Source organism: Peromyscus maniculatus, chromosome 19, assembly GCF_049852395.1.
Source record: "Peromyscus maniculatus bairdii isolate BWxNUB_F1_BW_parent chromosome 19, HU_Pman_BW_mat_3.1, whole genome shotgun sequence".
NCBI lineage: Eukaryota > Metazoa > Chordata > Mammalia > Rodentia > Cricetidae > Peromyscus > Peromyscus maniculatus.
Genome location: NC_134870.1, coordinates 33,571,033 through 33,695,195, shown reverse-complemented (window position 1 = coordinate 33,695,195; position 124,163 = coordinate 33,571,033). Strand labels below are relative to the sequence as shown.

At 44.3% G+C, this 124,163-nt stretch overlaps 1 protein-coding gene and 1 long non-coding RNA gene across 7 annotated transcripts; one reads left to right on the top strand and one right to left on the bottom strand.

Moving 5' to 3' along the window:
* Positions 1-15,815: 15,815 nt before the first annotated feature.
* Positions 15,816-121,830, bottom strand: Sh3rf2 (SH3 domain containing ring finger 2). 6 transcript variants are annotated; one of them, XM_076555114.1, is made up of 10 exons: positions 119,320-120,151; positions 67,388-67,657; positions 65,221-65,316; positions 57,385-57,708; positions 31,681-31,772; positions 30,110-30,280; positions 23,671-23,915; positions 19,209-19,567; positions 16,389-16,687; positions 15,816-15,963 (listed from the first exon to the last, which is right to left on the bottom strand). In XM_076555114.1, exons 1-9 carry the CDS (start codon positions 119,695-119,697, stop codon positions 16,424-16,426), a joined length of 2,199 nt encoding a protein of 732 aa, XP_076411229.1. In that variant the 5' UTR covers positions 119,698-120,151; the 3' UTR covers positions 15,816-15,963; positions 16,389-16,423. The 6 variants fall into 6 exon arrangements, with proteins under 6 accessions (XP_076411229.1, XP_076411228.1, XP_076411226.1 ...); XM_076555113.1 differs by lacking the exon at positions 15,816-15,963 and adding an exon at positions 121,812-121,830 and having other exon boundaries at positions 16,352-16,687; positions 119,320-119,806; XM_076555111.1 differs by lacking the exon at positions 15,816-15,963 and adding an exon at positions 120,952-121,073 and having other exon boundaries at positions 16,352-16,687; positions 119,320-119,806.
* LOC143269572 (uncharacterized) lies at positions 26,378-70,359 on the top strand. Its single transcript, XR_013046064.1, has 6 exons — positions 26,378-26,839; positions 28,979-29,155; positions 45,340-45,440; positions 56,998-57,300; positions 57,501-57,592; positions 70,105-70,359. It is a non-coding gene; the product is annotated as an uncharacterized LOC143269572 (long non-coding RNA).
* Positions 121,831-124,163: the final 2,333 nt, after the last annotated feature.

The following is a 124,163-nucleotide window of genomic DNA, read 5'->3' as shown; positions in this document are numbered from 1 at the left end:
AGCTTTTCTTAACATCAAAATTCCTCCCCAATGTGGAATTCTGTGATGATGCCCTGGCAAGTACACTCGCTGGTTGCACAGACTTGTTTCACACCGAAGGAGACTTTCTGTGAAAGCCCACCCCTTCCCCTCATCACACTTCGGCTGGTGTTCACTCTTGTTTATAAGCAGGACGGGATGGAAGACTGAGAAGGATGCTTCAGTGTCGAATTAGGACCCGCAACTTTAAAACAACCATTATCAGAGGTACTCCTTCGTTACCTCTGATAATTATGGTACTGAGTCCTTTTAAAAACAGCATTCTTACCAATGTCTTAAAAAGGGAGGAGATGGAAATACATGGTTCAAAAAAAAAAAAAGTATTTGTGAATTTTATTTATCTGAGCAATGTCTCCCTCAGGCTAACACAAGTAACTTGAAAATATTATTTTAGATTGTAGTTACACACACACACACACACACACACACACACACACACACACACACACACACACTCACATGCTCACACACACGCTCACACAAACACACAGGAATAGACTGTCTCCCATTGGCTTGCCTTTATAATGGCTTTATAAACATACAGTTGTTTCTACTTAAATAGCCCCTCTGTAGACACAATACTCTGTGATATCTGTCTTATGCAGTTTTCTATCTGAGGTTCTTGGGCACAGTTCTTGATTTCCTTGACCACTATGTTGTAACACCCAGCTTCTTCAGCTGTTTGTTGCCACCCCGTCTGGGACTTAACGTAACTGCATGTAAGGGTTTATGAAAAATGCAGCAATCACGAGTGGTTTCCAAACACAAGAAGCAATTCAGAATCAAATGCATAATGAATTAGAAGTGTTTCTGGCTGCCCTTGTCCATGATGCATTCATTGTGTGACCTCACTGTGGCTTCGGTTTTTTTTTTTTTAATTTATTTATTTTTATTTTATGTGCATTGGCATTTTGCCTGCATGTACATCTATGTGAGGGTGTCAGATTTTGGAGTTACAGACAGTTGTTAGCTGCCATGTGGGTGCTGGGAATTGAACCCAAGTCCTCCGGAAGAGCAGTAGGTGCTCTTAACCACTGAGCCATCTCTCCAGCCCCCGTGGCTTCGGTTTTGAACATGCGACCGAGTGTGCAGACGTGCCACTCAATGCCAATGGATGCTGCATTAACACCTTGGCTTAGAGAATATTGATGGATTTCAATGTTTTTAGCCCACGTGCAACATTTTCTGCTCCTGTTTATTATGGAAAACAAAGATCTTTAATATTTTCTTTTTTTTTTTTTTACCATCTTTTCTTATCTTTGGTTTGCATTGTGTTAGAATGTTTCATTTTCAAAATTGCTGTGTGGGTTGTTGGTAGTTTCATAAAAGTTGCTTAATTTCAGCTTGGGATTAGAATGGCATTCCCAACAGCTTATGAAATGGCTCTAAACATAGTTCTGCCACTATGTAGTGTGTATTTTTGCAAAGCAACACTCAGCATTGATGATCATAAAATCAAAATATTGACCAACTCTAAAAACATTGAAGATACTGTGACATTCAATATCAAATTCCTATCCAAAATTAGTTTCTTTTTTGCTTTGTGTTATTTTGTGTATCCCAGACTGGGTTTGAACTTATTATATAGCTAAGCATGACCTTGAACTCCCGATGCTCCAGATCCTTTCACCTCCCAAGTTCTGGCATTGCAGGTGTGTGCCACCATGCCTGGTAAAATTCAATTCTTTATGTACCAATCAAAGGGCACATCCACACTAATTAGTGTGCAGATTTGCTTTAGCCTTTAATAAATGGTAAAATTACATGTATACCAAAGACCTGTTTTAAAATGAAGTTCTTTATGATTTATTGTCAGTGTTTGATTTATACACCTTTTAAAATTTATCTATCTACCCAGAATTGCATAAAAAGTTCTCGAGAAAAGAGGTTTCAAGTGGAAAAGGTTTAGGAAGCACTCTTCTAACAGACATCCTCTGAGTCAGAAAGTATCACAGGAAAAGACAGAGGGGTTAAGCATGCAGGCTTCTTGGTAGAGAGTAACAGGTGGGATGGCGCCTAGAGGACACTGTGTACAAGCAGCAACCTCTCTGGATCAAACCTGAGAGAAGACTAGCACGTCAGCCCCTGCATTGCCCTCAGGCATGAGCTGCAGAGGCAGGCAGACACAGGGCTGCAAGGCATAGGATTTTTTTTTTTTCATTTGTTGGTGAGGTGCGAAGCTGTGACAATTGACGAGGTCAGGTATCCCAGTGAGTAGACACCAGAGAGAGTAAAACGGGAGGGGTGGGATGGGAAACGTACAACAAACAGCATGTGGCTCCCTTGCTTTCCTCCCTCCTGGGTTATCACGCATCAGGGACAAAAGAAAGATGTCTTCCTATCTTGGAGGCTGGGCTCTTGGTCTTCCGGTGCCATCCCTGTTGTTCGAAGAACGTCTCATGCCCCGCAGTCTTTCATTGGGAATCTTCTATCCAGGTGGCTGTTTGCTTCCTTCAGCATCTTAAGTGTGCCTGTCTTTCTGGGAGCCGATTAGCACACAGGCTCTGTGAAGGTGGAAACAGATTTCAGAATCTACTAGGGCAGGGATGCAGCCTGGAAGAACTATAGTTCTTTAAAACTCAAGCAGTCTGGGTAGGAATTGGTCTTTTCTTCTTGAAGAGTCTGTCTTATCAGGGGGTGTTGAGGACTGTGTTTCTCTAGTGCTGGTGAAACTGATGGATCTTTTGATCCCTGAACTATAAAGTTGCCATTTCCTCCTTTGTGATTAATAAACTTGTTGTGAGGTGATGCCCCCTGCTTCTTCAAGCTGGGACCCAACTACTGTTAACATCTCTTGATGGTTCTTGTCTGAACCAACTATTACTGTCGTGGCCAAGCAGTAATGTCTTAATTCCACCAGTTTCTCTACACTTAGCGCTTGTATTCTGTAACAAAGAGGTTTCTTTTTTTTTTCCTCTTTATATCAGCATGGATACAGAGATCCTATCTGATCGGTTGGATTATCCTGCTACTGTCCAAAGTGAATGATTGTGTCTAATGATGAGGAAATAGAAGACAAAGCCTGAATGAAAGACATCCTATAAAACACATGCTACTTTTCAAAACACCAAGATCATGAAAGACAGTCTTGAGCTGTTTCAGATTGAGAGAGACTAGAGAGCTATGACAGCCATACTCCATACGTGGATCTGGAAGGGATCCTAGACAAGGGTTTTGTAAAGATTTTCTATAAAGGAAAATAGGACAACTGAACGAAAAAAAAAAAAAAACTAGTACAGCAACTGAATAAGATCTGGACTAGTTAATAGCACCCTGCAAAGCCAATGTCCTGATTTCCCTAGCTGCACTGAGGTTGTGTATGAGTGTACCTTTGTCTTTGGGAAGTGAACTCTGAAATATACAACCACAAGTTGCCATTTGTTCCCCAACCTCCTCTCCAATGGTTCAGAAAAGAAAAAAAATCAAAACCAGCACGGTAAATGGTAACGTTTTGGGAACCTACTGGTAGGGTGCATGGGAATATTTTGTACAGTTTTAGAAAACATTTATGTAAGCCTGAAATTATTTTGGAAATAAGCTAAAATTCGTGAGCTCTTAGACTTTCCAAGGCCTCAAGCATTTGATTTCGAATCCCAAACCCGACCTGCATCCTAGCCATCCTTATGTAACCAACTGGGCTCCATTCAACAATCCCTTTGCTGCCCAGTCTTTTGAGGCGTTGGCTTAGGACAAAGTGCCACCATGCATCTCTGGCGTCCTCTTATACACAGAGGGCAAGTGGCCTGAATGAGCACACTAGGAATCAGCTGGTACCAAGGACTGTTGCCAGAGCATGCGACGAAGGAAAATAAGACAATTGGAAAAAAGAAAACCCTGGTAGGACAGCTGTTTAAGATCTGCAGCGCAAATGAAGTCCCAGCTGGCCGTGCTGAAGGGGGAAAGGACACCACTCAAAGTGTAAGAACAAACAGACAAATAACGACACCTGACACATTCTAAGACTTGCTCTCTAGTACACGCTGTCTAAGTTTGTCCACCAGTTCCCATGAAAATCCAGCAAAGCAGGAAGTAAGAAGACGTTGTTTTCCACGTCCCTACCTACTTTCACCTAAAGCCTGACTTCTAACCAGGGACTCGTGATGAGGTAATAGGCTAGTTTGGCTTAATTTTGGAAAATGTAGTAAGGACAGATGTTGTAAGCCAAGTTTGTGGGAGGTCTTGCCATACCAGATTTGGGATTCTTTTTTTTTTTTTTTTTTCCTGGAGACAGGGTTTCTCTGTGTAGCTTTGGTGCCTTTTCCTGCATCTCACTCTGTAGACCAGGATGGCCTTGAACTCACAAAGATCCGCCTGCCTTTGCCTCCCGAGTACTGGGATTAAAGGTGTGTGCTGCCGCCGCCGCCACCAGGCCAGATTTGAGATTCTTACCCAAATCCCTTGTCTCCAAAGAACTATCTTCTGTGGCTCCAGAGCCTGAAAGGATGAGGAGCCCAAGCTCCCCAACAGTCCATCAGGGCTCAAAGCCAAGCTTCTTGGAGTTTTCAGGGGCCACGTGCTCAGTTAGCCCTTCCTTACTCACCAGCAAACACGCTCCACTCAGCACAATGGCGACCATAGCCACCAGAGGTGCCTGGTGGCTGCTCCACATTCAGCAGAGGAAGCAGGCATGAATACAAGCCTGTGCATCTCCAGCTGAATTCTGTATCACTGTGTCACTGAATTTCCCAGGAGTCGGTGCTAGGTCGTCTTCACTGCAGAACGTAGGCAGATGTTGCATTCTGTTATTCATGAAGTTTAGCTCTTACAGGAGAACTCAGTTTGTCTCAGGTACATCCTGTCTCTAACGTGGTACCTGCATGGATGCCATGCTAACCTTTTGTCTGTAAAGGGCCATCTCAATCCAGAAAATGTCCACTGTGATGTGGTGATATTTTACTTGTGCTGAAATGTGATTTTATGTGTATGTTAATAAATAAAGTTTGCCTGGAGATCAGAGGTCATAGCGAGCCATTGAGCAGAGTCAGGCGGTGGTAGCCCCTGCCCTTAATCCTGATCACATGGCAGGCAGAGTCTCTGTGTGGTCAAGGCCACAGCCAAGCGTGGTGACATGAGTCTTTAATCCCAGTACCAATCATGGAGACCTGGAGGTCTGTATAGGCAGGCAGTGATGAGGAAGTCATGTGGTTGGGTTTAGAGCCAATGAGAAGGTAGAACAGAAAGGCAATAAAACGACAAGTCAGATAGGAAGAAACTCTCTCTTGGGGGAAGCTACTGCCGGTGGTAAGCTAAAACTAGGTAGCTCTTGCTCTGATCTCTTTGGCTTTAACTCTGTATTTGGCTTTGTGTTTCTTACTTAAAGACTGTTTAGAAATTTGTCTACACTGTGATCTGCACATCAGTCTTGGTATAAACTGCGGGAGAGGGAAGGCAAGGTTACTGGAGAGCACTGTGGGTGGGTTCCATGAAAATTGGGTTGATTTGTTTGTCTTTTTAACGACACTGGCTGTGGTGTAGTGTTTCTGAGAGCTGGTGCAAGGCCTGGGAAGTCATAAGGAAGGAATCTCAAGGGAAGGCCACTGCCGCATTAGTCTAACATTCCAGGTTGAACCAAACGATGTAGAAAGAATTCGGACTCTGAGAGCAATTGACATTTTAATAGGCACCTGCAAAGCCCAGGAATAGAGGAGATGTGCATTTTCCTAGGCTAGAATCACGAAGGACCTCGAAGCAGCCCTTCTTAGAGCTAGGGCTTTCAGGACTGGGCAGGGTGTAACTCTTTACTTACTGAGTGCTCAGAAGGCAAGCCTAGCTGAAGAGACAACCCCCGATGTCTGAGGCAGGCTTCCCACTGATCATTTAGATGAGGTGGTGAGCAGTTGGCAGCCACAGATTGGATGCAGATTGCGTTTTTCTCCCCCCTAAACTCCATCAGTCCCCAGCCTGTGATCCTGTGGATATTAATCTCTGTATCCTAACCTTCCCTGCTGGTAACACAAGGATTGTGATAATACTCTGTTGTCAGGGAGTGTTTTAAGTGTCAATACACGTAAAGCATGCAGAAGACTGGCCCATAGCAGGGGTTCTAGAATTATTGGCTCAAAGAGAGTATTATAAATGTAAGAGGCTCCTTGAAGGCTACCCATCATGATCGTGCTTCTTGATTAAAGGATGGAAATCCTGTACATGGGAACAGATCACCGAGTGGTGGCTCCTTGTTGCACATATAACCAGAGTTCCCTTTTGCCATTAAAAAGAAAATACTCTGTTTCGGTTTCCTAGAGTTCTTAAAAAAAAATCATACATTTTAGTTTATAAAACAGAGATAACAACAGAAATTAATCCCATTACCTGGACGTGAGAATTGAGTGTCAGAGAGATAGTGACTCCCCAAACGCACACACACAGCTAGTCATTCTTTGTATGCAACCCCCCTGCTCTAATTCTACAGCCTGGGCTCTTATGTGCAATGTCAGAGAAACTGGGGAAAGAGGAGGAGAGAAAAGAAGAAAGGCAAGGAAGGGCAGAGACTGTCATCACTGAGTCTTTTCTGAGTGCATTGGTGGGTGTGGGACTTCAGTAAGTTTACCCTGACCGTCATAAAGAGATGACATTTCATGCCTGTATACATAGTCCTTCCTTCCTTCCTTCCTTCCTCTTCTTCTTCTTCTTCTTCTTCTTCTTCTTCTTCTTCTTCTTCTTCTTCTTCCTCCTCCTCCTCCTCCTCCTCCTCCTCCTCCTCCTCCTCCTCCTCCTCCTCCCTCTCTTCCCCCTCCTTCCCTCCCTCCCCGCTTCCTTCCTTTCTTTTTTCAAGACAGGGTTTCTCTGTGTAGTTTTGGTGCCTGTCCTGGATCTCACTCTGTAGACCAGGCTGGCCTCCAATTCACAGAGATCTGCCTGGCTCTGCCTCCCAAGTGCTGGGATCAAAGGCGAGGAGACCACAGCCCAGCTTGTACACACAATTCTAAATCACTGGTGATTTGGACTTTTCTGAAAGTCCCTGACAGAGTTGTGCAGTCACTGTCGTAAAGAGCCTTGGGAGTTGGTTCACTGGGAAATGAGTGCCTAAGACCCTGAAGTTTCTGGTGCCTGGACCAAGCTTTTTGTTTTAGAGATGGAGCCCAGAGTGACGGGTGGAGGTGAAGGTGAAGAAGAGGGAAACAACCTTTATGTTGCCATGGTAACTCAAGACAGTCTTTCCTACAAAGGTCTCTCTTGTCAGAAAAGAGGATCTCCCTTCCCACTGTCCTTTCAAGAAATCATTACTGTAGCCAGGTGGTGGCGGCATACGCCTTTAATCTCAGCACTCGGGAGGCAGAGGCAGGCAGATTTCTGTGAGTTCCAGGACAGCCAGGGCTATACAGAGAAACTCTGTCTCCAATAAAAGAGAAAGAAATCGTTGCTGTGTGATCAAAGATGCTTGCTGAATGGAGGACAGCTAGTGGAACCCGGCCCAGGAGCCTCCCGACACTTTTTTTTTTTATTCCTGTTCTCTTCTCCATACTGCATATCTGATTCTTTCCTACCTTTCACATTTCAATTACAATGTCACCTTCTTGGAGACACCTTCCCTGGCCACACTGCTCACACCTCTCAGCCATCTCTGTCCCATCTCTCCGCTTCCTTCCTAACCTCTGTCCTGTAACAGTTGTGTGTGTTTGTTTACTGTGTGCCCCCTCCAAGGATGTGGAAAGATGGCCTGCCTTGTTTACTGTGGTGTTCCAATCTTATACAACAATTGCTGGCACTAAATAATATATATATTTTTTTAATCCAGGAAGCAAGTGTTCTGGCTCTAAGTGGGAATCAGATGATAGAGATTTTGGTCCAGATCCCATAGGCCGGGACAGCCCATCCAGCAAGGGTTAACTAAAGAATATCGTCATCTTCTGGGCTACACGGTGTGCCAGAGACATTTGATTTCTGTTACTTGGTATCAAAGAGGAGGAGCTGCTATTAAAATCATCAGCCAGCTGGAAGCTTGCCCTGTCAGTCCCATTTGCAAATCAGAATGGACATGTCACAAATCGTGTCTACCCTACGAAGCTGAAAGTCCCTAGGGGGGACCAGTGAACCTACGAGCTGCATTCTGAAATAGAGACAGCACTAAACATTAAACCTCCTTCAGATGAGCTGGTGAGGGGACAGAGATAACTGGGAAGGACTGGTGAGGGCCACAGACTGAAATGCATTTCAAAGTCACTGTCATATTACAGCAACCTCATGTGTTCACCAGCTCATCTGAGAGGTAAAAAGAGGTCGCCTGCTGCTTCCTAAGTGTGGCCTTAGATGAACGAATGGTTTATCCCCTTCAGTTGTTTGATCTGTGAATAGGGAACCTGGTACTTAACTCATGGGATGGTTCTGAGGATTAGATGAGAAAATGCACTCGGTTAATAATGACAGCATTACAGGGTGCTTTCTGTGCGTTTTTCACAGAGCTAATGACACTGGGCATTATTTAATCCTCACCAGCCGGTTCAAGGACAGCACACTTTACACCTGTGTGTTAAAGCACTCTCCTTAGGCTTCCTGTGTGCTTATTTGTGCGGGTCTCCTGAATGTAAATAAATAGCTTTGACAATCCCCTCACATGGTTCAGGAGTCTTTATTTTCATGGGAAGGACCTTAGGATGGCTCTGGCCTGCAGGATCCCAGTGATCTATGGCAGTCACACCCTAACATCACAGTGGCATGTCACAGTAGCTTCCATTAAGTCAGCCCATCAAGCTGGTATTGGCTCCAAGGTGTCCACACAAACTGCAGGTCATGCACAAAGTAACGTCTGCAAATGCCTCTTGCTTTCTCCCTGCGTCCTGGCTGACATCGTCCCAGTCCTTACCAGGCTGCAGTCCTTGTCTGTCAGCAGTGACCCTGTTTGCATGATCAGCTTACCTCTAAAGGGGGGGGGCTGCCTTTGAACTTTGTATAAACACTAGCATGGGACACTGGAAGATGTCACCACTGTGAGCCCTCTTGTTCTCAGAGGAGATGAAAATAGGATTTCTTCGGAAATCATATCCTTCTTGTTCCGGGAATCTGCTTTGTGTCATTTAGTGCGAAGACAGGCAAAGCCAGAAATAATACCAGGGAGAGGGAGTGATGTGGGAATGCAAAATGGCCACTGTGCTTTTGCGTCCTGTTTCGTGTACTGGGCTGTGGCTGGCAGCTCTTAGGGAAGGTCTAGCTTTGTTCTCAGCATTCCTCCAGGCAGAACCCTCTCAGTTAGCTTCCCTCTGCTCAAGACTTCTTAGAAGGCAGCCACACTCACCGCTCTATCATCACCTCAGCATCTCACTCCTGCCTCTTGGACAAGATCTTACTTTGTTTTACTCTGGAAAGGCTTGACCCACTGAGATGTGCCTTCAGCCTGTCGCTGGCCTGATCTTAGTGATCCCAGCAACACTGACCCTTGGTCTATCTTTTCCAACCTCAACTATATTAGAAGTGTGTGTGTAGCTGCCATTGAAGACAAGGGAGGCTGTGATTTAAGATGGAGGCTTGGGTTTAGAGCTTGTATTATGGTCCTTGTGGCCTTGAACAAGTCATTTGTACCCTAAGCCTTAATTCCACTCTCTACAATGGTGTGATATCAAAGCAACACCTCTCATAGGGCAGGGTAGGTTTAGATGGAATGCATGAAACATGTAAAACCCTTTGCGTATTGCAGGTGCTGAGTAAATGATGACGACAATCCTCTCATTGGATGTGGTTTCGTTTGTTATTTGTTTTGTTTTGCCTTTTTTTTTTTATAGTTTCCACTCTATATCCAACTGATTTTTTGACCTTACACAAGAAACCACAACATTCTGCGTCTCAGTCTTCTGATCTGCAGTTTGGGAACCAAAACAGACTTTCTCTGCAAACTTCACAGGGTTCTTATGGGAATTTGTTGATGTTATTGTCATCATCGAGATCAGCATCAGCATCTTTGTCATCAGCATCTTTGTCATCAGCATCATCTCAGTAGCATCATCATCATCATCATCATCATCAGCAGCAGCAGCAGCACTACTACTACCACCACCACCAAGACACTTTTAATTTCAGATTCTTTTGGTTTCCCTAGTTGCCTACTCAGAGGTGCTAGGCAAAGGCTCAGAAGAGAGGTGCCCCAAAATCCCATTCTCAAACAATGTAGGCATTGCTTCAACTTAGAAACAACAAACAACTGTTCTTGGAAGAGTTCTTGAAAAATCCCCATAGCTAGCACCAATCTCAAAACCAGACACGTCAGTTCATCTGTTCCCGGCGACAAATCAAAGCCCTGGAATCCCAGTGGCAAGAGCCAGATGGGGCTGCAAATACTCGGAATGTTTACAGCATCGTGTTGCGGTATTCATTTGACTGTTTACTGAGCGTCTCTGCAGGGAGTGCTGATAATTCCATATACCATCCTCACCCCGTGTGTGGGAAAATTACAAGGCAAAGATAAGCATGGGACTCAGGACTGTGGTTGGGAGGGAGAGAGGAGGGAAGAGCACACAGTGGGACCTCAATAGTATTGGCAATTACTGTGCTTTAAAAAGCTGTGCACCAGATATGGTTGTTTTATGATCTCATCTAATCGTAAAATGGTTTAAATCTATTTTGTATATATGTGACATTTAATAATAAAAAGGGGAAATAACAAAAGAAGCCCCAATCTAGAATCAAGAAACCCCATACTGTGAGAGCCATATCTGTTTTTGTCTCCTATTAGCTGGTGTGTCCCTATCACTTCTAAAGCGTGGCCCAAAGTGACTGATGGATAACTCCACTGTCTGCCATCCTGTTTCCTGCTCCCCACTTCCCTGGTGTTTTATTTGAAGGTGTACCCTGGATCCCACCTCTGCAGTTTTCTATTTGTCAAAGTGTAGATCAGTGGACTGAGGGCCTCCTGGGAACATTTTGTTTCTGCTCTGGTCTAGGACATAACTCTGGCAGACAGCTTGATCATTTACGATTGCTCTATTTTAAGCAAAATGTCCTTGTGTGATTTATCCCCAATGACACCAACCTGCTGCAAGAATCTCCGGTGCTAACTAGTTTAGTCCTTCCTCCCAAACACGTACCCTAAGCAACCATCTTTCATAGTCATATCAGAAGTGGCTGGACCTGTGAATATTCTCTCAACAAAAGGGAAGACTGGAGTCTTTTCCTTTCGAGGCTTAAACAAGGGAAGCATCAGTGAATCCAGTGTTGGTGATGCCATTTTGCCAAATGTGTGGTCTTGGCAGGGGAGCTGTGAGGGTATATTTACCATCCTTCTTGTCCCAGCTCCTCATTTCCCAGGGAGTCTGGAGGTGTGTGGCAGGTCTGTGGCTGGCAGGGGTGAAAAGGATAAAGGTGGATGCCTGGTCATCTTTGAGATAAATGATTTCCACACCTGCCAATACCATGTGTGAGGGAGGAGTTGCCGGGAAGCACACAAGCATTGCTTATGCCTCTGCAGTGTTAGCTGGAAGAGGCAGGCTCAGGGGCGTAGGTCACCTTCACCTAGTCAGCTTCTTTCCTGAGCCAGGATGGGGTTGGGAAGACTCCAGGGCTTTCTGGCAGTGTTCTCTCCTTTCGGGTGACCTCTTTGGCCTTGTTCTGTATCACAGTGCAACAGCCAGGCTTTCAGTTCCCGGCACTAGCCAATCAGAATGGAGAAGGGATTGATGGTGGAGAACTCCATGGGTCTGGCTAGATGCTGGGTGGTGAAGGAGAGGAGAGGGTCTGGGGGGGTGGGAATCTGGGTGTGGGATGGGGAGGAGCTGCAAGGAGTTTTGAGCATCTGCCATTCAGTAATTGGCACAGACCTATTTCAATGTTCTAAGAACTGGTGTAGCCATGCTCCTGCCCGTGACAGAGGTGGAGGAGGTCCTCCTCCTTTATGTTCTTCTGAGCCACTTGGGGGGCTTGTTAAAAACTTAAGAGTGCCTGGTTTTCACCTAAAGACTGCTGACTATGACTCTCAAGGTCCCAGATTAAGGCCACTATACTAGGGAGACCTGAGAACCCTAGGACAACTCATCTTTAGTAGTTCAGCTCTAACTTTGGAGGGGTTTATGACTTCAGGGATGGGATGCAAGGGCGAAGTAGGCCTAAACCAAACATGGATCACGTGCATGAGTGAAGCAGGCCATGGCCAGCTGACAGATCCGTGGCTATTTCGTTGAAGCCACCTTGATCCTGACCCAGCTGTTTTAGGCTGCTGCAACCCAGTAGACCTGGTGTGGATGGACACTCTGACTTTTCAAGAGATATTGAGACTTGGAGTCACCGGGTCAGTTTTTTGACTCACCAAGTCAACACTGCTTCAAATTCTTCTGTTCTAAGAGCCCTACCTTGGAGATGGGTGGGGATGAGGGTGAACCCGTGGGAGAAAGGAAGGTGAGCTCTGGTGAAGGATTTTGATGCTGTTTAGCTTTTTCCGCAATATGGCCCTCAGGTGTGGTCCACTGTCATCTCTCAACTGTCCTTTCACTTCCTCCAAATAAATCCTACCCTTAACCCCTGGTGCCAGGGTCTGAGCCTGAAGCAACAACAGGGCACCTTCCAAGGCCTCGGATTCTTAGCTGGGAGGTGTAGTGTGTACAGGAAGAAATTTTCACTTCAGACTTGGAGTGTTGGTTTTCTGGAATGTTCTACTAAGGGGCAGATTTGTCAGTGGAGCTTGGCTTGATGGCTCCATGATGCCCAACTGCCAAAGCTTTCCTTCTACTCAGAAGCCCGTTTCTCTGTGGCTCATTCTTTCTCCTGCCTTTCCTTCAGGCTTCAGATTGTGTTCTGAGCTCTGAGACTAGGCTGTGAGGATTTCCTTTTAACTCCACAGTGCTGGACAGACCTTTGTTTTAGACATTCCCACATGAAATTTTAAAGTCCTTTTTGTTGTTGTTGTTGTTGTTGTTGATTTTGTTTGTGTGTTTTGAGACAGGGTCTCACTATCTAGCTTTGGCTGGTCTGGAACTTGCTATGTAGACCAGGCTAGTCTTGAACTCACATAGAGCTCTTCCTGTCTCTGCCTCCCCAAGTGCTGGGATTAAAGGTGTATGCCACCAGGTTCAGCAGTCCCATTTTCTTAAAAACAACCAAGTCTAGCAGTTGATTCATTATCTCAGGAAATCTCCACAATAGTGCAGTGAGGTTGGCACTATCACCCCTACTGATGAAAAGGAATGCCTGTGTGATTAAGTGGGATAGCCTGCCCAGAAAGTGATAAACAGAACCCTGAACTCTGTGTTCAGCAGAGCCTGTTTCTTTTCTGAATTTCTAAACAAAATTGCACTATGTTGCTGCTAGCATTTGGGACTAATTCATTGTCCTAGAGTGAAGGGTGGCCTTTTGGTTCATATACTACAGTCCCCAGCTGGACTTCCCCATCAGATTGCTTGAGTTCTCAGCCTTGCCTCAGCCAGTCTATGGCCAGTTTTCAAGTTTCCCTTTCCTTGGCTCTATAATAGGAACAGTTTTGTTGCCCCACAGAGTTTTACTGTAAGTGTAAAAAAAGATGAGTGTGTGATTCTCATTGCTGTATCCAGCGTGGAAGTAAATGTCAGACACATGTTGGTAAAATAAAGGAGTGGAAGATGCTCGTGAAGAATGTGGCCCACAGAATCAACTCACCAGGGCTCCTAGGGGCTCACAGAGACAGTAGTGACACTCAGACATCCTGTATGGGTCTGACCTTGGTCCTCTGCATATGTTATGGTTGTGTAGCTTGCTGCTCTTGTGGGACTTCTAATAGGAGTGGAGGTTGTCTCTGACTCTTTGGCCTGCTCTTGGGACCCTTTTCCTCCACTGGATCCCTTGACTCAATCAGCCTTGATATGAAGGTTTGTGCCTAGTCTTATTGTAACTTAATGCGTTGTGTTCGATTGATATCCCTGGGGGGCCTGCCCTTTTCTGAGGGGAAACAGAGGAAGAGTGGATCTGAGGGAGAGGGGAGGTGTGTGTGCTGGGAACTGGGAGGAGTAGAGGAAGGAGAAACTGTCGTCAGGAGGTAATGTATGAGAGAACATTAAAAAAATATACCTGGAGAAAATACAATAGGGTTTTGTCAATCAACTGTCAGAATATACTTGTCAATGTTATGGTAGAGCTGATACATGAATAAAGTTCCATTTTCATAAAAAAAAAGGTGTTCATGAAATCAACTTTTACTTAGAACTATCAGCCCATCCCACTCAAGCACTCACAAAGCTCTTGTGGAATGCTTTGGGAGGCATTTGACTGTGAGAATGGATGGGAGGCTCGGTGGGTGCCATGGAGGTGGCCATCCTTGTAACTATGCTCATTTCTCAGGGAGGTTATCCCGTAGAGATAGTGGGAAGTGAAAACCGTCTGTTTCATGTTCCACGTGCATTTCTATTTCATAGACATTCTTCTCTGCTGCCCTTTAAACAATCTACTTGATAGCTGCAAACATTAAAAAAAAAATTAACTGGACCTGTTGCCCCCGAAGAATGGGCTAAAGAATTAGCTGGCTCATTAGCTGGCTATTTGCTACTCTGGGTACAGAGGGACTTACTTGCTACACTTAATGAGAATGCTTTTCTGGGGTAAAGGTGAGGCACAGGTGCTCATACTTGGGACAATTCATAGTTTCTGTCCTTGTGACTGGACCATTTCTCCATCTGGACGACTGTCCTGAGTCAAGAAGGCACAGAATTGAGCCTGCTGATTTCATGGTGTAGACGTGAATCACAGTCTCACAGAAATGCAAGATTTGCATGCTACTGTGGGCTTCACCGGCTCCAGAACTCTGGCACACGTGTCGTATTCCTTGGCAGGATTATGGTTTTGTTTTATTCTATTAATGTCTGGAAAAGCCTACAGATAAACTCAGTTTGCCAAGTGTGTGGGTGGGTAAAAGATGTATATTCGCAATCCAGAGACCGGCAAGAACTGTCTGCGGTAAACTGCTAATTAGACCTGCCTTTTTTTCTCTTAAGTGGCACCCGGCCTTAGTAGCAAATGGCATTTATGCATCAAAGTGTCCACACTGATGGGCCTGTGATGAATGTTAAGTCACAACAATTACATTTAATGAGAACTAATGGGCTGTCTTCGAGCGGGGCCTTGACTCTTAGGGCTGCCTCCCCTGCTCCCCCCGCCCTGTTCACAAGGCTCCTGGGCTGGACCTGCTCACTCCAGCCCACTCAGTGTGGAGTCACTTTGTTCTGACCCTTTCTCCATGGCAGACTCTGCCCCCTTTTCCCTTTTTTGTAAGTGCTGTAAACACGGCTTCCACCACACCTGTTTTATATCCTCCCCTGAGAAGCTCACTCTCTCCTCCCTTCCTGCCCGTCTCTTCTGTATTTGTTGCATGCATGACACTTCCTTTATTCCTCCTATCTCCCTTTCCTTCTCAAGCCTTCTCTGTCCACTTCCTTTGGCCACAGCTCTCCTCCAAGAACACCCCTTCTTGCCCTCCCCCATTGTCCCATAGGGGAAATGAGTCATCTGCCCCAAATGATTAGGAGCCAGGGAGAACAAAAAATGTTGGAACGGAATCAGAACATAGATCTAAACTCACTGCCCATTCAAGGTTGCTTTGAAGCACATTTTGCTTTGAGGGGGGAAGGATGAAGAGTCTATAATACCACACACGTCCCTTATCTGCCTCTCCACGCTCCCTGCTTATCTACTGTGTAGAAATATATGGGAAGAAACAGGCCAAGAAGCTTAACGCGTGATAATCTTTTGGCATTTGGTAGTCAGCGTTCTCTCTGGCCTTGCTTATAGCAAACTCAGAAAGTCACTCCCTTCAGTTTTAGTGGGTTCTTATAATGTTCAATACATCCATCTCGTACCATAGCCCCGCCCTCCCCCCCCCCCCCCCAGTTCCCCCTTTGCAGCTGGAGTGGTGACTCGGGAATGAAAAAGATTCAGCCCCAGAAGATGGCAGAGGCTTTTCCAATAGGATGATAAGAGAGCGGGATGGTGGTGAGGTTAAAGAGGCCCTGAGAACAATTTCAGCACTGCCATCCTTTGGCCGTCCTAGGATACAAAGACATTTTACAATGAGCACACAGGATGAGAGGCCAAACCCTGCACTCGGAAGGCACAGACATCAACATTTCCCTACTCTTTGGCTGTTATCAAATCACTAAGTTTAGAAAAATGCTGGGCGGTGGTGGCGCACGCCTTTAATCCCAGCACTCGAGAGGCCGAGGCAGGCGGATCTCTGTGAGTTCAAGGCCAGCCTGGTCTACAGAGTGAGTTCCAGGACAGGCAGGACTGTTACACAGAGAAACCCCCACCCTGATGGTGGAGGTGGGGTGGGAAGAAAAAGCCAACCAACCCGGGCAGGAGTTTCCACTTCCCATTCCTTCAGGTTGAAATGGGAGATGAGGGAGACTCATCCTTCGAAGAACAGAAGGATGCGTTGCAGTGGAGGCAGGCTGTATTTACATGTAATTCACCTCTTTTGTGTCTAAGAAAAGCCACGCCAAAAGAATCATTTGCTCGCAAATACGGTCTGTGTGGATGAAGCAGTAGACACTGGGGGCATGGTCTTGCCCGTCGCTGACTTTTTCCGAAGGTCCATCTGTTGTCCAGAGTGGCAGCCACTGCGATGAGCGAATAGGACAGTCATCTCTGCTCCTGAGGAGACTGCTTCAGGCTGGGACCCCTTCAAGGCAGCCGGTTGTCCGTGCTTTCCAGAGGTATGATGTTTGGTGGGAGGAGGGCTGTAATTCTGAAACCTCACGGTTTTGACTTGCTGTAAAATAGAAAGCAGAGCCGAGGGCTGTGGGTGAGATGTGTGCTCTGGCCCCGCCCCCTTGATAAGAGTTGTGTGTTTTCCCTACAATTGTCTCCACTCAAAATGCCACGTTTACGTGGTGTTATTCAGCCAGCACGTGTGTCTACTGTGCATCATGTAATGTGCCCTGTGAAGTACGGTGGATCTGAGTGAACAAACCCATACTGGCCATTAGGAAATTATAACCAGTGCTGTGTGATGAGAGAAGAGTAACCCGCTGAGGCAGTGGAGTAGCATCTAATAGGCAGCTCCTTAAGGAGGCCTTTCTTGAGGCAGAAGGATTTAAGAATAAGAGTGAATAATTTGGGAGACATAGAGTCAGCAGTGGTCTTCAAAAGGACCCTTCTAGAAAATACAGGTTCGCCTTTCCTCTCTCCCCTCTGCTTTTCCTTAAGGTCTATCTCAAGGCCTGGCTCTTCCTCATCAGTTCTCCTGAAGACCCCTCTTAGAGGTCTCCAAAATTGCCTTAAGAATGCTCATCACAGACCTGGTTCCCTGGACACCGGCTGTTACCATGTAGCCTTCAGAGCATTGACTGTAATCCCCATTCATTAAGACCATGAGACAAATATACAGACCAGAGACAAATACACAGACCAGCATATCATGTGTGTCTTTAAAAGATGGAAGATTCAGAGCCAAGTGTGGTAGCACAGGCACTTGGAGGCCGAGACAGGGGGATTGTGAGTTTCAGACCAGTTTGAACTACATAGTGAAAATTTGTCTCAAAACCCCAACAAAACCTAAACAGAAACATGAGAAGTACCCTGAGATCTGGAACTCTGGGCCTATCAATACTGGCGACACCTGGCTGAGCTGAGGAGTCGCTCCCTTTATATGAGGCAGTGTCTCCATTTGCTTGACGCCCCCTCTCTCTTCGCTGTCTCTCCAGTCTCCTAGGCAGTTGTGCGTCTTGCTTGGCAACTGCAGGTGTTTGTTTTAGCTAGTCACTGACCCAGGGATTAATAAAGTGTTCTTTCTATGGTACTTCTTAGGAATTGCTTCTTTGTTCCACGAAATTCTCTCCTTTTTGTCCCCAAGTTTCCCATACTTTCTGATTCTCACTGTTTGCAGCGGGAGCTTGGGACTTCGGAGTTTGGGGGTTGTGTCTGATGACTTGGGATATTGGACAACTGGGTTACGGAATCCTTTAGATTGCATGAACATCGGAAGTTGGAATAAACACTCCTGACCCTTCTGTCATTCACCGTGAGCTTTTCCAAATGCGATTCCCCGCACAAGCTTCGCGGAAAGAACCTGGGCTTTCCTATCGGATACAGATGTCAGCTGTGTGGCTTTGGGCAATATCGTTTAAGTTCCCAGGCCTCTGCTTCCTCATTCTGAATGAGGATGAAAACAATCCCTACCTCAGAGGGTTGTGATCGAGGTTTAATGAGATGGAACCCATGGAATTCTGTGCACGGTGTCTGTTAGCATATTTAGTAGTTAGTAAAGGCTTAACAAATAGGAGGGGACTCCATCCCATCCATTTTGTAGGGAATGGGTGATGGTGGGACGGTGGTGGGGGTCGTAGTGAGGGGGGGGGAAATGACTGATGAGTGTGGTGATGCTCAGTAAGCTGAAGGATTTTGTGATGACCATCACCTGGTTCCTTTAATGTCACCTTCTCCTTTTCATCATCTCTCTTGTTTCAAGGATCTTATAAAAATCCATGTCTTCTAGCACAAAAATCTCCAGACTAGATGTTAACAGATCTGATGAACATCACAGCTGTCCCAATAAGTTAGCAGTTAGAATTATCATTCGATGTGACTTTGACGTCACTCAGATTCTCCCTTGTCTTAGCTGTTCCTGTCATCTGATGAAAAAGTACGTATCAAGCCCGGTATAAGTACCGCACATGTTTTACATAATGTCATCTCCAAGCCCTTGTACGGCCATCAGATTTTTAGGTTTACTTTTATTTACCTAACATTTTTTTAGATTTATTTTTATTTTATGTTTATAGGTGTGTTTTGTTTGCATGTCTGTATGTGCACCATGTGTGTGCCTGCAGAGGTCAGGAGGAGGCATCAAATCTGGAACTGGAGTTGTGGGTGGTTCTGAGTCACCTCAGGGGTGCTAGGTACTGAATCCAGGTCCTCTATAAGAGCAGTAAGTACTCTTAACTGCTGAGCCATCTCTCTAGTCCCTATATTATTATTTCTATGGCTAGGCAAATAAGTAAATAATAATGAACGAATCAACAAAGCCCCAGAAGGGTGAAGTGTTTTGGCCAGAGGCACCTAACCAGAGTGGTAATTCAAATCAAGCCATGTTTTCTCCAGGCCGTTTCTGGATCATAAAAGAAGCATGTGTCAAGGGAATGAGGAGTACGTTTATCTAGGAGAAGGTGCAACGAGTGGGTAGGGCTGTGTTGTGTGTGAAGATCTTATTGGTGGCTGCCAGTGTGGTTGGTCCATGGTGTGCAATTCTGGGAGGCTAAAGGGTTAGGCTCCCACTGTCACTCCATTCCTACCTTTTCGATGCCATTTTTTGAATTTTCTGGTTTCACTAAGATCGAAGGTGGGGCAGACGCAGGCGGCTTGGGTGGCGGCTCGCTCTTGACGGGTATTTCTTTGCCTTCCATGATGAGGGAACTGGCCGCCGAGTGGCTCCTGGTCTTGCCACCTCTGCTGATACAGGCCGGGGCAGGCTCCCCAGGGGAAATGGGTTTAGACCCCACGTCCACCATCATGGGTGCTGGGGAAGAGGTCATTCCCTGTGGCCGACAGAACTGGAGCTTCTGAGGCCGGATCACCACGGTGGGGCTGCGTCTGAGGGATCCCACCATGAAAGTGGGGATTCCTGAGTGGACTGCTCTCTGCAAGGATCCATCTGGGGGATGAGAGAGCAGGCATCAGCAGGTTGCATGTGGGCTGGGTATGCAGTGTGTCCCGATCTCTCCCAGAATAGATAAGTAAGGGCTTTCCTAATGTGACTGGGCTCATACACTCCTGGGGTCCTTCAAACGTGAACTAGTCTTTTATTTTTAGTGCTATTTGCTGTGGCTGGAAGCAGGTAAATGTCTAGCTGAATGCTGTGTGAGGTATCTAAGGTGTGATGCTTCAATTTACCTGTGTCTATCTCCCCCCCTATCACCCCCACCACCGCACCATCTCTTTTCCTCTAGTCCTTTAGGATGGCTAGGGAAACAGACACACCAAGTTTCACAGTGAGAAGCAGACCCAGAGGCCGGCAGGAGGAGGAAGAAGAAGAAGAAGGAGAAGGAGGAGGAGGAGGAGGAGAAGGAGGAGAAGGAAAGAGAAGGAGGAGGAGGAGAAGAAGAAGGAGAAGAAGAAAAGAAGAAGGAGAAGAAGAAAAGAAGAAGAAGAAGAAAAGAAGAAGAAGAAGAAGAAGAAGAAGAAGAAGAAGAAGAAGAAGAAGAAGAAGAAGAAGAGAAGAAGAAGAAAGCGAGGAACACAAAGTGAGCAGACAGCAGAGAAGGAAAGCCGAAGAGGGAGAGGAGGCCACCGCCATTCACTTGCTGAGGAAATGGTTAATAGAAAGTTTAAGTGTGGGGGTGGGGCAGCAGCTGAGAACACTACCTGTACTCATTGTCCCTGTTTACTTCTTGCTCAGAGAAGGCTCCCAACCACAACGCAGAGTGTGGACTGCATCTTATGAGATGTACAAACTGCCAGGCAGCGCCTGAAGTCACAGATGTTTACTGGCTGTCACTGTTATGTGACAGACAGAGCAATGTAAAAGTCGGACAGTGTGGGTTTGTGCCTTACTGAGACAGTCCCTTCTCAGTTAATGGGAACCAAGTCCTCCCCAAGAGCCTCTAAGAAGGAGGTCCCATCCCTTAGGCGTAAGCTCTATAGATGACCAAGGAAATGGGAGGCTCCTTGCCTTTGGAGAAAAGACTAGGAGTTACTCTTACAAAGCATTGTGGGGCCAGTCTCAAAAGGTCTCCAAGCATTTGAAGAACCACATATTATTGATGGTCTTTCCTAACAGTTCTTGTATACATCTCCCCCCCTCGCCCCCCCAAGACAGATTCTCTGCGTAACAGCCCTGGCTGTCCTGGAACTCACTCACTCTGTAGATCAGGCTGGCCTTGAATTGACAGAGATCTGCTTGTCTCTGCCTCCCAAGTGCTAGGATTAAAGGTGTGCGCCACTACTGCCCGGCTTGGATGCATGTTTGAATCAAAGCCATAGAGGGCCTGAGCCAAGCTACACTCTGTGTTGTGGTTGTAAACCTTCACCAAGCAGGAAGTTATGGTGGACAACGAGCCCAGGTGTGTTCTCAGCTGCTGCAAGCATGTCGGCATTTGCCACGTCTGACCTTTCCATTTACACATTTGTTTTTCCTTGGATGACCCCCTGAGCTGCACCAGCTTTTGGGGAGACTGACAGCTTGACCTGCCTCGGCTTGGAAAAAGGGAGAAAAGAAAGCTTCTGGAATTAGGGAAGACAAAACAACACTAAGTAGGCATGTCCTTGGCTTCCATGGATATGGGGTAAATCTGGCTTCTTGCCTATCTGGTTAGCTGGTTAGTTTCCAATTTTCAAGAGATCTAATGCTCTTTTATTACATATGCATACAACACAAGCAGTCAAAGCTCCAGGTCCATCAAGAGTTACACAGCAATAAAGAGGCAGTGTATAAAAAAAAAATGTGAGCAGTCAGGCGGTGGTGGCACACGCCCTTAATCCCAGTACTCAGGAGGCAGAGGCAGGCGGATCTCTGTGAGTTCGAGGCCAGCCTGGTCTCCAAAGCGAGTTCCAGGAAAGATGCAAAGCTACACAGAGAAAAACCCTGTCTTGAAAAGCCAAAAAAAGGGCGGTGGTGGCGCACGCCTTTAATCCCAGCACTCGGGAGGCAGAGCCAGGCGGATCTCTGTGAGTTCGAGGCCAGCCTGGGCTACCAAGTGAGCTCCAGGAAAGGCGCAAAACTACACAGAGAAACCCTGTCTCGAAAAAAACCAAAAAAAAAAAAAAAAAAAAAAAAAAAAAAAAAAAGTGAGCTATCATAAGTGGAATCCAATTCTTGGTGTTGCTAAGTGGTCTAGACTGAGGGACCATTTCAACCCTAGACAAGCTCATGATGTAGATGGACCAAAGATAATCTGCTTAGTTGTAATAGTAATGAAGAGATTTATATACTAATAATTAAAGTTACTTTACCAATAAAAAAGCCATGTTCTCAAGAGCTTGTTACGTGGTAGACACTGTATGGTTAGTCTATTAGTTAAATCTGATAGAGATACTATGCCAATATTGTATAACACAGGGAGGATGATGAGGTGGGTATTATTATTATTATTATTATTTCCATTTTACACATGAGGAAAATAAAGAGGACAGTCACTTGTACAAGGTTGTTATGGTGAATAATCGGTAGGGGGCAGAAAGAAGGGGCTGAAGGCTGAAACAGGAGGTACGGGTGGGCATGAGAGACCATGGTAGCACCATCGTGAGCTTCTCCTGGCCCCAGCCTCTACTAGGCCTGAGTTTCAGTTCAGTTCAGTTTCTGTTTAGATCTCAGTTTCTGTTTCAGTTTCTGTTTTTGATGTGGCGGGGAAGGAGATATCGTATAGCAGGTGTGATTCAGCACTTATAGCCCCAGCCAATCAGAAACATATTAATGTGGCCGCTGCTTGCTTGGCCAATCATGTGTAGGATGACCTAACCCCCTCCTGGGGTTGTCTATAAGAGGAGCCTGTGAGCTTCTCTGGGGGTTGTTGCCATTTTGTTGTGTGGCTGACCCTTGCATGCAAGAATTCTTCTCTGGAGAAATAAACGCTCTTGCATTTGCACATGTGAGCAGTGGTCTTTTGTGGGGTGGTCTGTGGACCCTAACCGGTACAGTTAGAGGCCATGCAGGTAAGTGAAGACACTTGCTTTCTTTTGTTCTTGGGGACTTTCCCTTTCGACATACTGTTGCTTGTGCTGCTCTTCTGTCCGGCAGTGTTGGTTGCATCTCATGTTTAATCATCTGTTGAGGTGGCAGGAGAGACTCTACAGGGCCAGTTTTAAGTTGGGGATGTACAACAAATCGTATGTCCCACACTTGGATTGTGGCAGGAAGGAATCCTTCTTGTTTTGTACAATGAGGTTTCAAGATCTTTTCTGAATTCCCTGCAAATGAAACCTCATGCAAAAGTTTAATATGTTGAGGTATTAACAACAGCATGGTATTAATGATAGATCTGCATGCACTGCTATGTGCTCAGTGTAGATGTTATATAGGGAAAAAAAGAAAGTCTTGGAACAACAGTGCACAGAGTGTGACTAGAAGGTGTCTATCAATCTTGAAAAATTTGGACCTGGTGGGTTCAGGGTGTGAGTCTTACTTTTGCATAGCCTTAAAAGAAAGTCTCACCAGGCAGTGGTGGCGCATGCCTTTAATCCCAGCACTCAGGAGGCAGAGGCAGGTGGATCTCTGGGAGTTCGAGGCCAGCCTGGTCTACAGAGTGAGTTCCAGGATAGCCAGAACTATTTCACAGAGAAACCCTGTCTCAATAAAAAACAAAACAAAACAAAACAAAACAAAAGTCTCTGCATGTATTACATAAATAACATAGTAGATATAAAAATATTAAAAAAATTAACATAGTAGAAAACAGGGGTTCTGAATACTGTCTTTAGAATCTTGTCTTCTACCCCTAGCCCCTGCCCGCTCAAGGGATGTCTCCAGACCACAGTCTAAAAAGCAGACGTCAGTCTTCAGCTGGTCTTAGTAAGAAGCAGCACCCCCTTGGCTACAATGCAGTTTGGTATCACCCCCTTCACCATGTATGTATGAGTGGAACCAGACAGTGGCCTTCAGTTGGTCTAGGCTACACTCAATAAAAGCACTCATCCCTTGGGACTTGAACCTTTGCAGAGGCTCAGCTCAAAACCAGTTGTTTTCGTGAAAAACTTCCAGTGCGTCCCAGTTGGGACCCACTTCATTTACCTCTAGGCACACACCTCTCTGTCACCACTTACTCTTTCTCATGCTGCTCCGCCCTTTCCGAAGAGACCCTTGTCCCGACGTCCCTGGGCCAGGTGGGCTTCCCGCAGGGTTAACCACGGCAGTAGGCACAAAGACAGATTTGAAGGGTCTGTTTTGCCGGGGATCACCTTCTGAAAAGCTACCCTGGGAGGACACAGAGGAGGTGGGTAACGCCCATGCGGTGTAGACAGTAGGGCTCCGAGAATCTGGAAAACTAGACGTCTTTCTAGCTGTTGAACTGTTTTGTTTTTTTTTAAAGAGAAGAAATAGAGAAAGAAAATGTTCAGTCAAGAGTCCCATTTCTTTTTTTAAACAGCTCCCAACCGTATGAATGTAGTCACTCTTAACCACCCACATCCACTATTTTGTCACCCACAATAGCCCCTGATAATTCCACAGAAATAACGAACTCCACCAGGGCCCTGGTGTAGAAAGCCCTTCTGGTGTCCTACCCCCCCCCCACTACCCTCCATGGTTTTCTTTAGGCTGTTCCCTCATTCCTCTTCGTTCTCTTTTTCTCTCTATTCTGCTTATTAAGAAGCCACAATGTGTATTATAATAACGAGTCAGTGTTGCGTGAGGTCGGCAAGCTATTGTTTAACTGTGGCCAATGCTACTCAAGAAACATATGTTGCCAAGGGCTCTAAGAGCGGATGCCTGCAGCAAGGGACCTTGAATACAAGAGCTGTCAACCGTCTCTGGTCTCCATGGTGTGGTCAATAGAGAGTGGAGGAATCACTTAGTGAGAAAACAAGTCTGCATTCTAGAGATGAGGCCTAGGAAGTAGTGAAGGTCTCCAGCAACTGACTGGCTTCCACAGCAGAGTGCAGCTGATCCATCCGTCTTCTGAGCAAGAGGCCTCTAGGCGTCACTTGCTGCAAGGTGCATTGGCACCAGGTAAGACTAGTTATTGGTGGAAGTATTACTAGTTTCCAAATCGTTTCCAGCAGGAGCAACAGAAGCAAGGACAGAACACAGCTAATTAGGCTCAGGTCAGTCTTACTCCACCAGTCCCTTCTTTGAATGACTGTTGATGGCACCAGGGATAAGCTCAGCACTGGGCTTAATTCCAGGAACTCCTAAATTGTGATTTTTCCCATCCAACGCTGACTCCCTCTTTGTCTTTTGGCAAAAAGCTTAGCACCTAGCTAGCGTTTTCTTCCAACATCAAAGCACTTTGCTAACATGTATTAATTAATCCCCAGGAAACCCCAAACCTGAAGACATTATGATCCTTGTTTTCCAGAGAACAATGATAGACATTCTGGGCTTAACTGGGAGGAGTGGATATTCTGGTTTGCTTTGCTAACAGGTCCCTGTGTCCCTTTCTGTCTGTGATATTAGACCTTGTCCTGTTTTCAAAGACAGCATTCCACATAGTAGTTCTGTTGGTCTTGCCATGGGAAGCAGCCTCCGACTAAGAAGAAATGTTGAACCTTGGCCATCTTTAGAGTATCTGTGTGGGGAATGAAAGGCCAGGCAGTGATGGCCCCTTGTCACCTTCCTCCACCCATAAGGCACAAGACAAGGCAGGCATGCTTGTCTGTGAAGGCTACAGTAAAGAACCATCCTGCCTAATTACACAGAAGGGAATTTATTGGGACTACAAGAGCCAGGTGGGAAGGACCTGGGAACAGGATGCAAGTGGGCAGCTTCAGGTTCCGTGGTGGATCTGAGGCAAGAGTAGGGATCAGATGTTACTGCTGGCTTCCCCGTAATGACTTCCAGCTTTCCTCCCTGGCTCCTGTTTCAGAGTTTCAAATAGGACTGCAAGATTGGCCAAGTTAAGCTGGCATGGTGGCACACACCTGTAATCCCAGCACTGGGGGATGGAAGCAGGACGATACGTATCTTAGTTAGAGTTTCTATTGTTGTGAAGGGACTCCATGACCACAGCAACTCTTATTAAGGAAAACATTTAATTGGGGCTGGCTTAGAGGTTCAGAGGTTTAGTTCATTATCATCATGGCAGCATGCAGGCAGACATGGGGCTGGAGAAGGAGCTGAGAAACCTACATCTGGATCCTCAGGCAGCAGGAAAAGAAAGACTCTGGGCCTGGCTTGAGCAATTTGAAGCCTCAAAGCCCATTCCCAGTGATGTACTTCCTCCAACAAGGCCACACCTACTCCAACAAAGTCGCACCTAATAGTGTCAGTCCCTATGAGCCTATAGGGGCTTATTTTCATTCAAACATTAAGGAACTCAAGATCAGCTTTATCTATAAAGAAAGTTTAAGGCCAGTCTGGGCTACATGAGACCCTCTCTCATATACTACCAACCTTCAAGAAAAAAAAATTTAGTTGTGGGTGGGATGAGGAGAAAGTTGAGGACCACCGCCTACTGAGAGCACACAGGACAATGACTCAAGTGGATGTTGGTGCGGTTAAGGAGGGGTTTGGATGCTGGACAGATGGACACTTGACATCTGCTCTGTAAACCCTGCATATGTCTTCAGGGGCAGAAGAGAAGAGACTTCAGGGAAGCAGATGTTTAGCTGTGGTTAATAAGAGCTAGACACTTTGGTAGCTGGAGTTTTTTTTTTTTTTCCACTATGGGCAGTTAGAAAGGCCAACTTATTGCATTTTAAATGGAAACTTTGCCATTTTTGTCAATTTTTTTTTCGACATTCTTGCTGTGTATCTCTGGCTGGCTTGATATCCACTACATAGCCCAGCCTTGTCTCAAACTCATGCCAATCCTCTTATCTTGCCTCCCAGAGTGCTGGGATTATAGGCATGTGTCACAATGCTCAGCTCTGGTCAGTTCTTAGCTGTAGTTAATCCCTAAACTGTGTCTCAGTTTGTCAGGGCATGATGCGGGAAAAGCAAAGGTTTCAGTGCCCAGGGGACACCTCACGTCTTTGAGCCCGGGACCGCTGGCATTTTAAACCGAAGGCACTAATGACACTACAGAGTCATCGTTGTAGATCAGACACAAAGAACACAGGTGTCAAAGAGCAGAAAGGGGCCTTGCAGGTGCTGTCCAACCTACCGGGTTCTCACGTAGAACTTGCTAACAATAGCAGAAACAAAGGTGACAAAGACAGTATGTTCCAGTTCTGAGGACTGGGAGGATGAAACATAACACACGGAAGGGTGGGTAGGACCAAGGGCTAGGTGTACCCGGCTGGACACATTTGGCAAATGTCATTCACCTCTAAGGTTAGTGAGGATGGGAACTTTCTTCGTATGAGAAATACCATCAAGGAAATAACACTCAGATTCTTTCTAACCCAACAGCACTTAGGAACAGAGATTTTTGTTCTTCTTGGGAATGCCCCTTCCCCACGAGAAAACCATGCCCCAACCTTAACACCTCATGATCTGATCATGTTCAGATTTCTGCAGACTTGGAGACAGGCTCAGCTCACTGTCAATCTGTTAGCACTGGAACCCCACCACGGTCTGGCATGCAGCCCTTTCAGAGGGGCAAGCACAGACTGCATGGCTTACTGGAGGGCACCGGGTGTCTACCCAAGAGAAAACCATGGATGAGAGAATGGAGGCAGGAGCACTGGTAGGCTGGCATCCCACGTGCACACGGTGACCACACATCCCAATTATCCCAAGACACTGAAGGCTTTCCTCAGTTTATATTTCCTCAGAAATATAGAGATGGTAAATATATGATCACTCTCATTTATACTAATACTTTGATGACTCATCCCAGGCTCTGGGCTAAGGCTGATGTATAAGCAAAGACCTTGGCAGTCTGATCCTACAGAAGATCAGCATCCTCCTTGTCCCTCACTGCTTTTTCATGGTCATTCCAAATTCTTTCAATACCTTCTAGCTTTCGTTCATCTCATCATAGTCTACCACCCATGGCAGCTGTTGCAATCACCTACCCTCTAGGTCTGCCTCTCCTCTTATTCCTTGAGGATTTTAGCTTCTGGCTGTTTTATTAGTCTCTTGACACCCCATCACACCACAATGATCTCATCTAATCTCATCTAATTAATGGCTTTAAATAGCATCTCCAGACCAGGGCTCTCTCTTCAATACTAGACGTGTCTACTCAGTGGCTCACCGGCATCCTTACTTGTGGTACTAATAGGCACCTCGCACTTAATCGGCTGTGAAGTAAGTGTTTGCTTGCCCACAGCTCAGACCCATCTGGTAGTATTTTCATCGTTGTCATCCAGATAAAAGAGATACTCTCTTTTGGTTAACCAGAGGGGGGAAAAAACCTCGCCTTCACCTTGAATCCTCTACCCCTTCATACCTGATATTTAGTGTGAGAAAATCACTGATGCCTCTAGCTTTAAGGTGTTTGTGGAATCTGCATCTTCAAATTACCACCACATATGCTGACAGAGTGATGACTTACCCTCTCTGTAGGATTGTTAGGGTATTCTCTTAGCTAGATTTTTCTGTCTCTACTCTTTCTTCTCTACAGCTTATCCTCAACCCAGCAAACAGAGAGATTATGGTTAAACACAGGTTAGATCATGCTACTCTTCTGCTCAAAACTCTGCTATTAAGTTAAAAACCAAACCCTTTATTATGACCTAAGAATTCTAGATGACTTGGCCCCATTTACCATTCTGACCTCATCTTCTCTTAGTCTCCCTCTCATTTGCTCTTGTCCAGTCTAGTTGGTTTTCACGGCAGGTACATTCCTACCCCAGGACCTTTGAACTTGCTGTTTCTGTGGCCTGGAATGTACTTCTCTTCAAGATCAGCTTGGCTTACTTCCCCATTTCCTCATTCTCCTTTCGTCTTGGCAAGGCCAGATCCTTACACACACACATGTAGGTGGGTGCATGTATGTGTTTCATTTACTAATATTTTCCCAGGTCCAGGAAAGGTATGGTATCCGACATATAGTTAACATTAAGGGACCGGAGAGATGGCTCAGTAGTTAAAAGCACTGGTTGCTCCTGCAGAGGCCCTGAGTTTGGTTCCCAGCACTCAGATGGTGGATCACAACCATCTGTAACTCCAGCACCAGGAGATCTGGTGCCCTCTTCTGGTCTCTGAGGGCACTAGACCTGCACACAGTGCACATGCCTATGTGCAGGCAAAAAATGCTCATCTATATAAAATCCACAAAAAACGTTCAATAAATATGTTTGAGGAGATGACAGTATCAATTACACACACTTTTGGTTTGCCATTCTCCCAACAACTTCTAATTATCTTACATTGAAAGGAATAGCCATGATGTCTTGTCCCAACTTCTGTCACATTAAAAAAAAAAAAAAAGAAACCAAACAACAACAACAACAACAACAACAAAAAACCCTTTTCATGTAACTCTGGTCCTTGGGGATCTCATCTTTGTCTGTTCTCTTCTAGACAGGGATCCTTTGCCTCACCAGCTAGCCATGTGGAGGAAACGCTATATATGAAGAATGGAGCCCTTTATGGAACCCGAACCTTCTAAGTTGAGTTCCCTGCTTTCCTCTGGTGCCACTCGTGGCCTCAGTGTAGCCTGGTACACGTCATGCTCCCTTTGTCCTTTGTGCTCCACAGGTAACCACCCCACTTTCTCAGTCTCTTCCACGCTGCAGTCTCTTCTTTCCTCACCATGGTTGCCCTCCTCCAGACTCAGGGCTCCACCTAAAAGAAGGTCTGCCAAAGCGGCAATAGGGCCTTGGTGCTCACAGAGTCTGACCCTTTCCTGGAGTTCGTGACCCAGACACAAAGACAGGGCTCAGTGGGTGACAAGGGCCTTGTTGCCTCACAGCTGGGCAGGTGAGGGGGGAGGTAGGAGGAATCACAGTCAGTCTGAGGACTGTGTGAACTGATGGGCACAGCGTGAAGAGGCAGGACAAACCCCCATTAGTGGCATTGATTAGGTATGTCACAGGGAAAGCTGGGAGGAAGGGCGCCTTCAGGGTAACTGGTCTTTGATCCGGGGCATGGCCGGACAAGCACTGGTCTGAATCCATGGAAATTCTGCCTCCTACTTGAGTGTCCTGAGAACCTTCCTGAGATGCTCCAGGGAGGCATTTGGTCACATTTTCCATTTAGTCGGTCAATGGTATTGTTTTGGTGTCAGATGTGATGTGGGAAGTCTGGGACTCGGCCGCAGAAAGCTTCAAAGGCAATCCTAAGCAGGCTATTTCACTGCATTATCAGTGCCTTCATCTAGAGAATAATGTACGCCAGGCGCTTTGCATGGCCAGAGAATTAAATGAGGCAAAGCTGGGCACGGTGTTTCACACCTGTAGTTCTAGCACCTGGGAGTCTGAGGCAGGAGGACTGTGAGTTTGAGGCCAACTTGGCTAAGTTCCAGGCATGTAAAAACAAAAAACAAAAAACAAAAAACAAAACAGTGAGACCTCTGGGATGGGGGGGAAGTTATAAATATTTTGTGTGTAAGTTAATGGGATATGAAGGCAAAAGCTACTTCTTGGCTTGTGCTCTATTGAAGGCACTGGGTCCATCCTCAGCTCAGCCCACAGAAGGGCCCTGGAGATGTACCTGAAAACGGGGATGACGTAGTCGCTCGGGAAGATGCCAGCTCGCCCCGTGACGAGGGAGAGACCCCTCAGCCAGCCGTCTTGGTACTTCCCCAGCACCTTGATGCCTTCTCCTTTCTGCAGGTCCAGCTCGTCAGGTCCGTGGGCTGAGTACGAGTGCAGGGCTACACACCTGGAAACACAAGGAGGCCGCACATAAGGGAAGCGGGGGAGGATGCTGAGGAGGGCGCAGAGCTGAGGAAGGGCTGGGGGCGGCCAGTACCTATAGCCCACCCGCCGGCACCTAGCAACAAAACCCACTAAAAATGGAAACTTAACCATGGGAAGGCAGACAGAAGTGGAACCACCTGGCTGGCATGCCAGTGGACATCCTGCCTTCGTGTCTCCACTCCATAGGGCACCGCATAGCTGGAAGGCCACCATGGGCACTGTGGCAATGGGGAACCGGCCTCCAGCAGAGAAGAGACTTGAAGGACAGGGTCAGTGGGAGAGGTGTGGGAGAGTCTACCTCAGTGCTTTCTCACTCCTGTCTGCTGCTGTTCTGAGGACAGCAAGGCTCTCTGATGACAAGAGTCATCACAAAAGCCTCTCTGAACCCCTCTGCGGGACTGCGAGGAGGGCCTTGTTTGACTTCTCGGAATGGCCTGGGAGAGAGCCGGATGCCAACTGTAAAGTGTACGTTAGGAAGTCGGAGGCAGGGGTGATGATCCTTATTATTTTTGCACACAGTGATTCCACTGGCTGGACAGTAGGTGGAGGAGAATGGGTTTTGTATCATGGAAAAAATGTGAGTGAGGAGAAAATAGACACTGTATTCTAAAGTTCACACAGGAGTCAGGTAGGTGGCGTCCAAGTATGAGTCACAGTCGTGAGGACACCGGGAAACAGTGAGGCTGAGGCTGAGGGCATGAGAACAGCTGCCTCATGAGAGGCATTAAAGGAAGAACTTGATTGCCTTGCTGGATTCGGGGTCACTTCAGCCAGGCGTGTCCAGGCTTTTGACATTGTGACATGATGTTGTCATCTACAAAATTTATGCCCAGAACTGTATAATGGAGTTTACAAAAAATAAAAAAAGCAAAATAGAGATGATAGTGTTTTTTGTCAGCTTATGGTTTTGTGTGGGGCTGTATCCATAGCTCTGTTTGGTCTCATGTGGCATGTAGGCTGCAGGTCAGACATGCCTGGTAGTCCTTTGAGATCCTAAGGACTGGGAGACACCCCTAAACTCGTTATCAAAGTGGATCTTATTTGCCAGTGTTTTTCTTACCTCCAATGCTGAGTCTATTTATGTTTTTTTACTAATTATAGTAAGTCAGTATTAATTTATGACCCAATATTTTAAACCTGAAGGGAGACAATAGAGACTGCTCAGTATTCAATCTCCCAGCAATGCTGTCGTTTCTAATCTGCATTTTTCTCGTCCGTGCTCATCACCATCAGTGGTGGAAAAGGAAGTGGGATTAGCTGTTTGGATGCTATGGTTTGGGCATGGAGACTAGGTGGCAAAGGGATGTAATGATGAGATCTCGGTGTCAGAATTGGAGGAGGGGTGCTGAGCTTTTTACTCACATGTTAGCTGAGAGGTGTTGCTGGGAGCCGGGCACACTGACCACGGCTGTGGAATGTCCCAGGGAGGCAGGTGCAGGGTGAGATGTGCTGACCTATACAGACAGAAGAGACAGCCAAACAGAACCAGTGAGCACCCCAAACCAGGTAGGTGAGCAAATCACAGAGCAGCCTGACGCACATAACAACAGCCATGCCCAGCACAGCCCACCCAGCCATTTCTCTGGTTTATGGCCTTGGGTAGAGTGAGGTGGAGCAGGTGTCTTTTTTTTTTTTTTTAAAGATTTATTTATTATGTATACAGTGTTTTGTCTGCATGTATGCCTGCAGGCCAGAAGATGGCACCAGATCTCATTACAGATGGTTGTGAGCCACCACGTGGTTGCTGGGAATTGAACTCAGGACCTCTGGAAGAGCAGTGAGTGCTCTTAACCTCTAAGCCATCTCTCCAGCCCACGGAGCAGGTGTCTTATGGCCTGTCCATGTAGTGTTCCTGGGCTGAGTTCTCAAAGGATTGCAGCAGAGTATGGCAGGGTGCCAACTTAGAGCCAGCAGAGCTATACGTTTCTCCTGTCCCATCCCACCCAGCCCCTGTGTGAAAGCCTGCACGTTTAAAACAACAGGACATCTAACAGAGACTCGGGACTTAGCTCTTCCCCCACACTTTTAAGTGCCTTGTAAGTATCAGCAAATTTAGTCCTTACCAGAGGTAGCTTATTAATCCCCATTTTTTTCCATCAGAAGCTGAGATACTTTGGGGGGACAACAGTTATTTAACTAGGACAAGCACAATTTAAAATGAAGTCTAGGATATGAGCTAACCTGCTCATTCACTACTGATAGTATTAACACACACACACACACACACACACACACACACACACACACACACACACACGTCTTAGCAGGGTACTCAATAACTTATAGAACATGAATCTGAATCCTTTTCATTTCTTCCAGCTAAAACCAGAACAGCAATGACAGAAGCCTCTGAACTCTGCCTACTCTTCTAGGATTCTTCCCAATGTCTAACAGCCTTATGTGCTTAAAGAAAAAAGTGTGTGTGTGCACATGTGTGTGTTTGCGTGTGCATATGCGTGCATGCACACACACACACAAAAGTGGAGGTCAGAAAAACCATATATAGGTCCTGGGGGTAGAATTCAGAGCTTAGATCATCAGGCTTGGCAGCAAGCACCTTTACCTGCTGGGCCATCTCATCAACCCTTACCTTCTCCCCCCTGCCCCAACTTCTTTCTGTTTTGAGACAGGATCTCTCATTGGGACCTGGGGCTTGCTGACCATGCTAGGCTGGCCAGTCAGTGAGTCATCTCTGGGATTACAAGTACACACCACTACATTTGGGTCTTTTATGTGGATTCTTGGGGCTGAACTTGTCTTCTCATTTGTGTGGCAAGCATTTGAAAGGCTGAACTATCTTAGAATATTTTCCTGCTTCCCCTTTCCAACCTCACCTTCTGTCTTAGTTAGGGTTTCTATTGTTGTGATGAAACACCATAACCAAAAAAACAAGTTGAGGAGGAAAGGGTTTGTTTGGCTTACACTTCTACGTCGATGTTCATCATTGAAGGAAGTCAGGACAGGAACTCAAACAGGGCAGGAACCTGGAGGCAGGAGCTGATGCAGAGACCATGGAGGAGTGCTGCTTACTGGCTTGCTCCCCATGGCTTGCTCAGCTTGCTTCTTTATAGAACCCAGGACCACCAGCCCAGGAGATCACACCACCCACAATGGGCTGGGCCCTTCCTCATCTATCATGAATTAAGGAAATGCCCTACAAGTTTGCCTACAGTGCTGATCTTATAGAGGCATTTTCTTAATTGAGATTCCCTTCTCTCAAATGACTTTAGCTTGTGTCAAGCTTACATAAAACTATCCAGCACAATCGACTTCTTGGCAACCTGACACACAAACACATCACTGTTAAGCCACAACCTTTCCCTTTTTTGTTCATTCCCTAAGATGACACATTAATACCAATATCACAATATAAAACATTTTATAAACTTAAAACATCCCAAAGTCTTTACAAATTCAAACACTTTAAAGTTCAGTTTTTTTTTTTTAAATTTCAAAGTCTCGTTTACAGCCTAAAATCTCTTAAAATTTAATCTCTCAGATGTGGGATCTCATAAAATCAAAAATAAATTAGATACATTCTTACTTTAAGAATGAAATACCAGGGCACAGTCACAATTAGATCAAAGCAATGTCCACTATCTTGGATTCACTCATCATCTTCTGGGCTCCTTCAAAGAGATTGAGTCACTTCTCTAGCCCTGCCCTCTGCATCACACACAGCTTGTTTTCCAAGCTTGGGCAGGATTCACTCCCACAGCTCCTGCCGTTCTCGGTGGTCATCCCATGGTCCTGGCATCCGTGGTGATATATTATGCACCCCAATAAAGATTGTCTGGGGATCAGAGGACAGAGCCAGCCACTAAATTAGACATAGAAGTCAGGCAGTGGTGGCACACACCTTTAATCCTATCACTCGGGAGGCAGAGATGTCTCTGGATCTCTGTGAGTTCAAGGCCACACCGCGGTACTAGAGAGAAACAGAACCAGGCAGTGGTGACACACACCTTTAATCCCAGGAAGTAATATGGCAGGACAGGTATATAAGGTGTGTGGAAACAGGAACTCGCTCTCTTGAGGCCGAGGATTTTGTAGAGGTAAGAACTAGTGGCTGGTTGTTCTGCTTCTCTGATCTTTCAGCTTTCACCCCAGTATCTGGATCTGGGTTTTTTATTATAAGACCTTTTAAGGTTCATGTTACAGGCATCTCCAATGTGCTGGGGTTTCCTGCTGTACCTGGGCTGCACTTTCACCAATATCCTCTCATAGGCTCTCTTTATGGTGCTAAGCCTTAACTTCTTTGCATGGTCCCTTCAGTTCTGGGTCTTCAATTGCTACTGAGGCTGCACCTTCACCAATGGCCTCTCCTGACCTCTCACAATGCCAAGCCTTAGCTGCTCTCCATGGCCCCTCCGTGCCTTCAAAATCAGTACCACCTGGGTGACTCTTGCATTACCAAGTCTGGCTACAGCTCGAGGTACAACCTTGGCCACCTCTGGAACACAGCTTCTGTGTGCTCTCAGGAAACACTTCACAGAAAATTTCACCTCACTGATGTTGGCCTTTTGTTTTGTTTTTTCTTTTTGCTTTGTTTTGTTTTTCAAGACAGGTTTTCTCTGTATAGCTTTGGAGCCTGTCCTGGAACTCGCTCTGTAGATCAGACTGGCCTCAAACTCAGAGACATCTTGTCTACCTCTGCCTCTTGGAGTGCTGGGATTAACGGCATGTGCCACCACCAGCCGACATTGGTCTTCTTCTTAATCACCAGTAATTTCTCAGCTCCAGCTATCCAGCATTGATTACACCATTAAAACAACGGTGATTTAGTGGTCCTGGTCTCTAGTTAATCACAGCCAATTCTTCAGCCCCAGCTGACCAGAACCACAGATTCTTCACACAAAGGGCCTGGTTGAATCTTTGCTTCCCTCTGAACCTTCACAAACCAGGCCGTCATTGTCTGCACTGCTCTCAACATTCTTGTCTTCAAATCTCCGACAAAAGACCTCACTGAACTCTTAATACTCAATGACTCTTCTAGCCCAAAGTTCCACAGTCCTTCTTCAGGTATCCCCAAAACCTTGTCAAGTCCGTCCCAGCAATATCCCATAATCCTGGCACCAACTTCTGCTTAGTTAGGGTTTTATTGGGGTGAATAGACTCCATGTCCTTGGCAACTCTTAGAAAGGAAAACATTTAATCGGGGCTGGCTTACAGGTTCAGAGGTTTAGTCCATTATTGTTATGTGGGAAGCATGGTGGCATGCAGGCAGACATGGTGCTGGGGAGGTGACAGAGTTCTACATCTGGATCCGAAGGCAGCAGAGGCTCCACCTCCTCATGCCACTCCCTAAGTATTCAAATATGTGAGTCTATGGGGGTCCTTCTTATACAAACCACCACACCTTCCTCTACTCCTGCTCTTCAGCTCAGCCACGCGGTCTCTTTGGCCACACTGTATTTGACCTTTACTCTCTCCTCTTTCTTGTTACTTCTATTTCCTATTAAAAGTCTAAATCATAAATACTTCATGTGCACAGCAAGTAGATAGATGATTTTATGTACCACTTACATAATAGTATAGGGGATGCGTGTATCCATACCACTCAACTCAGAATACAGATAGAAACGGGCGATTGTACTTAGCAGCTCTCTCAATAGCCATATGGCTCCCCCTCCCCCTCCCCACCTCTAGAGCAGCGGTTCTCAACCTGTGGGTTGTGACCCACAGGGGTCGCATATCAGAGAGCCTGCACGTCATATGTTTATAGTACACATCATAACAGTAGCAAAATAAAATAAAGTTACAAAGTAGCAAGGAAATAATTTTGTGATTGGTGATCACAGCATGAGGAACTGTATTATAGGGTCATGGTATTAGGAAGGTTGAGAATCACTGCACGAGAGGTAGCCATAGTGCGAAAATGTGAGCTTATCATTCCAGGGCTTTTCTGGGTAGCTCCTCCCACTCTGGCACACGCTTCTCTGTTCTGTCTGCTGTGACATGCAATAAGTGCATTCCGTGACAGGGAGGTTTGCTGTATGTATTGTGGCTCCTGTCCCGTATTTCACGGCAGGAATATACCACCACAGGACTAGTCTATCGTTTATATGTCATTTGGGCGGCTTTTACTTTGGGGCTGTTATGAACAGTGTTGCTCTGAACATTCCTGTACATGTCCCCTGTGCTCATGGACAAGAGTTTCTCCAGGATATACACCTAGGAATGGAATTGATGGGCCGTAGGGTAGGAGCCTGTTCAGTTTTATTAGGTAATAACAAATTGTTTCCCAGTGTGGCCGTAACAATTTACACGTCTGCCAGCAACTAATGACAATTCCTGTTATTTTAGAGTGTTGCCAGCATGAGGTAACCCTCAGCTCTTTAATATCTACTCGTGTGGTGGGGTGAAATGCTAGTTCATTGTCGTTTTACATTCACATCTCTGAAATGCCAATGAATTTGAGTTTCTTCATTTTCCCTGTTTTCAAATGTTTGCCGACCATTCTTATTACTTGAAATGCCTGTTCCTATCCTTTGTCTCTCCAAAGCCCTCGGGTTATTTATTATTTTTCTCATTAAGTTGTGGAATTCTATTATTTTTAGATATAAATCCCTTGTAGCTTGTATTTTTTTTTATTATGTAGCATCTTTTGATGGACGGAAGTAATTATATAATATTTTGCCGTACAGTTCTCACTTTTAAAAAATCTTGGCTAAGATGCCTTTTAATCTCAAGGTTGTGAGGTATGCTTCTACGTTGCCTTCTGAAAGTTTTATGGTTTTACCATTCATATATAAGTTCTTTAGTCCACATGGAATTGATTTTTGACGAGGGAGGAATCCAATTTCATCCTTTGCCCACATGGATACCCAATTAGACCAGCGTTGGAGCTCATTCTTCGCTTCTGACCTGCGGAGCTGTTTGCCATAAATCACTTCTCCACACTGTCTGTTCCCAGGTTTTCTAGCACGTTTATTGGCTTAAAAGAAGCTGGAGCTAAGTATGAACACGGCTGGGACTTGGTTTTAAAGAAAGAAGCCGCGAGAGCCGGGCGGTGGTGGCGCACGCCTTTAATCCCAGCACTCGGGAGGCACAGCCAGGTAGATCTCTGTGAGCTCGAGGCCAGCCTGGACTACCAAGTGAGTTCCAGGAATAGGCGCAAAGCTACACAGAGAAACCCTGTCTCAAAAAAAAAAAAAAAAAAAAAAAAAAAAAAAAAAAAAAAAAAAAAAAAAAAAAAGAAAGAAAGAAAGAAAGAAAGAAAGAAAGAAAGAAGCCACGATGTCTGATCAGCAGGCCTCAAGCCCCGCCCCAAACAAACCCCGCCCCTTCTCGGTAGAGGTCCCTTTGCCCCTGGCTTTTCGTGGCTCTGACGGAATGTTAGAGTTACTGACTGAATGTTAGAGTTACTGTTTGAGTTTCATGAAAACGAACTCTGGAGGTGTTCAATTTGTGGATAAATTTGGGGGGAGTATAACTGCTTTAAGATATTGAAATGTAGGTGTGATGGCACATACCTATCACCCCAGCACTCCGGAAACTTTGAAAGGAGGATCATGTTTGAAGGCCAGCCGGGGCCTCACCTCAACTCCCGCCTATTCCCTCTCCATCTCCTTTTTTTCCTCCCTCCCTCCCTCCCTCCCTCCCTCCCTCCCTCCCTCCCTCCCTCCCTCCCTCCCTCCCTCCCTCCCTCCCTTCCTCCCTCCCTCCCTTTTTATTTAACTGTTTGAGACAATGTAGACCTGGATGGCTTGGAAGTTACTATTTGGCCCTGCCAATTGCCCGCTTCAGCCTCCTGATTGCCACCTGTGGGCCACCACACCTGGACAAGACACCATTTAAAGAGAAGTACTGAGTTTTCCTGGCTAAAAGCATGACACAATTCACCATTTAATTTGTCTGTTTTGATCCTAAGCACTGCAGAAAACTTGGCATTCTAGTGCTTGTCTGTAATCCCTGCACTGGGAAAGCAGAGGCAGGAGGATCAGAAAGAAGTTCAAGTTCATCGTTCTGCAACATGCCAAGTTCAAGGCCGACCTGGGCTATAAGAGGCCCTGTCTCAGGAAAAAAAATTACATTTTAAAGCTTGTAACTTTACACCTAGTACTTGGGAGGCTGAGGCAGGAGGATTGCCATGAGTTTGAAAGCAACCTAGATTACATGGTGAGTCCCAATTCAGCCTGAGCTAGAGAGAGTGACTCTGAAATAAGCAAGCAAGAAAACAAACAAAAACCAAAAAGAAAATTACCTTCCTTTTTTTGGTGTATAGAAATGTGTTTATAAATACTAATTTGAGACTAGTAACCTTGATAATGGCATATCTACTCCCAATGTGTTATTCTAGATTCTTTTGAGTTTTCCATATAGACAATAATAATCTTCATATAATGACAAATTTTCCTTCAAATATTCAACCTTTACTACTTCTTGCTTAGTCTGTTGGCCAGGCCCCTAGATGGGGTTGATCAGAAATGTGACAGGGTCCCGTTCTAACCTTCACCATTAAACCAGGTATTTGCTGCAGATTTTTTGATAGATCCCTCTCACTGAACTCTGTTAAGGATTTTACTCCTACTTGATAAATTTTCTAGCACATAATAAACAGATATAGAATTCTATCAAGTGCTAACACATGTATTATTTTTCCATACTATGTTTTCTCTGTATTATTTAAAATGTCACATAGGTCTTCTTCTTAAACCTATTAACATGATATATTAGTGGAATTAATTTTCTTTCCATTTTTCTTTACTTTTTTTTTTTTGGTATGTATGTGTGTTTTGCTTTCACGTCTTTGCACCATGTGCATGCAGTTCTCTCAGTGGTCAGAAGAGGGCATCAAGTCTTCTGGAATTGGAGCTACAGACAGATTAGCCACTTCTTAGGTGCTGGGAATTGACTCAGATAGTCCCATATTTTTATTTATTTATTTTATTTTTATTTTTAATATAAAAAATATCCTAGTCCCCATGAAACACATGGAGTTTTTTTCCATGTTTGGAAGTGTTTAAACATTATTGCCTCAAAATTGTGCAAGAACTGAAATATCCACCTGTCAGTGTTTCAAGTTTTTGTTGTTGTTGTTTTGTTTTTGTTGTGAAAATTCAATTCCCTTCCTTTCTTCCTGTCAATCAATATTTCCTTTTCTTTTTCTTTTTCCTTTCTGAAAGGGTTTGGATCTATAGTCTAGGCTGGCCTCAAACTCAAGACACCCCGCCCGTCTTGGCCTCCACATGATGGTGTTACATCACACTTACCTTTCTTCATTTTCTTTAATGGTTATTTTATTCTAAAAGATGTCCAAAATGCATACCACACAGACGCACACTCTCACATGCATACATCTACTTCTCAAACACACACACACACACACACACACACACACACACACACACACACACACAGTTGGGGGAGAAAACAAGGTACCTCACAGGATGGAGGGTGCTTTGTATCATACCTGGTTCATAGATGGACCCAACACATTTTATTATTGTTACCACTATGAGATGGAAAGCAAGCTAGCTAGGGAGAAGAGAGAGAAAAAGAGGCAGGCGAGAGAGCTTTCTCAGTAGGACCAAATTTTAAAAGGAGGTCCAAAAGTCAATCACAGTAGATCAAATTCCCTTACAGAAGATGGGCAGCTGGCCTTCTGTCTGGGAACTTGTATATAAGAATCTTTTCTTTCCTTTTTTTTAAATCTATTTTTTTTAAGATTTATTTATTTATTATGTATATAGTCTGCATATATACCTGCAGGCCAGAAGAGGGCACCAAATCTCATTACAGATAGTTGTGAGCCACCATGTGGTTGCTGGGATTGAACTCAGGACCTCTGGAAGAACAGTCAGTGCTCTTAACTGCTGAGCCATCTCTCCAGCCCCTAAGAATCTTTTCTTGATGGTAGGGTGTGCTAGTCTCATGCATCTCGAGCTTCTAAGGAAGGTAGAGGACCAGTGCTTCTCTACAGCTGTGGTTCCAACTGGCATATTTGGAAAAAGCTCCAAATCCGACTCACAAGTCAAACCACAAAGATAAAAATCCTCTCCCCTGAGCTGGCTTATTTGGGCAGATACAGAATGTCCTGCCCTGCCACCCCCACCCTTTGCCTTCCTTACGCTTCCCTGAGCCCAAGGATCTGCTGCCTTTACAGAAAGATTTGGGTTCCAAGGCAGAGATGGTGGGCACTATAATATTTTTGAAACATCGGGGCACACCAAATCCTTAATGATTTGGTTTGTCCTTAGTAATCAATTAATTAACCTTTGTCCTTATTATAACAGTCCACTTGAAGTGTTACAGCTTGTAGTGTAACCACAACATTTAAATAAGCACAGATCCTCTCAAGTCTGTTTTGGGTCCCCTAGCAGCAGTGGTATTTATTCACAAAATATGTCTGTTTAGGATCTGCTAGGTCATGGGAATTATGGTGGGGCCATTCTTCTCATGTACAAGGTAGACTATGTGCTGATAACGCTATCTGCCTGCAGCAGGATCTTGCCTTCACATTTTCCAGACAGGATCATCTCAAGATGAGATGTGTCAGAATGTCTAGAGGTTCCCATGATTTATGCAACCCTGATGCAAACAAAAATACCCTCCATCCTTAGAAATCAGCTTTTTGTGTTAGAAAAAGTAGCAGTGAAGTATATTTCTCTAACTGAAGAAAATGGCCATGCATGGAGAGTTGGGTGGATTCAAACCAGTCAAGAGACAATACAACACTTTTTTCCCCCTAGAAACTGGTTCTGAGTTCAGATCCCTGGGGAATGGGACTTCTCTGTTGCTTTTATCATGCAATCACAGTCAAGTAGACCTGTATGGTCCTTAACTCTTCCATCTGATTTAGGTGAACTTTAATAAGTTTTTCTATGATGAGTTGTCAAATTTGTAAGTCTTAGAGTCTCACTTCAGGAGAGATGTTGGGGAGGTTAGCTAAAAAGAAAAGTTTGTTGAAAAATTTTTGGCGGGAGGGGGAGAAGTTCAGAGAGCCCAGACATCGTTGGACAATCCATCCACGTCCATCTTTGTGACCTTTCCAAAATTTACTATTTGTATTGTTTATTGACTCCCAAGTTAAAAGGCCAACAACAACACTTCCTTAAAGTTATTTAAAACAAAAACAAAAACAAAGGTGAGGACTTTTTAGGAAGAAAAGAAACAGGTCAGGTCCAGTAGTGTATGCCTGTAATCCCAGCACATGTGAGATGAGGCAGGAGAATTGTGATTTTTTTTTTTTTTCGAGACAGGGTTTCTCTGTGTAGCTTTGAGCCTATTCCTGGAACTCACTTGGTAGCCCAGGCTGGCCTTGAACTCACAGAGATCTGCCTGGCTCTGCCTCCCGAGTGCTGGGATTAAAGGCGTGCGCCACCACCGCCCGACATGAGAATTGTGATTTTTGAAGCATGCCTGTGCCACATAGCAAGATACTTTTCCTCACTTCCCTACCCCTTGAAAAAGAGAAGAGGGAAAAAAATAAATAACCAGGACTCCCTATATTATCAAACCAGCTGTCCCTGCTCCCTTGGGGGCAATTGAGTTCCCTTAATAAACATAAGCTCATAGCCTTAGAAATCACAGACATAGCTTTCCCATGGTAACCTGAAGCTGCCTGATACCTTTTTGGTGGCAGGACGGTGTTCTTCCTTGAAGTATTTTATGGGAGACCTTTAAAAAATACCTCATACTCAGGCTGAGACCTTGGTTGAACATGAAATAATCCTTCCTTCCCCCTGGACTAATAGAGCATGGATGCAAGGTCCATCAGCATCCGGGCACCCTCTCTAGAGACAAGCTCAGAGTGTGTGCATGGAAGGATTTTTTTAGCATCTTCTCCAAAGCCATCTCTTAAAGCCCCTTCATGGAAGCATGGGGCTGGTTTTGTGAAACTCTGAAGTCCAGGAGAAGCCTGTTCTCCATGTTTCTAACTGGATTTAAGAAGCTTGAATTGGCTGTCCCACAGGCCCACAGGCCCTGCCTAGATGGTCCAGCCTGCGGCAACTGAATAAATTCAGTTGCCTTGCAAGTAAACTTCTACTGTCCTTTTTGGTCACTGAGTCAACCACTCAAGCTCAGAGCCCCAGGTTGTTTGGACAATGGCTACCTCTCACCTTCCAGACTTCTTTTGTGTCCAACAGAGATAAAGAGAGCCTGAAACATTTCAGACTGTCTATTTCCAAATGTCCTGATAGTTTTTTTTTTAAATCTCAGTGTGCTAAAAAGGTATGAAAAACGTGAACCTGATTAAAGAGGAAGAAATCCATAGGACAGTTACGTAACTTTGCTCTTTGTACCCCAGCTTTCCGAGCATATCTGAGCACCCCACAAATGTCCACTGAGTTCTTCCAAGAAGACTGGTGTCTAAACCACTTGGGACAGATGATGAGTAAGACAGAGAAGACATGGCTTCTCTTACCCAATTCTTTCTTCTATTGGCTTAAGATTTGGCAACACAAGAAAACTGAGGTGTATTGGAAGTTAGGTAGTGTTGCTTTTTACTTTTATTTTTTTCCCTTGATATTCCCTAACTCAGCCTCTTTTCCCAATGGATGATTTCCCACGAGCAGGCATTATTTCCCTCAATGGTGGACCTGGCCCAGTACTCAAGGATTCAGATAGTCAGGCATTCAATAATATGGAGCATCAGTTGGGCATGTCTAATTCCTTCTAGTCAGTGAGTGTTCTGAGTTCTAGGGGAGGTCATCTATGAATGAAAAGGGTTTGAAAAGGAAGGTACAGTTCCCTTGTTTTAAGGGCTGTGTCATCTCATTGAGATAGAACGGGAGGGACCATAATACATTTCTGAGAATGCAACCATCACAAAAGGTCATGTTCACAGACTATTCAGTAGAGGCCACACATTCCTAAGTATTTTTTCATGTAATCTTTATAGTAAGTTAAAAAAGTGCTATTTGTGTGTGTGCACATGTATATACATGTTTGTATGGTGCGTGTTAGTGGGTGTGCACAAATGTTCATGTGGAGGCCTGAGATAAAACTTGGATGTCAGTACCTCAGAAACGACATCCTGCCTCTCTTTTAGACAAGGTTTCTCATTGGACTGAAGGTAGCCCAATAGCCTAAGCTGGTTGATCAGGGAGCCCCAAGGATCCACTTGTCTCTGCTCCTCTAGTGTTCCAAACTAAGTGCTACTGTTTCTTCCTCATTCTCATTTTGCTGCCAAGATTGCTAAAGCGAACATATTACCATAGGGTCAGGTAGTCAGCAGAGGAAGGATCTGAACTTAGGCAGGATCTGAACTTGAACAGTCTGATCCAGAGTGTCACCTGTAATGTCTGAGGCAGCACATGTAGTTTGGAGGTAGGATCAAGCGTGCCAGTGATAGGGCTGGAGAGTTCTCAGAGGACAGACCACAGTGAGGACTGGAACCACAGGCAACCACTTCACTAGCTTCCAGTCTTCATTTGCTAGGTTGAGCCAGGATGGGTTGGCTCAGTTTCCGAGAGTCCTGCAAAAGCATCTGGGACATTTCCCAGCCATCTCTCTCCTGCAGCTTTTATGAGTGTACTTTATGGATTTCACAAGGCATAGGCAACAGAGCAGAGCCTGAGGGAGGGCAGTCACAGCATTTGGGTTGGTTCACACACAATGCTCATTGGTCAAAACAGATGTCACCATACCTAGGGCCGCTTTGCTCCTGGTCAATGGCCAGGTTAAATGGTCATCCCCTGTCTAATAGTCCAATATTATTTTTAAGAGCTGTGGCCAAGGGCCTTTGGTTTTTATTAATTACATGAATCTTGAAGAACCAAAAGCCCCTGGCTTTATTATTTTTCAAAAGATCTTATTATTTATGTATATGCATGTGGGTGCACATGTGTGCAGGTACTCATGGAGGCCAGAAGAGGATGTTAGAGGCGCTGGAGCTGGAGTTACAGATGGTGTGAACCACACACTGTGGGAACTGGAACTGAACTCAGGTCCCCCGCAGGAAATAGTCTTAACCACCGAGCCATATCTCTAGCCACAGCCTCTGGTTTTAGAATCCCAGTATGCGAGAGCCCGAGCAGACCTTAGAGACATTTTAATCCTGAGTTCGAGGAGGACAAATGGCATGCTGATGGTCACTGGTGGAGTTTAACATCAGTCAGGCCAGGTCTACTGGAGGGTGAGGGACCACGGCCTGGATGCCGGTTGAAGCAGATGCTGAGTTAGCTTTCCGGATTGTTTCACTTACTCCTAACAAACCCTTGGGCTTGCCCTGTGCATGCCTCTGCCCTCATGATGCCTGCCCCCCGAAGAGCACAGGCAGCACAACAAACACAAGCAGAAGGGATGGAGGCTAATTAAATGCTGTCTCTAAAGGAACTGGAGGTGGAGAGGTAGTGAGAAATGTTTCTGATGGCCTTTGCTTTTGGACTCTGCTTTACTATCTGGCTACAATGAACTTGGCTATGAAATTCATCCACAACTAACACATTGCCCCACACCTCATGCTTGGAATGTGTACTTTTGTGGAGTCCCTTACCTTCTGGGGTCTGTACTATTCATGTATATACATGGAAAGGACTGGGGTTGGGAACATATTCTTCCTATATATGGGAGGCTATACTCTAGGGAGCATTGTGGCCTGGCCTGAGGCCCAGGGTTGCAGGTGACTTTGCCCTCCTGGGGATAAAGCCTAAATATTAAAGCATGAGCACACTGTCTTCAAGGGAGGGTATCGATTAAGCTCAAAATTGCTGGCAAGGCATGAGCCAGGATGACAAAATGATGAAACCACTTGAATGTGGCACCAACACCCTTTGTCTCCTGTGTGTGACCTACAAAGCCTAGATTCACCTGTCCTGTCACTCATCCACCTAGAGACTCCTCTCCTCCATTCACACATTTCTTATTCAATTGTTTACCTTTACAAGAATTCCCTTACTCAGACACTCATCCATATCTTTCTTTTATTGACTCCCTATCACCGAAGGGTTTATTCATCCTGTCTCTTGTTGACGTTCAGTGGCTCACACACAGGCATGGATACAGCCAAGAGGCTTCATTCATTTGTCCGTTTGTGTATTCGACTAACATTTACTAAATTTCTTGCCCTGCCAGGCTCGACTGGACTTAACCCTGGAATGGTGGAGGGCACCAGTTACCCTGGCCTTGCAGAGTTAAAAGCTGTAAGATAGCATGAAGGCAAACTCCCAAACAAGGTAGGAAGTAAGAGAGGTCCCCAGATGTGTAGTCAGGTTGTGTATTCAGTATTCCTTCCTCCCTACAGGGCTCAAAGTGACCAGACATACACGCTCACAAAGCCTTACAAAAGAAGAAAGATCAAGGTTCAGGGCCACCCAACTTTTTTTTTTTTTTTCTGTAAAGTACCAGAGGAAATATTTTCGGCTTTACATTGGGTTCCAGCCAAAATCACCCCTCTCAATTATTGTGGTGTGAAATCCGCCACAGATAATATTCAGCGAGTGAGCCTACCTGTGGGACAAACTTCACTTTTGAACACTGAAAACGAATGGTAATTTTTACCCATCATACAGTACTACTCTTTTGACCCACTCCCTGACCCCACACACACCCCAGTTCCAGGCAGGGAGCCGGCAGCACTTGGCCCACAGGCTGCTGATTGTCAGTATTCTTTTAGGTCAAAGAAACCAATGAGCGGAAGATGATTTCCAGGTGTAACAGTGGGCGGGCAGCCCTGCTCTGGAGACTGCTTTCTTTAGGTTGCTGGCTGGGAAGTGTCTAAGGCCAGGCTCAGGCACGAAGGCCAGGCGGGTCCCAGTTGTGTTCTGCCACTTGGGCCGAGGCAGGTGAGCGATTCAAGCAGCAGACTCTCTGTGGTCCAGTGTGCGCCTGCTCACATCTGTCTGGGGATTGCTTCCTAACTGCACGTCCAAGCTTGGCATGGAACCAGGCCTCGGTGACGTCTACCCAGATGTTATAAATAACTGGCACGTGGCAGGCCCACCATGTTTGTGGACAGAAGCTTACCGACAGCAAGTGTTCTTAGCTAGTCTGACGTAGGGAGAGCCAAAGGCTGTGAGGAAAGGGGCAGGAAGACAGGGAAGCACCCGAGTTGAGCCAAGCACCCGAGCTGAGCCAGGCCAGTGGTAAAGATTGGGTCTCCTTTCTGCGCCCAGTGCCCTACCTAGTAGTCAGCATGGGAATGGAGTCTTGGAAACAGACACACTAGTGTTTTCAGCATCCTTTGCTAGATAAGCAGGTTTTATTATGCACCAAGCTGTCCAGTTTCCCGCTACTTGCTTGATTGAGGTGAGAAGAAAGGGGGAAAGGTCGATTATTTTATCTCTTAGACTCGGACTTTGAAATGCAATGAGCAATTGTTTTAAACGAACAAAAATGCCCCATTTTTCTCAGAAATTTTGCCTATTGTTTTTTTTTTTTCTTAGAATATTGTTACTTACCAAAAGTAAAATTGCTAAGTTGTTCACAAGGGCTGTGATGGAGAACAGGTTTTTCTTTTCTACGGAAACAATAGGAAGTCCTGCCCCTTCTTTGCGCCCCCCCCCCCCATCGAAACTCCATTCTTGAAGAAGGTCTGTACAGAGGCGCTTGTTTGTTAAACAAACTTAGATGTACCCCTAACTCCGTACAGCCACCCCAAAATGACAAAATGATTGTAGAATTATGGAATCTTAGATTATAGATGCGTTCCATGGCATATGTACCTCATTTCATATGCCTGGGCCATGACAGACATGACCAATCAATTCCAGTATTTCTTCTCACCTTGCCTGTCTACTTCCCAATAATCATGCTCAAACCATTTCTGTGGATGGTTGAGATTCCCACTTCAGCTGCTGGTATAGGGAAAGACTTGGGAAGATAGCCAAACTTGGGTTCTGATCCAATGTTTGAAAGGTACCTACTGAATGAGTTTGAGCTAACGATTGGGTTGCAGTTCCTTTATTTAAAATGGAAGCAATACTATCTACCAGCAACACCTAGAGGTGGGAGTGGTATTTAGGATTATAGTACTGGATCTGTCACAAAATGAGTCCCTTTTCCTCTAGGACTCCGGATTGAGTTGAAGTGGAAAGTGGGCCTATTCTGGTGATTCGGTCCCTAGATTCTTTCAGGCCTGGGGTAGTGTGCTTGCACGTGTCCAGGGACAGGACACTGACACACCTATTTGCCCCACCTTTGGCAATTTCCAGGTTTCCCCAAAGCGCCCATGGTCTCCCAACGTGTGTCTGAAAAGCATGGCTTGTTGGAGCGTTCAGACAGGGCACTTGTCTCCACACAGGCTTTGCCTTAATTGCCATTATTTCACATTAGTCACACGTCTGGTCAATACTTTGCACACCAGTGACTGTCATCTGGGGGTGACTCTGAGTTCAGGGGATGTTTGACCATGTCTGGAGGCTTTTTTTTTAAATTGCCACAAGAGGGTGACCAGTTCCACCAGAGGGACGGCGTGTGAGTCTGAGGTCCCTTTGGACGTCTGTGAGCCCTGCACTCAGCCTCAGAGCTCAAGAATCTCTGTGAAAATGCTGAGGTGCAGTCTAGGTCACTCCCTCTTTCACCCAGACAGGGCTGGGTCTCCTCAGTGGTTCGCCGGCCAGGATTAATTGGGCAAAGCGATGATGTCAAGTTTAACCACTCTTTGGAAAAGTGCTGAATCAAAGAGGCAAGCGAGGTTAATTACCCAACCTGCTCTAGTCACCAGAAACCAGAGAGGCTTTCTCTGGAGGACCCTGGGGAGCGGGGCAGGGCTGGGCTTGGAAGTTACACAAGTTACCATGCACCAGGGGCCATGCAGTGCTTTGCAGACTGGAATCTAGGCAGGGAAAGCTGCAGCAGAACTCTGGCCTTTTGACAGCTAAAACCTCTCGGTCTCCACCTGAACACTGCTTCCCCTAAGCAACCTTCTTGCTTCCCAGACCAGATCAACCCTTCATCTCAGATTTTCTTCGTGCTTCACCCTCAGACCTTACAGCATTTTGTATACTTACAACCATGAACACAATATTTAATATTTTAGTATGCGTCTACCTTGTGAGCTTGGAGCTTCCCTAAGCGCAATGATCAAGTGCCTTGTTTGCTGTGACATCCGTGTGTGGCTCAAGTGTTTGGTACACAGTGGGTAGCTAACAACTCTATACAGACTGCTCCACTGACAGGCTGTAGGGGAAAACAGGGCTCGTTCTTGGCTTAGAACATTCACCAGTTGAAGACAGGACTCACTGGTAAAGCTAAAAGGTGTGTGTATGTGTGTGTGTGTGTGTGTGTGTGTGTGTGTGTGTGTGTGTGTGTAGAATGTTGGACAGGGAGCTGGTCCTCTCTCAGCCTACATCTCCTTTTTCCAAAGCCTTTTCTCCTGTGTGTATTTTTGATTTTCCTTGCATGGATTTACATGGAATTATAGCTGAGGGTCTGAGTTTAGCAAGTGGCATTGTCCCAGGGGACACATGGACAGAATACCAAATTAGACTCCAGCACTTTTGGAATGACCACTGCCTGTGAAGGAAGCAAAGAGGCTTCTGGAAGCCCCCACATACTGCCTCTAGCAGGGTCATTCCTTTGAAGTGCACAGCTGAGGACTCACACTCCCAGCAAGGCCAGTCTATACAGGTCGGCCCTGATGCAGAGGTAGAGAGGGTGCTTCTAGCTTCCTGGTTTGACCTAGTAACAACAGAGGGGATGTTCACTGGGTCAGTTCCCATTGCTCAATCCAGGTCATTGTCTCCAGGACTTGGAAAACTGAGGAAGAAGCTCAGTAAGAAACAGGGGGATCCCTTCTAAGATCTCGGGGATCCCAAAGCCCAGAGTTTTGCACAGCTCTTTGTCTCAGGGGAATGAATAATCCTTCCTGACCCTCACCTCACTGAGGCTGAGAAAGAACACCGCAGTAGCTGGATGTGACTGTGAAGGTGTGTGTGTGAGCAGCAGAGAGGACGGATCCCAACAATGGCCATCCTAAACTATGTAACAGGAGCAGCAGAGAGGAGGGATCCCAACACTGGCCGTCCTAAACTACAGAAGAGGAGCAGCAGAGAGGAGGGGTCCCAACACTGGCCGTCCTAAACTACAGAACAGGAGCAGCAAAGAGGAGGGATCCCAACAATGGCCATCCTAAACTACAAAACAGGAGCGGCAGAGAGGAGGGATCCCAACACTGGCCGTCCTAAACTACAGAACAGGAGCAGCAGAGAGGAGGGATCCCAACAATGGCCATCCTAAACTACAAAACAGGAGCGGCTCTTCCCTCCCTCCCTGTCCTCAGATGCGCTTCTAAGTAGTGAAGCCGCATCATTCTTTGTCAGGTCAATGTCACCTGTCTCCTTAGCAGATGAGGAGACTGAGACCTGGACAGGCTGGACACCTGGAGGGCCACATACCGAAGAGGATTCCATTCTCTTAGGCCCGATTGGTGTCACATCCATCAGGGTTCTTGTGCAGACAGTCACCACTGCCACCTGGGATGACACAGCTCAAGGGCTAGGTATCAAATTTTACACAGTAGGCCCCTTGTTTCTGTTTTAGATAGCGATCCACTGTCTATTTGATGAGTTGAGGAGGCCTGAGTCTATTAAGGAAGGGCCACTTCATGCCAGTTTTCTTACACGTAAAAGAAGACTAAGTGCCCCCCCCCCCCAACAGTTGTTAGGGATCTCTTGACTCTTAAAGCAATGACATTCTCCTACTCTTTTTTTTTTTTTTTTTTTTTTTTTTTGGTTTTTTCGAGACAGGGTTTCTCTGTGTAGCTTTGCGCCTTTCCTGGGACTCACTTGGTAGCCCAGGCTGGCCTCGAACTCACAGAGATCTGCCTGGCTCTGCCTCCCGAGTGCTGGGATTAAAGGCATGCGCCACCACTGCCCTGCACAATGACATTCTCAAAGCCCTGCTTTGGGGAAGAACAATGGCTACAGCTTGCTGAGCTACTACACACTCTGGCAGAGACTCTTCATGGAAAGATTTAGCCCGTTTTGTAGAAGAGAACACCGAGGCTCATCACATTAGTTCAATGTCATCTAGAGATGACATTTTGTCATATGAGATGGCAAGATTCATGTCAAGAAGCTCTGACTGAGTCAAATGCTTGACTTTTGATTCTTATCTGTCTCTCTGTGTAAGAGAAATAATTGAAAACCAAACCAAAACACGAGAGTCACAAATGCCTAGGGTCCACTAGTACAGTGGTTCTCAACCTGTGGGTTGCGACCCCATTTTGTTAAACCTCTAGCCTCAAAAAAAATTTACGTTACAGTTAATAACCATAGCAAAATTACAGTTATGAAGTAAAAATGAAAATAATTTTGTGGTCAGGGGTCACCACAACATGAGGAACTGTATTAAGGGGTTGTGCGTTAGGAAGGTTGAGAACCACTGCTCTAATGATTTTGGTATGCAGTGTCTAACAGTCCAGAAGATATGAGAGCTTTCTCATTATATGTTCCCACAGCCTATATACTTTGATTTATGCTCCTTTTTGCTTCTGAACACAGCCATGCAATTCTGGTACGCAAAGCCACATTTGGGAAGTAAAGGTCATCATTCATCCCCACACCAACCTTGAAGCCATTTCTTCTCCAGATTGCACAAGCTCAGGCCTTCTTCTCCTGGCCTTGGCCTGAGTGTGGAGACTAGACCTTGGAGAGGGTAAAGAGGTGAACACACAGCCAAGAAACCTGGGACACTTGGGCCGGCCTGAGGGTAATGATAAGGATGTAAACAAGGGGATTGGCACGGACAGTCAGGGCAATGTGAGTCCAGCTGGCAACAGCCAGTGGAAAAAGGGTTAGCAGTTCAGTTATGGCAAACATGCCAGGCGGGACATCGGTGAGAAATGAGTCCTGTTTTTGAGCTAGAGAATGCTCAGGAACAAATGAGGGTCAAGGACGTGTGAGCTTTGGAGTCCCTGATCTATGAGCATCTGACACGCAGGTGTGGGGTGCAGTGTGCAACCCAGGGAAAGCTCCCTGGGTGCTGTCTGACACACAAGGTGCTCTCGGAAGCAGAAGCCAACATTACAGAAGTGTTGCAGTTTCAAAAGAAACCCAGCAGGAAGGATGGATTTGGAGTGTCACCATTTTGCCACCCAGAATGAAATGATGTTCAAATCATTAGGTAGGAAGACTAATGGGGGGTTTGATAACCAGGGGAGCAGGCTGGTGACATCTCAATACGAACACATTTTAATTCGAAAGGAGATGCACTCAAACGTTCCAAGTCTCTTGATGTGTTGTGATAAGTATTTAAATTTCAACAAAAGTGTCAAGTTAACAAAATGGGGATGTAATGGCCTTTTCAATCAATGCTACCGGGACAACTATATATCTATATGGGAAGAATGAATTTGAACTCTAATCTCATAACATATACAAAAACCAACTGCCCTTGACACAAAAGTAAAAGATAAAATTGTAAAACACCATCAAAGAAAAATAGTTACATATTAAATTTTGGTTAGGTAATAGTTTCCTAGAGTAGATACATGAGACATCATCATATGAAAACATTTTTTTTTGTGCTTTAAAAAATATTATGGAGAAAGTGGAAAGGCAATCCACAGGATGGGAACAATTTTGTAAGTTATATATCTGATCCAGGACTTTTTGTAGAATATGTAAAGAACTCTTTTACAACTCAATTAAAAAGAGACAAATAGCCCAATTATAATACGGACAACACACACAAACAGGCCTTCCTCCAAAGAATGCTTGTTCAGTAAACTTAGGAACACTTGCCCAATGTCATTAATCATCAGAGAACTGCAAATTAAAACTGTAGTAAGACACAGTGACATGTACCTGTAATCTCAGTTCTTGGGAGGTTGAGGCAGGAGGATAGTAGGTTTAAAGACCTGTGAGATTCTGCCTCAAAACAAAAAGCCCCAAACCAGGAAAACCAAACACATACAAACAAAATTTTACAGTGAGATACTATTCTTCATATACACTAGGGTGGCTATCGTCCATAAGACAGACAGTAAACACGTGTTCATAAAAAACTGGAAAAATTGGAACCATTGTGCTGTATTGGTGGAAATGTAAAATGTGCATTCAGTTTGGAAAATAGTTGTGAGTTTTGCAAGCAGAATTTTGTGAAAGAGAAGCACTATATGAAGGAACTCTCAGCTCCATTCCTAGGTTTATTTGCATATGAAAATGAACCTAGACAAGAACTTTCAGGCAAATGCTCCTAGCAGGATTGTTGATAATAGACAAATAGAAGCTATCCAAATGCCTACCAGCTGATGAACCAGTGAACTAAATCTTACGGCATTCCCATATATTGGAATGTTATTTGGCCATAAAAAGTACTAATAAAGTACTAACACAGGTTGCTTATATGGATAAACCTTGAAACATGGACTACATAAAACACTGTCATAAAACAAAGCAAAGCAAACAAAAATTAAAAACCACTGTGAAGTTGCAACTGGCAGTATCCAGAATCTTTTGAATTCAGGAGGACAAATGGTTTGTCCCCCAAACAGTGCGAGGGATGAGAAGGTCAGTTAGAGTATAGAATGAAATGAATGTGGGGGAGTATCAAGCCAATGAAAAGTGCTTACGTCATCTGAATCTCATTTGCATAAATCAACTGAGGAGAATGCTTGTAAGGCAAGAGTAGAAATGCAAACATGAGATATTGAAAATGTAAAAGACAATTTTGTTTGCTGTTTGATAATATTATGAGAGTGCTAAAATATCTTAAAAGGCACAGTTACTACAACAGATAATTTGACCTGAAGTTGGGGCTTCAATTTATTCAACGAAGGAGTTGGGTGGAGGAAGGAAGAGCAGGGGGAGAAATTGGCCTGAGTAGGCTCATTATAATATTTCTTAAATTTTTATATAGATTTGAAAATTTTCATTGTAAAAAATTTAGAAATGCATAGCAAAGATTGGACTGCAATATGGCAACCTATCACTAAGAAAATTTGAAAAGAAATAATAAAACTGAGAGCCAAGTACTTGTACCTACATTTACTCTCTTTTGATTTTCCCAGCAACCTTATAAATCAGAGTATACTTATTAAAAATTAAATATTTTAATTATTTTATCTTTTCTTTTTGAGAACTTTATACACGAGCACCGAGTACAGTTCCCACCCCTTATCCCCTCGGTTTCCCCCCATGTCCCCCCAACTTCCCTCCAAAATTCATGACCTCTTCTCTATTATTGTTACATCTATACCTCTCCTCCCTCTCTGTGTATAAATAATACTTATGGAAGCATCTAGTCTTGCTTGAATGTACGTGTGTCCAGGGCTGAGCCCATTGGATAGGATAGCTGCACCCATAAAATCTCAACAATAGGTTGTCCAATGTGGACAAGGGGAATTCTACAAGGTCCCATCCCTAGATGAAGGGTGGTCAATGGCTGCTGAGAGAGGGAGAATCAGTTTTCCCCAGGCACAAGCTCCCACATAGATCATCCAACCCCAAACATGCTCCTTTTTTGATGGGAGACTGGAGCTCAGCATGGTTACTGACTTGTCTAAAGCCTCAGCCTGGGATGAGGAGAGGGGCCCAGTTCAAAGACTGGCATGGCTTCTCCATTCAGCACTGATTACTACTTGGGCAATAGCTGTCCTTCACCCTGTGGTGTTTTGTGGAACAGAGACAGTGGGGCCTTGCTTCATTTCCTGCTTTCAAATGCCTGTCAATGGTTTCCTTCTAATACATCAACTGATAATCCATGAGAATAATTTAAGGATATATCTCTCCTAAGGGGCATGTTCTCAAAAAGTTAACAAACATGTTTCAAGTACCCATGAAGACTCATAAAAGGTATTCTGGACAGAAATGATAGTATGCAATAGAATGTTTGATAATGGGTGTCCATTCAATGCAAACTTTCTTTCTTCCTACAATTCCTCAAGACTACACAATTCTAATGTGATCTACAAACATCATTTGTGAATGTGAATTCATTGAGTAAGAAATATAGAATGAAATTTATATTGAAGAGATATTAACTTAGGAATCTTAGCATCATTTATCTCTGTAAATAATCTTGGGGTGGGGCTAACTAAGAATCTTAAGCATAAAATTTTCATTGAGAGAGAGAGACAGACTGACAGAGTCAATCCAAGGGGGAGATTATCTTAATACTCAGTAAAAACACTTTTGTGCAGCCCTGAGCACCAAGTTGGGGTGAAAGACCCTAGTGGAAGATGAGACACCCACAGTGGAAGATGAGACACCCACAGTGGAAGATGATGAGACACCCACAGTGCTCAGTGCTCCAAGTGCTCAGGTCTGACCCCGAATCATTCTCAAGTGTGGTCATGTCCAGCCCGCAGCTGTGCTGAATCCTTCAGGTTAGTACTGCAGAGTCTAGCCAGGACTGGCAAGTGGTTTCCCACAGGTAGGAAGACACGAAGACGAAGAGAACACGCTATCCCTTTCTCTGCTTTTTGGTGTGAAGGTAACAGTTATGTGATGAAGACTTGGGCAATTCCAGCCTTGTTTCTTCACAGAGGGAGCCAGGGAACTTAACAGGGATAACTTCTAGGCTGATTTTGTAAAATGGCTTCTTGTTATCCAACCTCGTTTTTTTTGGCTTGTAGGTGGGAGCTAGATATGTTTTACAACCCCCCTAAAAGAGATTTCCCGGACCTTTTACTACATAGTCACATAACAGAATAACACTCAAGTATCCTTGGCAGGGCATAGTGGTGCACTTTAATCCCAGCCCTTGGGAAGCAGAGGCAGGCATATCTCTGTGAGTTCAAAACCAGTCTGATCTACATAGTGAATTCCAGGACTGCCATGCATGCATGCTCTGGTTACACATGTATTCACTTAGGATCATCATGATCTAATCTGTATGGTAGCCCACCTTTGTAGTTATTTTCCATGTCTATGTATGCACCTTAATTAACTTACTGATCTTTAAATGTGGAAAATTTAAATCAAGTATCCAAACATTTTTCCATCTTTCCTATGTGATCATAAAATTGATATCGCTTATAAGGCTTAGAGAGGCACTTCCTACAACAAAGTAGAAACGAGATACTTCTCTACTTACAAGAGAGGCGGTGACTTCCTACAGGATCTGAGGCTGTTCTCTTTTTTTCCTTATTTATTGGCTATTTCTGAGTAGCCAGTGCTTGTGGGGGAGGGGGTGCTACAGATAGGCTGGAACTGAGCTGAGATCTTGGTATCGTAAAATACCCCATGGACACTGTAAAAGGAATGGGTTGTTTATCCTATTCTTTTGTGTTATTAATTTCTGAGTCCCTAAACCACCTAAGGCCATCAGGGTGTGGGTGCCATCAGGGTCCTCATCCCACTTTAGAGAGCTGTACATGGGGCTTCTGAATATGTTTTGACAACACCTGTGCCATCTATACAAAAATATTCACCATTTACAACCATCTGCATCGACAAAAGGCTATTGGTACTGCCCAGTGATTCCCCATGAATGCTGTGGTTTGGAATTATCATTCTTCGTGCATATTTGGAAGAAATGCAATTTGTTTTGAGTACTACTGGGATTCTCCCGCTCTGGTTCACCCTCTTAGCAGATGAGGTAAACGTCCAGGAATAAAAATTTCAAAGGCACAGAGAACAGGTCTCTTGGATACATCTTTTGAAAAGCCAACTCATGGCTGAGCTCACTCACTTATTTTTACAGAGTGTGGGCTGCACTTTCTATACCCATGCCTCTATATAAAGAATGCTTTAGAAACTTCTGACTTTCCAGCTTCATGTGAGTCATCAGGTTCTTGTTTTAGAGTGTTCATGTGTTCGTGTATGCGTGTGTGTTAGAACAACTCTGGGCACAAGGCATGTATATACTCATAAAAATGTGTTTAGAATGCATGTCAGAATTTTTTTTTAAATAAGGAGAGTATATATGGCGTGTGTGTGTGTGTGTGTGTGTGTGTGTGTGTGTGTGTGTGAGAGAGAGAGAGAGAGAGAGAGAGAGAGAGAGAGAGAGAGTGAGAGAGAGAGAGATGCAGTACAGGTTGGGGATCAGTTGCATCAGTTACATGAGAGGCTACACTCTTAGCAACTCAGACAGTGGTATAAGATAGAGTGTTAATGGAGGTGATTGTTTTCCTTGCAGACCAGTACACAGGTCTTTGAGGAGCCCTTGACTTTCTCCTTCTTCCGTGTCTTGTTATAAAGGGATTAGAGTCCAATTAAGCCATTTAATCCCAAGGTAGAAATTCATGTTTAAAAACAAGATTTACAGCTTCTTTAAAAAAAAAAGACACCAGTGCAAGTTGAAGTCTGTCCTTGCAAGTTGCCACCTGCATGGATGCAAAGAGCATTTTTAGCTGAGCACCCAATACATTCTTAATTACCTTGCCTCATACCTCTCCTCCTTCATCTCTTAAAGAGCCCTTCAGCCTAAATAGCCACATGCTGTCGGAAATACTTCAACTTCTGGATTGGTGCAACTCACCTAGGCTTATCTCTTCTTAGCATCTCAGCGAGCAGGATTGATAATAAGAATAGAACAGAGAGCAAGTGCTGATGGGGAGCTAGCTTGGCATGTGCAGACATCCTTAGACTGAGTGCTTTATGCCCATTACCTCATTAGGTGCCCACTGGGAGGAGTGACTTGGGGCCACCACCTGACTTAATACGCTGTTGTTGTCGTCTTGTAATTCTTAATCATTTTAGAGCAAGGGGCTTGCGTTAAAAATTACAGAATGCAAAAATGCATAAATGGACATCGGACCCACAAGTTATACCATTATCCTGAGAAACACCTGCTAACCCACAGGTCCTATTGTTTTCTTTCTATGTGATGCCCGGGCTATTGCAGAAGATATGACAGTGAGTCTTATATGACGTCAAAACCCTGTCTGGAAAGTGTCTACCAGCATCTCCTTAGAGGAAAGTTTTCTGATGAGCAGGCAATTATGTTTACCACACAACAGAAAAGTGCAAAGCATCTGGGAATTTGGGCAAGTTGTTTAATCCTTTGAACTCTCAGTTTCCTAACCTGTAAAGTAGGGATAATAATAATCATATTTAACTTATAGGACCCTTAAGGATAAAATGCGATCACAAATATCGACAGTACACGTCGTGGCTTCAGCTAATATTCATGTATTCTGAGTGCCTGGTAAGTACTTAGCATCCAACAGTGCTTGTGACCTGGGGAAGCTCTCTTGCCTACCAGCAAGGTGCCAGCAGATTTACTCCTTACCTGTCCTGAAGAGTTGGCAGGGAAGTCTGCCTTGTCCCCATGCTGAGTGAGCACAGAGGGGCTGCTAGAGCTGATGAGCACTGGGGTGCTGATTTCCACCATCTGGTGACCTTCAGGAGAATGGACCATGCGGTTGAGTGTGTTCAAAGCTGTTGTGATGGAGAACTGCCCAGACCCCTTCCTCCTGGACCCAGGGCTCTTTCGGAGGGTGAGTGTGTTGGTTGCTTTGCCTCTGGATGGAGAGGACATCAGGGACAGGTTTTTCGTGCGTGATAACTGATGTCCTTTGTTCTTCTCTAAGAGGTGTCTTGCTGCGAGGTTTGGCTGCAAAGGTAAGAGGATCGATGAGAGTTATTTTCTGACACAGTATAGTAGCTAAGTCTCACACTCATTGGCAACTGATGCTAGCTAGCTTCTCAGCTGCTGGGTCAGATGGCCACCCTTTGGTTAGTGGCTGGCTCAGATGGCCACCCTTTGGTCAAAATAATAACACATTCTATCTTCTATCCATTTGAAGCTCATACATTTGATATGCTTTGAGATATAGTAAGCCGGGTGGTGGTGGCCCACGCCTTTAATCCCAGCGCTCGGGAGGCAGAGGCAGGTGGATCTCTGTGAGTTCGAGGCCAGCCTAGTCTACAAAGCAAGTTCCAGGAAAGGCGCAAAACTACACAGAGAAACCCTGTCTCAAAAAACCAAAAATCAAAAACAAACAAACAAACAAACAAACAAAAAAGAGACATAGTAGACACACATTCAGGACCTTGACTCATCCTTCTGGTTTTTTTTTTTTTCCCTATTTCAAATATTGCCAATCTTCACTTTCCTGTTCTTTGTCTTTAACATCGGTTGTTCTGGTAAATTACCCAGGGAAGAAAAAAAAAAAAAAACACCAAAAAGCATGGAAAAGCCCCAGTGTGTAGTGTTATGGATAAGCCAGCTGTTTAACAGCTGGCTAGCACAGTTTCTGGAACTGTAACAAATGGTGTGTTGGATCTGGCACCAGCCAGCCCAGTGTATGTTACTGTAGCCTTCCCTAACATCCGACTCATTACTTCTAAAGGCCCTGGGGGCTTACAGCCTTTGGAAATATGAAATCTGTTGAAAAAAAATGAGGGTTCCTGTGAATCCACGCTTCCATCTCAGGACGATGAGTTAAATTCCTATTATTACAATAGTCGCCAGTCATTCTCCAGAGCGACGGCATGTCTTGTTCTAATTTAGACGTTCAACTAGAGAGGGAAAAAAGAATGTTCCCTTTTATGAACTTTTTAAATGACAATGTGCAGAGGATTAAAATAGCGGAGAGAGAAGACTTGGAAGAAGAGGTGATTCTTGTCTTGAAAAAGCCTGCCACATTGTGGAAAAACTCACCAAGTAGGTGCTTAGTATTATTGTGCTCATATTTGTGTATACGTGTGAGTGTATCGAAGGCGGAGGTCAACCTCTGCTGTCATTCCTCAGGGGAAACTCCCCTTGTTTTTTTTCAAGCAGGGTCTTTCCCTGGCCTGGAGCTCGCCAAGTGAGCTTACCTAGTCATCTCCCCAGTGCACTTAAAGAAAAAAAAGTCCATTTCAAAGATAAGGAAGCTGAGGCCCAGAAGGAGTGACACAAGTGACAGAGCCCACGTGTAAACTAGTAAACGAGAAGCTGTCAGATGGCAATGTCTTCCAGGGTAAAAGGGAGAGTGAGTGGGGGATACGGCCACTCACACTGGGGGGTGGGGGGAGCATCAAGGAAGAGCCTCTGAGGTAAGTGGCAAGAAAGCCGGTGGTGTGGACATGAGGACGTGAACAGGCCAGGCAGAAAGCAGCAGGAAGGATGAAAGGGAGCAGGTGAGGAGACCGGGGAGGGGAGGCCACAGGCTTGGCAGGCACCGGATTGCACAAGGACTCAGGAGGCTTTGACTTATTTTCAGTGTAACAGGAAGCTCCTGGCAGGTCTGGGTCGAGGAGTGACATGATCTGATTTATGCTTTTTAAAGCTCCTGTTACGGTTTGGCAGTTTCTCACAAACACATACTTAGCATCTGATCCAGCAATCCCACTTCTGGGTAATTACTCGAAGAAAGAAAAATGTATGCTCAAACCACAGTTTCATTCAGAGTTGCCAATGACGGGGAAGCAACCTCGACGCCATTTATTACCAGTTGACTGAGTAGTGATTTATATATGTGTGTGTGTGTGAATGCATGTGGCGGTCAGAGGCCGCCCTCAGCCGTTGTTCCTCAGGAGCTGCCCATCTTGGATTTTAGGAAGGGTTTCTCAATGGCCTGGAGTTTGCCAATGAGGCTGGCTGGCTGGCCATTGAGCTCCAGGGATCCACCTGTCTCCCCCTCTCCAGTGCTGGGATGACAAGTGTGTACCATCATAACCATTTTTCTTTTTCTTAAAACTTGGGTTCTGGGATTGAACTCGGGTCCTTATGATTGCATGGTAAGACTTAACAGACAGAACTGTCTCCCCAGATGATATCTCTGGAGCATCTGTGCTTTGAGACACTGTTCACTAATAAAAAGATGAGCTATGGACACTTGGCACAATACAGATGAATGTCAACTGTGTTAAGCAAAAGGAAAGAAGCCAAGCTCACAGGGCTATGTTTTATGGGGTTCCATTTATAGAACATTCTAGATAAAGAAAGCCATAGGGGCAGAAAATAGATCACTGGTTGCTAGGTAGAGGAACAGAGGAGATGGCTCAGCATGAGGAATTTGGGGGGCATGTTGGAACTTTTCTACATATTGACTATAACGTGTTTATACAATTATATGTAGTTACCAAAACCAGAGATCCAGATACATTTAAAAAAGCAAAAAGCAGGTTTTTACTCCATATGAATAATGAAAATGTCATTCTTCAGAAGTAATGCTGAGAAGTAGGGATACTGATTAGCAAGATATCTATTTTGTTCTGGTGAGCTCTAATGGTATCCTGGACTAAGGACAAGGCCTGGCAAGGCCCCACAGCACCTGTTCCTCCACAGTTTGCACAAGAAGGAGGACAACGGATACCCTTCAAATTGAATGAGTGACTTTCCTTACAGCCATCTGCAGCTGTGATATCACAAGTTAATTCTTTCTTATGTGCCCTGCCTTTCTGCCTCCAGGTGGGCAGCACCATCACCTTTTTATTATTATTATTATTATTATTATTATTATTATTATTATTATTATTTTATCAGTAACACCAACAAAGGGCCCTGTGAGAATCTGCTTTTGCCCTGTCCTCCACCGGCATGATTGACAGCTCAGCTGGGGAGGGACTGTGCGGCTCTTAGGTTTGCACCCATTTGAAACAATATCCTTGAAGTTCACTGGGCTGGACGAGGTTCACACAATTGAGACTGCCCTGTGGAGAAGTCCCGACAAGAATGGGGAGAAACTCAGCTTTTGTTTGACCATCCTTTGTGCGGATGCTGTTCAATAAATTAAATGATGCATTAACAGGAACAGTCTTATTTATGCACCCCAAAAAGTCCATGTTATCCTTATGAGAAAGCCTTCCTTTCAATCGCTCTGCACAGCACTGGCAACACAAACTTTATTTAAAGAGTTCTTAGCATGTGCTGCTCTTAATGAAATTACTGGAGTCAAAACTTTAAGTACTGCTTTAAAAAGCTCAATTTAGATTTGAAGTAATGTTTGAAAAGTAGGTTCCCAATTAGACAAACCACTTGATTATCTTCTTCCTCCCTCCTAGCAATTAGGAGAACAAATGAAGCCATGGCTAGTTTAATGATAATTTTGAGGCTTCTTGTAATTACTAATTTTAGAGGTAAATGGGTAGTGAGAGTATCCAAATGAATAATCATTAAATACAGAAGTTTTGAAAACAGCAGTATTCAGAAACAGGTGATGAAATTAATGCTTAGCCCTTCACCCCAGAGCTACAAGGAAGCATCTCAAAATAATGCAGGAGATCAGACCAAAGTCTCCCACCTCCAATGTGTTCAGTTGGGTACCTAGTGCAGGTCCAGGGAGAGTGAACATTCCCCTAATAACCCTTATTGTTTCTACCTAGCAAATGGCCCCACCACTGACCTAGGCACACAAGTCAGAAGGTGGAGACACCCTAGGCCATTCCCTCTTTCCCATGTCCTCCACCTCTGCAATTCCCAAATCCTCATAAGAGGTAGAATTTGAATTTGCCAATTTGTTTCCAGTCTAGCAGTCAGAGTCACATCAATTCCAAACAGAACCATGCAGCAGCCTGCTCATCTCTCTCTCTCTCTCTCTCTCTCTCTCTCTCTCTCTCTCTCTCTCTCTCTCTCTCTCTCTCTCTCTTATCTCTTTTTTAAAATTTGTTATTTCCATTGTATCCCAGAAACCAGAGTCTGGGCCCAATGGCTCACATCTGTAATCAGAGCTCTTGGGAGGCTGAGGAAGGTCGAGGCTAGCCTGTGCTGTCCATTCAGTTTCAGTCTAGCATGGGATATACAACAAGACCTTGTCTGAAATCAAAATAAGTCAACTCCAACAAGCCAACTAACCAACCAACCAGCTACCAACCAATCAACCAACTAACTACCAACCAACCAACCAACCAAAAAACAACAATTAGACAAAACCAACCAAGTCTGATCAAATCAGTGATCTCTGAGTCAAATCCAAATTTATAATAGTAAGATATACAGGATCTTCACCATATATCCCATGTGGTCCCCTTTCTTCTGCTGACCTGGAGCATTGTGACTGGTCCAGCCAATGGGCAGTGAGTGAATGTGAGTGGTGTTCCTTCAGAGGCTCTCAGCTGTGAATACACAATCCATTCTCCCCTCCTGTGGCAACTAGGAAGGTCACATGCTCCAGATGTCACAGTTAAAAGACGGCCCAGCCCTGTTAGTGTGGGTTCCCAGGTGGCTGTGAGTAGAACCACTCAGCATCCTGTGCTGAAAAATACAATGTAGGTAGGAAATAGCATTTTTCTTTGTGGAGCCACTGAGACTTTGGGGCTGTTTAGTATGCCAGCATCACCCAGTCTTTCCTGTTTACAGAATGGTTTGTAATTACTACAGTTTGCTTCTTTGGCTTTTGTGACTTAGCTCTGGATCTGGTAGTCTCTGGGTCCTCTTGCTCCGTCTACGCCCCCAGCCTCTGCTCCCTCCTCCATACCTACGTACTGAGCCTGAACTGCTTCTCAGTTGGCTCAGCTGGCATTCCCTGACCTCCCAGATGAAGTCGCACATCACAATCCCTTAACAGTTCCCTCCACTTCACTCTTTGCATCATCCATCATCCTTGTAACCAATTACCCGAGTGCCTGATGGTGTGCTCTCTGGGATGAGGGACCCGTATCTACCCTGGATCTTTAGAACTTTGTGTGGAACCTGATGGAGCAGGTGCCAACGAAGCATTAAATAAATGAGTGCACAGGACAGCAGGGTCAGGTTTATTTTTTTTCTAACCACCTTCAAATAGGTTTTCACTTATTCAATTTAATGCCCTAAAAATTATTGTATTGTTACTGGATCCCAAGGCCTTACATAAGCTGGGCAAGCTATTTTTTTTTTTTAAATGAAGAGTCTGTTCTGTGTTAGCTGGCCTATAAAATGTAATCAACACACCTGCCACATGTTTAGAGAAGACAGAAACCAGTCAAGGTTCACTTGACTGCTGACACGTTCTGGACATTTATTTTTTTTTTTTCTGTCTAGCAGAGCCGCATAAAATGAGTGAAATTCGAACAGGTGGGAAGCACAAGGCAGGTGAACCAGGAAGAGACAAAGCATGAGGCATGAGGATACCTGTCAGTGCACACACGAGAGCACGGCCATTCTGCACTCCCCTCCACCCTTTGGTTACATTGACTGGCTGAGTGAAGGAAGTACCCAACACCTTGAAAGCTGGACAAGGCTTAGGATACACCCTTTGCTGTAGAACCTGCTTTGGCTTCCATGCACGGAAGAATTGGCTTCTTCTCCCCAATTATGCCGCAGTCCCATTTCCCCCACCCTGCTGGAGGGTGGGGACGCTGCCTGGCACTTCTTTTTATAGCTCTCCGATACTCACTTTTAATACATTTATGCATGGTAAGCACTCAGTGAAGACAGTTAAACAATGAAAGATCTCTTTTGAATTTGCAATGATTTGCTTCAAGCTAGGGTGAGGCTCGTGGCTAGTGAGGTTCGAGACCAGAGGTTAGGTAATTATATTGGAGAAACAGATAGCCTAGCTTGTTTTTAAAGTCATTTAAAAAAAAATCCACAGAAATAAGGCTGGGGAATTAGCTCTGTAGGTAAAGGGCTTGTTGGGCAAAAGTGATGACTTGTGTTTGGATCCCTAGACCCTGTATAAAAGCTGGGTGTGGTGGCACATGCCGGAAACCCCAGTGCTGGTGGTGGGGGTGTGGAGACAGGCAGATCCTCGGTGCTTGTTGGCCAGCCAGTGTTGTCAAAACAGGTTCACTGCAAGACTCTCACAGAGTAAGGTGGGGAGCTGAAGAGGAAGAAATCTGATGTCAACCTCTGGCTTCCATCTGGAATTTCACATCTAGTGGTCACCAGTCCCAGTATGTTGGTATATATTGGTGCACGTCATTGCAATCTCTTCCCCGCTTTCCCACAAAAACACACATTTTTAGAGCTGCTTTCAACTAAGTTCATCTTTGTTTCATTGTTTTCTAATATTTCATTCATTTTAAGTGTCCAGTTCAGCAGGGTTAAGTGCATTCACATTGTTTTGGACAGATCTCCAGAACTTGCTCATCTTGAGGATTTGAAAAATCTATACTTATTCAATTTGTTGTCAACTCTACAATAAATCATATATTTTCCAATAATATCTAGTATTTCACAATATTATTAACATTTAAATGGTATATATATAAAAATTTTCTGGCCCATAATAGAGTAGCCCCGGTGTAGTGGTGGTACACACTTTAATCCTAGCACTCAGGAGACAGAGGCAGGTGAATCTCTGTGAGTTTGAGTCCAGCCTGGTCTACACAGTGAGACTCTGTCCCTCCCCAACAAAGTGAGTCTTCACTGTTGATTATTTAGATTATTTCTGCATTTCACTATTATGTACAATGCTATGGTAAACATTTTGTGTGTTTGTATCAACAACTCTACCTGTTTATTTAAATATTTCCTTATAGCCAGTTCTCAGATGTGGAATTGTTCATTGTTAAAGCAGTGCACTGTGGTGGTAATCTAATTGTACTGAAATGTGATTTTGATTGTATGTTAATAAATAAAGTTGTCCGGGGGTCAGAGCTATTAGAGCCATAGCAAGAGTGTGGCGGTGGTGGCACACGCCTTTAATCCCATAGATCTCTGTGTGTTCAGGGATATAGCCAGCATTGGAGACATATGCCTTTAAGACCTAGGGGGCTGTACATTCAGACAGTGACGAGGCCGTCACATGTTTGGGTTTACAACCAATGAGAAGGCAGAACAATAATACTATAAAAAAGGCGTACAGACAGGAAGTAGCTCTCTTTTCGCGAAGCTGGGACAGCAGGAGGAAGGGTGAGATTTTAGCTCTGAGCTCTGACCTCTCAGCTTTCTCTTTTACATTGTTTCTGTGTTTCTTATTTAATAAGACAGTTAGTTACATCTACAATGCACACTTTAAGTTTTTTTTTTTTTTAAATATGGGTGAACTTGCATTTCAACGTGAGAAATTTGACTACTTTACACTCCAAGAAACAGTGGAAAATACCCATTTCTCCATATTCACCAGAACTGAGTGTCATTGTGTAGAACTTTTCTTTAGAGGTTCCAGTGAGTTCTAAGCCTCAGGTTAAATAGGAATTTCCCTCAGGCGTCACTGGGGCAGGCACACAGACGCTTTTGAGCATGCTTGAGTCAGCTGTAGATGGGAGACTCACATACCTCCACGAACAAGATGGGGAAGATGCCCACTTTATCTCCCAGCTTCCCTTCCGCCCAGTTCTCATCCACTCGGCTGATCACTGTGATGATGTCATCCTGAAAGAGAAGGCCTCAAGTCAGCTCTACCCTTCACTTTCAGGTGATGAAATCTGTTTGTAGCAGGGAGCAAAGGGTATAGCTCTTGAGAAGGTTGTGTGGGAAATACCTCTGCCATCATAAAAGGCAGTGTTTGAGTCACCAAGATTTCCAAGAGGAATGGAAGAGATTTGAGGATCAGTGCAACCTGGTAGGAAAACTCAGAATACTCCAAGCAGAATCTATGGTTTTCATTTAAACTAACCTGATGGAGAAGCCAAGAGAGAAGCCATAGGTGATACAGCTCTAGCCTGGCAAAGGGGAATGACTTCATTCTCATTTTGAAGACGTTTTGGAACTGACTCCGTTTTAATATGTCAAAAATAAAGCAGCTTTCATTCAAAAATTTCTCACTACAAAAGTTGCAGAAGCATTCAAAATATCGATAAGAAAAACATGTGGATTCTGTCCACCACGGTGTAGGTACGGCCACTGCTAATAGCTTGCTTGACACTTTTTTCTAGATCCTTTTGTAGTAAGATAAAAGATATATGCATATAAATGTGATTTAAATTCTTTTCAAGACATCCATTTATGCATTCAATAAAGTGCTTAAATCTTGGAAGTGAGCTGGAACAGTCAACTATAGCTATGAACCCTCATCCAAATCAAAGTATGAGACCGAGCACCCCCTTTGTGCCTTTTCCCACACTCCAGCATCCTGACCTCTGGTACTGTCCCCTCATTTTGCCTACTCTCCTACTTTATACAAATGATGTCTTACTTAATACCTTAATAGGACACCTTTTGTTACAAATCTTTCTCCGGTGTGTGTGATATATCCCATGGTGTGTGTGTGTGTGTGTGTGTGTGTGTGTGTGTGTGTGTGTGTGTGTGTGTGAAGTCAGAGGACAACTTATGGGAGTTGGTTTTCTCCTTGAACTACTTAGCTATCTCCCTAGCTACCACACCCTCTGTCTGTTTTTTTTTTTTGGTTTTTCGAGACAGGGTTTCTCTGTGTAGCTTTGTGCCTTTCCTGGAGCTCACTTGGTAGCCCAGGCTGGCCTCGAACTCACAGAGATCCGCCTGGCTCTGCCTCCCGAGTGCTGGGATTAAAGGCGTGCACCACCAACGCCCGGCCCTCTGTCTGTTTTTTGTTCTTGTTTTTTTATTTATTTTTATTTTATTTTATTTAGTGATCTTCCTGCCTCAATATCTCAAATGCTGAGATTACAGACACGGCACAACATTTGGCAGAGAGATCTTTGGTTGAATTTGGACATGCTGGGTTTAGGACTACCCTAGATTTTTCTAATGAAGCGTCAGTGTTCCACAGTGATAGAATGGACAAAGTCCCCTGCCCTGGGCTCTTTGTCACACTTTCCCACTGATGTGTATGTTTTCCGTTAGACTCCCAGTTCAACGGAAGGAGGTACATTGCTCCACCACTTTGTTCCCAGTGGCTGAACTGTCAGATGCGGGGAGGGAGTGATGAGTCCGTAGTTAAGAGCACTTGCTCTTGCACAGGACCCGAGTTCGATTCCCAGCACCCACACAGTGGCTCACAACTATCGGTCACTCCAGTTACAGAGATCCAATGCCCACTTCCCGTTTCCACGGGTACCAGGTACACACATGGTACACATACATGCATGTGGGCAAAATACTCCCATGCATAAAATGAAAGTAAATTCAAATATATTTAAAAGAAATTGCTAAATGAATGGGCTTGTGGACTTTTGTTGAGGAATTATAACAGTACTTCATGTACTTACATGTTGACCTGTCACAGCAGCAACTACTAAGGTAACCCCAACTTAGGTTTCTATGAGGGGATTTGAACAACTATGGTACAACAAACCTCTGAAAATACAGTTGAAGCCCCAATTAAATACTTTCTTCTATAAGTGTTACCATATGTCATTTCACAGCAATAAGACACTGACTGATACACAGTCCATGTAGTTGAAATCATACACACACATTGCTTCCATATGTGCGCTGAGTAACATGCATACTCTTTAAAAAAATCAGCAAGTCTTAAACAACGGACTGTGGCTTCTCCCATCGTCTGTCTGTGGTCTGGGATTACCTTGAGGAAGGTCAGGCAGTCCTGGTTCTCACTCTTATCCTTGTCTCGAAGGTCAAAATTGTAGAGGGCCCTGCAGAGTGGTGGCGGCTGGGGCAGCTGCTTGATGACTTCCACGGAGCTGGCTGGGAAGATCCCACTGACCCCATTGATCTCCCCCTGGTACCAGTTCTCATCAAGCTGTCTCCGGAGGAGGATGACATCTCCTTTATTAAACTTCAGGTCACCAGGATTCTTCCCTCTGTAGTTGCACAAGGCCTTGGCTCGAGGCACCTGCAAATGGCACGGACCAGAAAATAGCAAGTAAGTGGAGGGCTGGAGGGCTGGAAGGTCTCACACCAGCTGCTAGTGATCGCTGTGTGTGGACCATCCAGCTTATTTGGTGTAGGTAGCTGCCTTATTTTCTTTTCCTGTCCTGTGATGAGGTACTCTGACAAAAATAATTTTAAGGAGAAAGAGCTCATTTGGCTCACAGTTCACGGTACCCACCACGATGGGGAAGGTATGGCAGCAGAAGCTGGAAGCAGCTGTTCACATCACAGCTTTGGTCAAGAAACAGCAATGACCGCTTCCAAGTGCTCAGCTCTCTTTCTCCATTTCACACAGTCCAGGACCATCTCCTGCCCAAGTCATGGTCCTGCTCACAGTTAAGATGGGTCTCCTCACATTGGTTAGCGTAATCAAAATAACCCTCATAGGTACGCTCAGCACCTGCTGTCCACCTCTTAGATGATTCTAGAGCCTGTCAAATTTTCAATGAACAGCAACCATCAGAGTAAGCCCCTCCTTTTTTTTTGGACAAAGATTTTTTTATTTTTGAGATTATAATACAATGACCACATTTCTCCCCTCTCTTCCCCCCTCCGAATCTCTCCACTCTCCTCAAATTCATGGCCTCTTCCTTCAGCAGTTGTTTTTGCATGCACATCTGTATTCCCCAGTACAACCAGGTCAGTCCAGATGATGTTACTTGCATGCATGTTTTCAGTGCTGACTGTGGGGCATGAAACAACCAACTGGTGTGTTCTTCCCTGGGGAGGACCACCTCTCCTGCTCCCAGCATTCCCTGGTTGCCAATAGTTCTTTGTGTAGGGTTGAGGCTTCATGGGCTTTTCTCCATCCATTTTAGCATACCTTAGTAACATCGTTGTTTAAAGTTTCATCTGTGGCTATATTTGATTGGCCCCACTTATTTCTAAGACCTATGCACTTTATTGAATATCTCTATCATCTATCTATATCTATCTATCTATCTATCTATCTATCTATCTATCTATCTATCTATCTATCTATCTATCTATCTATCTATCTAATATCTATCTATCTATCTATCTATCTATCTATCTATCTATCTATCTATCTATCTATCTATCTCTATCTATATAATATCTATCTATCATCTACCAGAAAGAATTTTAAATCAATGTTTATATACATATATCTTTTATCCCACTCCAAAGTTATCTGGAAAAACCAGTGGCATCATCCTTGTTCAGCTTTTATTTGGGTAGCATGTTGGTGAGACCTCATGGGAACAGCTTCTGATTTGAGTAGGAGACACAATCTCACAGTAAACTCCCTGATTCCCTGGCTCTTACATTCTCTGCCCCCTTTCCACAATGTTCCCCAAGTCTCAGGTGTGGGACATTGCTGCTCTATTCACCATATCTAGGAAATGGAAACAACATAGTAACCTTTTGAGACTGAAGTCCACCATCTCGTTTACTGAAGAAGCTGACTGAGACACCGTGGTTTGGTCACTTCCCTAAGGTGACACACTTGGGGGACAGTAAATATCAGCAAACATCAGCTCTGAACGCAGGCTACCTGAGTCTAGAGCTTTTGTTCTTCATCCTGATAGCAGGAATAGGGTTTAGACTTGACTCACAGCTTTGTGAGTCTGACCGAGTGTCCTAGTCAGGGTTTCTATTGCTGTAATGAAACACCACGACCAAATGCAACTTGGGGAGCAAAGGGTGTAAACCCTTTGGATTACACTTCCATATCACCGTTCATCATCCAAGGAAGTCAGGACGGGAACCTGGAGCAGGAGCTGATGCAGAGGCCGTGTAGGAGTGCTGCTTACTGGCTTGCTCTCCATGATTGTTCAGCCTTTTTTTGGGGGGTGGGGTTTTTGAGACAGGGTTTCTCTGTGTAGCTTTGTAGCCTGTCCTGGAACTCACTCTGTAGCCCAGGCTGGCCTCGAACTCACAAAGATCCACCTGCCTCTGCCTCCCAAGTTCTGGGATTAAAGGTGTGTGTCACCACTGCCAGGTCAGCCTGCTTTCTTATAGAACCCAGGAACTACCAGCCCAGGGTGGCACTATCCACAATGGGCTGAGCCCTCCCATATCAGTCTCTAATTAAGAAAATGTCCTACAGGCTTGCCTATATCCCTGATCTTATGGAAGCACTTTCTCAATTGAGGTTCCCTCCTATCAGATGACTTTAGCTTGTATCAAGTTGACATAAAACCAGCCAGTACAATGAGTCAGTGATTCTTTCTGAGTCCATACTGATTTTGCATTCTGGTTGTACCTCTCTCTCCTTGTGTGATTAGGGTTGTTTAATATTTTTTGAACTATGTTCATGTATAAAACAGGGTGTTAGTAGAATGTCTAACTCATTAGGACTTTTGTGAGCAATAAAGACTATCCATAATGCATTTACCATCTTGCCTAGAATATAAGATGTGCTCAGTGAGTGTCTTCCTTTATTAGCATCATGTATAATGGGGAGCTGATGACACCAGTTCTGCGTGCTCCTCAGCACTGATGGGAAGAAAATGGAAGTGGAAACCACCTGCAAATAGGAAGTGGTTTGTGAGAAGCATAATTTGTCTCCAGCCTTCTTCAGAAACTGTAGACCTCATGAACATTTGGATCATTAGGAAACTCAACTGAGACAAGGAAACAATTACTCAGGAATCAATCATAGCTTTTGAAAAAAAAAATAAATCAGCTTGTGAATCATCATTTGTCAGATCAGTCATCTGCCTAAATAATTTATTCAGTCAAATGTTCTCTCTCTCTCTCTCTCCCTCTCCCTCTCGTTCTCCCTCTCTCTCTCTCTCTCTCTCTCTCTTTCCTAATTGAGACTGTTTTCTCCACATAGGAATGACCTCAGTGTGGTCTTATTTGAGGTTGGCTTGGCACACTGAAAGTTCTAACAACTTGGGTTCCATCAAAAAGCCTTTCTCTCACCTGAGATATTTGTGTGTGCTTTTCTGGGCAGTGGGATGAAATGGCTCCCTTGCACTGGGATATTTTGCTGTTCCTAGGTGAGTAGGATGGCTTTAATTCAGGTCTTCCTGAATTTTCTGGCTCTAGGACGCTCATTTGAAAATGGAATTCCAGGTAGATTGTGGAGAGGAGAGCTCGAATCCCTTTGGCGATGGGGTAACTGAGCTGTGGATATTTTAAGGAGAGCCTGGGGCTGAGAGAAGTACAAGGGCACAGCTCACCGTGGGGAAGGAAACTGGAGGGCAAGTGAGCAAGACGTGGAAGTGGTTAAATAAGGTATTACAACACATTCACTTGGTGAGGGCCTTGTCGTCATTAAAGGAGATAATATTGATCTATAACCTTTAGCGTGAAGCATCACTTTCAATATATTGTTCAGTGTAATAATAGTCAAAGACAGTTGTGCAGACTAGGTTTTCATCACATATCAACTTATCTGCTTGGGGAAATGTTAGATATCTGCTCCTCAGGACACTGAGATTATTTCCAAGGGCCAATGTTTTTGGGTATTGAATTTTCTCCTAAGTGTTTAGTTCTGGTTTTAAACTCTTATAATGAAGTGGTTGTGTTGCCTATTAAAGTTAGTTGAAATTGGGGAAAAAGAATGGAGTAAAGCTTACTGGTGAGGTGTGTGTGTAGCTATGGAAGGCATCTGGAAAGAAAATTAGCCAAATTGATTAGGAAAAGTAATTACGACCTGCCTTGAGGAAGATGCCATTTCAGAAACCAGCATGCAGGAGGCTGGGAGCAGAGGATACCCAGGAAAAAAAAAAAAAAGAATCTGTGAGGCATTCTCACAGGTTTGGAGATACTAGGGATCAATACCTGTCCTTCCAAATTCCTTTCCTCCAACTTTCCATCAAAACACAAGCCACAGTTTTCTGGGCAAACGACTACGTGGAATACTGGTTGGTTACACTTTTCAGTCTTCCTGGCAGCTGGAGAGTGTCTTCCCTTCCCTGGCTCCATCCTGCTGTGTGGGATGCAGCAGGAGCTCTGACAGCCATCTTGAATCATGAGGATGAAGGCCACTTCTAAAAGGGGAAAGAGGCTCTGCTATATTGCAATGACTACTTCACTTTTAGACTTTTATTTGGAAACTACATAAACTTTTATCTTAAAGCATTATTCTTCTGGATTTATGAAAGGAAAAGAATGAAATGATAAAAAAAACAAAAAAAATCCAGGTCCTTTACACAATAATGGTAATATATATAATAGTATTATTTTTTGTACGTACCAGATACCCTTACTCCATAATGTATTTTATTTAATTCTCACAGCAACCATTGAAAAAAATATATATATAAATAAATTCAAATTTCAAAACTTAGAAAACTTGAAATCGGAAAAGTTAAAACTTGCCCAAATTCACAAAGTGAGGTGCAGTGGATTCGGGTTTTGAACCTAAGAGTCTCTTTAAGCCCACAGTCTTAATCATTAAGCTCATGTTTCTCAAAATAAAACTTGTTATTTACAGGTACCAGAAGTCTGGAAGATGTTAAAAACACATATCCCAGACCCAAGCCCTGATTTATTTGCTTAGTCTTTCTTGGAGTAGAATTTTTTTTTTTGTGTCTGCATTTTAATTTTTATGAACCTTTCCTACCATCTAGGTTTGATGCTACTCATCTGAGCTACATCTTTTCCTAAATCAAATAGGGGCAATGGAGATTTGATATAAGCTTGTAAATTACTAACCCACTTTCTTCTTTTCCTTCCGGGAAGATATTTCTAGCGCAAGTGGCATACGCATTTTAATGAGGACCGAGGGAGTGTATTAAAGCAAAGTTATATTAAAGCGCCTAAATTCCTTTGAAGCTGCCTCGACTTTGGAAGTCCGCGTTGGTGCTAATTGTCTCCCTCTTCCTCAGTTCTTTTCTCCATTCCTCCTCAACACGAGTAAGCACTGTGGACATGAATTACAGAGTCTATATTCAGCACGAGGCTTTCCATCTTCGTCCTTCCTTCTGGATAATATGTCCCCTGCTTATTCTTGGGACTCCCATTATAGTGACAGAAAACCCTGTCTTCCATGTGCAGCCAGGGTGGAGGGAGGCAGGAGGGGACGGCGAGGGAGAGATAGGGGGGGTGGGTGGTGGGTGGTGGGTGGTGGGTGGTGGGTGGTGGTGGGGGAGACAGAGACCGACTCTGGAGGGAGGAGGAAATGGACACTCTTCAGGGTTCTTTCAGGCCACTGAAGTTTTTCTTACATCATGGGACTGAATTTTTCATCTGTTAATCTCAGTCCTGTGGCCCCACAACCCTGTGAAGTAAGTGGTATCACCCCAATAATGATTAGGAATTTCTGAGATGGTAAATGTCACCAGACAAGATCCCCACCCAGCCAGTGTACACCGGGTCCAAGAAAGATGGGCTCCTCTGACCCCAAAGCCCTGGTGATTCGGCCACACTCTTCCCATTCCAGCTAGAGTCACCAGAGGGTTTTCCCATTATAAAAGTCACCGGGACTGTTTAGTAATCAAAATCTGAATGCAGTGTGAAGGCAATTGCCTTGATGTTGGCTGCATTAGCATGAATTATTGAACTCCAGAGCCCTCACGTAAAAGCTAAGCACCTGAAGAGTCTCAGATGGTTGATTCTATCTGGCCCTCCACTGTTCCCTCCAGGGAAAATGACTCTAAGTTCTGCATCAGCTATTACCCGTTGTGAGCTTGGCACCAGCTTTTATCGCTCATAATTTTTTTTTTTTTGTCTCTGCAGGTGCAGGGGTGTGGGATGGGGTGGGGAATAGAGTGGAAGACTCGAAGGTCATTATCCAACTTTGCCATGGTGTTTGACGGAAGAGCAGATAATCCATCTTGTAATGGAAGCTCATCTGTGCCTAAAAAGCGTTCCTTTCTTTGAGATTCAAAAACAAACAAACAAACAAACAAACAAACAAACAAACAAAAGCTGCAGGATTGTTCCTGAGACCTGTCAGTTTGTTTCTCTTTTTCAGTTGGCTTGAAGCTCCGCGGCCATGATTTGGGTGGCTGGACAATGGACAGAGCTCAGAAATAAACAGTGGTATGCAGAGGTAACAGTAACACAATTGGGCTGTCTCTCTGTGTGAAGCAATCCCTTGCTGAGGAACTTTCTGCTTGTCTTCATCTTCGGGCAGACACATAATGACATTTGGTCTAGTCACACCTCACATTGGGTCATGGGGCCCTTGCCAACCAGTCAGAGAACAGATGCTGCTGCTCCCCAAAATGGACGGTAGGGGGCAGGCATAGGCACCATTTGGGGCCAACTAGTATCTTTCTTGAGAATTGATGTTTAAATGGAGGAAGACTAATTCTTACTTTTGGATCATGAACCTTATTCTTGTAGCCCTCTGATGTCCAGATCAGATATTATATGCAAACTGTGGTGTTATTTCTTAACCGGTAGATACGCCTCCCTGAGAGAAGCCACAGGTAGCATCTGAACCAGAGATTAAGTGAAACAGCGGCTAGTCTGTTTTCCATTGCTATCAGTGGAAGTAATGAAGTAATTTATAAAGCAATTATAAAAAAAATTATAAAGAAAACAAATTATTTAGGTTGTGGTTCTTGAACTTCAGAAGTGCAGTGTTGGTCTCTGCTTGGCATCTGGATAAGGACATGCAGCAGGCATCACATGGTGAGAGAGAGCGAACAAACGAGAGAACTCACCGACTGCTCCCTCTTTCTGGTAGGCTACAGTCTACGTTCATGTCACATGCATCTCTTTCCCCCTACTCATTAAGACCGCACTTTCTCTTCTCAAGGCCCCCTTTTTTGTTTTATGGTTTATCTCCCATATATACAAATATAAAAAATTAAAATACAGGCCTTTCATATGAAAGAATACATGTGGTGTTTATCTTTCTTTGTCTGACTACCTTCACTTAGCACTATGGTTTATAGTTCAATCCATTTTTTCTGCAAATGCCTTTATTTTGATTTTATTTAGGATTGAATAAGAATGCATTGTATATGTGCTCTATTTTCTTTATTCATTCATCTGTTGATGGACATCTGGGCTGGTTTCATTTCTTGGATTATTTTGTGGATTAAAAAAATCAAGAAGTATGGATTTGCAAGTATTGCTGTGGTTGGGCAAAGAGTTCTTTGGGTACATAAGTATGATACAGCCAGGTTATATGGTAGAAGAACATATATGTTTCAGTCAAGTAAGATACTGGTTTGTATTTCAGCTTTTGTGACTTTGGCCAAATCAAGGCTTCCCTGATTCCTAGAGCACAGCATTAAAAAATTAGGGTCAATGCTTCTACTTCCCTATGTTCACCACACTCCAGCAAGCTGGGTTATCCAAACCTTGCACAATCTAATAAAAGGTCTAAGGCAGGTGGTGGTGGTGCACGCCTTTAATCCCAGCATTCAGGAGGCCAAGGCAGGCAGATCTCTGAGTTCGAGGCCAGCCTGGTCTTAAGAGTGAGTTCCAGGACAGCTATACAGATAAACCTTGTTTTGAAAAAAAAAAGAAAAAAAAAAAGGTCTGACTTTTTGCTCTGGGAGGTAATGTCTAAGATATTATTAGACTATGGTGCTTGCTCAGAGAGATTCGGAGGCCTCAGGCCACATTAGAATCAGGTGTGCCCAACCTTTTACATAATAACACGACGATGTCATCTACAAAGTTCATACTCAAGGACCATACAATTGAGTTACAAAACAGAAAATCTCTCTCTCTCTCTCTCTCTCTCTCTCTCTCTCTCTCTCTGTCTCTCTCTCTCTCACACACACACACACACACACACACACACACACTCGTGTACACACACACTCATATGTGCACACACACACCACACACAGGTCTCACAGTGTTTTAAATGAATTTTGTGTGGTTTGCATGCCGTAGGTTTGACACACCTGCTGAACAGTCCAAGGTAGCAACGTCATTAATGCTGGAGTGAGGACAAGCAGAAGAGACTTGATCTCTGGAGGAGCTGGAGACTATGGTAAACCTCATAGGCGGCCAGCTGCCCTTACATGGCCTCCAGTGAGATTCCAGGACACCAGGTTTCAGGTGAGCATCCCTATAGGGCAGATTGTCTTGAGTCACTCACTGAAGGGGAAACAGGCATGCCTCTCTGCCTTTGTGGGGGGCGGGCCTGTGGAAGCACTATATGGCACCCTTCTTGGACTCTGCCTCATGTGCCCCTTTCCACTGCTTATTTTATTCTGTATCCTTTATCTGGAATAGACCAGCTTCACCAATTCCCAGTGACTTGTTGATCTGAAGGTGTCCTGGGGCCCTTGGACACACTTCCTCATGGCTATGTAGAGAGGACTAACAAGACAAACCATGCAGATTCTTTAGTGGAATGTGTGGCAATAATAAATACCACATAAATCAGGATGCTTAAAAGTTCTTGCCCAAAGGACGGGAAAGGAGGAAACAACCTGATGTTAATGCCCCCTGGCTTGTCTTTCTCAGCTCTATTTGTCATAAGTTTGTTTTTCTTTCAACAAGTATAATGGGAGAATCCATCATGCCAGGCATTGTACAAAACCTTTGATTGATCTTATAGTCCACTTGGTCAAACAAAAAACAAATGTATGCTAGGTGGTGGTGGCGCACACCTTTAATACCAGCACCTGGGAGGCAGAGCCAGGCGAATCTCTGTGAATTTGAGGCCAGCTTGGGCTACAGAGTGAGTTCCAGGAAAGGCACAAAGCTACATAGAGAAACCATGTCTCGAAAAACCAATACACACACACACACACACACACACACACACACACACACACACACACACACACACACATATGAATAAACAAAAAATTGCAAGTTAGAGTACATTCAACCAAAGAAAAGATTAGGGGACCGAGAGTCCTTGAGATAGGAAGGAGGTAGCAAGGAAGATTAGCATTGTCCTTACAGCTGTATCTAAACCTCCACTCTCTCTATTCATGTGTGTCTGTCTGTCTGTCTTTCTGTCTGAGGCCCTTTGTTCTAGCCTCCACCTCAGTACAGGGACATCACAGGTCTCCTTTATGTACCATTTCCTGCCACGTAGAGACATGGTATCCTTCCTCCCAATTCCAAGACACCAGCCAAATACTCAGCCCTCTTCCCTCTGCCCCCCCCCCAAATTTCCCGAGTGCCTGTAGCCAGAAGATGAAGGGGAAGCAGGGGTTTGTGTCATGTGGGCAGAGAGCAGGCCGCTCAATCTGTCCCTGTCTTTTAAGGTCTGCCATTCATGTATTTTTTTTTGTTTTCTCGTGAAACATTTCCCCAAGTTTGATTTGGAGTGGTTTCATTAGTCTACCATTGAGGATAATGCCAGAGATGTCCATGGCCGTGTCTCAGGCTCCAAAGACAAGCTGGTTCTCAGCCAATAACTTAGGATTGTTTTGGAAGTGGGCTATGTGCCAAATCCTGATGATGGTCAAAGAGACAGCATTGAACTCCTTAGAAACCAACCACATGTGCCCCTCACCATCTCTTCCTTTAGGAGGGCAGAAGGCACCCCTGGGTAGGTAGGTGTTGGGGATGTCTTTCTGTATGCTGTGAGTGTGTTGCTTTGATTGATTGATAAATAAAATGCTGATTGGCCAGTAGCCAGGCAGGAAGTATAGTATAGGTGGGACAAGCAGAGAGGAGAATTCTGGGAAGTGGAAGGCTGAGTCAGGAGATGCTGCCAGCCACCACCACTGCCACAAGAAGTAAGATGTAAAGATAACAGTAAGTCACAAGCCACGTGGCAAGGTACAGAATTATAGAAATGGGTTAATATAAGATATAAGAACCGGATAGCAAGGAGCCTGCCATGGCCAAACAGTTTATAAGTAATATAAGTCTCTGTGTGTTTACTTGGGTCTGAGCGGCTGTGGGCCTGGGTGGGACTGGAGAAAACTCCAGCTACAGGTAGGAGGTGCCCTGCAGCCTGAAAGACTGGGAAAGCATCATTTTCCTCAGGCTAGGAAGCAGATCTGCTCTCTCCCATTATTTCTGTTTCCACAGTAAGCTTTCCCAACAAGTGTGGCATGCTTCAGATATGTCTTTTTCCATGTGGCTGGAGAAACAAGCCAAACTTATCATGCAGAGTGAGGAAAAAGAAGCTAAGTGGCCATCCTACTCTACCACCTTTCCCCTAGCTTAAGAAAAAACAACGTCCTGGCTGCTCTCCTCTGGCTTTACCCCCTAACTTACTGCTCCCCATCACCTCCATGTGGAGGCATCTGGAACAGTGAATGACAGCAGAGCCCAGGCAACAGCGGGGCATTTCTGAGAATGAGGCCATCCAGGCTGAAGTGCTAGAGGTGGGCTCTATGTGGAAACCAGAGCTCGCTCACCATGTCCTTGGATGAAGGAGTAAATTCTCTGCACCCAGTTTCTTCTGATTAAAAAAAAAAAAAGTGATTAAAAAAACTATTTCCTCCAACTCTAAAGATAACAGAGCTTTTTAAAGGTGAAAGACTCTAGAAGTATCTTTAAAATCCTCTCCCCACAAAGGTAATGGGTGAGATGAAATCTAATTGTCCCAATGATTCATGTTGGACTGGAGTCATGGGTCGAAGGCAGTTCCGTTTGTTATTCTGTTTTTATGTATGTTTTTGGTCTTTCTTGGGATTTCCAGTGAGGGTGTCACCACCAGGACAGGCTATGGTGGCAGAGAAAGAAACAGTCATAGCCCCCACAACCCTGGAACAGACCACTGGGGGAAAGTGACTTTTGAAGAGAGGTCTAGCTCTCTTCAATGTTTCAGTGCAACTGGAAACATCTGTTGTAACAAAGTTACGTGTCTTTGAGACTTGCATGTGTGTATGAGGTGTGGTCTCCTAGGGGACTCTAAATCCGGGTATGCGGACATTGCAGATGAACCACCACAGGGCCTATTAAGACATACTCTTCTGCATCTTCTTTTTCTTCCTGCTAGATTGTACCTCTTGTTTTGTGTGAGCCATCCTATAGGTCTTCTAGTACCGCACTCATCTTGTCTCCCTGAGTTGTAATTGCTGGCTCATTTGTCCGCATATCAGACCAAGTTCTGTTCAGCAAACACTAACTTATTCACCTCATCCTCTCTGTACCTGGCAGTGATGTGTACACTCATGCAGTCAGCAGACATTTTTTTTTTTTGAGTACCCACAATAGTAAGACGGACCCAACTTTTGCCTTTATGGAACTGACATTCTACCGGTGCCTACTAAACACTCATTAATTTGTTGAACAAGTGAGTGGTCAAGTGAACATTTAAACAAGCCATCCCTCATCAGCACCATTCAAATTCTGGCATTTTGTTTACAGCATTTTCCCCTATGAAACCACATCATACGCAGCTAGTTATTTCCTTGAAAGTGGGGACTAAACAGACATGCTAACCACAAACAAATATTGCATTAAAAAAAAAACCTGCCCATTGAAAAGGTGCCATCATTTTGAACGTACTTTTGAATTATATACCTGTTCAAGGTTTTCTAGAGGCATCTGCCTTGGGGATTCTTGCTTGTGGTGGACATTTTCTTTCCCACCATGCCTCTCGGCATTAAGTCCCTGATCTCCTGAGCAGGCAACCATGCTGAGTGACAGAAGTTGACAGATGGCAGTTTCAGTGAAGGGAGCAGGCGACAACAAGGACCTATCTTTTTCCGCCGATTCAGAACATTGAAATCCAATTTCTTGCTAGCTACATGCGCCAAAGAAAGTGGTTCTCAGCACCTGTTGACCTGAGAGGCTTCAAGCTCCTATCCGTGGGCTGGGTGTCACTGACACGCCTCTGCCATGACAGGGAATAGGTTGGCATGAGGAAGTGGCCCTCATGCTTGTCCCTGTGGGCTGACTTTGGGTGGGCCTGTCTCCTATGACAGAGAATTGTAGCATTCAAAAGTCACACCAGATCCGCGTCGCTCTTTGTTGTGGGAAAGCATTTCTTGGCAAGTGTGTCCAGGGTCTCTCCTGTTCTCATTCCTTTCACACACACTCAAAACAATATGTAAATTAACCTTTGCCGAAAGGCTCGGTTTGAGCACGTGTCCAATTTCCCAGTGCGAGCATTCCTGCCTTGTTTACCTATGTGATGTCACTGAAGCTGTTCCAAGGCACCTGTGCAGGGATCCTTGAATTTACACTCAGAGGTGAAATACCGCCACAGCCCAGCACCATTGCCATTCCACAGCAGGACTTTAAAGTACAGTTTGCATCGCACTTTTGTACCCCCGTCACTTGGTTCTAGATGCAGCACTGTATGTTATTATGCCCATGTGGTTGTGGGAGAAACTGAGGCATGAGGACATGTGACTTGGCTCAGCTCACACTGCTGAGTTTCTTCTGTTCGTGTCCACCATCTCTGGGCATCTTCCTCTCACACTGCCCGCTGCAGTCCCTTGGAGCTTCTTTTTGTACTCCTTATGACTCAGGATTTCTTACGTCTTAAGTACTTTCCAGAATGTTCTCCCCCTCCTCTTCCTCTACTGCCCAACTGCTACTTGTTGTTTAGGTCTCGGCTTAAACATCACACCCTTGTTGAGTTAAGGATCTTCTCACTTGCCTTAATGACATTCTCCACCATGGCATCTGCCAATTGGCATTAAAGTGTCTTGTGTATTTACCTGCCTCTTTCACTAGACTAGATTTAGTAGGGTCTGAAAGTTTTGTTTATCTCTCTAGCGTTCCTAATGCCTAACACAGTGTCTGACCCAATAAACGTTTTTAAAACAAAGGAATTCATTAATGATGACATCTTAACCTCAAAATTTCCACATTGTTTCCTACTACAAATCCCAAATATCCAGCCCCTGTAAACTGGTTGAGGTTTCTTTCATTTTAAAAAACATTTCTTTGCATTTATATGTGTGTGTGTATCTGTGTGAGTGTAGTTGCCAGAAGGAGTCTGGTCCCTCAGAGCTGGAGTTACAGGAGGTTGTGAGCTGCCCCATGAGGATGCTGAGAACTTATTGGGGGATTTATCAAGGCAACTCCACATAGTTAAAAAGGAGGTTTATTTGGGGGTAACTTACAGCCAGTAAAGAGGTTGGTTACAGGATCCGGGAGAGGTGGAGTACTGTCCAGCGGAGTTCTCTGGAGAACTCTGCTTGGTCTACCATCCAGCATCCAGGATTACAGGAAACCAAGAGACTGGGCACATCCAGATCTCGGGTCTTAAGGGCTCCCATCTTGACCCCACCCCAGGGGCAGGTCATAGGCAGTCATGGGAGTTACCAGAAGCCTCATTGGGGCAGTACTTCCAGGTCAAAGCTGGAACAGCTACCACTACAGGAGGTGATCTTAGGTCCTCTGGAAGAGCAGCAAGTGCTCGTAACTGCTGAGCCATCTCTCAGGTCCCATTTGTTGAGATTTTTTTTTTAGGAGCTGGTTAAGTTCCTGCTAGAATTCTCCATGGGGTGAATCATGTACTCTGACATGTCCCATCCCCAACCCCCAGACTTTGCAAAGTGTCACAGGAGCAAGCTGAAACCTGCTTAGTGTGCTAGGTAATATGCTTTCTGCACCCATGCCAAGACAAAAATACAGCAAGGAAGAAACCTCCAGAGACACCTGCAAGGAAAAGGTATTCTGGAAGCAGCAAGCCTTTTTAATAGCTGAACTTTACGGATAGCACAAATTCTCTCAATTTCCATCTGAGGAGGCAGGAAAGAGCCAGGCTGCTTGCATGCCGGGGAACTGCTGGCCTTTTATCACATAGTGAAAGCTCTCCTTATAGCATCTAATCACCTTCTGTAAACACAGATGCTGCCACTCAAAACAGACAGGAGTAGAATTTGGCGCATACCGCTTGCGTCTCTTATATGACCTGAGCATGCATGTAAAACTAGATGCAGAGTGTTCATCTTTGCCATTTAGTGTACATGGGGAAAAAATGAGGTGACAGGCATCAGAGGAACTGTTGAAACTTCAAGAAGCACCGCTGTTCAATAAACTTACTACTGTGAGGGGAACCTGCTGTACAGTGAGTAGTACTTGCCTTGTAGGGAGTCCAATGTAAGAGCTGAATTTCAAATTTTATTTTCTTCAAATCATGTAAGTAAAGACAGGCCAAATGTGCTACTGTGCAGGATGCATATGTTTGTACCTGTCCGTTACAAGAAATTCAGGGACTGAAGAACATAACCAGTGATGGCCCAGGAATGCAGTAGGTGAACATAACCAATGATGCCCCAGGGATGCAGTAGGTGAACATAGGTACTGATGGCCCAGGGATGCAATAGGAAAATTTCAGGAGGTTGGAGAGTCTCAGGGAAATCTAATCTTTGTGTGTGAAAAACAAGAGTCGGTTTGTTATGGGGGTAAACCTACAGATTTAAGAACTTAAGAGTATTGACCAGCTGCAACAGATGGAACTTGGTGGATCCTGATTCAAGTAACATCTATCAAAAAATTTTACAAAGGGCCAGTGAGATGGCTCAGTGTTTGAGAGTGTTTGCTGCCAAGACTGAATGTTCATATGTGATTATGATAGGGAAGTTGTGTTCAAGAATAGATCTTGATCTTTCAAAGGCAGCTGCTCAAATGCTCACTTAGAAGATGCAAGAGTATAGTGTATGGGTTTTGCCTCAATTCCATTCTAATTGGAGGACAGTGGATGGAGTGTAGATGGTCTATGGAAGACCTCAGATTGACAGCTGTGTGAGTATGTGCTTGAGTACTCAACATTCCTTAGTATTGTTTTCAAATTATTTACAAATTCTCAAAACAAAAAGCTTTCAAAAATCAGAGGAATTGTCAGTGCTGATAAAGGTATGCACAGACACTTCTCTTCTGGAATTCTGGGAGCTTAAAATGTCGAAGTGGTAATTTGTGTACATTAGGCAAGATCTAAACTACCTATTGCCATGGACCTGGTAGCCTTAGTTTTGTGAATTTTTCCTGTAGAATCATGTTAGAATTCCTGGAAGCAATTGTGTAGAGCAGGTTGTTTAATAGCAGACTGAAAGCCTAGACTGGTGAACTGGCCTAGACTGTCTTTGAACCTTAGGTTTTGGAGTTACATTTCATTCTCCCATTTGTTGTTTGGGTCCAGGTTTCTCACACATGAAGTAAAAGGAATTATCAGTATGCTTCTCATGGCTGCAAGCTCTCAATAGGACAGTACATGTTAAGTACCTGGAAGAGGGGAGCACTCTATACATTTCTGCTACCATTCCTTTCTTTGCACCATCCCTATGTTCTCATCTCAATCCTCTGATAACCCCTGTGAGTTGATACTGTTGTTCTCCATCCACAGAACAGATGAAGTTATATCTTGAGAGTGGTGAGTTGGAATCATCTTCCCTGTGCTTATGTGAACCAATTGTTGAATTTTCTTGAAAGTTTCCAGTTGACTGACAGCATGTTGATTGCTTGAAGGCAGGAGAGGTATTGATTGATGCCTTGGAAATGAACAGATGTGGCATCCCCCTGAACCACTTGTTAAACTTTCAGACACAGAGATCAGTTGGGTTACATGTCTTAGGCCCCATGACTGCACATGACTAAGCACACATGAATTGTGTGGCTGTGTATGAACATGCTTCATTTAAGTCAGCTCTTCCTTGAGTTAAATCTTGGGACAAAGTTACTAAGCTGAATACCATGGCACTAGAGACGTGATGCTCACATTTTGGAGTATACCAGAATCATCTTGGGGGTTATTCAAACAGGTTGCTCTCCTCACCCGTTTACTTATGCAGTAGGTCTGAGGTGGGACCCCAAATTTAAACATCTTACCGGTTCCCAGGGATGAAGTTGCTGGCCCAGAGTCACACACCTCTGAAGGTGTGTATTGTGCACCTTGTCATAATTCTATTGAGGTCTCTACAGAGACCAATGTGATAGGAAGAATCTGTGTCCCCAGAACCCTGAGCATAGGAAGACAAGAACTGACTCTCAGTGCCTCTCTCTCTAGCTAACCCTTATTTAACTCTGGCAGGTGTCCCAGGAGCTGGAACCTCTCTCTACACATAACAGTAGGCAAGTGAAAAAAAATAAACATTTCAAAGTCTATCTTTAAATCCTGGCAGAAAGTTGCCCTATAATTACCTCAAGTGAACTAGTTATAACTTCTCTCCTATTGAGACAGAATTATGTGATTGCACACCCTGTCCCATGGGATTCAACACATGAATTTAGAGCTGATTAAAACACACACACACACACACACACACACACACACACACACACACACACACACCCCTTCTGGCTCCCAAATATTATAGAAACACAACCAGAAAAGAAAATGAGACAAACTCTGAATCTGAATTGATGGCATGTTTCCTGAAATGATGGCTGCATTTTTCTAAGTAGCTTCTGTATGCAAATGCATAAAGACTCTCTTGGGACAGCCATGGGATCTAGAAACACTTAAGAGGTGACCTGCCACTCCAAGTTTGTGCTATTAGCTTTCCTTGCAAAAATTTCCTCTCAAGTAACACTAGCCAAAGTCTTAGAAAGAAATGGATAAGACCAATGGGCTTCAGTGGTCACTTTTACAATCTCTCGTTTGGGAGACAGAAAAGGCATCCTCGGCTTAAAATATACCAAAGGCCTTTATCATTTGTACTTGTGTGGACTTAGGGAGTCAGAGAACATGATTCTAGAAATAGGAACTCTTAGAAATAGACTGTTTGTTGGTTGGTTGGTTGGTTTGCTTTTCAGTTCTGGGGAATCAAACCTCGGGCTTGCAAATGCAAGCAAGCACTGACCACTGAGCTGTATCCGTAGTTCTGGAGTAGAATTCCTGCAGATAGTTGGAATCTCAATTTCTCGAGAGTAGGGAGTAAAACTTACTACTCATTGTTATAAATCCCACATCCTTGAGCACATAATTGGTGTTTAATAAACTCAACACACACACACACACACACACACACACACACACACACACACACACACACACACGGAAAAACTAACCCCTCCCCAAATCCCACAAAAAGTAAAATATACTCAATAAATGATTATAAATCACTTATAAGTGACAAGATGCTGCTGTGAAAAGAACAAGGGCTTTCTAGCCAGGGTGCTTTGCACTCAAATCCCAGCTATAGTGGATGACCATTTGTAGCCTCTTCCATACTTCACTTTCCTATCTGTAAAGTGAAGGTTAGACCAAATTTACCAAGTGCCTGTGTATGACCACACTGCTCTAGAGGCTGGGACTAGTCAGTGAGTAAGTAGTCAGAATTTCTATGCACAAGATGTGTGTAGATATAACCCTGCCTCTCAGGAAGGCTACGATAGGCTATGGATCAGTCTCCTGCCAATCATGCCTGTCAATGCCTATTACAGTAACACTTAGTGGCCAATCGCAACTGTGTCCCAGTGTAATGATGTACATATTCTAAGCCTCACAGTGTTCTATGAGGGAGGACCTTTTGCTCTCTCCCCTTGACAGAAAAGGGACATGAAATACAGAACAGGATTGAATGGCAGCCCCACAGCTGGAAAACAGCTGAGCCAGACACTACCCCGGGTATGAGAACACACAATGCTTTCTGTTTGCTTTTCTGTGTGCTAAGGTCCTGGTGCTTCTGCATAAAGTTGGAACTCAAAACAAGTTTATCAGTGGGTTGGGTTCTAGCAGGGTTGCCTGAGACACACAGAATGTAGTTTTTTTTGGGGGCTTTTCCTCTGGGTAGGTGAACTAGACAGACACAGAGGGAACCAGTGTTTGTTTTTTTGTTTTTCCTTGTCATGTTAGAGTAAAGGCAGCTAGGGTGGGTGCTGGATTAGCTGATTTGCCTGTCCTGGGTTGATATTAGAGGGGATCTGAGGTTCAAATCCCTTCTTCTCCCCTGCATGGCTGTGAGTCACCCGTGTCTGCAGGTGGTTTCCCATGGCATCTGCAGCTATCCCTTTAAGACAGGGGCTCAGCCAAGCAAGAGGGGAGTCAGAGCTATGCCGTGTCCAGCTATCCTTCTTCGAGCAGGTGCTGGAAAATGCTGGCTCCCCAGGACTGACTCTGAGCAGCATTTCTGGAGCCATCTCGTTAAAGTGGCTGTTGGGAAATGGAGCTCTAATGTCAGTCGGGAAGGACAGAGTGTCCAGGAATAGAATGGGACATTGCAAATGAGCTGTGAAAAACAAACCCGGACCTTGGCCTTGCCGCTGGAGCCCAGATGTGTCCTGCAGAAGCTTGGCAGAACGTGCACGGAAGGCGCTGCCTGCTTGAGCTGGGCATCCAAGTTTCTGCACACGGCTTGGCTGCAGGGTTTGGCTCTAGGTCCTGCAAAGCTGAGGTGGGCCCCGAAGGTTCAGAAGCATGATCCTTAACTAGGCCCTTACCAGCTCTAGTTCAAGCTCTAGTTCAAGTTTATGTGTTTAGTTGCATGGTTTGTGCAGAAACTCGACAGTTCATTGTAGATGTATGGGTTCTTTTCTTTCCTTCCTTCTTTTCTCACCTGCGCCCCCCTCCCCCCGCCCCATCTTTTTTGATAATATGTCATGTAGCCCAGGCAGGCCTGCAACTCACTGTGTTGATCTTGAACTTCTGATCTTCCTGCTTCTTCCTCTGACTTCTGGGATTGAACCTAGGGTTTTTTTTTTTTTTTTTTTTTTTTGCATCTGGGGTAAGAACTCTAGCCACCGAACATCCCCAGGCCCTGATTGCCAGCTCTTTCCGGAATGAATTTACAAATGGCTTAGAAGCTTTGTTCTCTCCTGCTCCTTCCTCCACTCCCTCTTTTATTCTCTTCTCTTATTTACCCCACTTCTCAGACCAAAGCACACAGTGAAAGCTTGGTTTATGGTCTAACAGAAACCAGCATGGGCCCTGCTTCTTCTTTTTACGTGTGTGATCCTGGAAACTTGGCCTCACTTTCCTGAGCCCTGGCTTGATCTCTTGTAAAGTGGTCATAATAATAAAATGGCCACATAGGGTTTGGAGGAAGATTGAATGAGGAAATGTATGTGAATAATGGACACATTACCTTACAAGCAGCATGGCATTAATAAACTGTATATAAATATAAATAAATAAATATAGTATGTGTAGATACATTTCCATTCTCTATTTTCTTTTTCTCCTTGCCCATTCTTTTTGATTCCTATTTATCTATGGCAGACAGACTCTAAGGTGGCCCCCATGATCCCTGCCACCAGCAAAGTTATTCATTCTTTGTGTGATCCCTCCCCCCAGCTGTAGACAGGAACTGTGAATTTTGTTTAGCCATGAGAACAAAGCAAAAGCCATGAGGTCTCACAGCTGGGGTTAATCCATGGTCACATCATTATGTGGTGATATTGTTGGAGCTATGTTACATGATATCTCCATGGCTGGTGGCTCTGAAGAAGTGCACAGCCATGTTAGCTGGTTTGTATGGCAAGGAGCTGAGAACCATCTCTGGGAGCTTACAGTGGCCTCCAGTCAACACTAGTAAGTTATGGATATGCATACATGGATTCTAATGCTATGAATCCATGCTCAGTTGTGCTTTCAGATGAAAACCCATCTTGACTGTTGTCCTAACTTCAGGGGATCCAGCTGATGAGGCTGTACAGGACTCCTGGTTACAGAAATGGGGAGCTTGAACATGTTCCCTCTTTATGCTTCTGTATTTGTGATGATTTGTTATACAACACAGAAAAAGAATGAGACACCTCCACATCCTTCAAACACCTTTGCTTTCATAGTCTCTTAGAAGGTGACAAACCAACCTGACTAAGGGGTAAAAATGAAGTAGAATTAAAGCCTTTACTATCCTGGTAGGATGCTAGAATGTTTCTTCATCTCCTTCCTTCCTTCCTTCCTTCCTTCCTTCCTTCCTTCCTTCCTTCCTTCCTTCCTTCCTTCCTTCCTTGATCTATTTTCTTTTTCAAAGGAGTTGATGCTAAAGTAAATAGCATGCTCAAGGTTATTGGATTGTGAGTAGTATAAGAAAAGTTCCAACAAAACCCATCTGTCTCTGTCATCCATGCATCTTATTCTTTAGAGAGAAAAAGATCTGACTCACATCCTACTTCATGGTAGGTGACCTTGGCCTGTGTCCTCCCCTAAGATGAGGAGGATGGTAATAATATTAACTGTATGCTGTTCTCATGGGACTGAGAAAGAAGGCACATGTATCTGTAGTTAAGACGTACTAAACACACAGACTGTTAGTCTCTGATATTGCTACTTCTCTGTCTACATCTTCTGTCCTAACTGTGGGGCTGGTATCTCAGTCTGCCCATCCTAGATGTGAAAGCCTTGACAATCAATGCTCTGCTAGAGTGAGGCAAAACCGCAACATGTGCTTCAGTACTTGATACCTAGCACATGGCAGGCTATGGCTGGCATTCCGCCAGTTCTTGTGGACTGACTGACAGGGTGTTCCAACACCTACATTCTTATTTTATAACCTGGGTACTTTATAGTTCTATTTAGTCTCTCTCATCCCAGTGATTGGCACAGTATTAATCAGTAAACATAAACTTTGGGGCCACTGGAGAGCTGGGAGACCATGAAAAACGACCCATCTACTCTAGATTTCAGTTTCCATGCCTGCCATCTTGGTACAGTTATTCTGAAGGTGAAATGATGCACATTTACTGGCCACTCATCTCTTCCCTCAACTAGCACCCACAACCAGAGCAGCAGTCTTATGACATCTAAATCCAGGCAGACTACTGTCTTTAGGCTTGTTGCTTCACTTTCTTGCAAATCAATAAATCCAACCAGCCTGCTTTTGGTGGTAGAAAAAAAATTTCCAAGCTCAAGGGCTTAATTTTTAGACAGAACAATTATGAGTCTCTGTAGGGCTTTCAAGTTCTACGGCAGCCATGAAGGTGATAGTCATAGGTTGCTTTGGGCTGGATTTATAGTTTCTTGGCAGAGAAAGCAGATTCTGGTCAGAGAAGAAGCAGTCCAAGCCAAAAGAACCCCAAAGGCGACAGAGTGCTGAAGCTTGACAGGCCTTGGAACACAGTGCCCATTAATATTCCTGATGACTTGAGAATGACCCAAAGCTCACTTTCCTCTATTTTCAACTTCTCTGGAATAATGTGAAGATCAAATTGCATTTGTAACCATGTCAGTGAAAATTACATGCTCATAAGTTATTGGAACTTCTTCTAATATACACCCAATCTATAATGTTCACTTCCCTCTTAGAAAATGTCCCCGTGGCACAGAACTCATGCTGTAGCCTGGGAACAGACAGATCTCCTTGTTTTTTTTTTTTTTTTACTGACTCTCTTTTCAGTTTGTTAGGGGAACAGAGGGTCCAGCGGATACTTCAGTGCCAGCCCTGACAGGCAACGGGAATGTGGGCAAACAAGTCACATACTATTCTCACATCTTCGTTTCCTAGCCTTTAAAATGTTCTAAATAAAGAAATCGAGATACTAGAGCAGTGTTTCTCAACCTGTGGGTTGCAACCCCTAGGGTATGGTGTGGAATGACCATTTCACAGGGGTCACCAAAGACCACGGGAAAGCACAGATGCTTATTTACATTACAACAACAATGGCAAAATCACAGTTATGAAGTAGCAACAAAATAGTATTATGGTTGGGGGTCACCACAACATGAGGAATTGTATTAAAGAGTAGCAGCGTTAGGAAGGTTGAGAACCACTGTACTAGAGGGTGCATCAGGAGAATAGAAATTGCTCTGATGCTTTCTTCCTGATCCCACTCTTCACCGGAGACAACCTGAACCCACAGTTAGATGCATGTGCTTCTAGACTGGACTGTAGGCCAGTCATGTGTGACTGCAGTACTATGGGTAAAAATTTTCAACTGGATTTTGAAGACACTTTTTTACTAAGATGGAAAAAAAATAGTAAATATCTCATTAATAGTTTTTGTATTATTATATGTTGAAACACTACTATGATAAATCAGGTGAAGCAAAATATATCTTTAAAATTAATTTTTCTTTTATTTATAGATGATACATTTATTTAGTTTGAGACAGGATTTCATTTTGCATCCCAAGATGGCCTGTAACTTGCTACATATTCCAGACTGGTCTTGAACTCTGTCTTCCTCCCTCAGCTGAGATTACAGGCAAAGGGCACAATGACCTGTGTGTGTGTGTGTGTGTGTGTGTGTGTATAATGTTTAGTGCAGGTGATTGCATTTGTGCTTGTGTGCGTGTAGAAGAGTTTGGTGTCAAGTGTCTTTCTCAGTCACTCTCCACTGGATTTTTTTTTTTTCTTTTGAGACAGAGGGCAGGGCTTCTCTGTGTAGTCCTGACTGTCCTGGAACTCACTCTGTAGATGAGGCTGTGATTTTTGATACAGGGTCTGTCGCTAAACTTGAAGCTCTCCAATTTGCCTAGGCTGGCCAGACAGCAAGGTTCAATAATTTGTCTGTCTTTGTCTCCCCAGAGCTGGGATTACAGGTGTGTGTGTGTGTGTGTGTGTGTGTGTGTGTGTGTGTGTGTGTGCATGCGCGGGTGCATGTGCATGTGTGCTGAGATCCAAACTCAGGTCATGTTCATGTAGCAAACACTTTATTGGCCCAATATCCTGAGGTCCTCTTTTTAGTTTTTGCATAAAATTGTGCAAATGACTCATATTAACGGAATAAGAGTAGAATGATGTCCTAAATTTTTCTCTATGAACACAAAGCCCCACGTAGGTACACAAACATACAGTTTGTCATGGTTTTGAAGAACAGTGTATAGATGTGTCCCGCCACTTGCCTTCTGTGCTTAGCTGTGCTGTGTGGACACACTTTGATAGCACACTTGGGGCTGCTTCATTGAAAACATGCCGACAGGGATACAAGATTATTGAAGTCCCTATGCATGTGGTTTGGGGTGTCCCTAAAGTTTTCTTTTATTTCGTAAACAATGTCATGGTGTTTAAGGCTTTGCACAATCTTGTTAAACACTTCACTAGTGATTCACAGTGACATTACTAAATTAATAAGTAAAATACTTAAATCTTGAGGGAAGAGACCAAATTTTTAACGTTTCAGGGACATGGGCCCTCTTGAAATTCTGAAGAAGACTATGGGCATTTTCAAGAAATTGCCATAGGGCAAACATCCTGGTGGTTTTTTTTTTGTTGTTGTTGTTGTTGTTTTTTGGTGTTGGGAGTTCATGGGTGTCTTGGAAAGAAGTTAAGGTCTGATGATTGGCTGGGAAAGACAGAACAAGTCTCATATCATGGTCCAACACAGGCTCATAATCCTCACTTGTCACTCACAGTGCCTATAATCACGTGGACACCCACGACTCATGCTGCATCACTTTCCTCCTCCAGAGAGCAGAGGAAGGAGTGCCTCCCTCAGGCACACACGCTACAGAGGCTCAGGAAATATCGCTCTCTTCTTGGCATTTTGGTCCATTTGTTTCCCTTGAGGCACCTGCTGATTCTCAGTGGAGTTAACAGAGCAGTACAAAGCTGGCGCTCACAGACTGATGTCGAATGTCTAAGGGGCTGGCGAGACGGCTCAGTGAGTGAAGGCACTCAGCGCCTGATCTGAATTGAACCCTTAGAATTCACCTGATCTCCAAGTGTATGCCATGGCACAAATGTTCTGACTCCCCAAATAAATAAATAAAATGTAATCTAAAAATTTTTTTAAAAATGCATAGATGGACAGAGAGGAATCAGCTATGTACTTATAGTTTACTTAAAGACTTAGCGTCTTTTTCCACATTACCTACTGTTTTTTACTTTTGATATACTTTTTATTATTTAAAACAATTTTTAAATTTAAATATATTTCAATCATGTTCTTTCCTCCCTCAAGTCCTTCCAGATCCTCTCTCCTTCCCTACCCACTCAACTTTAAGTTCTGTCTCAAACAAACAAAAACCCAATACAACAACCCCCCAAACAGTAAAATCACACCCAAACAGAAAAAAAAACAACACCAAAATGTAACCAATAAAAGGACACACCATTACCTATTGTTTTAAAGTAGTCCCCTAAACAAAAGCTTTAAATAATGTTCAATTCATACTAGAATTTCTATCGCATCATTATTTTCAACTAAATTGTAAAAGTCTTTGATGGCTCATTGAGTCTCCGCTTATGAATCACAGCTTCTAAAGAATGGGATTATTCCTTCATCTGTCCCAGAGGTTGTTCTGGGTGCCAGACCACAGGGCCCCTCTTTCACGTGTTCCCCCACAGTGGGTGCCAGACCATAGTTCCCCCTTTTCACGTGTTCCTAGACAGTGGGTGGACCAGTGCTGGATATGGAAAGCCTATTTTTGTCCTTGGGAACTAGAACTACTTTCTTGGGGTTCTCAGAAGAGAAAAAAAAATGAAATCTTATGCAAGTAATGTACACTGGCCTGGAAACACTAATATGAACATTTATGGCGTGCTTATAGTATGCCAGGGATGCCCATAATGCTAATACATCCCCGGTGTGTGCATTTCTACAACCCTGGGTACTACCATCACCACTGAGATTGAGTCTGCAGACCTCAGATATCATTACTATGTCTCCCTGTGTCACTCTGACCTCCCTTTTCATGAAGGTGGCTAGAATGACCTTTACAAAATGCAAATTGGACAATATCCTTCATGTTTATAATCATTCAATGGCACCCCATTTTTTTAATTGGGTAGGTTCTTGGTCCTCACACTTCCCCTATGACACCTCTTTCCTTCCTCACAAAGACATATCCTCTCACAACTCAGTTCCCTTTCATGGAGTTTCCCCGGCTTTGTCTTGGACACTTCTGCTCAGTTCTTTATTTTTTGTTTTGACCTATCCCCAATTCCTTAGAAAGTTCACCTTTTGAACCTTGATGCTAATTTTAATTCTTTGCTGCTTAAGTCCTGCCCCAAATATTCCTCATGAAATAGACCAGAGCACCCAGGCCTTTCCCTTCTTATTTCTAACCACACTTTAAGATGATCTATTTATTTGTGTGTTACTGCTGGACACCTCTCTGATGAGAACAGAGACCAGCCACATCTCCATTTTTCTCCATGTTTACCTATGGCTTCACAGTCTATCTGGCATGTGGTGGTTGATAAGTAAATATTTATTGAAAGAGTGAATGATATTTAGAATAGTTAGCATAAATAATAATTATCTTGGTTCTTTTCAACTTTGAAAACCCACAATGCCAAATCTTAAGCACCTTACGTAATAGGCAATGTTTGTTTAAATGAATACAATTGAATCCCCATTTTCATCTCCTCTCAGTTTAATAGAAAACTGCCATAACCCTAGTCCAAAAGCAATGACGGATCCAGCCAGTGACAGGATGGTGTCTCAGAACACCTCTGAGTTGTAACACAGCCTGTCGATTGCCCATTTTTCTGGGGCTGACCTAGGCCCCACATAACTGAGGGGGCCCACAGCACTTTTCACTTGATGTCTGTCTGCCCAATCAGCTTAGCCTGAGGGTAAACGCCACTGACAAAACAGGGCCATGCCATTTCTAGGAGGAAAATTGGAAAAAAAAATACACTTGGTCATGGAAAGCTAGTTCTTCTGTTTTTGTTTTTTGTCTTTCAGAAATAACAAAAGCCTAAAAATGAGTCTGCCACTCTCTTTAATTATTCTCCCAGCATACAAGATCTTTTTACTGGAGTGTGCTTTGTGAGGACCAAAGCAAGCCCTGCTGTGGACTCTGAAGGAGACACAGTTGCAGTGGACTAGGGCAAGTCAGCTTACAGTCCTGCAGCTTAATGATGACCAAAGTTCAGGGACTTTTCATTGATAAGCAGACACACACTAAAAACCCTGCAACTAAAGGAGAGTCTAGAGAACCCTAGAGTTGGTGGGTAAGGTACTTGGCATTATTTGGGCCAGGCCTCTGTCTTTGGTGGAATTGGGAACTAGTGACAAATAGTGGGATGGACCTGGAGTCTAATCATGCCCAGAGCAGAGAGGTTTATGTGGAAATGAAGCATCCTGGACAATAGTTAAAATGAATCATGCTCTGTAAATGGATGTTTCCTGTCCTGACCATCGGGTCCCAAATAACCTACTCAAAGGTTGAATATAAATTATAAATGCTTGGCCAATAGCTCAGGCTTGTTACTAGCTAACTCTTACACTTAAATTAACTCATATTTCTTAGCTATGCTTCACTACATGGCTCATGGCTTATTATCTCATTTTCTACACATCCTAGACTATGTCTCAAAATAAATAAATAAATAAATAAATAAATAAATAAATAAATAAATAAATACAATAACAAAGTAAAACCTTCTAGTATGAAATGTTTATTATGACCTCACTAGTATTAACCCCTTTATTGTCTGGATGTCTTTCTCAGCAGAACAAGGGGAAAGTTGATGTCAGAAACTATAGCTAACTCTATATAGTTAGTAATTCATACATCTAGCATGGATTCAGGATTTAATTTTTTACAAATATAATTTCATTGGCTTTTTCCACCATACATTTTGAGAATATTCTTTTCCTTTCCCCCAACTCCTCCCAGATCCTTCCAACCTCACTACCCATCCAACTTCATGTTCTTTTTTGGGGTTCAAAAAAACCCCAAAGCAAAACAAAAAGCACACAGAAAAAACATGGTGTCCATTTTGGGTTGTCCAACTACGGCTAAGCACGGGGCCTGTCCTGGAGTATGGGTGATGTACCCAGCGTCACACCATTGGAGCAAAGGAGCCTCCCCTCTTCTAGCAGGAATCAATTGCAAATAGCTTCTTGGTTAGGGATGGGGCTCTGTACCCATTTCCCCTTTCTCTTGCTGATTTTTTTTTTGGTCTGGCTTGAACTTGTGCGGGTCTGTGTGCACAGTCACATTAGTATTTACTTCATTGCAAAGTGATCTTTTTTTTTAAAGGGAATAGTTGAATATTGTGAAGTGATTGCCAGCTAGGAACTCCAGAGTAAGAAACCTGTAAGAGGCAAATGCAAGGGCCTGGGGAAAGGGCTCCGTGGCTAAGAATGCTGCAATGCAAGCATGAGGCCCTGAGTTTGGTCCCTTGCATTCACACAAAGGGCTGGGCCTGATAACTTGAGTGCTGGCTGCTAGCTTAGCTGCAGGCTAAGTGAGACGTCTCGAGGGGAAAAGGGAGAGAGTGATAGAGAAGCGGGATCCCTAAAGCCATTGGTTTCAACACACAGACATACACAGACACAGACACAGACACACACAGACACACACAGACACACAGACACACACACACACACACACACACACACACACACACACACACACACTAAGAAGTAAACAAGAGGGAGGTAAATTGTTAGCGTGGAAGAAGCGCTATCCCCAGCAGGTGTTTTTCTTCCTTCTCCATGCTCCCTCACTTTATTTTATAATGTAGATGATGGTGGCCTGGGGCAGGGCAAAGACTATAACCACACCTATATAAGACAATAAGGGCAGGGCAGAGAATGAGTGAATGGGCCACGTGATTCTTGCTTTAGGGTCTGAGAGGTAGACAGTCTCAGGAAGCCAAAGGGGTTCCTTCCTAATCGGGTGGTATTTGAACAAAACCTTAAAAGCTGTGGGCAGGATTTCAGTGGCCTGAGTTGTGGGGTGGTAAGGGGGTTGGATAGAAAGCCAGATAAGGCTTCACAGAATTTTATTTTCCTTTTGAAGTATTAACTAACTCTGAGAACGCACTCAGGACTTAACCGTGTTCTTTCTGAGAGAGTTCATCCACATAGAATTTCTTCCTTTGGTGCACCATTTTCTATATTTATTCCTTAGAAATTCTATTTAGTTCATGAAGTATCAGTGGGCTAACCAACCACGCTCAGGCCTTTTGGCTTTAGGAGCGACCACATGACTTCATTCTGACCAATCATAGTAGTCCTTGTACTTCGGCGTGGTTCCCAGAGGCATGTAGGAGCCCAGCAAAGAGAATTGGAGTGTCTGTGGTAGAGCTGTCATGGAAGACACCACCGTTTCTCTATAATTAAGCCCTTGAACAAAGCTGTGGATGTTGGTTGTGGGGATCTTGTTCCCAAAGAATCTGCTTGGGAATGAACCAAGCAACAGCAGACAGAGCTGAGAGAGACCCAGAGCCAGATTATAGTACTCAGGGTCCCTTCTTCATCTGGGACATGGAACGGCCAATCTGAAAATCATTTCCTCCATTTTCCCCCCTTAGTCTCTTTGAGGAGAAATTTTGCAAATTACAGTTGAAAAATTCCTTCCACACAGAGGTGATGAACTGAGTCAACACAGAAAATTTCCCTAGATAAATTGATTTAATAGGTATTAACATCTGACTTGGACAACTTTTCTTTCTTTCTGAATTGGTCACCTTAGTTCATTACTTCAGTTAGTGATAAAACCCCTGCGGTTATTGTCCATGGCCAAGTGACTGCTGAAATTTCTTTAAATCAAAGCTACTAAGATTCTTTTACCACTCCTTATGTTGATTGCATTTTAAGTATTCAAGAACTTGCATTCCAAAGAATCCTCAAATAGTTTCTGGTCTGCAGCTAGAATCCTGAGAAGAGTTCCTTCATCTACCTTGGAAATATCCTCTCTCCTCAGCTCTCTAGTCTCCTTGGGGCCAGAAAGAGGTAATGGTTCTTACAAAGAAGTTTGTGAGAAACAAAACAACTCTAACTAGTCATTACATTCTTCTATCTGTTGCGAAGTAAGGGAAACTGCCCCTGTGGCAGCTGAAGATGACGCCCTCCGGGTTCCCCAGACTACATTCCCTTTGAGATTGTCATGAGGCAGCTAGATGAAGATGGATGCAGGAAGATGGTGGCTCCTGAAGAATCCCGCTGTCTTCAAGAATGTTATCAATTTGCCCTCTTCATTTTCTCTCCGTGGGCAACTTGGCAAGAGTCAAGGTTGGGCAGTGTTCACTGTTGGAGTCTGTGTTAGCAAAACTCATTTCAGCATTTGTATAAAATTTCCATCAGTGTCTTGCTGCTACCAAATACGACCCTACCTGGGAAGGCTCTTGGAGGGACTGCATTTTAAATGCCTGCCTTGTTTTCCAGCGAAACAGAGTACTGCTAACTGCTTTGCCTATTGGGTTCTTTTGATCCACACTTTGACCCTGCTAATGAATCTTAAAGTGCCAATAGCAATTTCACATCCTGTTACTATTCTTCAAAGGTGAGAACCTCATTTTCTATTTCAGTGGAGTTCCACTGGTAACAGCACCAGCCCCCCCTCCTTTTTTTTTTTTTTTAAACAAATAGTCTACCTCTTTTTTTCCTGCTTATAAAATAGAAACCAGAAGTTAAACACAAGTGAGGTAGGGCAGTAGTCTTTAAGCAAAAGTCCAGGTGACAGATATTAGAGACTTGAAGAAAACAGGGGGAGATAGGATTTGATTTCGTCTTAGTTTTGTCAATCTTAGACACAAAAGAGTGTTTGGATTTAGATCCAGGGTTCTTAATCCAGGTTGGATTAAGCTTCTGGGGCCGGGCGGTTGGTGGCGCATGTCTTTAATCCCAGCACTTGGGAGGCAGAGTCAGGCAGATCTCTGTGAGTTTGAGGCTAGCCTGGTCTTCAGAGTGAGATCCAGGAAAGGCACCAAAACTATGCAGAGAAACCCTGTCTCGAAAAAACAAACAAACAAACAAACAAACAAAAACCAACCAAACAAACAAAAAACTCCTGGGCAGTATCAGATTAGTAGATTTTTTTTTTTAATTTTTAAATTTATTTTACATACCAACCAGTTTCCCCTCCCTCCTCTCCTCCTGCTCTGTCCTCCCACCTTCTTTCTACCTCTCCCTCCATCCACTCCTCAGAAAGGGTAAGGCCTCCCATGGGAGTCGACAAAGCATGGCATATCAAGTTGAGGCTCCTCCCCTCAGCATCAAGGCTGGGAGAGGCATCCCACCACAGGGAATAGGTTCCAAAAAGCCAGTTTATGCACCAGGGACAGATCCTGGTCCCACTGCTAGGGGCCCCACAAACAGACCAAGCTATACAACTGTCACCCACATGCACAGGGTCTAGGTCAGTCCCATGCAGGCTCCCTAGCTGTCGATCTAGAGTCCGTGAGCTCCCATGAGCTCGGGTCAGCTGTCACTGTGGGTTTCCCTATCATGATCTTGACCCCTATTCCCCCCCTTGCTCATAGAATCCCTCCTCCCTCTCTTCAGCTGGGCTCCCAGAGCTCAGCCAGTGAGTGCTTGGCTGTGGATCTCTGCATCTGAGATCAGCAGATCTTAATTAAGCACCATTTATCAAACTAGGCAATATTGACAGAGGCTTCCTTTCTGGGGTGGTGGTGCTGGAATTATGTGACTCTCAGCTCTTTGATGCCTTGATTTTGTGTGTGTGTGTGTGTGTGTGTGTGTGTGACACCTGCCTGTGATTGCTTTGAGTGCCCTGCACCCACTTCATATGTTTTAGTGGCTGGTAGGATCTATTTCAACACTGGGAAGCTGAGCATGCAAGCATCATCACTTTCACTGTTAGCTAGGGATCTAGGTTGTGTCAGTGGGATGTACCTAACTTGACTTTCAAGTTGGGAATTAGTAATGCAAAAAAAAGTATCAGGGAAGACTCCTTCCCTACTCTAAGTGCATTGACTTCCTATATACCATTGGGACTAGGACCAAGGGGAGGCCTTGTTCTTAGTGTGAGTAAGGTCTAAGGTGGAAGCCAGCAGGGGTCTTTTGGAACAATTGCTCCTCATGGGACAGCAGATTTTTCTAAGCCTCCCTAAAACTCTGTGACTGCCTAACATCTTTTTTTTTTTTTTTTTTTTTTTTTTTTTTTTTTTTGGTATTCTTTGGAAATGATTTTAAAATTAAAACAAACAAACAGACAAACAAAAACAAAGAATTTAGTTATGTTGGGTAAATACTGCCTAAGACATGTTTTTAGATAATAGATAAAAGGGATATTCCCTAAGAGCTTATGCTTACCTTCTTCATGGCATCTCTATTAAATTTTAAAGATAACTTTATTGGGGTTTCTCTGGACAGCTTATCCTTTACCCATTTCCTGGAGTCTTACTTAAAAAACTGCCCTTTGAGGTTCAAAATCAGCATGAACTGTGAGGCCGTATAAACACCTATTTGCTGAGCTCAGGAGGTCTGAAGGCACCCTGTTGCCAAGCATCACCCATAATCTCCATATGTTCGTATTTCAAACATATCCTTTAGGGTGCCACTTGCTTTGGAGGCAAACAAACCAAATGGCCTGTGGAAGAGACCAAGTAGGTTGGGAGAATTCAAAGAGCTGTGACTGAGAGTAAGAAAATCTAGGGTTTGTTCCTTGTGTACCTCACTGGCAAACGGTGTGACCTTGGAATCTCCGTTTCTCTCATTAAACAGTATACTCCACACTTGTTTGGAAAGACATCGGAGCAGATGTCTTTTTATTACCCTCTCTTCTTTAAGAGTTTTTTTTACACCTGTGTTTTATGATTCCTTATCACTTGCATTTTAAAGGAAAGTAATCAGAAAGCATGGTGTAGACTGCCCTTGCAGCTCCCAGTTTAGACCAGGCCTCAGGGAATCATGGAAAGAATCTGTTAGATGGGTCCTCCTTAGAAGACAGCCTGGCCCCAGGTCTTTAGGGTGAAGTCTCCTGAGCCAGCTCCAAGGATCTGGATTTCACTCCAGTATGACTTTGCTCTTGGCTGAAGGCAGTCAGTTCTGCTTTCATTCTCTGGTCTCCATGGAGCTGTCTGCCTGTCATTCTTCAATATCATCGTAAATGTGTCCTCTGCGGAGACTTTATTTCCCCACCCTCAACAAAGGGCTTTGTGTCTTCTGTTTTGTGATTTTTGATGTCAGTAGATGCATGACAAGTGTGTGTGTGTGTGTGTATACAACTGCATGTGTGTGTAAGTGTGTTGCTAACATCTCTTCTGAGCCCTTCACCATTTCTAATTTAGTCAGCTTATTTTCTTTCTTCTTTTTTTAATTACTAATTTTATTGAAAGTAAAATTGACACTAAAGTATGAGACATTTGGAATCTAAGATAAAAAAGTCATTTTTTTCAAAACAGAAGTAAACATACATAAACACATAAATATGTATTTATCAATCATCAGAAAATCCTTATGTACCATGTTAATTAACCTAAGGGGATTCTAATGGTATATTTGGTCACCCAGAACTGGGTAGACAGACTGAAGAGAACTAGTAAAAGTGATTTCAACAGATGACCATTGTACTGTCTATTTTTACGTCAACTTAATACAAGCTAGAGTCATCAGAGAGGAGGGAGCCTCGCTTGAGAGAATGCCTCCATCAGATCCTGCTGTAGGTAAGCCTGTAGGACATTTCCTTAATTAGTGATTGATGGGGGAGGGCCCAGCTCATGGTGGGTGGTGCCATTCCTGGGCTGGTGGTCCTGGGTTCTATAAGAAAGAAGGTTGAGCCTTCAAGCCATGGGGAGCAAGCCAGGAAGCAGCCTCCCTCCATGGCCTCTGCATCAGTTCCTGCCTCCAGGATCCTGTCCTGCTTGAGTTCCTGTCCTGACTTCCTTTGATAATGAACTGTGATGTGGAAGCAGAAGCCAAATAAACCCTTTTCTCCTCAAGTTTCTTTTTGTTATGGTGTTTCATCACAGTAATAATAACTCTAACTAAGACAACTATAAAGAAAATGAAAATTTATTTTTGGTCAAAATAATTTTATTGCACTTCTAAAATGGAAATTTCAAGCCTATAATAAAATATTGAGTAGAAGTATATCTTTCTTTTAAAGATGTGCATAATATAACTCGATTACATTTATATAAAAATTATCTATAGGGATAAATATGAGTTAATGTACAGTAGAACCAGAGTCAACAGTTTTTAAGTAATCACCAAAATAAAAAGATACTAAATATTTAAGATGGAGTCAAGAGATATGGAGGATAGAGTGCAAGGAAAAGATGGTATTTGGGGATCATATTTGAAGAATTTCGCAGAACTTTTGGAGAGCACTGTGTGATGTCTCTGTAGTTGTCCTAACAAGTAACTGGCTTAGAGCAACAGGACTTTGTTGCCAGTCCTGGAAGTCGGAAATTTTACAAGAGTATCACTGGGCTGAACTCAAGATGTGGGCCGGGCGCACCGCTTTCTGGAGACTCTAGGGGGCGCTTCACTTCCCTGTAGCTTCCAGCTTTCAGGAATGGCCCAGGCCCCCTTTCTCCACCTTCAAAGTCAGCATGAATGGGCTGAATTCTTCAACATCAGCTCACTCTGAGCACCTCTTCTATCTGCTTCTTTCATTGTGTGAACAGTTGGTTATGTCAGGCCTACAAGGATAACCCAGGGCAATCTTTTCACTCGGGGTCATCTGATTAATGACCCAAATTAATCTATGATGTTAACATGGATTGTTTACTAGGGATTAAGACATGAGCATCTTTGGGGAGCTACGTTTCTTCCCATCACTGAAACAGACATCAATATACAGATTTAAGAGGCTTTACAAACTCCAAGTAAATAATCAAACACACACGTGCATGTGCGAGACACACACACACACACACACACACACACACACACACACACACACAAGTGCACTAGCTGAAACACATCATAATCAATGTGTAGACCAACAAATAGAAAGGAGTGATATTTGATAGAATCAGATAAGAAGATATAAAGCCGGGCGGTGGTGGCGCACGCCTTTAATCCCAGCACTCGGGAGGCAGAGCCAGGCGGATCTCTGTGAGTTCGAGGCCAGCCTGGACTACCAAGTGAGTCCCAGGAGAGGCACAAAGCTACACAGAGAAACCCTGTCTCGAAAAACCAAAAAAAAAAAAAAAAAAAAAGATATAGGTTACCTTAAAAAAAGTATAAAGCCTGGCAGTTGTGGTGCACACCTTTAATCCCAGCACTCGGGAGGCAGAGACAGGCAGATCTCTGTGAGTTCGAGGCCAGCCTGGTCTACAGAGTGAGATCTAGGACAGGCACCAAAACTACACAGAGAAACCCTGTCTCAAGATAAAACAAAACAAAACAAAATAAAAAAAGAGTAATAAAATCAGACAATTGCATATTTATTAGCACCACTAATAAAAATCAGAAAGCCCTAGAATGATGTCTTCAATGTGCAGGAGAAATACTACTGATTCGTAGTTGACAGGTGTCAACAATTACCAGAATAGTACTTTATACAGTGTAAATAAGTGTTTTAGTCCTAAAATAGAAGTAAAGAGGTTTCTAGAAAAAAGAAGAAAGAAAGATGTACAACTAAAAGATCCCTTTAAGAGGCATCTTTAAACATCTACTCAGGCAAGGTGTGGTGGCATACCCCTTTAATCCCGGCTCTTGGGAGAGTAGATCAGAGGCAGGAGACTCTCTGTGAGTTGGAGGCCAGCTTTGTCTACATAGTGAGTTCTAGGCCAGTCAAGGCTACATATTGAGACCCTGTCTCAAAATAAGAACAAAATCTACTTTGGCAGAATATAGTGACCCTAACCCTAAGCTGGAAACTGAGATGAAGAACAGAGAAGAGGCCACTATTTCAGGAAACACGCTCTTTAAATGTTAACATTTTATGGATTGAACTGATCTTAAAGTGCACAGGAACAACACAAAAGATGTCGCATCACTTTGTAGCACAGCAGAAATTTAGATATCATAATGTTTATTCAATGACAAGCATTAGTTCAATAAATTAAGGTCGTTAATTCAATATGAAGCCATCTAAAATATTATGCAAGTATGTTTATTCATAGGCTTGCCGTATTTTGGGAGCAGACTACTAAATAGTAGATATGGAAAGATCAAGATAATTTCTTATTAAAATATAGTTAAAGATTTATATATCAAAAATGGTTAAAAGAATATTCACTAAAAACAAAAATTATTACTTTGAGTTGGAATAATAGTTTATTTATATTTCCTTGTTTATATCTTATTTATATCTTCTTATATTTGGTCTATTATTTAAAACAAAAAACTTTGCTTAGATTCACAAAAAATAACTAGGATAACATGAAGATTTCTTATATAGCCTGTATCCAATTACACCTGTGGCTAATGATTTACATCCAGATGGTAGATTTAATATTAATAAACTAGTATTTATAAGTTGTTAACCAAAAGTCATACTTTATTCAGATTACATTTATTGTTTTAAATATTTATTTTATGTGCATGGGTCTATGCCCAAGTATATGTACTTGGACCACATGTATGCAGGAGTCAGCTCATTTCCAATAGTCAAACTTCCAAGAGTTTGTTGGAACTCTTTTCTTTGTAGAACTTGATTTGCTCCCAAGGACCACTTTTAACCAATGGCTCATAGATGGGGGCTATAAATCCACCACATTTATCACCTGTTAGTAGAATTTACCAGCTCCCAGAGTTTTACCCGGAGGACTAAGCAGCTGGCTTCACTGTATATCCTTAAAGCTCATCTTCTCTTTCCTAGACAATGTTTCCACTGCCCTGACAGTGTTCCTGTATCTTCTAAACAATCATCGAGGGGACCCAAGTAAGAACACCGGTGCTTGTACGTGTGTGCGCGTGCGTGTGTGCGTGCATGCATGTGTGCATGCGTGTATGATGCGGTTCTTTCTGCTTATCCTAACAGAGCATATGTCAGTCTGTCTTGTTTGTGATTATATACCAGTGCCCAGTTTAGTGTCCAGTTTGCAGAGAGCACTCGGTATAGATTTTTGTCACTGATGAATGTCAGTTGCTGCTGTTACTGAAATGCAGAATTTCTTCCTTTCACTGAGCTTAATTTATAGCAGTACACACACACACACACACACACACACACACACACACACTATGAAATATATTCTCCAAAATGGAAACTAAAAATATTTTTCCCTAAAGGCTTTGAAGAACAGTATACCCGTTAAGGTGTTGTTTTAGCAGTTTGTAATGGCTAGAGGCTCTTTACAGGGAAAAGGTGTCAAGAAAGATTCCCTTAGGAGTGCGGTGCTTCTTGCTGGAGGGACTTGAACCTGTGATGTAGCGCTGCTTCAGAGGTGCTTCAGGGCACAAAATCCCAGCATGCTTATTTATGGGTGGTTTAAACAGAAAGCAATAGGACCTTGGACTAGGCACACACAGTAAAATAAGATGAATACTTGAATAGAAGTTGTGGCCAGGCGGTGGTGGTGCACACCTTTAATCCCAGCACTTGGGAAGCAGAGCCAGGCGGATCTCTATGAGTTCGAGGCCAGCCTGGTCAACAGAGCAAGATCCAGGACAGGCACCAAAACTGCACAGAAAAACCCTGTCTCGAAAAAGAACCCTCCCCTGAAAAAAAGAAGTTGTGGCAATAAAAAAAAAAAATCTAATAACATATATTATGAACATGGGTCTTTCCTTGAAAATATCAGTTTTCTCAGAACTGATGTATGCTGTGTTGTATGTTATCTCCATTCTTAATGAAGAAAAAGAGCTGGAATTTGAAGCCAATTATGATGACTTTAAAGCCTTCCCCCCACCCCACCCCCGCCCCGTGCTCCTAACCATTGCTCTATACTGCCCCGTGTGTCAACAATACTTAAAACTGAAATCAGTGGCTGAAATCAATGAAATCTTCAGCTGGAAGAAAATAAGATTGAAAACAAGATATTATTGACAATAAAATGCACGTGCTCTGAGTTGCCTTCAAAAAGCTCTAGGCTCCTATTTAAGATGGAACAGATGTGTCTTGTGACTCCACTTCAGGAAGACATTTCAGGAAGAGGTGGAGGGAACAGACCACACTCGGGCCCTGCAGGTGGACCTTTCTCTGGGAAACCAAAGAGAGGACTGAAGCATGGGAGAGGTAGCCAGCTGTCTTTAGAGGACCTTCAGAATCTCTTTCAGATGTAAGAGTCCAGAACATAAGAATGAGATGACTTACATAGACCCTGCGTGTGTGGCTGGGGAGTACCAAGACTTAGACTAGTAACAGGACTCTAGAGAAATACATGAATGCATGGTAAGTAAACAGCTGTGTGCTACACATGTTCTTTGCACAGGCGAGCAGAGCTTCACCCTGACATCCCACGGTGTGTCTAAAGCAGTGATTCTCAACCTTCCTAATGTTGTGACCCTTTAATACAGCTCCTCTTGTGATGACCCCAGCCATAAAATTATTTTTGTTGCTACTTCATAACTGTATTTTGCTACTATTATGAATCATAATGTAAATATCTGTGCTCTTTGATGGTCTTAGGTGACCCCTGTGAAAGGGTTGTTTGACCCCACGGGGTTGCGACCCACTGAACTAGAGTGTGGATTTAGAGTCAGTGTACATGAGTGGCCTTGGACATGTGTCTTACTTCTCCTGAGTCTTAGTTTTCCTGTTGTGAAAAGGTACTGCTCTGTGGCTTAAATCATCCTAGACCCTTGAAAACTGGAAGGGCTCAAGATGGTTGATATATATATATTTTCCCTGAGAAACTTAGAATTGAATTAAAAATTTCCTTAAAATTTTATGTTTCTCCTACATAGTCTCTAAAATTGGAAGGGGAAAATTTAAATTTGGAATGCTATACTATTGAGAAGGAGAATTTAAAACTTCTCTCCAAACCATGGTTCATTGCTAAGGTTTGCTGGCGAACAGATGCATCTGAAGTCCCATGATTGCTCTGCAGCTGAGACAGGGGTAGAAGCCGAGTTTCCTGACGTTCAGGCTTGGCTTCCTGCCACCTGCCCAGATGACAGGTTTCTGTAGGGAATGGAACATAAATATTTTGCTCTAACTGTTTATATTTTGGGGGAAAGCAGACTAGTTCTGGACCAGAGCTTGTCATGACTCCTGCTGAAATATCTCCCCCCAATTTTCTTGCACATCTGATTTCTGATTGGCTTCCCCCTCTGTTCTCCTCATGCCCAGTTCCCCCCAACATCTAGACCTCCTGTATATCCTTCCCACCTCTCTCCTCTATTTTCCTCTTTTATCTCACCCAATATCACCTCTTTTTATCTCCTTCTCTACTCACCTAGACTCATTTTTATGATTGAGATTCTTAAATTTCTGATCAAGCAGTCCTGGTTAAGACAACACATCTCCATGGAGGTGCAATAGCCAAGGATTAAGCTTCATTCTGGAAGCTTCTCAGAAGCATTAGAATTCAGAGATGGGTGCCAGCAGGAAGCGACCAGCAATGCCAGATTGTGCAGGCTTCACAGGAAAACATCCTGTGTTCCTGGTCCCCTTGGTTGCCCTGCTCAGTGCCTAAGCCTTGGCTTCAGGCAGATCAGGTTCAAGTCCTGGCCCTGCCGCTAACTAGCTGTTTTCTCATCTGAAAAATGAGAAATATTGCAGACCTCCAAAGAACAGTGGGGGAGTAAAGGAAATTATGTTTATTTTGCATGTTTAAAACAGGTTGGTTATAAATGCAGTCTCTTTCTAGAGAAGAAATGGGAATTGTTTAGATATGATACAATAAAAAGGGTAAATTGATGAACCTACTTTTAAAGAACAACTTGTTTACAAATGTTTTACATTGCTGTAGATTTTAGTTTATTGATATAAATTTGAAGTTAATTTTGTTATACTGTATATATATTTCTACTCTTGTTTGAGGTATTATGTTTATGTAACTCATTTAGATTGTAATGGATAATTAAAAATACAGATTAATAATTAATCTTCTATGATAGTCAAACTTGTAGTCATGTTAAGTTTTCTAGGTATACATAGATATAATTCAATTAGGTAGGTAATCTTCAAACACTTTAAAGACCTACAGAATATGGCATTTAAAATGTTTTAAAAATTTAGACTTTCTGGACAGTGAGACATGTCTGCTCCTGGCAGCACCGATTTACTTCAGAGAGAATGGGCATCGAAGACACTCTATATGGAGTTTATTTTCTTGGCAAAAATAGCCATTTGGGCAAGAAACTGCTTGATTGACTGGACATGCAGGACCCATAGGAAGGTGACCACTGAACTTTGCTTGGTGAAATGGTCCTTCAGGTTCCTGCTTCTCAGAGGAAACTGCCAGACATTCTACAGGACACAAAGAAGAAACTGAGAGATTCTATGCCTGTGGGCTGAAGACAGATGCCCCAGTTTTACAGAGGAACTTTGGACAACTGTCCAGGCTGCCAGCTGTCTCTGTCTACTTTCACTAGACTCCTGAAAGTTGCTTGTGTCCTTCTCCCATTTCTCAGGTAATAGTATATCCTTCTGAGGTCTTTGATGTAGTTGAAGACTAGATAGTTATAATTTTCCTTAGTTATGATAAAAGATAAATTAGATATGAAACCTTAGACTCACAAATATAGGATAGATAGGTTATCTTCTTTAATTTTGCCAAATTCAAATAAACTAGATATTATAACTATAATTCTTGCTTGATAATTGTTTTGTTATATGTAATTTTACTATGTGAAAGTTAAAACCTTCTTTTTTTGAAAAAAAGAAAAGGAGAAGTCCTGTGGGATGTTCCATATGCTGTGAATGTGTTGTGCTGATTGGTTAATAAATACAGTGCTGAGTGGCCAGTAGCCAGGCAGGAAGTATAGGTGGGACAAAGAGAGAGGAGAATTCTGGGAAGTAGAAGGCTGAGTCAGGAGATGCTGCCTGCAGCTGCCATGATAAGCAACATGTAAAGATACCGGTAAGCCACGAGCCACATGGCAAGGTATAGATGAATAGAAATGGGTTAATTTAAGGTATAAGAACTAGATAGCAAGAAGTCTGCCATGGCCATACAGTTTATAAGTAATATAGGTCTCTGAGCTAGGTCAGCCTGGTTTACAGAGCAAGTTCCAGGACAACCAGGGCTATACAGAGAAAGCCTGTTTAGGAAAAACCAAGGTGGTTGTGGTGATGATGATGATGATGATGATGATGATGATGATGATAATGGTGTTTAATGTGAAATTTTTTTTCTAATATAAAGGGAACTAAGAAGGAAGGGATGGGAAAATTTTGTTCTGTGACTTCGGTGGTTCCTGCATCCTGAATGTAACCTTGATCTACTCTCTCAGGAGGGAGGCAGCTCTGGTGTCCCTTCCATCCTCTCACCTGGATCCACCTTCCCTTAAGCACAGAGCCAGTTGCCTTGGATTTCCTCCAACCATGGGAATTCTCCACTCCAAGAAGACACTTGAGTTTTGGAAGACCACCTCTATTGCTTCTCGAGAGAAGAGGGAAGAGAGTTTTTCTCTTTCCCTGATCCATTTTTCTTATTTATTAAGCAAAAGTCCCAAAGAAGATTTATTGTCACCCTGGCTTTGTCATACCCAGGCAGCTTGTTAATATTTCAGATAAACAGCGTTCCTGAACACGGCCCTGCACAGTTCTATTCCTGTTCTGTGCCCAGTGATTCTGTTGCATTGCCTTGGTAACCAATTAAAATACTTTTATATGTATGGTGATATCATTCCTAATTCTGCGAAAACCAGGATGACTTACTGAGAAGACATGCTAGTCACCTGGTGGTGTTCTTGCAAATCTGCTCCATTCCATTCTGGTTTGACTTCTTTTTTTTTAAACCTTCGGAAATCCAATTACCTTTGAATCCTCTGCAAGAACTTACATGCCATTTCTAGCACACCTGGACCTAAGTCAAGAAACACCCTTGTCAACCAGACAGTGGCTGGTAGGAATTCTGGGAGAAAAAATGGGTGCTATATATCCTTCTGCTAGCCTCAGGGGGAAGTGAACAGGAATTCTTCAGCCTTGAGGCTGATGAATCTGACTGTGGTTTCTTACAGTATGTTAAACATTATGCATTCAATGACTACTTAGTGAGTGATGATTGCAGTTAGTGGTTGCACTAGATACAGAGGGAGATAGGTCACTTTCTTACCCATAGAGCTTAAGGTCAGTGGGAAAGAGACAGTATCGTGCAGGCTGTAGATGCTGAGTCGGTAACAACAGGGGACCCTAGGAATCTCATGAAGAGCATAAGACTGACCTGGGGTGTGAGATGGAGGACTGGACTCCCAGAGGAATGAAAGCTACACAGACCCCCGAGTGATCCCAGCCACGTGGGGTCAACTTCCTGATTGGCAGAATGTCTCATTCTTGCCCTCCTATCCGTGGCCCTTTGATGGATGCCCTCAGCTTGGGTGGTCTGTTTCAAGATCTGTGGGATTATCTGCTCTATTTCTCCTTCTCCAGGCAAGTGTCCTCTTGTTAGCCCTTTGGGGGAAGGGTTATACTGAATTCTCTAAGTTGTTTAGACTTTCTCTTGACCCCGAATGCTTATGTATGTGAATGGTACCCAAAGACACATTTTCTCAAACCACAAGCCTTGGGGCCAGGGGACCAGGACTCAAAACTCAGCATATATACTTCAGTGTATTCTGAAGTTTGTAGACTCAATGTCATCCATCAGAGCTTAGATAATTAGTGACCCAGACCATGAGCATTAAAAAAAGATGCAACCTCAGAGGTTGTGGAAGTGTCTCCACCCAATGACTGGTCCAGCCTGAGATCCATGCCATGAGAGTGAGCCCACCCAAGACACTGCCTGGAGTGCCAGGACCCAGAGGTTAGATGGTCCAGAGACATAGGATAGAACCAAACACAATTGGAGAAAAAACATGTCAACGTAATGATGCCTACTGATACTCTGCTATACTCATAGACTGGTGACTATCCCCAGTAATCATCAGAGAGACTTCATCCAGTAACTGATGGATATGGATACAGAAACCCAAGCTGAACATTAGGCTGAACTCAGGGAATCTTGCTGAAGAGAAGGAGGAAGGATTGTACGAGCCAGAGGGGTCAAGGACATCATAAGAAAACCCACAGAAACAACTAACCATGGCTCATAGGAACTCACAGAGACTGAACCAACAACTAGGAGCCTGCATGGGACTGATCTAGGCCTTCTACATATATGTGACAGTTGTGTAGCTTGACCTACTTGTGAAACTGCTAACAGCAGGAGCAGGGGCTGACCCTAATGCTCTGGTTGGCTTTTGGGAATCTATTCCTCATACTGGATTGCCTTGCCTGGACTTAACACAAGGGGAGGTGCTTGGTCCTACTGCAACTTGTAGGATATGCCATGCTTTGTTGATAGCCATGGGAGCCTGCCCCTTTCCGAACAGAAATAGAGGAGGAGTGGATTTGTGTGTGTGTGTGGGGGGGGGACAGGGGGAGCAGAGTGGAGATGAGGGAGGGAGTGGGAGGAGAGGAGGGAGGGGAAACTGTGGTTGGGATGTAAAAGAAATAATAAATTTAGTTTAAAAAAAGTGCAACCTTGATCACTTCCCTGAACTCTCCCATAGCTGGTAGAGGGATGCTAAAAGTTGATCTGCAGTCATGTTCTCCTATTAAAATAGTAATACCAGCACCAGCTGAGCCTGGAACTACTGTGGATAAAGCAGAGGTTCCAGTAGCATTCACGTCAATGGCTGCATCTAGATGAAGTGAGAGTCTTTGGGCTGGAGAGATGGCTCAGAGATTAAGAGCATTGGTTGCTCCTCTAGCAGACCTGGGTTCAATTCCTAGCACCTCCACGGTGGCTTACAACTGTCTGTAGCTCCAGTTCCAGGGGCTCTAACTCCCTCTTTTGGCTTATACGGGCACTGTATCGTGTACTTGGAGCACAGACATACATGCAGGGAAAATACTCATACACACAACAATGAATTCATTTTTATGAGTTAAAAACACATGAAATGAGAGTCTGTGGGTTGAAGCGCTCTGCCCCAGGAATTACACACAGGCCATCCACTCTACACGGACTGTGTTGGCAGAGTGGGCCAATCCTCACCCGTGTTACCTTAGAACGCTGTGCTACTTTTAGGATTTATTGACTGCATCACCATGGTTAGCGTATTCAGCTTGTTCAGGACAAGGGTCACATTTCATTTGCTTTCATCTTCACTGAAGTCAAAGAGAAAGGCGGCGTGTGCCTACAAGAGCTTAATATAAGGCCCAGTGCTAGACAATCCCTTGAATTTTCCTTGGTTTAGCCTTCAAGTGGCACCAGGATCACTATTTTATTTAATGTGTGGGTATGTGGGTGAGTACCTGTGCATGTGTGTGGCGGCGAGGACAATCTCAGGTGCCATTCCCAGGAAGGCCATCTACTTCCTTTAAGACCCTTTAAGGGTCTCTTGGGCAGGAGAGATGGCTCAGTGGTTAAGAGTGATGGCTCCTCTTCTAGAGGACCCAGATTCAATTCCCAGAACCCACATGGCAGCTCACAATTGTCGCCCGTAACTCCAGTTCCTGAGGATCTGACACCCTCACACAGACATACATGCAAGCAAAACACTGGTGCACATGAAATAAAAATAAAATAAAAAAATATAGATGTATAAAAGACAAGGTCTCTCATTTGGCTGGAGCTCACCAATTAGGTCAGTGAGCCCTGGGGATTCTCCCGCCTCTGGCTCCCTGGTGCACCACCAGGCATAGGATTTTGACATGGGTTCTGGGGATTGAACTTTAGTCTTTGTACTTGAAAGGCATTCCCCGGCCCTCAGGATCATGCTTACCTCCATGCTTACAGCACAGATAAGCCATTTAGATGGTAAGTGGGATAGTATTTTTAATAGACACATGAGGCTACCTGGATGAGCATAACCACAGTTAACCTTGCTAGGAGCCAGACCATTGGGTGGGTACTTTATAAACACGGTCTCACTGACAGTTCTCCAAATCATTCTGTGAGGTGTGCCCTGCTATTTCTATCTGATACCAACAATTCTCAGAGTTGCTAAGTAACCTACCCAGAAGCACACAACCAGTACATGTCAGGGCCTTTCTTCTGCGCCACGACACTGTCTTGTTTGCTTATCTCAGGGAAAGCCTAATCAGAAGCAACCAAAAAATTGGAATATGTGTTTTAAAACACTACTAAGACATCTGTTCCCTTTCAGAAATACACAGGCACACAGACATACATATAGACACAGACACACAGACACACACACACACACACACACACACACACACACACACACACACGAGAGGTGGGGAGACATACACACATACCAGGCGCTGGGGGAAGGAACTCAGGCAAATTATTTTGGAGTCTATTCCCTTGTGGGATTAACTGCCAATTAACTCTGATGAAGTGCACCTATCAAGAACCAAGGAGTGTGTTTGTGTGTGTGTGTGTGTGTGTGTGTGTGTGTGTGTGTGTGTGTGTGTGATTCTTGGTGCATGACAAAGGTTGGCCATATGCAGAGTGGCAGTTCCTGTCTTCAGGTTAACAATTCATGACCCAAGTGATTCTGAACCTGACCCACCATGTTTTCAGCATTAAAAAGGTATTTAAAGAGGTGACTCACGTCAAGAGCATTTCAGGCACCATGTGCTTTGCACCTAATATAGTGTGCAGCTCATTCCTCACATAGCTCTGTAATGGCTTAATTCATCAAGGGCTCATTTCTGCACTGCAAGGAGCTAGCCCGTGGTTCCATGAAGTCTACCAGAGACATGAACTCATTTATTTATTTACTCTAACTTTCAGTAAACACGTTGGAGTTCTTACCACGGGTTAGAACTAGGCTAGGGGCTCTGAGCACAGTGTTGACAGATGAGTTCTGTGTTCTCTTGGTGTCTTGGAGAAAGGCTGGAGCCTTGACAGAAATCGGAGATGGATTCAGGGAGAGTTCCTAGTGCACAACTTGTCAGGACAGGGCCTGTTTGTGGCGGGCACTGAGGAACACCACCTTGGAGCACTGTTTAACTGTATCTCATTTGGCTGTATCAAATCTATCAAGCCTCTGCCGATATAACCGAAAGGCCACTTGCTGACATGTAGCCAGTTTGGCATGGCTATTGGAAAGACTTTATACGGGGAGTGACTGACATACACCTTTCAAGTGGTATCTAGTCACCCTGATAAGAAGGCAGGACGCCGTGCCTCCTCTCCATCTGTTTCCTCCTTCTCTTCCAGCTTCCATTCTAACGCAGTACATCGCAGTCCTGCCTTTCCTTAGAGCCACATGTGCAGGTCAGACTCCGCCTTTTCATCCCTTGACCCCATCCTCCTTCAATCTTTAAAAATGCCTATCTCGTAGGGAGTTTCCTTGTATCGACCAAGCTTCACTCCCCTCAAAATGCTCTACCTCACTACCTGACATTCTCACAGACTGTAAGTTTGAGTCCAAGTCTTCTTTGTCTTAATCAACTTTATTGAATTATAACATGTATAAAGATGTATCCGTTTAAGTATATAGGGTGGTGAATTTTGATAGACTTACACACAATTACACTAAACATCTTCATTAACCTCCAAATCATTACCGTTCACTTAGTATAAATGGAACGAGGCAAGACTGCTTTTAGCACACCTGAGCATTCCTAAAATCGGATGTGTGTTACTGTGAGTAGCTATGGCCATGTTTCCTTTTCCCCCCTGTATATTATAAGTACACAGATATTATGTCTTATATAGATATCACTTTACAATCAATATCTGATTTATACACACACACATCTGTCATATACAGCTTTGTTCTTGTATGCTGACAGCTGGGTTTCTAGCCAGTCAGAGTTGGAGAGGTAGCCCTGGGAAGCCGATATCCTTCCTTCGCAGTGAAGGTTACCATAGCTCCTGTGGCTGGAAACCGGTAGGAGCTAAATACCACAGAGAACGGAGATAGTGGGTTTCGGAGTTGTTTAAAACTATGGTCTGTGCCGTGACCGAGCATAGGAACTATGGGACAGCACTTTTCCAAGTTTGTTCTATCACTAAGGTCCTGGTGAAAGAGAGGAGAAAGCGATTTAGTATCATTGAAATTTGGGAAATGAGTTTGCCGGAGTGCCCCAAGCCGGCAACGCTGGCTGCCTGGGAGGCTGAGGCAGGGGGACTACAGGCTCAAGGCCCATCTGAGGCAGCGTAAACTCAAAACGAGCCGGGTGACTTATCAAAACCTTCCCCTAAAATAAAAAACAAACAAGAGAGGCTGGGGGATGTAGCTCAGTAATTGGGGGTTGCTAGGCATGTATGAGGCCTTTGGTTCCATTTCCAGCACCAAAGAGGAGGAGGGGGAAGGGGAGTTCGAGAACTGGTTTTTATGACTTTCTCCCACTTAGAGATTCCTAGTCCTTTGAAATGGCAACAGTACTCTGACAAGAACTTTCTAGCTTTGAGGTTTGACTTGGTGCTCTGGGGGACATTCACTGAGGATTTACAGTTCCCAGGTGTGAAAGGCTGGTCTCTGGAGTTAGCAAAAATGAGAAGAATGCAAAAGATAGGATCGTGTATTTCATCTGTTTGAGCAGAACCCTGGAATGGGTCAGCTGAGGCTGCTCTTCATGGGTCATGAACTACACAAGTACTTTCTCTCCCGAACCTCTCTATAGTAGGATGAGACATGTGTGCAGCATCCTTTCATAAGCAGAAAGTAAAGCAACACAAAAATATGCATATGCTAATCCTGAGGTGGCGTTTCCCTTGTGGTGGATAATTGACGTTGACTAAGGAGAACTTTATGCCCCACCCACCTTCCTCAGAGCTGAGGCCACCCATGGGGAGAGAGCCAGACACCTTTAGCCAACTGCAGGTCACACAACACTGGGCTCACTAAAACAGGGAGGAGCCCCCTGCAAAAATCACCCTGATCATCAGGCCGATGGCAGAGTCCTTCCCGTCACTGAACTGGTCCCGAGCTCACAGAAGGGAGAGGAAATCAGAGGAGGCCTGGTGGGAATCAGGCAGCGCCAAGAACAGTGTGCAGACCGCACTCCCCCTTTTCAATATCCCTTGAAAATTTATCATATGGTACGTTGATTATTTTCTTGGTGTTCATTTCTGTGATTTTAGTGCATGCACATCGCACTACCACCCCCATCAAGACTCAGAGTAATTGTGTCATGCCACGGAATTCCTCACGCTGCCCTGGCACAGCCACACCTGCCCCCAGCCCACAAGCCCTGGCATCTACTGATAAGGTGTCCCGATAGCTCTGACTTTTTGAGAACACTTTTTCCTTTTGATATTCCCCCCAAGTCCCCTTTACTTAATTTTTCAATATTTATGTATATACCTCACCCCCCAGTACCAGCAGACTTTTCTATTTTTTATTGTATTTTTAATTTTTCTTTTTTATCTGAATGGAGTTTCCCCTCCCTCTACTCCTCCCAGTTGCTCCTCATCTCCTCTCTCATCTGGATCTACTCCCTTTCTGTCTCTCATTAGAAAAGAACAGGTTTCTGGGAGATAACAACAAAACATGACAACAACAACAACAAAATAAGATAAAATGAAAACCATCGTATCGAAGTTAGACAAGCCAAGCCAACAGAAGAATAAAAGAGCCCCAAGAGAAGGCACAAGAATCAGAGACCCACTTGTTTACACATTCAGGAGTCCCGAAAAAGTACTAAGCTGAAAGCTCTAGTATATCTGCAGAGGAACCTGGTGCAGCCCATGGAGACCCTGTGCTCTCTGCTCCAGTCTCTGTGAGCTCACATAAGCTTCGCCCCCTTGTTTTAGAGCGCCTTGTTGTCAGCAGACTTTGCTATGGCGGCGCTTTATGATTGACTGTGGCTAACATGGCTTAGCACCTGTTGGGTACCAGGCACCTGTGCTAAGCTCTCAATGTGCACCATCACATTTTAACTTCATCATGACCTTACGCTGTATGCACGCCGTTATTACCTCCCTTTTACAGTACAGAAACTGATGACAGATGTGACGTGACCTGCCTAAGGCTTCACGGCTGACCAATACTAAACCCCAGCACAAAGGCAGCTCCATTTGAGCAGCAATCCTTGAACACAGTTGGCAATGAAAGGGAGAGTGGGTTATAACTAGGAATTGGTGCGTTGAGGGGGCATGACAGCAGTGACATTCGGGACCCTATGTTTTCCCGAAGTTCTTCGCAAATAAATATGAGTAGAGCCGGAGACTGGCCCGTGTCTCCTGATTTCTCAGCGGCAGCCTCTACCTACCTGAATTTTTCTACCTGCTACATATGGTCGTCCCAGGTGTCACCTGCCTGCTGCTTTTAGGGACTGGAATGATTTAATCTCTTTGCACATTCAGCAAAACCCACCATCTGTATTGCCGCTTAGAACACTCCTGAGACCCAAGAAAGGGGCTCCACCACCTTGTGGTTTCTGCCTGACCTCAGCTCCCTTAGGTGCTTTTTGACCTCATTTTTGCTCCTCAGTTGCTTGCAACAGCAGCTGAATAAGTTTCTATGACAAAGCCACCTGGTCTCTGTGTGGTGACAGCAGGTGTGTTCTTGCTGATATGGGGTGTGATTGCCACCATGCTTAACAATGCAGGGAGAAAGTCCAGCCCTGAGAGACCCAGGGTGGTGACAGTTTTGATGGGGAAGAGAGAGTGGCAGAGAAAAGAGAAAATGCCAAGCTAATAAAGAACCAGTGTTACTTGGGAGGTTATAACCAGATACTTGCTTTCTGTGCATGGTTTTAAACACTTAATCAGTTTTTTGTTTTTTTTTTTTTAACTATTCTGGAATGGAGCTTCAAAGCCAGCACAAGCTGGGAAGTCACATACCTGAATTATGGGCCATAGATCATTTGGAAGAAAACAATACAAGCCAGATAATCAGGGCACCAAGAACCATTTTGGGGTGGCACCTAATTCACAAGGGGGTGAGAGAGGGCATGTAATTTTGAGTAGAAAGTGTTGAGTCACTTCAACAACAATCACAGCTAATATTTATTGAGCATTCAACGCAAGCCAGTCAATGCACTAAGAGTTAATGGATATGAATCATTGCATTTATATCTCACAACAGCCCTCTGAGGTAGGTACTACTATTATCTTCAATTTGCTGATGGGGAATTGAAGGCCCCGAGGTTTAAGTGACTCAGTCAAAGTACACAGCCATTGAAGGAGCAGACTCGGGGTTTGGATTCTTAATTTCTCAAAACCTCTATTACCTGTCTTCATTCAGAAATTTTGTTAAACAGAATGAAGAGGAAAAGAGATAAACTCTTTGGCAACTCACAATCCTTTTGAAGGCTTGTCCAATTCCTTTGGCTTGGCTGCACTGGACTAAGAACCAGAGGGATTTTTGTTTTCCATAAGGAGCCCACCAGAGCTCCCCATCTGCGTGGAATAATTGCATGCTGTAAAAGCCTGCAGCCACTTCGCAAGTTTTCTTTTTACACAATCAGCTTGGGAGGGATTTAGATGTGTAGGCACAATGGGCTAATTTTTCTCTCTCTTGGGCTGGCAGCATGAGGTGTGACTATTGGTTCCACCCTAACATACTTGCTGGCACAACAGGCATCAGGCCTCTTTGTGCCAACAAGGAGATCTTGATGAGCTTGTTTGGTGGATGAGCCTGGGCGAGCAGAACAGACTTGGGGCTTAAAAAGCTTGTGGGTAGGAAGTAAAATGAACTCCTTCAGCGTGCCAGGCTGTGAAGGAGGCCTATGAAAGATGTGTTTTACAAAATGGTACCCTACAACAACAGATTATTTTCCCTGCTCAGGGGAGTACTTAGAGTTAGTATTACTCCAGTCTGGGTTCACCATAGACTCATGTTTAATAACAATGCCTGTTCCGCTTTCCTGCAAGGGCTATAACTCCTGTGTTTTGCAGAATGCCTCATGTATGGCAGGGCACAATAAACAGCCAATAGTGATACTTACTATGATAACAATCTTCCAATGCCTTTCATCTAAGGCTCTCAGAGTGCTTTGCAAACATTAATTAGTTAGGTGTCAAGGTGGCTCTAGGATTTTATAATACATTTTCCCATTTTACAGAATTTTAAATTGAGACCCAGCCAGCTTAAGTGGCTTGCCCAAAGTCATACTGTGCGTTTAAATTAATGATAATGATGGTGCTTTGCATTTCCCTGGCAGATGTTTTCCATGGTGATACAGCAAAGATAATTTCACAGTGTCTTAGAGAAGGGATGAGGGGAGCAAATATTATTGAATGTTGGCTCAGTTGGATAAACTGAGGCAGAAAGGGCAAATAACTCCAGGGGATTTGACTGATATTGCAAGTCCACTCTCAGAGTGCACCATCCATGCCTTAACTGGAAGGCATGCTGGTTTCATACTTAGAGGAAAGCTAGTTATATTTTTACAAGCAGAAACAAGTTGTAGAATGACACTGTATTAACATCCAGGAATGGGCTTGCTCATATCCCCATCAAGAGACAAGAGGCATGAGATGAACTCTTCAAAGAAAGAAATGAATGAACGGGACGATAGTGGTGGGCTGCCAGCTCCTCTCTTTGGAAAACACGTTTATTAACTTGGCTTCTCTCTGAAAGCATGAGCCCTCAAGGACTTGAGTCTGTGCTTTAGCCCTGATGACAGGCCTAGGTCCAGGGCAGCTTGGGGACCAGGCACAGAGCCATCACTGTCTCCTTCGCCCCACGTTCCAAGTCCCCACGATGAGATTCAAGGACACCCACTATCCTGACGTCTTCCTATTTTCTGCTCTCGATCCCCCTTGCAGGGAAGCACTCTGTGAATCTTGTACCCCCCTGGCAACTGTGCATGCACTTTCCTTAGCAACATGGGGAAGATGAACACCTGGACAGAAGGTAGGCAAAGCTGCTGAGAGGGGTCCTGCCTTCCTCCAGGCAACATTTCCTTAGTGAATGATGACCCCCTCCTGAAAGGCAAGACAGACTTTTATAGGGAAGGGGAGAGAAGAGGTTTCTAGGTGTTGGGAATTCAAGGGGGATTTGCCAACCCAGGGACAGACATCTTTTCTCTTAATGAGTCAGATTTGAATAAAGTTTGTTCTCCTCCCTACTCTGCCTTTGCAGGCCTGTGGATTCTGATTGATTGAGGAGACCTACAGAGGAGTGAGCACCCATCCCTTTTCTGGAATGTGTTCCCTTACAGAAAGCACAACAGCAATAAAAAAAAAAAAAAAAAAAAAAAAAAAAAAAAAAAAAAAAAAAAAAAAAAAAAAAAAAAACCTTCTGCGAAGAAACCACGCCAACTTCCCGCTCTCGTTTTTTGAATATTCGCACACAACTCTACCACATGGGTGGCTTAAAGGTGCAGTGAACTCCAAGAGACTGAACTCTCTGAAGAAAACCTTAGGAAACAGATGTGAATGCACACTGCAAGGCTTTCCGTGTGAGGAGGGAGCCCAGTGCCAAACGCTCCCACCCACTGCCACTCTTCAGAGCAGGCTTGGGACCCTGCTGCCAGCATTAAAGCTTGCTTTAGGCAGGACTTCAAAGAATGAGTCTTTGATTGCCTAAGTATGCCAACAATCTAAGCCATAGCTTTGTGTCCATTCTGGTCCTGGGAGTCCAGGGATGACAATGCAAACAACCCCTCTGGACTCACAAGACTTCGCCCTCCTCCTGAGGTGTGCTCCTACACAGCAGCCCAGATCAAGTCCTCGGGGTGTGCTATCAGGGATAGACAGAGGAACATGGGGAACTTTAATCAGTAATGCAAAAGTACACACGCATTTGACTGGGTCCTTGCCCAGGAGGCATTTTGTGTGTTCTCTTCACTTTGTAGAGACACATTGGCAATGTTCCTATACACATCTATTCTACTATGTATCGTAGCCTTTACCATCCATCAGTCCACTCACAGAGACAATTCCCTCTTGCGTGATTTTGGGTGTCAAGTATCTCTTATAGCTTCGAACAGATTATGAATGATCATCATCGCAATGGCACTTTATGCAAAGGATGGGAAGACAGACTTTGGTAAAATTCAATCAACACCTGATGTAGGGAAACCTCTCCGAAATCTCAAAAGCAACCTGTAGTTGAATTTATTTTCTTTATTCCTCACCCCCCAGGGCATTTCCCATACACTGGTTTGGTTCCTTAGCCGCAGATGTGAAAGACCAGAAAAGGATTATTATTATCTACAAGCACTTAAACTCCCTCCGGACAAAAACTAAAGAGAATCCAGCAAGTGTTAGAAGTTCTGAGATGAACTGTCGGATGGATTAGATAGGCTCGGAGCTCCCATTGTGTCTCAGTAAACTGATTTCTGGGGAATCATCTCTTGCACTCTGCTGGAAGTCTGTCTACATGAAGGAAGTCTGTTCCCTAGCTCTCAGAATACACATAACCAACTTCCAAATTGCACATGGTAATAGCAAGCAACTTTTCTCTTACCCCATCCATGTGGATCCTGACACTGGGCACCAGCTGGAAAGGGCTGGCCTGTAGACTTCTGGGGCTGGTCTTGGTTTTCCTGTGGTCTTGCAAGGTCAGTATGCGAGGCCTGCGAAAGGAGCCCCCTTTCCAGGAGTTCTGTCCCGAGCGCACACCATCCAGCAGACGAACCAGCAACAGGTTGGCTGGCAGAGCCTCGATGCTGCAGAACACCAGGGTCCTGCATTCCGGGCACCTCAGCTCCTTGTGGGCCTTGAAAATCCTCTGTAGACATGGTTTGCAGAAGGTGTGCTGGCAGGGCAGGACTTTGGCTGTGACATCGAGCTTTTCAAAGCACACAGGGCACTCCAGGAGATCAAGTAACGTCAAATCATCCATTTTATTTTAAAACTTGAGTCCCGAGCTGGAGAAGCAGGATTCACATTGTAGGGGCAGCTGAGAGCTGAGCGGGTAGAGCCAGTCTTTTGGGAGCATCAGAATTCCCTGCCTGTTTGAAGGAAGGAGGAAAAAAAAATGTGACTGCCCTGAGAGGTGTGTCCCACCTACGTGGAGGCAGTGTCTTGAGAGGCAGCTGCAAGTACTTTGTTCCGGGAGCTTCAAGTGACTCATTCTGATTCAGTCTTGCAGGATAGAAGACTTGTGCCTGTTGCAGGGATCAGAGGGAGTTAGTTCTGCACAGTGACTGAATGCTCATTGCCTCTGAGTGGAGGGCCCCAGCGAGGAGAGAAAACCCAGCCGGCTGAGGCGGGAGCTACTTCTCTGCTGGAAGGACTGGCGGGGTGCTTTCTCCTGCCTGGAGCACAATCTTAACTTAGGCTAAGGCCCTGACAATACAGTTTCTGTGAGGATATCCACCTACCTTCCCTTCTCTCCCCCCCCCCCCCCCAGATCGTCTTGTCTTCCTTGTATCTGCAGCACAGCAAATGAGCTTAGGGAAGTGTTTATCGACTCACATGCAGATGTAGACTTCTCTCCCCCCAGTAGCTTTTCCTCCACTATTTTGTTCGAGCAATATACAAGAAAAAATCCCTACTCCCCAATATTGTTTTGCCTTAACTCTGTCTCCCTGTCCCTCTCCCTTCTCCCCTCTCCTTCCCTCCATGCCTTCTTCCGCCCCAGATTAGTGTAGCGCCAGAGACATTCTTCCTCCTACCAGGTGAAGTCCTGTGGCCTGTTTAGCTGCTTTGACAATTGTACTGGCCGGCTTTCAGCTGCAGCAGAAAGGAATTCAGGCTTGTGGTCACAGCCTACAGAAACCCAGAGGAAACAGCGTGAACGGGCAGGTGTGTGTGTGTGTGTGTGTGTGTGTGTGTGTGTGTGTGTGTGTGTGTGTGTGTGGTCCGAGAACAATCCTGCCTTTAGAAACAGTTTCATTTCGGATGCCTGAGAACCAAGTTTCCGGTTTTGAGAAGTCTCCCGGGTACAAGTCAGCCACGCCCAGGCTCCGGGACCGCCAACACCCCGGGTGGGCTTGGCAGGAGGGCCGGTGGCCCCCAGCAGCTGGCAGAGCAGAAGTGAGGTGCGCTGAACAGAGATAGTGCGCCTTGGGGCGGCGGTGCGGGGTCGGGGTGGGGGTGGGGGCCTCTTCTCTAAAGATGTCAGCGCGCTGGAGAGGTGCATGGGACCACTAACCTTGTGCCTATAATTTCAGCTGCAATGTGCTAGCCCCTTTCTGGGCTCAAGGGGGCTGCTCCTTCTAACCGGCCAGCCTCTTTTCCTCCGAAGGGCTGGGCAGCCGAGCTGCCAAGCTTTGAAAACTTCCACAAAGTCCTTCCCGTTTCAAGGGATCACCTTACCCAAGGCTGTTAACACTGTCACTGCCAGCTGCTGCCTGCCAGCCCGCACACGGGGGGCTGATCCATCCTGGATGTCACAGCAGCTAGGACCAAGCAGCGGAACAGTTTTGTGGACCCACTTTCGCCATTTTCTCCCCCAATTCGAGCAGCTTAAAGTTGCTTAGTAAGAAACATGCCAAGGGGTCATGCTTATTTTTAAACTTTTATGAGGATGTTCTGAGAAGGTCAAACATATTAATGATAGCTGTGGTTCAAAGATAAGGTAGCCTCTTGTAAAATACTGGCCTTAAAAGTGATAATCACTCCTTGAATGTTGAGACGAGAGAGGCTTCAGTAATCTTTGGCTCGGTTTCTTCCAATTAAAAAAGAAAAGAAAAGTGGGGTGTGCGTGCACATACTTTGAAAATTGGAGCACAGGAAGATCTTTTTGAAAAGGCAAAAGGAATGATCCCCGATCTCCTTTGCTAGTTCCTGTAGTCATTCCACACCCCTTAAATGATGCTAAAGCTCCATTTTTTAATTCATCAATGATGTGTTCATGTGAAGTTGCAAAGCAGTCCAATTGAACAGGTAGGTGATGACATTGCAGAACAGCAGGGTGGCCCCCTGTGTGTGTCAGCACTATTCTAAACTCTTTACCTGCACTTGCCTGCTTGACCCTTTTACTGACTTGAGGACACCACTACTACAGTTTACCTTAACTGCCCAGATGAGGACGCTGGGATGGACGGGAGGCAGGTCATCCGACCGACCAGTGTCATCAGATGGAAGCCGGGCGGTCTGTGCTCTTAACTACTGTGCCGTGGAGTGAGCAGGCTTTCAGAGAAGAGAGGGTTTGAGGACACCTGACCTCATCGGGGATGTCAAGGATGGCAAGAAGTCAGGAGATAATGACCCAGATTGACCAATCAGCATGCCTTGCAGATGAGGCAGCTGTGCCCAGAGAGATCAAGAGATTCTCTCAAGTTGCCTGGTGAGTGAGGGTAAAGCTGCAACTAGAAACTGGATCTTCTTTCTTTCCCTCTCCTTCTTTCTTCCTCCTCCCCCTCCTCTCCCTCCTCCTCCTTTCCCTCCTTCTCCATCACCTCCTCCTTCTTTCCTCCTCCATCACCATGACCTCCTCCTTCTGGTGTCTTCTGGCTGGGTGTGTGGTCCACACCTGTAATCATTATTTTACTGGGAAAGCAGAGGCAGGAGGATTATGATTTTGAGGTCACCCTGGGCTTCATTGTGAGAATCTGTCCCCCACCCCCAAATACAAATCAATTTCCCTTTCTTTTCTTTTTGTTCCCTATCCCCTTTCTGTCTATCTGTCTATTGAGTCCTCTTATGTTTAAGCATAGGGATAACAATTCTTTGGGGGGGGGCGTCGAGCAGGGGATTGAACCTAGGGACTCATACTTGCTAGCAAGGACTTTACCACTGATCTAAATACCCTGCCTGACAATAATTCTTTATCACAGGAAATCACTTAGACACAGCTCCTGGGGAAATCTTAAGAGGGAATCAAGAAGCCTTCAGGCATTTGTCTTTCTTGTGTTCTTCCATGTCAGTTCAAAAAAAAAATCAAACATGTATGAAGCTCAGAATGAAGGAGATGTCTGGAAGAAGCACATGCAGTAGTCTTCTTTTCTGGTCTCGGGCCGTAACGTCTCAGGACATTCCCACACGTGTCCACTTCAGAGAACTCTTTTTCCAAACCCCACTTTGAGCTCCAACAGCATCCCATCCCATTCAGCTTTGCCGTGTCTGCCCACGAGGGCAGTCTGAAGCGCTCTGCTGATTCTTCACCCTCCTTTCGACTCGGCTCCTCTGTGAACGGCCCTGTAGTCCCCTTGCCTTCTAGAAAGCACACGCCAACGCTAGCACTTCTGTAGCAGAGTTTCACAGGTTCCTTCCTTCTCTGATTCTTAAACATGTTCTATCTCCCTGACATACCTTCACCTGCACCTACATGCACACACGGTCTTGTACAAGAAACATGTATATGTAAACAAGGACTATGTAAAACAATAATAGAAATGCTACAGATAACTTGGTGTGTGCCAGACACCAGTGAGAAACCTTTAAGCCACTCTAGGTGGGAGGTGATATAACATTTCCAGAGCTATAAAACATATGACTTGAACCCGAGTTTTCATGTTACAAAATCCTGTATGTTCCATGAGTCTATTCATGTGTCTTTACTGTATAAGTCTGTACACTTTTACATACAAAGTCCACTGCATGTATCCATCAGCAGATTTTGGGAGCAACCTGAGAAAATCAGAATAAAGGAAACGGGGTGCTTTGACTCTCACCTTCTTCAGTGTACCCCATTTCACAGCCCCTCCCTGTTTCTGCACAGTCAGGGGTTTCTTTGGAGTCCACCATCCCTGAGACAATTCAATCACATCCACTGGGTTCTAAGAAGGCAAGACAGACCAGTGAGTTACATTTTTCTAGTGCAGTTGGCAGTTGGAAATTCATAGCCACAGAGTGAGGATGGTAGGTTTTGGGGCACTGGCACAGGACAGAGAAAGTTTACACTGACTGGGAGCGGGTAGTGGAGGTGGGGTGGGGGTGGAGGGGCTCTCAAATCACATCTGTAGGTGGTCCCTAACACCCCCCACAGAGACTGTAGTCTCAAAAAGACCCTTTCTTTTGAAGTGTTGGAAGACAGGGATGGATTTAGATGGGGATTTTATTCTGGCTTTCCCAAGCACTACCTTGGCATCAAATCAGACAACTAGCTAGTTCCTAAAAAACAAACAAAAAGGTGAACTCTGCCTCCTTCCCAGACTCCAGGCCCCCTACACCACACTCACACCATCAGCATGCCTTACAAGGCGATTCCAGGCTATCCACTTGTTTAATATCTGCACAGTGCTTATGAGTTTATGCCGCGTGTATTTACATGTCAATGCATGCTCAAAGTAGGCAGATCTGATCGTTTGGTTCCCCTACTCAACATCCTTCCTACAGGCCTTAGGCTGAAATCCAAGTCTTTCTTCTGGCCCGTAAGACCGTGTAGGATCTGGCTTATCTGCCTGAGCTTGTGTGAACATA

Bases quoted from the DNA above. Each gene is read 5' to 3' on its own strand.
- Sh3rf2 (XM_076555113.1), bottom strand. From the start codon at position 119,697: ATGGATGATTTGACGTTACTTGATCTCCTGGAGTGCCCTGTGTGCTTT. The intron at 23,916-30,109 runs GTACATCTCCAG...AAAACAAAACAG, and splicing joins TACGTCATCCCCGTTTTCAG to TTCAACAGCTAGAAAGACGT. The intron at 16,688-19,208 runs GTAGGAATGGAG...TCTATTTTACAG, and splicing joins CAAAAAATGGCATCGAAAAG to CAAGTCAAAACCGTGAGGTT.